Genomic DNA, 144,179 nt, shown 5'->3' on the forward strand with positions numbered 1-144,179 from the left:
GGGGACAATGCCACCCCTGGGCTAGTGACCCTGAGTTATATTGGAAAGCAGGTTGAGCAAGGCATGGTAATAAGCTAGTAAGCCACAGCATCTCCACGGCCTCTGCTCCAGTTCCTGTCCTGCCTTGACTTCCATGCAGGAAGGACTGTAAGATGAAAGAAACCCTCTGCCCCCCAGAAGGCTTTGGGACATTTGTGTTGATCACAGCAACAGAAACCTAAGACAATCTTCAAACAGCAGCCCTGCCTTCGGAGAAATCAATGCGTTATTGTTCTCAGTTGAAACAGGACCTCCTGTTACCCCTATTTGAAGGCTCTTTGGTTCAGCCTGACACTTAATTTACTATTCAAAAAATTTTTTTTCTTCACGGTTTAATATGTTTGATTACAGAAGATCGTTATATACGTCTGCTCCTTGCAAGTTTGCTATCAACAACAGTGATAGCACTGTGATGCCCAAGCTGGCATATGCTTTTAATCCCAGCATTTAGGAGGTAGAGGCAGGCGGATCTCTATGAGTTCAAGGCCAGCCTGGTCTACAAATCGAGTTCCAGGATAGTCAGAGCTACACAGACAAACTGTGTCTTGAAAAACCAAACAAAAATTCTCTTGTTTTGACTGACCAGTAAACATGCAAGGTTACAGACTTCAATAGTTACAAATGAAACGCTATAAAATCAAAATAAAATATCCCTCTACCCACTTGAAAGTCCCTCTGGCTGTGTCCACTACACTGGTATCTTACATGTTCCTCTATAAAAGTAAAGTTAGTTTACAGAAAGAAGCACCCATGTTTGAATGTGATGTCTAATTGAGTGGCAGACAAAGCGATGAATCAGAGAGAGATTTGACAGAATAGAATATGCTCAACTTTCATGAGAAGAGAGAGGAAATGGAAGCTAATTAAAAAGATGGCTAGAGTTAGTTTGAGGCCACACAGAGCCATTCAGAGGCCTAGAGAAAAGCCATATTGAATATGTCAACTGGGAAAGGAGTTTGAGCCGGAACAGCTGAGTTGAACTAACCAGAGTTCAGAAAGAACCAGAAAGAGTGAGCTTTTTTTCAGTTGCAAGTTTCAGAGGCTGAAAATATTTCAGGCCTAGGTTAGATTGTGTGAAAGCTAGAAGCTTCCAGGCCTGGGCCTAGGTTAGCAGATGGAGGCAGTAAGCCTTCCAGACAACAATTACAACCGGGGAATGAAAGTTACTTTTACAGCCTACTACCTAGCAGATATCCTGTCAACTGTGTTTAGCATCTCTCCCTACCGCCTGCTGCATTGCAAAGCCTAAAAATATAAATCCAAGACAAGGTTAGAATCCAGTCTCCTGGGGAGGCAGGCAGACTTCTTAATTTGAGGCCTGCCTGATGCACAGAGCAAGAGAGATTCAGGACAAGCACAGCCACACAGAGATGTTCCCTATGTTGCTCGGGTTGGTCTCCAACTCACCATCCTCCTGCCTCAGCCTTCTGCCTACCAAGACTGTACAACCTCTTCCCAGACAGAGCATTTTGATAGTAGAGGAGGTGACATGGCTGCCTCACCTAGATGCTTGCCTCACAAGCTCAAAATTCCAGAGATTAGAGTGCAAGAGTCACCTCTGGTCACCTAGTTCTGCACTGCATTCCTTGGGAGTGACTGTGGGGAACTTAGGTAACTTTAATGAGTCAGCCAACAGTTCCAAGGCCACTGAAACAAATTCTCTGCTCAACCCAGAGTAGATTATGTTCTTTACAACTGAATCTTAATAACCTTAGTCTACAAAATTCGTAAATATATGTAGCATGGTAGGCAGAATAATGCCTCCTGGTGTCTGTCTGGAAGTTTAGACTATGACACATTACATGGCCAATGGGGATTAAGGTGGAGTTAATGATGCTAATTTGAAGACCCTAAATTATTCTGATGTGCCTAAAGTAATCAGTTGCAAGCGTCTTTCAAAGCAGCAGGAAGAGGCAGCCACTATGATGATAGGTGCCTGTAATGCCACTCAGGAAGCTAAGGTAAGTAAATAGTAACTTAAGGCTATCCAAGGGCTGGGGAGCTAGATTAGTCAGTCCAGAGCTTGCTACACAGGCATGAGGGCCTAAACTGGCTCCCTGTCTCCAACATGAAGAGCTAGTGTAGTGGTCCAACTTGTCATTTCAACAGAGGAAAGTCAGACACAGGAGGGTCACACCAAGGGGTCCTACCTCAAAAACCAAGGTGAAGGTGACATCTAACGCTGACCTCTGCCTTCCAAGTGCATGCACAGGAGCCATCTGCTCCATCCTCATCCACAGAAGTGGGGGAAGGAGGTCAGAGTCTTTGTTAGTCAGAGTAGTCTGATGCTTGGCAAGAAAGGCAAAGCTGATGGCTCTAAGGATACGAAAAGGAGACAGAAGCCATGGAATGTGGGCAAGCTCCCCAGGACAAAAAGCCTTCCCAAGTCAATCAAGGTTTTACTTTTCATTTATTCATATATGAAAATTTAAAAATTTGTATGAATTACATTTAAGCATATTAATAAATTAATACAATTTTATTTATAGTATGTATAGCATTTACATATATTTGGTTTTTTAAAAAAGATTTATTTATTTATTTTATGTATATGTATACACTGTAGCTGTCTTCAGACACACCAGAAGAGGGCATCAGATCCCATTACAGACGGTTATGAGCCACCATGTGGTTGTTGGGAATTGAACTCAGGACCTCTGGAAGAGCAGTCAGTGCTCTTAACCTCTGAGCCATCTCTCCAGCCCTACATATTATTTGTAAATTATGTATATATTATTTATAATTATAATTTTATAAATGATAAAAAACCAATAAGTTTACATTTATTAATTTAATTAATAGTTCTAGGAATAATGACATGGCTTAGAAAATTAAGTGGGCATGGTGGCATAGACATGTCACATCCACATTCTGGAGGCAGAGACAGGAAGACATAAAATTCTGAAATATAAAATCATGAGAGTTTAGTCTCACAAAGGGGGAAAAGGGTGTTCTGATGAGTCAACGCTACATACTTTGCTCTACAAGACAGGTTCTCGTCAGCTTTTCCTGGGCAAGCAAGGAGGCCCATAACATTGGTAGTAACTATTATAGGAGCATCCTAATCAGGCAAGGGCATTCAAACACTGGATCCTGATCATTATGGACCACCATTAAAATAAACACATATGCAATGCTGTAGAAGACACATTACAGTGGTTAGAGGAGAGCTGGGGCAGGCTAGAGTAGTGAGAAACTGTGTGTCTTACTCAATAATGTCAGACTAGAACTTTTGACCTCTAAAATTGATTTATCATTTTTAATTTTGTCTTATTTGTTATGACTGTGTGTTTGATTGCCGGATGGGGGACAAGGGACTGAGATGCATATTTTACATATCAAAGCAGACCTGGTCTCCAGGTTCTCCCAGCATCCCTCAGTAGTCCCTACCTGGCATACCCTACCCCTACCCCTGAATTTTCCAGCCCAGGAGCAGGGCTGCCCTTCCCCAAGAGCTTCCTCCCTAATGCGTAAGTACACTGTAGCTGTCTTCAGACACACCAGAAGAGGGCATCAGATCTCTTTAGGGATGGTTGTAAGCCACCATGTGGGTGCTAGGATTTGAACTCAGGACCTTTGGAAGAGCAGTCAGTGCTCTTACCCACTGAGCCATCTCTCCAGCCCCAGTTCCTCCCTATATAATGCAGATATTTTCCTCTTTCTCTATCCTCTCTCCCCTCCCCTCCTCTCCCCTCCCCTCCCCCTCCTTCCTCCCTCTCTACTCCTCCTTCGCTTTTCTGCTTGCAGACCTTTTCTCTTTCTGCCCAACCCCCATGGTGACTCCCGTGGCCTCATCTTCAGGTCCAGTGAACTCACCGGACGGCAGCTTCCCAATAAAGTTGCCTTTACTATAATCTAATGTGGCTTGAATTGGCTCATTTCACCGGCAGATAAGTAATCTATCACCTCGCACATTGTGTATGTGCATAAGGATGTGTGTGTGTGAATGTGGGTGCCTGCCTGCCACAGTGTATATGTGGGGCCTTAGAGGACAACCTGTGGAGTCAGTCCTCTCCTTTCACCCTGTAGGGTTTAAAATTCAAACTCAGATTGTCAGCCTGGGAAAGAGCTGCATCACCACCTCCTACATGTTTGCTTTGTGTATGTATGTATGTATGTGTGTATGTATATGTTGTATGTATGGATGTGTTCATGTTCGTGTATGTGTACGGTGCAAGTGTTCATATGCACATGAGTAGGCACAGACACGTATGGAAGCCAGAGGTGTCTTCCTTCATCACTTCCCTACGTTGTTTTCCGAGAAGGGTGTCTGTAGCTCACTGATTCAGGGATACAGCCTAGCCACAAAGCCCATGGGATCCTCCTATCTTTCCCTCCTCAGATGCATGGCAAGCATTTATGAACCAAGCCATTTCCTAAAACCTAAATAATAAAATTGGAATGTTAAGTTTTTTTTTTAAGATTTATTTATTTGTGTAAGTACACTGTAGCTGTCTTCAGACACTCCAGAAGAGGGCGTCAGATCTCGTTACAGATGGTTGTGAGCCACCATGTGGTTGCTGGGATTTGAACTCAGGACCTCCAGAAGAACAGCCAATGCTCTTAACCACTGAGCCATCTCTCCAGCCCTGGAATGATCATTTTATAACAAATTTGCCTTTCTTGTAATGCCGCAGGATTTTAATCTCTGACGCTGACATCCAGCACTGACCACTTCCTGCTTGGTCCTAGCACACCATCTGGAGTTTAGCCAAGTGTGCATTTAGCACACTTACATCACTCAGCCAACCTATTTCTTTTTTCTTTTTTTCTTTTTGTTTTTTGAGACAGGGCTTCTCTGTATAGCCCTGGCTGTCCTGGAACTCACTCTGTAGACCGGGCTGGCCTCGAACTCAGAGATCTGCCTGCCTCTGCCTCCCGTGCTGGGATTAAAGGTGTGCACCACCACTGCCCCGCCAGGCTGTTTCTATACTGAATATTTACATATGAGAGGACCTGGCTCAGCTGGCAATAGGAGAATAATCTTCAGCTCTGCAGTATAGGAGCGGTTCACTACCTGGCCTAGAGCTTTTTGGTTTTGACTCATTGTTTCTTGAGAAGGGCCAGTCCCTTTTGCTATTCTAAACACTCAGAACAATTTACATTCTGAAGCCAGCAATCAGCTAGAGAAGAAGTGCAACGCAATTGGGCATTACACCTTAAGGAACCGTGAGGCTGGGCGTGGTGCTTCCCACTTGCAATCCTAGCACTCTAGGGGCTGAAGGCAGGAGTCCAAGGCGAGATGTGTTGGTTCCAGCAGATTGTGCCAGAAATGCAGTTTTTAAAATATTAACTTGCTGACCCCTCTGGAAATCCCCCAAGCTTGATATAACTACAATAAAGCTGCGCCTGTAGGCTTGGGGCCCTCACTTCTGACCCACTTTGATGGTGTCAGTGGGTGAGCTTCCTTGCTCTCGAGCTCCTCCGAATAAAAACCCTTATGTGTTCGCATTGGAATAGGCTCCTCAATAGTCTTTGGGGTCCCTGTGACTTAGGCATAACAATAGTAAAGTCTAGAATAAACTGATTAGTCAATGTGTAGAATTAGGTATATGATATGGTGATAATTTAATTTATTATTCGCTTTCTTTTCATGTGTGTGAGTATGAGCACTGTGTGTGTGTGTGTGTGTGTGTGTTGGAGCCCTCAGAGTATCAACCTTTGGATCTAGAGTTGTAGATGCCTGTGAGTGTCATGTGATTGCTGAGAACTGAAACCAGGTCCTCTGTAGGAGCAACAAGTGCTCTGAAACCACTGAGCCATCTCTCCAGCCCCATAACGTGATATATATATATATATCACACACATACTATACATACACATATATGTATATATGGATTAGTCTTCTCAGACATTATGAATCACTAGACACTGAAAAGAGAATAAAACAACCTAAATCTGTGTACTCTCAAATCCAATCTAAATATATCACAAAATGAGCTGTTCTGGGCAGTGGTAGTGTACAACTTTAATCCCAGCACTCAGGAAGCAGAGGCAGGCAAATCTCTGAGTTTGAGGGAGGTCTGCTTGGTCTACAGAGTATGTTCAGGAAAGCCAGGGCTACACAGAGGGGGGAAAAAAGTAAAAACAACAAGAACAACAAAACTGTCACAAACAAACAAACAAACAAACAGAAGTATATTGTTATGCCCAAGTCGCAGGGACAGAGGTGAGACCCTCCAGTCTAAGGGTGCTGGAATTTTTATTGTAGTTACAGCAAATTTGGGGAATTTCCATAGAGGTCACCAAGTTAATTTTTTTAAGGATGTATGTATGTATATATGTATGTATGTATTTAAATGAGTACACTGTAGCTTTCCTCAGACACACCAGAAGAGGGCATCGGATCCCATTACAGATGGAGCCACCGTGTGGTTGCTGGGAATTGAACTCAGAACCTCTGGAAGAGCAGTCAGTGCTCTTAACTGCCGAGACATCTCTCCAGCCCTACAAGTTAATATATGTGTGTGTGTGTGTGTGTGTGTGTATGTATTGGTTTTTTGGATTTGGGCTTTTTGAGACAGAGTTTTTCTGTATAGCCCTGGCTGTCCTGGAACTCACTCTGTAGACCAGGCTGGCCTCGATCTTAGAAATCCACCTGCCTCGGCCTCCCAGAGTGCTGGGATTACAGGCGTGGGCCACCACTGTCTGGCTACAAGTTAATATTTTTAAAACTACATTTCTGTCTGACATAATCTGAGAAATCAAACATTTCGGGGGAGGGGGGATCAAAACCACCTAACAGACGGAGGGTGAGGTTTGCTATTCTCTGATGGATGCCTGAAGTTATTTATGTGTGCCTTGACCTTGCTGTTGTAGCTTGACTGGCTGTTGCTAGGGTGATGGAGTTTGCCATAGAATGTTTCCTCAAGTGATCTTTGTGATTTTCCTCCTGGAATTGGAGTTTAGTCCCAGGTGAATGTGAGTTGGTTGGGCTTTACAATATGTCTATTTCCAGGGGATCTGACACCCTCTTTTGGCCTCAGAGGCACCTGCACTCATATGCAGGTACCCACACATAGACAAACACATGTAAGCAAAATTTTCAAATGGAGGGGGGACTAAAGAATTAGCTAAATGGCTAAGAGTGTTTACTGCTCTTTCAAAGTGTTTAAGTTAGATTCCCATCATTCCAGTTGTGCAACTTATAACACACACACACACACACACACAGAGCAGAAAGAGAGAGAGAGAGAGAGAGAGAGAGAGAGATGTCAAAAAAAGAAAGAGAGAAACACCTTTAAAAAGAAAAATAATTTTTTGCTGGGTGTGTAGTGGCATACACCTTTGATCCTAAGGCTCAGGATGTAGAGGCAGGTGGATCTCTGTGAGTTTGAGGCCAACCTGGTATACAGAGTAAGTTCCAGGGCAGCCAGAGCTGTTTGTTACACAAAGAAACCTTGTCTCAAAACACAAAACAAAACAAAAAATTTTAAATAAAATATTTTTTAAAATCTTTTGTTGTTTGTTTGAGACAGGGTTTCTTTATGTAACCCTGGCTGAACTAGAACCTATTCTGTAGACCAGGCTGGTCCTGAACACAGAGGTTTACCTGCTTCTGGCTCCTGAGTGCTTGGCTTAAAGGCATGCACCACTACTGCACAGCAAAAAATCTTTAAAAAAAAATAATAAAGCAAGCTATATACGTATGATACGTGTACTCCTGAGATTATATTTTATATTATATAAGGCATATCTTAAAAATCAAACATTTGAGGAGATAAAAATCACCTAAGGATGTAGCTCATCTCTAAGTGCATGCTTAGACTATACAAAGCTATGGGTTCTTTTTGTTTGTTTGTTTTTGTTTTTGTTTTTGTTTTTGTTTTTTTCAGGACAGGGCTTCTCTGTGTAGCCCTGGCTGTCCTGGAACTCACTCTGTAGACCAGGCTGGCCTCGAACTCAGAAATCTGCCTGCCTCTGCCTCCCAAGTGCTGGGATTACAGGCGTGCGCCACCACCGCCTGGCTACGCTCTGGGTTCTTTATCCAGCGTGGCAAGAAAAACCTAAATGGTATAATTTTTATCTCAAAGTGTTGGGAACTGGGGCGATTAGTCAGCAGTTAAAAAGCTTGCTGTGTAAGTCTGAGTTCAGATCTACAAAACCCTGCTAGGTCTGGAATGGCCTTGGTGGGGACAAAATGACATGGTTCCTGCCCCTGAGACAGGGCCAGCAGGCATGGCCTCCACAGTGTCAATGGCTGCTGTAGGTATAAGGCTTGCTTGTATAATAATGTACGTATTTTATGAACCTCCTTTGAGAACGTCCTCTCAGTTAGTGTTAATGACTCCATGATGATCAGAGACAGCAGGAGTCTGGGAGGTGAAGGCGTGGCTAACATCTCAGGAAAATGGTAAATGCTGGGACCTTCAGGACAATCCTTATGGCTGTGGAAAAGAACTCCAACAACATGAGTTTGAAAATATATAATTTCTCTTTAATCTCAGCACTCAGGAGGCAGAGGCAGGCAGATTTCTGAGTTTGAGGCCAACCTGGTCTACAGAGTGAGTTCCAGGACAGCCAGGGCTACACAGAGAAACTCTGTCTCGAAAAAACAAAACAAAACAAAAACAAAAATAAAAAAGGGGGGGCTTCACAGATCTAAAGGAACAGAGGCAGCAATGCTACAAGCCAACTTGTCAGAAAGATACTAAGGAAGGAGATAAAGAATTTAGGGAGTGGTGATTGCGGGAGATCTCACAGAGCTAAGATTTTTGTTGTTGTTGTTTTTATATATGCTTATGAAGGCAGACAGATTCCTGAGTTCTGGGTCTTGCTTGGGATTGAGCAAATTTAGGCCCAGGTGTGGTAGAAATGGTAATTTCAGGACAGGGTCCCACCAGCTAGCTTATTGTCTGTGCTTACAGAGGCAGGCAGATCTCTGAATTCTTTTGCAATGTTAAAAGAAAATATGTATATCCTCTCTTAAGAATTAAGGGTCTGGAGTCACAGGATGCTGATTCATGGGACAATCAAAAGGAAACCTGGAATAAATGACTAAATTGATAGGTAAGCTGGGCAGTGGTGGTGCACGCCAAGTGGTCCCAGCACTTGGGGAGGCAGAGGCTGGCAGATTTCTGAGTTCAAAGCCAGCCTGGTCTATAGAGTGAGTTCCAGGACAGCCAGGGCTATATAGAGAAACCCTGTCTCGAAAAAAACAAAACAAAGCAAAAAAATATTGATATGGAAAATAAAAGACTGGGCTTATGATATGCAGGAGATGAACTATCCAGAGACTCGTTTAGAGAGAACTGCTTGGAGACTGTCTAGAAGAAAGAAGAGCAAGAGAGAACTGCGTACAGAGAGAGATGTCCGGAGATCTCCAGAGAAAGCATATCCAGGTGAAAGACAGCAGAACAGAGAGAAAGCTGTCTGGAGCAGAACATAGGCCACCCGCTCGGACCCGCGATTTAACTTTGAGTCATTTGTTTTCACCACTTCTAGACACCCTTCTCTCAGAGCTGCTTAAGTGCTGTCTGACCGTGACAGCTTACTGAAAATTCCAGTGATCAGAGGGCAGAGATAGGATCTCCGGAACAAGCTGAATAGCTATGTTGCAGTAATTTCCTGCCCCAATAAACCCATATAAAAACACCCACAATCCAGTTATTATATTTATAAGCTACCTGCCTAGATCGGGCAGATCTAGTATTATACTAACTGAGTCCCAGCTACGAGACCCTTTGCTACTTGGCAGTTGCTCCATCTTCCCTTCTTCCTCCTCCATCCTCTCTCCTCCCTTCTCCTCTTCCTCCTCTTGACTGCCCCCACTCTCCAACACCTCCCACCCCACCTTTTCTTTCCACTGCTCAATCACCTCAAAACTCTCTATAAAGCAAGGGTGGCTTTGTTCTCCGGATCCTCCTGCCTCTCTATCACCTACTGCTTGGGATTAGAGCTATGTGCTACCATGCCAGGCTAAATTTTCTACATGGCATAAACCCATCATGGACTATCAGAAACCAACCAACCAAACCCCAAACGTTAAGTATCAACCAAGCCATACTTGACTGAATAATCAGGTGGGGTCCAACCAGGAAAAGAAAGACTACTCAGAAGAGTTGGAAAGCCAGCAAGGTCTAGTGAGTACAACAATGTATAGCTTCGTCACACCTAAACTGGAAGGACAAAGGAAGATGTGCTATCTCAGCAGTCAATGAACAGATTAGTCAGCTGAGCCCAAATGCCACAGGCCTCTTCCATGGGAGTATAAGTCAGAAGGAATGCAGCCTGGTTGTCCTGAGCAGCAGCCCTGGGATCATGAGTGCTTTGAATCAGTTTAAGCTCTGGGACACACATGGTGGGCAGAGAACTTGACACCCCAGAATTGTCCTCTGACTTCTTCCACGTGAGTGCTCTGGCACACACACACACACACACACACACACACACACACACGAATATACATGAACACATACACACATACATGTATAAGTGTAAGAAAAGAAAAAAAGAAATGAGTTCTTTGGAACTTTGATATATTTGGAATATTGTCCTTTTACCTCTTTCTGGAGTGTGTGTAAGTTTTGTTCAACAAGCAAATTATTTTTAAGATTAATTTTTTCTTATGAATATATATTTCTATGTCTGTTTGAAGGTGTGTGTGTGTGTGTGTGTGTGTGTGTGTGTGTGTGCCTGGGGAGGTCAGAAGAGGATGTTGGATCTCTAGGAGCTAGTGTTATAATCCACTTCGAGCCTCTGATGTGGGCAATTAGACTCTGGTGATTAGACTCTGGTCCTCTGGAAGAGTAGGAAGAGCTTCATACTGCTGGGGTAACTCTCTAGACCCTCAAGAAGCAATTTTTGCACTATGAGAAAAGTATGAACATAGCACTATGGGTTCATAGCTGAGTGGTACAGGGTGCATGCAGCATACATGAGATTCTAGTCTTGATCCAAAGCTTAGCAAGACAATAAAAAACCCTCTCTGAATGAATGAATGAATAAAAGTGATTTCCTCACAGGACCTGTATTTGACTGACATTTGCCCCTCTCACACTAAATTTGCTTAAACTCAAATTCCTCTTTCTCAAGGTTCTTCCCCTCAAAATATAGCTGTCCTCTTGCACTTTCAATTCCTGTCTCTTCAAAGAGAGTCAGCATGGAAATTCCTTTCCCTTTCATTTTGATTTCAGATCTTGCTAGAGGACACTTTCATTTGGGGACGAGACAGTGGTGTGGAGCTTCAGCTAGACATTGTCCTTGCTGGCAATTTCTTATGCATCACACCATTTCCTGGACCCTTGGGAAAGTGCAGACACACCATTTCCTGGACCCTTGGGAAAGTGCAGACATGTGGTGACAAGAAGACCTTTTCATTCTGTACATCTGCCATTTCCTTCCCCCACATGGGTTCCGAAACATTCAGTATGTCTCTGAACACTGACTTACTGTTTTATATCTCGCTTTAGATCTAACCACACAAGCAGTGACTTTTTCCTTCTCTAACCACTACCTCATGATTCTTTGCTTCTATTTCACATCTATCTATCTATCTATCTATCTATCTATCTATCTTGGTCTTTCTTTCTTTCTTTCTTTTTTGGTTTTTTTTTTTGTTGTTGTTGTTGTTGTTTTTGTTTGTTTTTTTTTTTTTTTGCTTTTTTTTTTTTTCCGAGACAGGGTTTCTCTGTATAGCCCTGGCTGTCCTGGAACTCACTCTGTAGACCAGGCTGGCCTCGAACTCAGAAATCCGCCTGCCTCTGCCTCCCAGAGTGCTGGGGTTACAGGCATGTGCCACCACCACCCACCTAATTACTGGATTTCTTCACTCCTGTTTTTTTATTTTATTTTATTCTATTTATTTATTTATTTATTTATTTATTTATTTATTTATTTTAAACAGGTGAGAAGTAAGGCTTGATTGAACAGGGTGGTTGTTCTATGGTGGATATATACACACAAGTATAAACATAAATATGTGTTAGTATGTATACTCGATAGTTGGCTGTCAACTTGACACAAGCTAGAGTCATCAAAAAAGAAGGAACCTCAGTTGAGAAGATGCCTCCATGAGATTCAGCTGTAAGGCATTCTCATCCAGTGATTAATGGGAGAGGGCTCAACCAATTGTGGGTGGTGCCATACCTGGGTTGGTGGTCCCCCTCTGGCCACTGCATCAGCTCCTGCCTCCAGGTTCTAGCCCTGCTTGAGTTCCTGTCCTGAGTTCCTCCCAATGATGGACTACAATCTGGAAGAGTAAATCTGGAAGAGCTGAATAAACAAACTCATTCATCCTCAACTTCCTTCTTGGTCATGGTGTTTCACTGCAGCAATAGAAACTAACAATGACCAGCTGGTACCAGGAGTGGGGTATTGCTGTGACAGACCTGACTATGTTTATGGGAAGATTGCAGAGGGCTTTGGAACTTTGGGCTTGAAAAGACACTGAATGTTGAGACCTCAGTGAGATGCTCTGTGGGTGCTTGGAAGATAAGAATGTTGAGAACAATATGGAAGCTGAAGTGGTGTGTGACGATTCAGATGGAAGTTTAAAGACTCTTACCAGGACCCTTTGCTATTTTGATTTAATATTCTGTGGTTTTAGTTACCTGGGGTTGGATAATCAGCTGTGTTTTTTTTTAATTTATTGATATATTTATTTACATTTCAAATGATTTCCCCTTTTCTGGACCCCCACTCCCCGAAAGTCCCATCAGTCCCCTTCCCTCCCCCTGTTTTCCCACCCAACCCTTCCCACTTCCCTGTTCTGATTTTGTTCTATACTGCTTCACTGAGTCTTTCCAGAACAAGGGGCCACTCCTCCGTTCTTCTTGTACCTCATTTAATGTGTGGATTATGTTTTGGGTATTCCAGTTTTCTAGGTTAATATCCAATTATTAGTGAGGGCATACCATGATTCATCTTTTGAGTCTGGGTTACCTCGCTTAGTATGATGTTCTCCAGCTCCATCCATTTGCCTAAGAATTTCATGAATTCATTGTTTCTAATGGCTGAATAGTACTCCATTGTGTAGATATACCACATTTTTTGCATCCACTCTTCTATTGAGGGATACCTGGGTTCTTTCCAACTTCTGGCAATTATAAATAGGGCTGCTATGAACATAGTAGAACATGTATCCTTATTACATGCTGGGGAATCTTTTGGGTATATGCCCAGGAGTGGTATAGCAGGATCTTGTGGAAGTGAGGTGCCCAGTTTTCGGAGGAACCGCCAGACTGATTTCCAGAGTGGTTGTACCAATTTGCAACCCCACCAGCAGTGGAGGAGTGTTCCTCTTTCTCCACATCCTCGCGAACACCTGCTGTCTCCTGAATTTTTAATTTTAGCCATTCTGACTGGTGTAAGGTGAAATCTCAGGGTTGTTTTGATTTGCATTTCCCTAATGACTAATGAAGTTCAGCATTTTTTAAGATGCTTCTCTGCCATCCGAAATTCTTCAGGTGAGAATTCTTTGTTTAACTCTGTACCCCATTTTTAATAGGGTTGTTTGGTTTTCTGGAGTCTAACTTCTTGAGTTCTTTATATATATTGAATATTAGTCCTCTATCTGATGTAGGATTGGTGAAGATCTTTTCCCAATTTGTTGGTTGCCGATCTGTCCTTTTGATGGTGTCCTTTGCCTTACAGAAACTTTGTAATTTTATGAGGTCCCATTTGTCAATTCTTGATCTTAGAGCATATGCTATTGGTGTTCTGTTCAGAAACTTTCTCCCTGTACCGATGTCCTCAAGGGTCTTCCCCAGTTTCTTTTCTATTAGCTTCAGAGTATCTGGCTTTATGTGGAGGTCCTTGATCCATTTGGATTTGAGCTTAGTACAAGGAGACAAGGATGGATCAATTCGAATTCTTCTGCATGCTGACCTCCAGTTGAACCAGCACCATTTGTTGAAAAGGCTATCTTTTTTCCATTGGATGTTTTCAGCCTCTTTGTCGAGGATCAAGTGGCCATAGGTGTGTGGGTTCATTTCTGGATCTTCAATCCTGTTCCATTGATCCTTCTGCCTGTCACTGTACCAATACCATGCAATTTTTAACACTATTGCTCTGTAGTATTGCTTGAGGTCAGGGATACTGATTCCCCCAGAATTTCTTTTGTTGCTGAGAATAGTTTTAGCTATCCTGGGTTTTTTGTTATTCCAGATGATTTTGATAATTGCTCTTTCTAACTCTGACTCCACTAGAGAACTCCTACAGCTGATAAACAACTTCAGCAAAGTGGCAGGTTATAAAATCAACTCAAGCAAATCAGTGGCCTTCCTATACTCAAAGGATAAGCAGGCTGAGAAAGAAATTAGGGAAATGACCCCCTTCACAATAGCCACAAACAGTATAAAGTATCTTGGGGTGACTCTTACCAAACATGTGAAAGATCTGTATGACAAGAACTTCAAGACTCTGAAGAAGGAAATGGAAGAAGACCTCAAAAAATGGGAAAACCTCCCATGCTCATGGATCGGCAGGATCAATATAGTTAAAATGGCCATTTTGCCAAAAGCAATATACAGATTCAATGCAATACCCATCAAAATCAGCTGTGTTTAACAAGATAACAGAAGTATTAAAGTGAAATCTTTGTGTTATTGGGACAATTGATGTTGGTTAGCTGGAGATAAGAAATTAGAGGTGATAAAGAAAAGACCAGCATCACTGAACTGAAATCTGGGAAGTGCTTCCTGAGAGCACAGAGAACCTGTGTTATAGAGGTGGCCAAGGTTATACAGTCATACTGACAGCCAGAATTGGTAATGTATAAGAGTCACTCAGGTGGTTGTGATTTTTTAAAACGATTTATTTATTATATGTAAGTACACTGTAGTTGTCTTCAGATACACCAGAAGAGGTTGTCAGATCTCATTATGGATGGTTGTGAGCTACCATGTGGTTGCCGGGATTTGAACTCAGGACCTTCAGAGGAGCAGTCAGTGCTCTTAACCGCTGAGTCATGTCTCCAGCCCCAGGGTGGAAACTCATGCCTCTTTGATACATTTTGGGTATAAGGTTATAATGCTATAATTACTGGATTTCTTCACTCTCACTTTTTGAGTGGTTTTAAAGCAGGAAGGGGTGGGCAACATCTCCACCAAGAATTTGCTATAAAGTCTCAGTCACTCATTACAAGTGGTTCCAGTTAAGCTCAGGGTGTGTGGCTGTATTCTCAGCACTTGGGAGAAGGCTGAGGCAAGAGGGTTGAGAATTTAAAGCCAGCCTCAGTTACATAGTGAGAGTGTCTCACAAAAACAAAGTTGACTGTACTCATGGAAGTAATTACCTTGATCTCAAATCCTGAAGCTGTAAAGAAGTAATTTCTCATTTGTTCAAACACTGTTAAATTTAGTTTAGTTGTTTCCTGGTTATGCTAGACACCCAGAACCTTGAGCATGTGAGGGAGGGAAGCGCTGACCACTGAACACTCCTGTCAGCCTCTTAGTCTGTCACTACCAAGAGCCTTCCATGTGCCCTTAGCTGAAGAGAACACAGAGATGCACAGGACAGTGCCAGACTTGAAGGACTTCACCTATATGACAGGAAATGAAAGTTGTATGAAAACAGCTATTTTACAAGAAAAATGCACCAAATATCCCAGGAGAGGTTTAAGCACAGGTTTTATGAGGTAAGAGAAACACATTCAAGATGGTTAAAGAGGGCAAGAGACAACAGCAAGGGGTGTGGCGTCATAATGAAGTTGGACTTCATCTTTTCTTTTTTAATTTACACTGGTGTTTTGCCTGCATATCTACCTGTCTGTGTGAGGGTGTCTGACCCCCTGGAAGTAGAGGTACTAACTGTTGTGAGCCATCATGTAGGTGCTGGGAATTGAACCCAGCTCCTCTGGAAGAGCAAGCAGTGCTCTTATACTCTGAGCCATCTCTCCAGTACCTGGATTCTCTCCTTCCTTCCTTCCTTCCTTCCTTCCTTCCTTCCTTCCTTCCTTCCTTCCTTCCTTTCCTTCTTTCTTTCTTCCCTCCCCCCCCCCCTCTTTCTTTTGAGTCAGTGTCTCAGTCTTTAGTCCAGGATGGCCTAGAACTCACTATGTAGCTCAGGTTGGACTTGAATTTGTGATGGTTTGCCACCCTAAGCCTTCCAAATGCAGGGATTACAGATATAAGCCTCCATGCCTACCTTTTACGGTATCCAGTTCTCTCTATAAGGCTATCTGACCCCCTTTTTAAAAACAGATTTATTTTAATTTTAATTATACGTATGTAGGTATGCATGTGTGTGTGTGGGGGGGGGGGGGGGTTGCAGTTAATGCCCGTAAGTGCAGGTTCTCAGAGCTGAAGTTATAGATGGTTAAGTGTGCTGGCATGGGTCTTCTGCAAGAGCAGCATGTATTCTTAACTGCTGAGTGATCTCCACAGTCCTAGTTTTGTTTTGTGAGGCAAGGTATCACTCAGTAGCCCAGGCTGGCCTAGAACTTACTATGTAGACCTGGTTGTCCTTCCTCGGGTTTAGGATTGTGCTGTGAATCACCATTTCTTGCTACCCTTTATTTTACTGCACATGCTTAGAATTTTGTATGTACTAGGCAAGTGCTCTCCCATAGAACTACTCTTTTAGTTATATATTTTATTTTTTTGAGATAGGGTCTTACCTCATAGGTGCTGGGATTAAAGGTGTACTCCACCATATCTTGCCTGATTTAGTTTAAACCTCAAAATTCATGGCAGTGGGAAATGTCTCCTTCAGAATTAATTGGCTTCACAGATTGTTTGTAATCTGTGCCAGGCCACTTCCTGGTTGGCTCTCACTACAAGATGGAGGATTCCTTCAGTTCTTTCACACACACACACACACACACACACACACACACACACCCGTGCACCCTGTTCCTCTGCGACCCCCCGCCAGCCCTCCCCCCCAAATGCCTTGCTCTTTTTTCAACAAAGGAAGATACCACAGTTCAGGAAGCAAGTCGACTTAGGACAGGCTGGAGTATCAATTAGCTTTAGAACTAGTCCTGTATTCTTCGCAGTGGCCCCAGCAGCTCAAGGTCACGTGATCTTAGGCAACTTAAAGACCCTTTGAGTTCCCCTCAGTCCTAGGGCTAGCACTCAAGAGAGCTGCGAGGAGAGGCGTGTCTGAGGACGTTTATAAGGCACTGTTGTCAGAGACATCCCATGGCCAGACAGCCGCTCTTATCAAAGTCATTGTTGCTCCTGTGGTCAAAGTGGAAATGGCCTTTCCTCCTTCAATGGTTGACGTTAAGGCACGCCCTGGGATTCTAAGATGTAATCTTGTAAAAGGTTGGTGATTTACAGTACTTTCAGTTGAGTCCATGATTATTCTGGGAAAAACGGCAGCACCTTGGCTAACTAAGATCAAGGGTATTACGGGGCTGGAGACATGGCTCAGTGGGTAAGAGCTCTCCCAGAGGCCCCGAGTTCAATTCCCATGCCTCCTTCTGGTGTGTCTGAAGACAGGGACGTTTTTACTCATATAAATAAATAAACCTTAAAGAAAAGGGTATTCTGTAAAAAGGTATTTGCTACTGAGGGTACCTTAGGAGATCAAATAAGGCCACCTAGCTAGGGTTTACTAAACTCGAAAAACTGGATTGGCAGGACTAAGGAGTCAAGGGTGGGGCTGGGAGAAAGGGAAAGGGTTGAAGATAAGGCCTAGGTAGTACAGTAGGTGGGGGAATCACAGCTCAAGTAAACGATAAGCTCAAGGCGGAGACACACTTTTGATGGGGGAAGAAAGTGTGTTGTGCTGGTTAGTGTTGTCAACTGGGGGGACCGGAGTCACGTGGGAAACCTCTATTGTGCAACTGCTCCATCAGATTGGCCTGCGGGCATTTCTGCGGAGCCATTTCCCCTTCCTCCTACTTTTTCCTTCTTTCCTTCCTTCCTTTCTTCCTTCCTTTCCTTCCTTCCTTCCTTCCTTTCTCCCTCCCTCCCTTCTTTCCTTCCTACCTTCCTATTTATCCTATATATCTATCCTCCTCCCTCTGCTTTTTGAAACGGTTTCATGCCGGGCGGTGGTGGTGCACGCCTGTAATCCCAGCACTCTGGGAGGCAGAGGCAGGCGGATTTCTGAATTCGAGGCCAGCCTGGTCTACAGAGTGAGTTCCAGGACAGCCAGGGCTAAACAGAGAAACCCGGTCTCGAAAAAACCAAATCCAAAAAACCAAAAAACCAACAACAAAAAAGAAACATAGTTTCACCTACGAAGCCCTGGCAGGCCTGTGAGGACTAGGCGGGCCTCAAACTCATGGAGAGCTGCCTGCTTCTGCAATCAAGTGCTGGAATCAAAGGTGTGCGCCACCTTGCCCACAGACTTTCTGGATTAACAATTGATAAAAGAGGGCCCAGCCCACTGGGAGTGGTGCCGCCCCTGGCTCACCCACAATCCGGCTGAGTGAGCCAGTGACCCTTCTGCTTCAGCTCCTGCCTCCAAGTTCTAATTTGAGCTCCTACCTAGGCTCTCTCGATGATGGACTGGAACCTGTGAGCTGAATAAGGCCCCTTTCTCCCCAAATTGTTTTTGGTCAGTGTTTTGCCCCAACAACAGATAGCTAAGTAGAACGGAAGGCAGAGTCCAAGTCCAAGGGAAGCAAGTCCGTAAGAAAGCAGATAGAGGTGTAAGGGGTGTGTCATTTATGACTCAGTTTCCATGGTTACAAGGTGAAAGATTAGATATAAGCCAAAAGTGTTAGAAAGTGGAAGGGTCCTTGAAGGTCAAAGTGTCTCAGGTAAGGCACTCAGTTCTGCTTTGCATAGATGCGTAGATCTGAGAGGAGGCGGAGCCGACTGAGGGGGCGTGGCTGACCGGAGGCTGGAGAGCCTTGCTTCAGAGCCACTTATAGAATGCGGTGCAGCTGTGGGAGTGGGCGAGCTGTGGTCGGAAACCAGCGGAGTGGCATGTGAGCTCTCAGGAATGCGCAGAGAGGAACGGCTTGCTTATGAGCTTGTTTCTGCTTTGGCAGGCATTTAATTCTTGGCATCAAAATAATGCCATTCAGTGCCCAGCAACACACACACACACACACACACACACACACACACACACACGAGAGAGAGAGAGAGAGGAGAGAGAGAGAGAGAGAGAGAGAGAGAGAGAGAGAGAGAGAGAGAGAGAGAGAGATTCAAAAAGCCCCAGTGTCAGATGACAAAAAAAAAAAACCCAAAAACCTCCAAACCAAAAATCTCTGTTCTGCACAGTTGGGGAAGTTAAGTGGGAATCTAAAATAAAGTTTTCACTTCTTGTTTTAGAAACAGATGATAGCTATCTGGGCAGTCACATCCATATAATAATTTAATGAGTGCCTTTCAGTACCATATTAGGCCAGATGGTGGCTAGGACGTAATGAGTATGTAAGGGATCTTGTGCTTAGAGTCCCTTCGGTTACTATTTTAAGGAGAAGTCCTATAGTGTATTTGTTATTTTTTTGAGACAGCGCCTCATGAGTTCGGGGCGTTATGGATGCTTGGCCAGCATACTGCCCACTGAGATTCATCCCCAGTCTTTCTTTTCTGTTTTTTTTTTAGATGTGGGTTTGTGTAGCTTAGGATGGTCTCGAACTCACCGTGTAGCTGAAGATGAATAATCTCCTCCTTCAATCATGTCCCAAGTGCTGGGATTGAGGCGTGGCTCTCTGTGTAATTTATAAAAGTTCCCAAGTAATAGAATCACAAACTAGTAATATTATTGTCTTTTTAAAAAGCTTCCCTCTTGTAGACTGATTTTTGATTACCTGACTTTTGGATGATACAACACAATAATATTTATTGCAAATAACTCAAACCAATTCCTGGGCTGATGAAATGGAAGGACCATTCTCAACAGATTAGAGTGGCTAATAAATGTATGAAAAAAAGTTTAATCTCACCAGTCATCAGAGACCGCAAATGAAAATTCCCTTGAGATTCCACCTAGTCCCAGGCAGAATGGCAGTCATTAAAAAAGCAAACAAGGAGACAGGTGGGAGGGTCAGAAGTCCAATGTTATCTTTAGCTACAGAGAGAGAAGGAAATCAGCCTGGGATGGACGAGAACCTGTCTCAGAAACAAAACAACTGGCAAGAGAAAAGGGAATGCTCTCTCAGCCTGGTGGTGCACGGTTTACTCTTAGCACTCAGGGGGGAGGCAGAAGCAGGTGGATCCCTGAATTTCAGGTATGCCTGGTGTGTATAGTGTGTTCCAGTATAGCTAGGGCAATGCAGCGAGACCCTGTCACAGGAGAAAGAACAAACAAACAAACACCCCCAAAGATAAAACAAGTAAAAAAGCAAATGGGGCAAACCCACACAATGTTGGTGGGGATGGAGCAGTGTGGCTACTATGGAAATCAGCACGGAGGGCCCTCTAAGACTTAAAAACAGCCGTGCACCACTGGACCAAGCTGTACCACTCAGGGCATTTACCCACAAGACTCCAAGCCAACATGTCCCAAAGACACTTGTCTGTCAGTGCTTATCGTAGTTGCTAGCTAAGTGATAGTGAGAGATCAAACTTAGGAGTCCAACAACAGAGAATGGATAAGAAAATGTGATATATGTAAACATATGTGCATGTATATGTAAATATATATATATATAAGCCATATATAAAAGTATTATACATATATAGAATAGCTATGTGATGGAACAAACCTAGAAGTCCAACAACAGGGAAAGGGATACAAAGTGTGATATATATATATATGTGTGTGTTTGTGTGTTTATATATATACATACATATATACATATATACATATGGAATAAAGTTTTTAGTCATAACTAAAAAATGAATTAATGTTGTTTACAGGAAAATAGATTCAACTACATACAATATTAGGCAAAATAAGTCAGTCTCAGAAAAACAGATATTGTTTGTTTTCTCTCATTTGTTTTTATATAGATATATGGAATTATGTAGGTAAAAGTGCAACTGTGGAGAGGAACAAAGAAATTAGGAGAAGGACTAGGAGGAAGGGGAGAGGGAGGGTATTAAAAAAATAAAGATCAGGGGCTGGAGAGATGGCTTAGTGGGTAAGAGCACCGACTGTTCTTCCAAAGGTCATGAGTTCAAATCCCAGCACCCACATGGTGGCTCACAACCATCTGTAAAGAGATCTGATGCCCTCTTCTGGTGTGTCTGAAGACAGACAGCTACAGTGTACTTACATATAATAAATAAATCTTTAAAAAAAAAAATAAAGATCAAAGACTATTCTATACTAGTATGAAAACACCCAAGGTAAGGTAGTACATTACCATACAGAATAAACATACATACATGAAAATACAAAACAAAGCAACCAGTTTTCAGGAGACAGAAGCAGGCGGACTTCTGTAAATTTAAGGCCAGCCATGGCTACACAGTGAGACCCTGTCTCAACCAACCAAACCAAATCAAATCAAAACAACCAAACAAGCAAAAAAACAAAAATCAAAACAACAAACCAAACAAGGATGGAGGACGAGAGAGTTCACCTTTTATTGGTCTGTCCTATGCTGGTTCTAAATACAGCCTTTTTCTTCTTGACATAGGGAATTCCATGTAAACAACAACAGTGCCATAGTTATATATGCCAGCAAAATACTCATACACTCAAACACAAGTAAACTTAAAGTAGTTTACAAGCAATAGGGGGCCGGATTTAAGCATGCCATGGAAAGCTAGGCATGGGAGCTACAACTTTAGTCTCAGCACTGGAAAAGCCAAGACGGAAGGATGGCTGAACTCCAGGTGGGACCCGTCTCAAGAACAGCAATCAAAATAACCGGAAAAAGTATAGAATGGTAGGACAAAACTGAAGTCCCAGGGTTTGGGAGGAGAGGCAGGAGGATTACAAGTTGGATACCAACCTGAGCTACAAAGTGAGAACCTGTCACCAAGAGACAGCTTTAAAATTTTAGGGGACTGATCCTTGTCCAAAGAGACTCCTGTAGAGAGCCTTCGAGGGGCCTGTGACTTGCCTATGACACTGGCATTCAGTACTAATAGCATCATTAAAAAGATCCCCCTCATTAGGCAAACTGGTGATTCGTTTGAATGGGGCCATCATATTTTTGTTTTCATCTTTCTTTTCTTTTGTTATTATTACCAATGAATTAAGAACAAGTTTTCAGAACTGGGAATGAACCCAGAGCTTGTAAACACCAGGTAAACATTCTACCACTGAGCCTCCCCGACCCAGGCCTAGATTTAAAAATTTTCAAAGACAATAATAGTGGCGATGTTTAGGGTGGTCACATGTCTGAACATATTCCCCAAATTGCTAGTGGCATAACAGGATCCTGTCATAGGCTGATGGATGGGACACCAGTTCCAGCAGAGGGTGGGGGAGGGGAATGTAGGGGGGAGGCTGGATGCTCAGGTTTTTTTTTTTTTCATGAACTCACTCACAGTATACACTTTGTGATTAAGATTATAATTTCCTACCATTGTTTTCTAAAGAGCAGTTTAAAAAAAATATCGAGGTGGTAGAAACTTAACTGCAGCTGAAATTAGCCAAGCCAAACAAGATAACAACTAAAACACTGTTCAGGAAACTTAGTATTCTGAAACTAAGAACAAAGAAACAAAGAAGAATTAGTTGCTGGCAACTTTTGTGCTAAACAAGTACCTTAAAAACAACCCCATTTAGTGAACACTGAGTTTTCCTTCTGTTGTGTTTTGTAAAACCGTGGCATAAAGAGGCAGGAGGGAGCACCTCAGCTGGCAGGCCACGGTGTTCCCCTGAGGAGTCACCACCCAGAGACAGACCTAGTATAAAAGGAAGTTTGTTTGGGGGAAGGGAGGGGGACCTGGAAAAGGGTTAGAAGCAGAAAGAAGCAGAAAAAGGAAGGGGGGGGGGCAGAGAAAGACAGTGAGGAGAGAGGGGAAGAGAGACGGAGGGAGGCTGCGCTGGGAACACAGAGGGGGGAGAGAGAGCTAGAGACAGAGACAGAGAGACAGAGACAGACCGAAGAGAGACACACACACACACCAAGAGAGACAGAGAGCTGGGATAGCTGAACACTTCTTATATGCCAGCAAAGTCATTGCTAGTTGCTAGGCAGCTGTCAGGCAGAGCCTGGAGAAATTGCCAACACTTCTGTACTATATTGGTCCTTGTAACATAGTTTTTGCCAACAGGAAAATATTTCACTACAGTTATTTATTTTTTGATTAAGTCCTAATAAAACTTCAGGAAAACATGATGGTAGACAGGCATTATTTGAATTGGTTGGAAATCCTGTCAGTCACAGAGTGAGTACATGAATCCTAAGGCTGCCTCTACCCAAAGAACCATCTTGCTGGTTATTTATTTTTTGATTAAGTCCTAATAAAACTTCAGGAAAACATGATGGTAGACAGGCATTATTTGAATTGGTTGGAAATCCTGTCAGTCACAGAGTGAGTACATGAATCCTAAGGCTGCCTCTACCCAAAGAACCATCTTGCTGGCTCTAGGAAGTACTGTTTATATGCAGTTTCTAAAGATTAAAACCCGATTTCTGGGGGCTGAAGAGCTGGTTCAGCTGTTGAAGGCACTTGCTGCTCTCTCAGAGGACCTGGGTTTGGTACCTGGCACTCACATCTGGTGGAATTCATAAACTTGCCTGGAATTCCATCTCTAGGGGATTTATTGACCTTTTCTGGTCTCCACAGCAACATGCAAGCACGTGGTGCATTGACATGTAGGAATTGACACATACATTTCTGAATTTCATGGTTTTATCTTTGGGAGACACTACTAGCTTTAGAACTGTGATAGTTTTGGGTTTTACCTCTCCTCTGTCCATCCCTTGTCCGTGAGTCTTGCCTTTGTGGTCATAATTTAATTTCCTTTAAGTTCTTACAACCCAACTTGTTCTACTTTAGGCTGTTTATTAAGTTTATGTGTTTATGTCTTGCTTTGGGCTAGAATGCAAAGTCACTGAAGATAAAGGCTATGAATTTTTTATTTGTGTTCTTTGCTTGGTAGGAGACACATTGCTCAATAAATATTCCTTGACTAATACAAGGAGGTGTTCTGAGCTTTCAGTGAAACCCAGCTGACATCTTGTTTACTCGTGCAAATTAAATGTTTTTCTTGTTTTTTCTTGCATAGAACTAGTTGCAACTGTTTTGTTCACTATGAATCTTACAAGTTCTGCTTCAAAATCACCATGGCAACCTTTTAGAAGTAGTGGAATGAGAGATGCCCAAAGCAGGCCTATAGGAGGAAGTGGGAACAATATTTACAAAGTTACTACTCTTGAGGCATAGTATGTTCTACACTGTAAATAAAATTTCTTTTAACACATTTAACTGCTAAAGTTCCAGTCAGGTTCATTCACCCAGGGACCTACAAACAAAATAAATGGCAGAGCTGAATTTCAGAGACTCAATGGGCAAGGCAGTTTAAGTGTCGGGTAGTTGTGAGAATTCAAGGACATAATTTCTTAAAAAAGCACTAGGCACAATAAGTTGGTTGTCAACACATGTTGTGTTCCCATATTTGCTCAGGCCTCGAAGTTGACTTTTTCAAATGGGAGGGGAGGAAAATTTAAGATCGAATTAATTAAAGTTGTCAATAACTCGAAGAAAGCTCCTGCTTGATTACAATAATTCTAAGCCGGCCTTCATAGTGACTCTAGAGGAGAAAAAAAAAATGTCTGGCAATGTTACAAACCACAATGCCTAATTTAAGAACGATTTCTATTTCAAAAGAGGGTGTAGAAGTCATCTTTGGCCAACAAGAGACTCAAGGGATACAGTAATGTAGGCCTATGAGACAATCCACTTCGCGCCTCTCCCGCCCAGAAGAAGAGCACTGCTTTGGGCTGGCGGGGAACTCTGTAGGTGAAGCGTGGGGTCCCCACATTTGCAGGGAGAGGAGCCGCCTCGAACTTCAAAGCTAGAGCGCTCGCTCCCCTAATTGTCCTCTGTTAGATCTCTCACAAGCGACATCTTTGCAGACAAGGAATCGGGGCAGCCAGGGCTCATTTTGCAGAACCCCTCTGGTATTTGCGCGGGACCGGCGGCCAGCTGTCACGCAAGTGCCCGCAGCCCTATCGCACCTGGAGGAAGGTGGCGCGCGCCCCCGCTGTGACGTCACCGCACCTGGCACCAGCTGCGGGAGTCTGGGTGGCGCGCGGGGGCCGCAGGGGGCGTGGCCGGGAAGCGCAGACCGTTCTCGCGAGACTTCGCCCCAGCCGGCTCCCGATTCTCTTCTCCCCGGCCCGTGGGTTCCACCTCGTTCTCGAGCGTGGCGCGCTCCGCCTCAGAGGGAGTGCGTGCGGGCTGTACCGTGCGGGACCCCGCCGGAGCCTCTGCCAGCGGCGAGCGGAAGCGGCAGCGGCTCGGGAGCGTGGCTGAGCGCGCACTGTGCGCAGGCGCGGACCCCGCTCGCCCCCGCCTGCTGGCGCCGCGGCCGAGGCCGGGCGTGAGGAGCGGCTGAGTGCGCCGCGGGCGGATGGAGGCGCCTCCCCGCCGCGCCTGAGCCGGTGCACCGAAGGGGCCGCGGGGCCGCGCTCTCCCCGCCGGAGCCGCAGCATGGGTAAGCACCGCCGCGCCGGCTCCTGGGCTCCTCGCACGCGGGTCGGCTCCAATCGGGCTCTCCCTTCGTCGGACCTTCGCCGGACAGCGGGGCTCGAACCCGTGATCCGCTGTCCTGCGCCCTCTGGGAACCCCTAACTTCGATGGGGGAGGGCGATCGCTAACTTGACCAAAGTGGAACTTGCAGCTCTGCTACTCGTACAGCTTGGTAAAAAAAAAAAAAATGCACTCACACCCCCACATCTACTATGCACACCCACACACAGACATTTTGCCGTAGATAATTCCAAGCACAGAAAATACTTAATTCTATTTGCGATCGGCTGGGCTTTTTCGGCAGTGATTTGTGACTCCTGTTCCCTTCCTCTTTTCGTGGGTCAGTTTTTGGAATCGTTTTCCTGGTATTGGGTCGTCTGCCTTGTCAGGTGTGTTGGCACCTATTAGCACAGCGAATTTCCTCCCGAGGACTGGGGTTGGGGTTCGGTATTCTAGGATTCCCAGTTGGAACCCTTGGAGGAGCTGTTTCCTGTTTAGAGCGAGACTTCCTTCTAGGAGGGGAGAGAAAGAGCAGGGCCACAGGGATGTTTTTCTGTGCGTTCTTCAAGTTTTCGTTTGGAGTTAGCTTGCAAGCGTCGCAGCGGTTCTTTCGAAAAGGAGTTTTGTTAAGCGGTTTAACAGTTCCTTTGATAACAGAGTTGCATCTGGGCTAGACACGAACTCCCTCGAATGTTTATACATTAAAAGTAAAGTGAAAGAGTATTTTCCCCCCTTAAAAAAAAAAAAAAACAGCTTGGTGTCACTACAAAGCAAAAGCGAATTCAGCAAGTGTGTAAGACCAGTATTTGATTTTGTGGTATAAATCAGAAAGACATTACGTTCTCAGTTGAGAGTCGACGCTGCTTCAACCATTACTGAAATTAATAATTCAGGAAACTAGCGGGTGATTTAGAAGCCCGACAAAAACAGGAGCTCTGCTGATGTGGCACCCCCGTGCCCACACTTTGTTTTCTGGGGGACGAATTTAGCTAGTGTTTACAGACACTGGCTATTCTGTTTTCTTAGAGCTTCTAATTTTAAGCTCCCTCTGCTTCCCTCCTGCTCTGTGTACCTTTTATACACCGAGTGCTTTTCCACTCAGGAGACAAACATTTGCTATTAGGGACTTTCAGGTGAATTCCTTTCCACTTGATTAGTTGAGTTTATGGGGTAATTGTAGGCTTGTTCTAAAGCATCAAAAGCTAGCTTAACTGATTGGGATGAAAAGCAAAAATTAAGTCTACAATTCTTATCTGTCCTAAGTCAGGATGCAGAATGTAATTAAACGTCTTTTGATGGTCCAGAGTCATCATTTTGTGACTTTGAGTTGCTCTGAGCCCTTTTAACCACTTTGGATCTTGCATAGACAGTTGGGCCAGGTTCTTTGTTGTTGCGGAAACAACAGTTCTTTGCAGTTTGCAGTTATTTTAAGTACCTTTCCTTCAGTCCTATAGGATGGGCTTGAAACTCTGATTAGTATTGACTTTCACCTTCCTGTTCTCATTTTTTTTTTTAACTGTGGAGAGCATTTAAATTTGTGATTCTATATAGGGGAAAATCAGTAGATCCACGCGTGAGTATAAGGTCTCTTTCTCTCTGTCTCTGTCTCTTTCTCCCTCTCCTCTCCCGGTCCCTGTCTCTCTCACTGTCACTGTCTCAGTCCCAGTACAACCCTCGCCCCCTCCCAGACAGGTTCTTGCAGTGTAGGTCTGGAGTCCTGGGACACACCCTGTAGATCAGGCTAGCTTTGGACTCACAGAGACCCATCTGCCTCTTCCTCCCAAATACTAAGATTAAAGTCTCTATGCCTAGCTAAGGTCTTAAGAAAAGTGAATGGAAAGTACTTTACATTATAATACCTCTATTTATTGGCCACAGGGCCTTTCTTTGGTTTATTTTAGAGTTGTCAGAGTATCTTGGGAAAATTCATTGTTTAGCATACTGTCAAGATTTGTGCTTTGTAGGTCTCTTATTTTTGGGGCTTGTGAAACATTTGCAGATCCGCATCTATTAAAAATCTATGCCAGGCAGTGGTGGCACACGCCTTTAATTCCAGCACTTGGAGCCGCGCGGCGGCGGCGGCGGCGGCGGCGGCACACGCCTGTAATCCCAGCACTCTGGGAGGCAGAGGCAGGTGGATTTCTGAGTTCGAGGCCAGCCTGGTCTACAGAGTGAGCTCCAGGACAGCCAGGGCTATACAGAGAAACCCTGTCTGGGGGGGGGAGGGGGAAAGGGGGGGAACACACTCACACACACACACACACACACACACACACACAAAACAAAACCAAAAAACAAAACAAACAAAAATTCCAGCACTTGGAAGGCAGAGGCAGGCGTATTTCTGAGTTTGAGGACAGCCTGGTCTACAGAGTGAGTTCCAGGACAGCTAGGGCTACACAGAGAAACCCTGTCTCGAAAAAAAAACCAAATCCAAAAAACAAAACAAAACAAACAAAAATTCCAGCACTTGGAAGGCAGAGGCAGGCGTATTTCTGAGTTCGAGGCCATCCTGGTCTATAGAATGAGTTCCAGGACAGTCAGGACTATACAGAGACACCCTGTCTCCAAAAAATAAAAAATAAAAAAAAATTTTTTTTTATGCCAGGCAGTGGTAGTGCATGCCTTTAATTCCAGCACTTGTGATACTGAGGCAGAGGCAGGTGGATTTCTGAGTTCAAGGCCAGCCTGGTGTACAGAATGAATTTCAGGACATGGCTACACAGAGAAACCCTGTCTCAAACAAACAAACAAAACAACAACAAAAATCTATTGGTTGTGTATTCATTAAAATCATCAAGTTCATGTTAAAAAGTTTCCTCTAATATATAATTTGCTGAGTTTGTTACCACCCTCTTTCTTGCTTTTTAAAGATAAGATCGCCTTATCCCGTGTTTCAGGCTGGCTTTGAACTCAAAGTGATCATCCTGCCTCAGCCTCTTGGCTGCTGGGATTATAGGCCTTACTGTCACTTCCACCCAGTTGTCCTTAGTTCTTACAGTTCAGGACGCAGCTCAAGAAAGCTGAGCTCTTAAGAGCTCTTTCTCAAAGGACCATAATGTGGTTCTCAGCATTCATAGTAGGGGGCTTACCAAGGGATCTGATAATGAGGTTTATGAGGGTACCCCTCAATATACATGGGGGATCTGATACCCTCATCTGGTTTATGAGGGTACCCCTCAACATACATGGTTTACACACACACACACACACACACACACACACACACACACACACACACACGTAATTTTTTTTTTACAAAGATGCAGCCTAAAATACTCATGTTTTATTAATTTGTCACTAAGTAAAAATAAGCCTTTTTATTTTTTTGAGATAATCATGGATTCTTAGGTGATAGTTTCTAAACTTAAGAGACACAGATGGCTAGTTAAGAGTTTCTGAAGTCTAGACTTGTATTACTTTGGGAGGAGAAGCAGGAATTGAAGAATTCAAGGCCAGCTTTGTTCACATAGTACACTCAAGGACTTCCTAGACTACATGAAACTGTCTGAAAAAAGGAAAAGGGCTCTGGACAGGGACTTCCTGAGAGCTCGCCTTCAAGCTTTGCAACTTGGAGAGTTAATTAGCCTCTGTACTTCAGTTTATTGGTCTATAAATTGGTGAGAAGTGCCAATCTCAGGATATTAGGTGAATGAATGACCTAACAATGGTTAGACTATTGCTGATGGAACTTCTACTTTCAAGAAGTTCTATTTGTGCAGTTCTACTGATTTGTGTGTAAATTTTGATCTTTGCTGAAAGCAGACTATTGTCTTCCAGGACCAGTAAGATGATTTTGTGTTAATACGTAAATTGAATTCTGTATGGTATAGCTTGACAAAAATTGTATTTATTATTTTTCAATATTAGATACACTGCGAGAAACTATTATTCATTTGAAATGTTTAAATGCTTTGGGAAAACGTAAGGATTTATATTACTAGATATATTTAAGTTTTATGTTACATTAATGTTTTTAGTCTCTACATTAAATGTAGGGGGAAATGCCACTCAAAATCTTTTGAAGGAATTAGCAAGGATATTTGGGAATGAAGAAAGGCAATGCTTTTTTTTTCCTTTTAAAGATTTATTTATGTATTTGATGCATTTGTGTTTTGTCTGCACGTATGCCTACATAACAGGAGAGGACATCAGATCCCACGTCACTACAGTTATAGGCAACGGTTAGAGCAGCCACTGCTTGGCTCTTAACCACTGCGCCATTTTTCCAGTCTGAATACTTCTATCTCAGAAATACAGATAAACATTTTTGGAGTGAAGTTAAGATAAAATGAATGGCAGAATTTGTATTTTTGAAAAGGTAAACAGATACTTAGAACTAAGTCACTCTTAATTTTATATAAATTTTTTTTATTTGAAAGTTTGTTTTACTATCTTATGTCTGCAACAATCAAATGTATACCCATGAAAATAGTAGAGCCTTTTATTGTACCTCTGTGTACCTGTGGAGGCCAGAAGAGGGTGTTCACTCTTAATTTTACCAATTCCTCTGAGGCAAGGTCTTTCTCTGAACCCTGGGGCTCCTCTTTTCATGGCTAGGATTAAAGACAGTAAGCCTCAGGAATCCTCTTATCTCTGTTTCCTTGGAAGTAATGGGTTTGTGGTGGTTCCAGTTGGATACTTGTGTGCTAGGATTTGAACTTCAGGCCTCGAGATTGAGAAGCTAGGGCTCTTAACTGCTGGGCTCTCTTCCCTCGGGGCCGCAGTGTACCCGACCGACGCTTTATCTTTACACGCTTGTAATTTCAGGGTTAAGGATTCAAAGATTGGTGCTGGCCATGTTTTCTCACCTGCTTGGGAGGGGATGTGGGAGGTGATCATACATTCCAGGGAAGATTGAACTAAATAGCAAGACTGTTTCAGAAAGTCATGACTGGGAGAAGTACAGGAAGATACTTTGATTTTCCAAAAACACTTGAGGGTTTTATGGTAGCAACAAACATGCACTTTACTATGGCTGGGCAGTGGTGGAGCACGCCTGTAATCCCAGCACTCTGGGAGGCAGAGGCAGGCGGATTTCTGAGTTCGAGGCTAGCTTGGTCTACAGAGTGAGTTTCTGGAGAGCCAGGGCTACACAGAGAAACCCTGTCTCAAAAAAACCAAAAAAAAAAAAAAAAAAAGAAAAAGAAAAAGAAACATGCCCTTTACCTTGTTCAGGATAGCTAGATGGATCCTCAGTGGGACAACTGATGTTGTTCCACGGCTTCAAAATTAAATATAAATGTCTGCAAAAGAAGATTTGTTTTGAGAGTGTTTTATTTATGTGTATGTATAAAACACACCATTCTCTGTCTGTCTGTCTGTCTATTTGAGACCAAGTTTCCACTCTGTTGCACTTGGTAGCCTAGAACTCACTGCTTAGACCAGGCTTGCGTGGAAATCCCTGTGATCATCCTGCCTCAGCATCCTGAGTGCTGGGATTACCGGAGGGTGCCACTTTGCTTGTCTGAAGGGATTTTAATAAAAATTTGCTATAGTGAGTGATTTCTTTATTTTACTTTGTAAATAACTCTCATTTGTTCTGATAATTTTTAAGTAGATACCTTGGGTTTTACCAGCAGTTTCAGAGCATGAAAAAGAAGAGTTTTCTTTCAAAGATTTAAACACAAGTCTTATTCTCCTTAATCAGAATATATTGTATTAATGATCAGATTAAAAAAACTTTAAAGTTTGGACACTTAATTCTGTAAAATTGCTATCATATTTGGTATAAAGATTCAACTCAGTTAAATAACAGTCAGGCAGGCAGGAAGTCTTTCTAGGTGAGGTAGGAGGCAGAACATAAATTTGAGAAATCTAGATGGAGGTTCATATATGCTTACCGTCAGCATGTGAGCCATTTATATGTAGTGTGTAGAAAGATAGGTGGAGCAGGTCAGATGGGAGTGCTTGGTGGCTGGGTACTAGGTAGAAGCTGAGATTGGCATTCAGGGGGGAAATGGGAGGAAATGAGGTTTGGCAGGAGGCCTCAAAAACCTAGCCACAGGGAAATGGAGTAAGACAAAGTCAGCATTCTCCTGAGAGAAATGCAGGGTAAGTACTCCCCTCCTCTCCCCTCTCTTGCCCTTCCCTCTCTTTACTTCCCCTCCCCCCCACTCTCCTCCTCCTCTCATCCCCTCCACTCCTCTCTCCCCTCCCCTCCCCTCCTTCCTTTCTAATAGGATCCTGATTATTTACTGCGATTGTTTTTAGATGAGCCCAGAAATATTTCTGACAAGATGCTTTAGTCCCACAGCTATGCATTTTAGACTGCATGTGTCTTGAGATTATCATATTAGTCGTCAACAGTACTTGTTTAATATGTGACTATAGTCGGGTGGTGGTGGCACATGCCTGTAATCCCAGCACTTGGGAGGCAGAGGCAGGTGGACTTCTGAGTTCGAGGCCAGCCTGGTCTACAGAGTGAGTTCCAGGACAGCCAGGGCTATATTTCCCTAAACCATGTCTCCAAAAAAAAAATGTGACTGTGGTGATCATGAGTAGCTTTGGGTTTTAGTGTGATCCTCCGCTTATCAAAATGAGAGTATTCTTGGTCACGGCCTAGCACCCTCTTCCTTGGTCTTAGTGAGCTGATGGACCTGCCTTCCACTCCTGCCCCCTCTGGAGACTGAATCCTATTATGTTCCCTTGGAGACCTCAGACTTCTGGACTCTAGCTGTCTAAATGTGCCAGACACCATATCAGGTGTGTTTTAGGTTATTCAGGATGATTCAGTGTCCAGGTAATTTGTGTTCCAAGGGAGTGACTGGAGTATGTAATCACTAGGCATTTTAAGTAGAAACATATTCTGAAGTTTCATTGAAGTAACACAGTTACCACTAACTTACAGAAAAGGTGTGGGGATGGGAATGGGCATAGTGTGGACCTGCTTTTGAGTTTGTTACATCCACCCCGGAGGAAAGGTGTCAATACACGATCACAGCAAGTAAGGGAGCTGCTGTCGAGAGCTTAGGAGGTAGTGTTTTCTTTTTTGGAAAAAAAAAAATCTTATAAACCCTGGATTCTGATATGAATGTTCCTTTGTTTTCCTGTTGTTCTGATGTTCTAAACCTGTATGACTTATTAGTGTTGTACTAGAAATAGAAAGTAACAATAGGAATGAAACAACAAGGGACTTTATTTGAAACCCAAACCATTTAAGGGAATAGGAATTCATTCTAGTGTCAGAAATGTTAAAATGTAACGAGAAAGAGAAAGACTGTAATAACTTCTGTTTTAGAAGGAAGTAGAATTTATTCATCTCACTAGTTTGATCTGTGATTAAGTACTTGGCAGATGTGATTGGTTTCTTTTGTTGTGCAAAAATACCTGAGATAATCAAAAGGAGGAAAAGTTTATTTTAGTTTACAGTACAAAATTTCAGTTTATAGTTTATAGTCTTGATTTTTGTTTTTGGACTGGTAGCGTCATTGTGAGAGCATGTAGTTCAGGAAGTGTGTTGTCTTAATGACTGCTGCTGCTGATTATTATTATTATTATCATTATTATTATCATTTATTGTCAAGTTGACACAATCGAGAAAATTCCTTCATCATATTGCCTACAGGCAAGCCGGTGGTGCATTTTCTTGATTAATGATTAATATGAGAGGGCTTAGCCCACTGAGGGCAGTGCCACCCCTTGCAGGTGGTTCTCTGTTGTATAGAAAAATAAGGCAAGCAAGACTGTATAAGTGGGCTGGAGAGACGGCTCAGTGATTAAGAGCACTGGCTGCTCTTCCAGAGGTCCTGAGTTCAATTTCCAGCACCCATGGGGTGGCTCACACCCATCCGTAATGGGATTTGATACCCTCTTCGGGTGTGTCTGAAAATAGCTGCAATGCACACATATACATAAAATAAATAAATAATTCTTAAAACAAAACAAAACAAAACCTGTACAAGTAGTGCCCTTCCATGGCCTCTGCTTCAATTTCTGTCTCCAGGTTTCTGCCTTGAATTCCTGCCCGGACTTTCGTTCATGGTGGACTATGATCAGTTAGTGTGAGCCAGACCCATTTTGGTCATGATTTTCATCACCACAATAGAAACTTAAGACCGTATTAGTTGGAAAGCATAAAAGACACACAGAAGTTTTGATCCTAAAGGACATTTATTTAACAACTTAATTTCCAGTTTGTTCTACCTCCTGAAGTTTTCATCACCTAATAGGGTCGTGTGGTCAACTAGGCCTTCAAAACACGAGTCTTTGGGACATCCATGATTGTTACAGACCTATCTCTGCTGCAGGATAACCAGGATTCTTTGGTCCAGGAAGGCAGGGGTAGGCAGAGATGACAAATAGACACAACCACAGGGGCGGTTTGAATCTGAATGTATTTTGGAGCTCTAAAGCAAGGATTTTTATACGTGGAGAGTTGGTATTACCATTTCAAAAGATGTAGCCTGTGAGGCAGGCACAATTATAACCATTTGGTACAAGGAAATGCAAAATCAATCAGGTACAATGTTTCTCATGTAACAGATACAGAGGATCAATTTACAGATGCCATCAAACTTCCTAATTAGAATACAGAGTCACTATTAGTTTACAGTAAACCTTCAAAGAGTTTAAGTTTCTTATACCACCTGGGTCTTAACAAGTTCTTGTAAGAAATCCTTATCTAACATTTAGCCTTCTACTGTGTAAAGAAAAACTTCCTGACTTAATCAATGCTTTCAGTACCAGAGTGCCAGAGCCACCCTCTTTCTCTTATGCCCAGCCTTATAAACCTGCGTGTGGTTGGAAGGCTGTAATTATGTAAATGACTATGAGGCAAAGCATTGCAATTCTTAAAAGGGAGTTTGGTGATTAGTGAGTCACCTTCAAAGGCCAGGCTGTAGGAATCCCCATGAAGAGAGAAAAGGAGGTAGTCCAGGGCAAACTGCTACCTGAGAACTACAGGCCCATCTTAAATAGCTTGGTTTATCTTGGTCCCGCTACTAAGGAGGAGAGTTTCAGAAGTATAGTAAATTGCCAAGTGAGATTGCTACTGTACAGGGTGTTCCTCGAATTTCCAGGAGACATTTCTCGCCTCAGTCTGTAAAATTTTGTTTCATAGACTTCACTGGGACCACCGGGGCACATGATCCAGAGCATATCAGCAGTAACCATGATACTTGTTTATCTTCTCTGGCATCAAGTCACAACAATTCTTTGGGCCAGATATGGTGGCATATGTTTGCAATTCTAGCTTTTGGTATGCAGAAGCAGGTGAAGCTCTGAGCTGTGTTGGGGTTCTGTCTAAGCTCCACCCCACATCTACCTGGCAATGGTCAGGTATGCCCCGCCCCAGAGATCTGGCCCACTATAAGAGGGGCTACTTGCCCCTCCTCTCTCTCTTTGCTCTCCGCTCTCCCACATATTCTCACCTCTCTGCCCCTGGGGCTCTTCCCCCCCCCTCCACATGGTCATGGCCGGCCTCCGCTCACTCTCTCTCTCTCTCTCTCTCTCTCTCTCTCTCTCTCTCTCTCTCCCTCTCTCTCCTCTCTCTCTCCCCCACTAACTCCCATCCCCTATTCTGAATAAACTCTATTCTATACCATGGCTCTTGTGTGTGTGGTCCCTCAGGGGCAGAGGTGCCCAGGCAAGGGCCCGCCTGGACACCTTCCCCCACGCCGCCTAGCCACACTCACTTAACTCCCTATATTACCCCTATTAAGCCCCTTCATCATCCTGCTGAATCCTTCATTGAATCCTTCAAGCTGGAAGCCAGCCTTGTCTATGAGAGATTTTTTTTGGGGGGGGGAACTGTGTGAGACCTGTCTCAGAACAAATAGCCACACAACAAACAGGTTTTTTTGTTTTGTTTTGTTTTGTTTTTTTAGCGATTTTATCTTTTATTTTTATTTTTTTCCAAGACAGGGTTTTTCTGTGTAACAGCCCTGGCTGTCTTAGACTTCCTTTGTAGATCAGGCTGGCTTCAAACTCATAGAGATCCGCCTACCTCTGCCTCCTGAGGTGTGGAACTAAAGGCATGTGCTGTCACAACTGGCTGCAGTCTTAAATCTTTTTTTCCCAGCCCCGCTTGCTCTGGCCCCACTAGCTCCAGCCATATTTATTTCATATATGTGGGTACACAGTTACTGTCTTCAGACACAGCAGAAGATGGTATCAGATGCCCATTGTGGATGGTTGTGAGTCACCATGTGGTTGCTGGGAATTGAACTCAGGACGTCTGGAAGAGCAGTCAGGTAGGTGCTCTTAACCACTGAGCCATCACACCAGCTTGACAAACAGTTCTTTGGTATACATACATCTTTATCCCTTTACTAAAGGGAAAAGCAAATTTACCTGTTAATGAGATAAAAAAAGATTAAATTTTATTTATGTGTTTACCTACATGCCTTTGTACCTGTGTCTGCTTAGTGCCTAAGGAGGCCACAAAAGGATGTCAGATCCCTTAGAACTATAGTTGAAAACAGTTAAGCCACCATGTAGATGCTGAGAGTTGAACCTAGGCCTTCTGAAGTGCTGCTAATTGCTGAACCGTTTCTGTGGCTCCTATGTACTTTAAGTCTTGCAGAAATACTACAAGATGTACAATGTTGGGTTTCTGACCTTGGACCAGCTGCTAGGGTGTCTATTTAACATTTCAATGAAGACTTAGCCTCCAGGTTCTCCCAGCATCCCTTAGTCCCTGTCCACAAGGTGTGGCTGGCAAACCCTGCCCTCTACCCTGAACTTTCCAGCCCTGGGATTGGGCTTCTCTCCCAGAGGCTCTTCTCTGTAGAATCTAGACATTTGGTCTAGGTCTTCTGCAACCCCCTTTCCTTGGGACCAGAGAACACCACCCCACCCCACCCCTCAGAGCTGCCCCCAATAAACCTATCTGTTTTTACTTTTAATTTGACTCGCATTAGCTTATTTCATTAGAGGAGAAAACCTGTTTACAATATCATCAGATTTTTATAGTTGATTGAAAGGCTTTTTGATTTAAACATAAATCAGTTCTTTCCATATTGCTCTAACTCTGGTTTGCCTGGAACTTGTAGATTGGGTGGACTTTGAATTTTTAACAGACACCTGGCCCCTGCCTCTTGAGTGTTGAACTACTGGTGTGCACCACTATGCCTGGCTGATACTTGATCAGTATCAGTTGTCAATGCTGAGATCACTTCATGTAAACATGTAGTATAAAATGGCAGCAATGAGAGCCATCCCAGAAATTGTAGGACATTCTATCCTAATCCAAAGCCAAAATGCATTTTTTTTTTGAAAGACAGGCTTTCCCTGTGTAACAGTCCTGGCTGTCCTGGAACTCACTCACTCTGTAGACCAGGCTGGCCTGGAACTCATAGACCTGCCTGCTTCTGACTCCAGCACACTGGGGCTAAAGGTATGTGTCACCATGCCTAGCTTTTTTTTTTTTTTTTTTTTTTTTTTTTTAATGAGCTGTAAGCTGACAGTTTAAAGAGTACTTTTTCAATTCAAACCTTTCAGTACAATTCAATCCGTGGTACACTGATTTGATACTTAAGCACTAAGTGATATTAGGAAAATAGTCATTTGTTTTCTGTAACTAAACTGTCATGTTTCTATAAGAGACAAAAAACAAACTGCGGTGTTTCTTGTACATGTGATCATTGAAGATGAGCCTTTATAGCAGGGGTGAGTGCTGCTAGAACTCATCCTCTTTCATCTATATTCATTTTGTGGTTGATATTGAATTAATCTTTGGTCATTCATTATATGTTCAGAGACCTCTTTCTATTGCCAGATGTTTTTTGGTGTGCACATTCAATTATAAGAGTCTGTGAGGTTGTGATTCACAGTTTAAGAAGCTTGACATTATAATATTTAAAGCTTTTAAAACAACATTTAGATTGCTATTGTATTAGGGTTCTCTAGAGTCACAGACTTACGGATAGTCTCTATATAGTAAGGGAATTTGTTATGATTTACAGTCTGTAGTCCAACTTCCCAACAATGGTTAGCTGTGAATGGGAAGGATTTAGTAGTTGCTCAGTCCCACAAGGCTAGTAGATTCTGACAGATGTGCTGGCAAGTAAATGCAAACAGGCAAAGAAGAGTGAATCTTCCTTCTTCCAAAGACCTTATATAGGTCTCCAGCAGAAGGTGTGAACCAGATTAAAGGTGTGTGCCAATGATCTAGGACTGGGGTATTATTATTATTATTATTGTCACAGGCTGACCTTGAACTCAGAGATTTCCTTGCCTTAGTCTACTGGGATTCATAGCCACTATACCTCAAGCTCTCCATGCCAAGATCCAGGTTAGAAACTTGTATCTCCTAGCCTCAAGATCTGGGTCACAGGTGAGCCTTCCAATTCTGGATTGCAGTTCATTCCAGATAGGGTCAAGTTGACAACTGAGAATAGCCATTACAATTCACTCCACTTCTGGTACCAATTTATTTATTTATTTTTTTGGTTTTTCAAGACTGGTACCAACTTCTGTTTTAGGGTTTTACTGCTGTGAACTGACACCATAACCAAGGCAAGTCTTATAAATGATAACATTTAGTTGGGGCTGGCTTACAGGTTCAGAGGTCTATTATATTCAAGGCTGGAACATGGCAGCATCCAGGCAGGGGTGGTGCAGGAGGAGCTGAGTTCTACATCTTCATCTGAAAGTTGCTAGCAGAATGCTGGCTTCCTGGCAGCTGGGATGAGGGTATTAAAGCCCACACCCACAGTGACACACCTACTCCAACAAGGCCACATCTCCTAATAGTGCCACTCCCTAAGCCAAGCATATTCAAACCTAGGTAGCTATTTGTAATTGTGGTTTGACTTAAATAATACAGTAATACTGCGTTTAGTAATACTTAGAGTATATATTTTTTTCTTCTACCCTCCCCAGGCTTGTTCCAGAACTGTCTGTGTAGCCCAGGCTTGCTTTAACACACAATACTCCTGCCTCTGCCTCTCAAATGCTGGGATTATCATGTGTACCACCACCACCTGGGCAGGAAACCGTATCTATCTCTCCGTCCGTCCATCCATCCAATCAGTCAATCATCTAGTCATCCAGTCATCCAATCTATTATATATCTATATTGTAAATCATCTATCTATCATCTGTTTTTGAGAAAGGGTCTCACTAAGTAGCCTTGGCTGGCCAGGAACTTACTATGTAGATCAGGCTTGTTTCAAAGACACAGAGATCACCCCTGTGGAGATCAGCTCCTAGTGCTGAGATTTCAAGCTGTGTGCTACAAAGCCTGGTAAGAAGCTACATTTAAAAGGCACCAGAGAGTAGACATGATAGTTCACTCTTACAACCCCAGCATTCAGGACCTCAAGGCATGAAGATTGTGAGCTTTAGTTTAGCTCAGTCATACCCCGAATTCCAGGCTCTCAAAAGTAATAAAAAAAAGACCTAAGAGTAATAGTTCAGTAACGACTGAATGATGCTGATTCCTTCTTTATGTTCCTCATAAGGAAGTAATTTAGTTATAGGAGCATTAAGAACATTTTAAAAATGTTTTTTGTTTGCTTATTCTGTGTGTGAGCATCAGTACATATGTGTCATGGTACATATGCCATTAGTTCACAAGGTAGATGAGAACTATGGTTACCAGGTTTTTCAGGCAAGTACTTTTTTTTTTTTTTTTTAAAGTCCAGTGAGCCATTTGGCTGGCCAAGTTCCATCAGCTTTAAGTATGCAAAATATTTTGTGGACCTTTGTGATGGAATTGTTTTGAGAAAAGGACCTGTGTCTTTATGGTTTATATGTGGCTTTTACATGTTTGCTTAGGCTGGCCTAGAACTAACTAACTAGTTCAGACTGGCCTCCATCCAGCCTTTGTAATTCTGCCTCAGCCTTCCCAGTGCTGAGATTACAGGTGTGACCCACCCTGTACTACTTTGTCTTGGAAGTTTTTAGTGCGGCTCTATAATCTGATAAGAATTCATTTGGTTTTTTTTTTTTTTTTTTTACTGTGTGCTAGTTCTTTTTAGCCAGCCATATTATACTATTTTTTTTTCTCAGGGTAATAATAACTAATTCTATCAGCAAATGCTTTGGTTAAATTCATCAGATGTGATTTGAAAATTTTATATACATCATTGCAAACAGAAGTGGTCGATAATAGTGAATTAAAGGGCTGAGGGATGTAGCTCAATAGCTAGATGCTTCCAGCCTTCTCACTGCCTAAGCAAGACTGGTGTTGAGGGCCTGTCCAATCCCAGTCCTCAGGAGAGGAAGGCAGGAAGATCAGGAATTCAGGGTCATTCTGGCCTGTTTAGAGTCTTGGGACAATGGGGCTTCATGAGACTGGAAAAAAAGTGGACAGAATGCTTCTATTCTAGACACTCAGTGGGAAGAATGTGGTGTGTTGTGATTGGTGTTAACATTTAGTGATTGAATTCAGGTCATCAGACTTTGTGACAGGCACTGGTACCCATTGAACTGTTCTGTTGGCCTCTGTTGTCACTCTTATAGTTAGGGAAACAACACTGGCAACTAATTCAAGACCAGGGCTTGGATCTAGGCTGGCTGGTTCACTGCTTGAATTCTCTGTTCTATAGAGTAGAACTGCTCATTCTTTCATTGAGAGCTATTTGGGTTACGGCTTATAGACATTCTTGATCTTGTCCTGCCCTGGCTTTTCTTACATCTATTGTGTCATTCTGATTGTTTTGGAATCTCTTTTATTATCTCCTTCCCATCTTTCTTGGTGCTGGAGATTAAACCCCAGGTCCTTAGCCATTGAATTATATTCCCATTGAACTTAATCTTTGTTTATTTTTTTGGTTTTTTTTCAAGACAGGGTTTCTCTGTGTAGTCCTGGCTGTCCTGGAACTCACTCTGTAGACCAGGTTTAATCTTTATTTTTAATCTTTATTTTTGACTCATCTAATCAGTATTATAAAGTATAAACTCAAGGAGTACAGAGAGCTTCGTTTTTTCTTAGATGTATCCCAAACACTTAGACCAAGTATTTTACAAGGATAACTAGGTAAATATTTACTGAATGAAGATTGAACATGAGTATACCTGTTTTATTATATATAAAAATGAAATTGGAAATCACAGTTAGCACATTTGAAATACGACTTTAAAATTCTGTGCAGTACATTTTAGTTCCCCCATATAGTGGGCTCCGTGAAGTGTGCTCTGTGTGGTGTGCTCTGTGTAGCTATTGCTTATGTATTAGATGTCAGGCATTATAAAGCACACTTCCTTGCTATCTGATGCTAAGAATTTATTTTTTTTTAAATAAGCATATTTGGGGGATGCCTAGAAATATGATGAGATTCAAATGATTGTTTCAGAAATTTTCATGATCCATACATCTGCTGTTAAATTTGAATTTTTATAGCAAGGTTCCATGTTTTGCTAGGTTTAAATTTTTCTTTTTTAGGTGATATTTTTCCAGTTAGTCACATTTAGTTTATACCTACCTACCATATTAGGTATTACATTGTGCTTTTAATTTCCACAGGAGTAGCATTAATGATTCTTAATCTTTAGAGGTAGACTAAAGACTGTTGCTTATCCCAGGATTGGAGGAGTCAGGCTCAGACTCCACTGGCCTGATTTTAGAGTATGTCTTCTTAAAATTTTCTTAGAACATTTTAGGAAAGGAAGAAAATGTTGAGTTAAGCAAACAAAATAATAAGATTAAAACTACTATCTTATATGAAAATAGAGAAACTTAGCTAGGTATAGTGGTATTCTGAAAACTGAATCCCAGCTACTCTGAAAGTCTGGGAGACCAGCTTGGGCAACTGAATGAGTCCCATTCTCGAAACAGAAATAATCCAAGGAAACTTAATTCTCCTACAACTTTTGAATAGATGTCATAATCCATTGTTTAAGTATTTGAGAAACTCCTTTCTTTTATGAAACTTTAAATAAATATACTGTATTCCACATCGCTTCTGTCCTAATTGGTGTTCTGTTGCTGTGAAGAGATGCCATGACAAGTCTTATAAAAGAAAGCATTTAACTGGGGCTCACTTAAGAGGTTCAGAGATCACAGTGGTGCATACGACAGCTCGAAGGCTCACATGGTGCTGGAAAAGTTGACACTTTTACATCTGGATCCACAAGCAGCAAGAAGAGAGAGACTCTCTGGACCTGGATTGGGCTATGGAATTTTTAGCTTGATGTTAGTGACACTCCCTCCAACCAGGCCACACCTACAGCCAACAAGGCAACACTTCCTAACCCTTCTAAGTAGTGGCACTTTCTGAAGATTTAACCTTTATAATCTATAAGCCTGTGGGCATTATTTTTTGTTTTTTTGGTTTTTGTTTGTTTGTTTGTTTGGGTTTTTTTTTTTTCTCTCGAGACAGGGTTTCTCTGTGTAGCCCTGGCTGTCCTGGAACTCACTCTGTAGACCAGGCTGGCCTCGAACTCAGAAATCCTCCTGCCTCTGCCTCCCAAGTGCTGGAATTAAAGCTGTGCCCAGCTCTGTGGGCACTATTTTATTCAAACCAATATAGGTTCTTTATTCATTAGGTTTTCATTTTTATTCTCAGTTCTGTACAACTTTGATGAACATTTAAATGGTATGTTTTGGTCTGATTTGGAAGAAGACTTAACACTCTCATTCTTAGTATTTTCTTGAAGTTAAAACTAGAATTTAAATTGAGGAATTAAAAGCTAGATATGGTGTCCATATCCTAAATCCCTGTACTGGAGAGTTTGAGGCAAGATTTCTGTGAATTTGAGGCCCAGCATAGGTTACAAAGCAAGACCCTGTGTGTGTGGGGATTTGGTGGGGGTAGAGGTGGGACAGTGATAGTTGGGGGAGTGAGCAAAAGAAGACAAACAAGGAATGCAGGAAATAACTGAATATTCCAGGTTACATCTCCTAGTATAGGTTTTGTGTGTTATTTTGGGAGAAGGAATTGATTATATAACTATGACAATTTTTTTGCTTAGAGTCTTAACAAGAAATATTAAGTTTTTGGGTTCTTTTGTGAGTTTATCATCAATTGATCTGCAACATTAGAAAGAATAGAATACTATGAAAAAATTACTGGTGGATTTTCCTTCTGAGAAATGTGATCTGAGTATATGTACTATACACATCTTTGCATAGTACATGAAACAGAAAGAGGAAGGTTTGTCCCCATAGCTTACCTTTTGTTTGCATGATCTGAGCTGGTGGAACTTGTTGAAACTCTAGGAGGCCTGGTTGGAAAAAGGTCACTGGGGTAGAGTCTTGAGCACGTTGTTCTGGTGTTCCTGGTGTGTTTCTGTGTCTCATGTCCCACGTGATCTGATCTGCCTTGCCCTGTCTTCTCTACCGCTGCTAACTGGATCTTCTGAAAGGTGTTAAGTAGTAAAAGTAGCTAGTACACCAGGAGTAGGTGTCCCCTCTTCTCCACCCCCAAGGGTTTATCTGTGTAATAGTCCTGACTGTCCTGGAACACTCTTTGTAGACCAGGCTGGCCTTGAACTCTGAGAGATTCACCTGTCTTTGTGCCTGCCACCATGCCCTGCCCCAGGGATAGGTTTTTCTATGCAGTTGTTTCACTCTCTTAGGAATGATTAGAGCTGGGGGTGCAGCGTAATTGATAGAGTGCTTGCCTGTTAGCAAACCCTGGGTTCCATCCCTAGTGCTAGATAAGCCTTTCGGATATGGGAGTTCACACCTACAATCTCAACACTTGTCTCCTGCTTGGAACACCAATATTTGGGGTGTAGAGGTTCACCTGGAGTTAGGGGGATCCTGCCTCTAAATAAAGAAATAAATTCATAACTAGAAGGTAGGCATAATGGATCATGGTTTTAATCCCAGCACTCAGGGTGGCTGGAAGTTTGAGGACAGCCGGGGTTACATAGTTTCAGGACAGTCTGAGCTGCAGTGTATGATCCTGTTTCAAATCTACACACACACACAGAGGGGAGGAGAGAAATCTTTACTAATCTACATTGAGAACATGTACTAAATGCTGCTCTCATTACCTGTATTTAGCAATTGATAACTTAGAAAGGGCCTCTAGGGATGATACCATGACTTAATACTTTCACATGGATCTATTATCTAACTTTATAGAATTTAATAAAATACAGTAACATTAAGTCATAGCAATCATTTTTGTGTTTTATCATGTTGTTAAAGGAGAAATATTTAGGACTAGAAATAGCAGTCTTCAGTTTGAGCTTGTGCTTTTTACCTGTTTGGACTTGTAAACTGTTTAATGATTGCTCAAAGCTGTAGTTCCAAAGGGTTCCAATTCCTCTAGTGGTTTATCTCCCTGCTTGTCTTTGCGTCCTCTAAGTACTCATATAGAATATGCATCTTTTGATTTTTTTTTTTTTTTTTTTTTTTTAGGTTACAGCCCACTGTTACTGGAATCTTAAAATAATGGAGGATAGTATTCTATGACCTTAACATTAAATTTCAGTCCTTCAGTGGAGCCGTGCCTTAAAATGGAATCTACATTTGCTGCTCTTTCAGCTGCAGCTCATTATATTTGTGTCTTTTGTGGGGAGTGATGAGACATGAGGTGGGCTAGCCTATAATCTCTCTTTATTACATTCATTTAGAGCGAGAGATGCGGAGAGACAGTGAGAGGGAGCGGGTGTGTAAATTTGTGGACTATGGTCCTAGGGATTGAACTCAGGACATCAGAGTTGGTGGCAAGGCAGCTTTCTGAGTACTCTCTCAACAGTGGCAGTATGTGCTCTTTGTTCATTCATTCATCGCCCGGCTTGTTCATTCTTTCTTCCTGCAATGTTGGCATTATTTTCTTAGATATTTCTGTCAGTACTATGTTTTTTCTTTGTTGTTTCTTCTCCTCCTCCTCTTCCCTTTTTTCTCACTCCTCCTCCCTGTCCTTCTTTCTTCTGTTTTTTTTTTTCTTTTATTTGTTTGTGTTTTGAGACAGGGTTTTTTTTCTGTGTAGCCTCAGCTGTCCTGGAACTCACTTTGTAGACCTGGCTGGTCTCAAAATCATAGATCTGTCTGTCTCTACCTGCCGAGTGTGTGCCACCACCAACTGACTACTGCATCCACGGTCATAAAAGCCTGTTGTTAGTTGGTAATTTCTTTAGCCCCTTGTTTTTGTTACTGGTGTTGTTACTTTAATCTCAGTCTCTGCCTCCCTCTCTTCCTTCTTTCTATAGACACACTTTTTTTCCAACTTCCCCCATAATCCTTGTTTAGTATAGTATTTTTATTCTTAGGAGAATTTGTTACAATGCGCTTTGATCCTTTTGTCCTACTTTGAAAATTCTTCCTAGATCCCCTCCCTGTAGTGTGGCTTTAAAAACCCAAGGACTTCAAGTTGTACTGCTTCTTTATTTGTGGGTGTGGTACCACCCACAAGCCACACCTTCAAAACCTGACCCACCCTCCTCCAGAAGTCTTCTACTGTCAGTAGCACCTCATTAAGGGTGGGGGCTCTTTCTGTATTCTCAATTCTTCTTTACTATGTTTTACTTATTTGATGTGTGTTTGAGTGTGTGTGTGTGTGTGTGTATGTGTGTAAAATCACTTTCTTTTCACATCCCTGACACTTTCCATAATTAGCTTTTTTCTTCTGCTCTTACAGAAAATCAAATTTTGTTAGGATATCAAACTTTCGTGTTGTGTTCTATGCCTGCAAGAGCTCCACCCAGCTCCTGCCACATGGCCTGAGTGCCCAGCTGTGAAGTAGCAATAAAAATACTGTTAGGGTTGGGGGATCACTACAACATGAGGAACTGTATTAAAGGGTGGAGGATAAGAGGGCTGAGAACAGCTGCTCCGAGCAGCATTAACTAGGCTACAGGATGGGCTAGAGTTGTTTCCAGCCCTTCCCAAACTGAGTGTAGGGCCTCAGAGACACAACTCTTCACTGTGATACCCTAGGGCTGTAAATGCTTCAGTGTGATATTCTTTTGAGTTCCAGTCTTTATTTGATGTCAAGTGGCAATGTTACTATATTTTCAGTTAGTTGATTTTGTTTAGTTGGTTTTTGGTTTTTTAAAGACACATACTGTGTGTGTAATTTCTGGAAGTTACACTGTTGCTTCTGTGCTGTTTTTTGTTTCTTGTTTTTTTTTTTTCCCCCTGGGTGGGAGGTGGGGCAGAAGTTTTCTTTCTCTGTGTAGCTGGGTGGCCTAGAACTTACTATGTAGATCAGGCTGGCTTGAAACTTCTCAGATCCCCTGCGTCTGGGTCCAGAATGCTGGAATTATAGGCTATTTTTGTAAGTGATTTTTTTTTTTTTTTTTTTTTTTTTTTTTGGTTTTTTGGATTTGGTTTTTTCGAGACAGGGTTTCTCTGTGTAGCCCTGGCTGTCCTGGAACTCACCACTGGCTTTGTAAGTGATTTTTATAACTACAAAGTTGCCTTTCAAGGAAAATTGTTCCAAATTAATGTTAATTCTACTTTGGTCCAGGTCTTTGATACTTTGTTTTTTATTTTTTTTATTTTTTTATTTTTTATTTTTTTGGTTTTTTGAGACAGGGTTTCTCTGTATAGCCCTGACTGCCCTGGAGCTCACTCTGTAGACTAGGCTGGTCTTGAACTCAGAAATCCTCCTGCCTCTGTCTCCAAGTACTGGGATTACAGGCATGTGCCACTACTGTTCAGCAATACTTTGTTTTTAAATGTTGCTATCTATATAGATTGCACAAATGCTAAAATCTAATATAGGTTGACTGTTTCTTATCTACAATGCTAGGGACCAGAAGTGGTTTCAGATTTTGGAGGTTTTCATAGCTTGCAATTTGCACAGGCTTTACTGAAAAACTTTTTGCCAATTTTCAAAATGTTAGTTTTGGAGAACATTTTGTACATTTTGTGTGTGTGTGTGTATGTGTGTGTATGTGTGTGTTGGTTACCTTACAAAGAGGGACTTGCTTTGTGACCTTTTCTTTGTGTGTATGATGATTGTCTTCATTTACTTGTCTCCTTCTAGGACTCTAGTCAATTGGATTCACTATTACCTGTATCTGTGCTATCAGAGCTTGCTGGCTTTTTTTCTTTGTTTGTTTGTTTATTTTGGGACAGGGTTTTTCTGTGTAGCCCTAGCTGTCCTGGAACGCTCTGTAGATCAGACTTGGAACTCAGAGAGATCCACCTGGCTCAGAGCTCCAGGTTCTGGGATTAGCCATGTGCACCACCACACCTGGCCATATTCCTGTTTTCTTATTTTGAATGTGTTCTTGGATTTATTAAATATTTGACAAATATTCAAGTATTTTTAAAACTTTTAGTTCAATGCATTGTCACTTTTATGAACCTGTATATTACTTGAAGACAAAACTTCATTGCATATATTTTTTATTTAGTTTATTTCTGATTTTTTCAACGTGTATATGGTGTATATGGCATGCCTCTGTGTGTGTGTGGGGGGGGAAGGGCAGAGGAGGATGTTAGGTGTCCTGTCGTTCTCTATTTTTTTTTTAAGATTTATTTATTTTATGTATATGAGTACACTGTAGCTGTACTGATGGTTGGGAGCCATCATGTGGTTGCTGGAAATGAAGGTTGTTCGCTTCGGTCAGCCCCGCTTGCTCCGACATAAAGATTCATTTATTATATGTAAGTACACTGTAGCTGTCTTCAGACACCCCAGAAGAGGGTGTCAGAGCTCATTAGGGATGATTGCTAATGTGGTTGCTGGGAATTGAACTCAGGACCTTTGGAAGAGCAGATCAGTCCCCTTAACCGCTGAGCCATCTCTCCAGCCCTCATTCTCTATACTTGAGGCAAGAGTTTTCACTGAACCTTGTTTCAATGCTTTCTCTCTCTCTCTCTCTCTCTCTCTCTCTCTCTCTCTCTCTCTCTCTCTCACTCTCTTTCTCCCTCCCTCCCTCCCTTCTCTCTCCTTCCTTCCTTTTTTTAAATCTTTTTTTTGAAGATTTTTTTTTTATTTTATGTATATGAGTACACATCTTCAGACACACCAGAAGAGGGCATCAGATCCCATTAGAGATGGTTGTGAGCCACCATGTAGTTGCTGGGAATTGAACTCAGTACCACTGTAGGAGCAGCCAGTGCTCTTAACTGCTGAGCCCTCTCTCCAGCGCCTTTCCTTTTCCTTTTTCTTTTCCTTTTTCCTTTTTCCTTTTTCCTTCCCTTCCCCTTCCCCTTCCCCTTCCCCTTCTCCTTTCCCTTTCCCTTCCCTCTTTCCCTCTCTTCCTCCCTCTTTTCTTGCTTGCTTGATAAATCTGTCCAGATTCTTGTCTTGCTTTTATGACTCAGTCATATGTATTTTTCTCTATGTCAGACTGGAGCAGTTTTAGGGATCACTTCCTTTTTTTTTTTTAAAAAAATTATTTATTATTTTATGTAAGTATACTGTTGCTGTCTTCAGACAGACCAGAAGAGGGTATCAGATCTCATTATGACTGTAAGCCACCATGTGGTTGCTGGGATTTGGACTCAGGACCTTTGGAAGAGCAGTCAGTGCTCTTAACCACTGAGCCGTCTCTCCAGTCCTGGGTGTCACTTCTTGTATTTATTTTAGATAAGATTTCAATGAGTGGTTCTAGTTGGCCTCATGTTCCTTTTACCCCAGTGCCTTGAGAGGTAGATTTATAGGCGTGTATCACTGTGTCTGGCCCTTGTATTTTGAGTACATGTGTGTTTGGGATTGAACTAGAACCTCCTGCATAATAACCAACCACTACAGCGGAGCTATATTCCTAGCCCTGTGTTTTTGCTTTTGAACTTTTTTTTGTTTGTTTTTGTTTTTTGGATTTGGTTTTTTTGAGACAGGGTTTCTCTGTATAGCCCTTGCTGTCCTGGAACTCACTCTGTAGACCAGGCTGGCCTTGAACTCGGAAATCCGCCTGCCTCTGCCTCCCAGAGTGCTGGGATCACAGGCGTGCACCATTACCACCCAGCTTGTGTGTTTTTGCTTTTAAGGTCAAATGAGAACGAAAATCAGAATCCTGAGTGTGATGGAGTTAGAATGATTCTAAATGAATGATCTCTACACTTTTGCCTCTTTCTATGAGCTTTAGGTATCTCAGCTTTAATTACTCCGCCTTTAAATAAGATTTTACAGATGACTTGGAAGTATTGATCTAGACTAGTCAAGGTCTAACATGGACAGAAAGAAGCTTTATAAAAGTACATGGTTTCAGACTATCTGAACAAAATCTGTGAGAAATGGAAATGGCGTGGTGGCAGTTGATTTGAAGTGCACTTCTTTACTTTTTTTTTTTTTATCGAAATGTATTTGTTTTCTTTTCCCTTGCCATTGTAGATAGACGAAAAGATAATGGGGATAGCTAGCGAGACTGCCATCTAGTATAGGAGATCTGCTCTGTTTTTTTAAAGTTGAATTTATAAAATGTACCTGTACACTGTCTGTGATCAGAGATTCTGAAGAGAATGCAGTCTTCATTTGAGTGTGCTTTTGTTTGCCATTTGTTCTCTAATATTACTGACACAGCTTAGTAGCTTTAAAACATTCTATCGGGAGGGGCTAGAGAGACAGCTCAGTGGTTAAGAGCATATATTGCTGCTCTTCCAGAGCGATGAGTTTGGTTCTCAGTAGCCACATCCAGTAGCTCACGATCACGTATCCCTCCTGGGGATATCCACAGAGGATCTGCTAACCTCTTTTAGATTGCACTGGCATCTGCACTTACATGTGTATTTTCTTCCTACAATATAGTTAAAAAAGAACATTTTAAGGCATTATATAGTTATGTTTCTGTGGTTTTAGAGTCTGGGGACTGTGTTGGCTGGGTCCTCCGAAAGGCTGCCTTGGAGATGTTCACCAGGGTTGACCTCTCACCAGGGGTCCCTCCGTGGATGGATCATTTCTAAACTCGTGTGGTGGTTCCTTTGCTTTATTATGGAGAGGGTGCTAGTCCAGGTTTTGCCTTATTTCTTGTGACCCTCCCCAAGCCAGCATATTAACATGGTGGTTTGTGTCTTCAAAGCCAGTAAGTAAGAAGCAACATGGCCGTTAAAATATTCTTTCATTCCACATAGTCCACCATCTTTGTCATATTCTTTTGGTTACAAGTCTGTCATAGGTCACATTCAAGAAAGAATCTTATAAAGGTGGGTATACTTTATGTGGGAAATCTTACACCACAAAGCTGAAGTAAAGAATGCAGTATGTAATGAATATACTTTATATTTCCTATGCACTATGGTCCATACTTAGATGATCAAGGGCTTTGCTGATGTGGTTAGGTATTTAAAACCAGAAGGAGAAGCCTGACATCTTTGCAGTATTAGTTGCTGCTACACAGCTTCTGTAGGTCAAAGCTTGTTAATATGGCTTATAGTAATTTTGTGAATTAGATTTTAGACATTTATTTTCTCCTTTTTTTAGTTGACTATATTGTGGAATATGACTATGAAGCTGTACATGATGATGAGTTAACTATCCGAGTCGGGGAAATCATCAGAAATGTGAAAAAACTACAGGAAGAAGGATGGCTAGAAGGAGAACTAAATGGGAGACGGGGGATGTTCCCTGACAATTTTGTTAAGGTAAGTATTGTCAGTTAATTAAGTATATATGTCAAGAACTAAATGCATATATGTTTAAAATGAAAATACTTTAAAACTTTTATTTTAGAAAAATACAGGTACAATTACATTTGCGATTGGTAACCTGCTGTACAGTAATGCTGTGTGATGTATGTGTATCTCTATGCCTGTTTGTGCATAGATCTATCTACCTGTCTGTCTTTTCCTTCTAAACCATAGATAACAGTTTTCAGTTGGATCACACTTGAGTCGCCCTCTCAGAATTGCCTCCCCAATCTTGCATTGTATTTTACTGCTTTTCTCTCATCCCTCCCTCGCCCTCCCTGCTCCCTGCTCCCTGCTCCCTGCTCCCTGCTCTCTGCTCGGCTTCCTTCCCTGCCTACCTTCCTTCTTTTCTTTTGTTAAAGACAATCTCTCTATGTTGATCTGGCTGTCCTGAAGCTTGGTGTGTAAATGAGGCTGGCCTTGTACTCACTGCCACCCTCCTGCCTGTGCCTCTGTAGTGTTGGGATTGAAGGGTAACACCTCCATGCCCAGCTTTGCTGCTTTCCTAACCTTGCTGAGAATACATTAGACCATACTTAAAGAGATTAGCCTGCTAAACATTCTTTTAGTTTAGGAAACAGGCTTTAAGAGACTTTTTTTTAAAAGAATTTTTGAGTGTGTGTGGACACTACAGATGTATTTTTTTTTTTAAAGATTTATGTATTATATGTAATTACACTGTAGCTGTCTCCAGACATTCCAGAAGAGGGCTTCAGATCTCATTACGGATGGTTGTGAGCCGTCATGTGGTTGCTGAACTCAGGACCTTCGGAAGAGCAGTCAGTGCTCCCAACTGCTCAGCCATCGCTCCAGCCTGACTTTAAGATACTTAAGCTTATTACAAACTTAAAAAAAAAAAAAGTCACTGTTAGAGAAGAAAAGAGAATACAATGAATTTAAGTATAATTGATGTTAGCTTTGTTTTCTATATATGTTAATGATTATGACTTGAGAAGGCTAGAGAGTGTCTCATTTGTTTATTCCAACTTGCACAGTAGTATTTTGTAGAATGCATGCTTATTTAGTATTTGTTTTCTGAATAATTCAGATTTATTTTAGTTGTAGTTTCATCTCCAAATATGAACAAAGTTCTGTTAATTGATTTCAGAGAAGGTGAAGTAACTGTACTTAATTTAACAGCATTTTATTTCTTGTCTCTTATTTGAGAAAAGTTGTAGATGAATTGTTGAGAAAAGGTCAGCTTTAAAAAATTATTATTTTTAAAAATAAAATTATCTCCAAGAACAAAAAATAAATCTGCCAGGCCTGGTGGTGTACACCTTTAATCCTAGTATTCAGGTAGAAGACAGAGGGGTGGGGATCCCCTGAAACTGTGGATGCTGGAAATAGAACCCAGTTTTCTGAAAGTATAGCCAGTGCTCTTAACCAATGAGTCATCTCTTTAGCCCACGCCACTTTTTGCTTTCCTTTGACTTTTTTTTTTTTTAACCATAGGGCTCCACTAGCAACCTGAGCATTTCATTCTGTAAAGTCCGGGGCTTGCACATGAGCCAGTATTTTCCCCCGATGGATAGCTTAGTTGCTTTCATACTTTGGCAATTATGAACAAAACTGTTATAAACATCTCTGTAGTGTGCTTTTTGGGTAAAGACAAAATAGTGCAGTTTTTGAGTTGCATAGTAACAAATGTTGGTTTAATATGACACTGTTAATTTTTTTTGGAAAGTAGTGGTACTGTTTCAGTTTCTGCTAGGAATGCATGGAATTTCCTGTTCCTTTACCCATATTTGGTGCTATCCGTGTTTTGAATTTTGGCCATTCTAATAGTGTGTGGCATCTCAGTGTACAATTTACAGTTCCTTAAAGATATGCATTGAACATCTTTTCACATGTATATTACCATTTATCTCTCCTTTAGTGAGCTGTTGGTTTATGGTTTTTTTTTTGTTTGTTTGTTTGTTTGGTTTTTTTTTTTTTTTTTGGTTTTTCGAGACAGGGTTTCTCTGTGTAGCCCTGGCTGTCCTGGAACTCACTCTGTAGATCAGACTGGACTTGAACTCAGAAATCTGCTTGCCTCTGCCTCTCAAGTGCTGGGATTATGTGTATCACCACGCCTGGCTCTGGTTTATGTTTTTTATACATTTTAAATTTTAAGCCTTTTGTTGTTGACTAGCTAAATATGCCTTTATTTGAATACATCTTATTCAAAGATGTTCATTAGGTATATCTTTGTATATTCTCTGTAGCATGTTTTTTCTCTTTGGTTTATTCTCTCTCTCTCTCTCTCTCACTCTTTCTCTCTCTCTCTCTCTCTCTGTGTGTGTGTGTGTGTGTATGTGTATGTAAAAGATACACAGAATTTATTAGAAGGTATAGCACATATAGAAGGGGTGATCTTGGACAAGGATCTAAGAGATCATGTAATAGTGTATAATTTCAAGGGGTAAGAATGGACAGTGGCCAGAGAGACCATACTTCCCTCTATATTTTAGACAGGCTTTATGGCTTTATATCCTTCCTAAAGTTTCTGTAGCAGACAGCTTTCCTGAGGAGTATTTTCCTGTTCAAGTGATTGAGAGGCTCCATTTGGATTGAATTTTTTTTTTTTCTTTTTCCCCCCAGATGGGTTTTACTATGTAGTCCTGGCTGATCTCCTTGCCTCTACTTCCTTTGTTGTTTCTAGGATTTAAAGGTATGCCACTATGCCTGGCTGGATTGGCTCTTTTTGTATTTGAGACAAGGTCTATAGCTCTGGCTAACCTAGAATTTACTGTGTAGATCAGGCTGGCTTTGAACTCAGAGATCTACCTGCCCCTGTCGCCTACTGTGTTGTGATGGATTGACATAGGAATTATGTCTTTATTCGTTACTAAAAAGCTTTCACTGAGATAGTAATGTCAGTACTTAGTTTTTAGTTATTATACATTAATGATCTCTGCAATTCAGAATATTCTATATTCACCAAGGGCCACTGCTGTTTCAGATCCCATTCATTTGACTGGTAATTATAGTGCTGGAGTCTGAGTTCTTGGTTTACAGGCTGCTGATTAGCAGGGAGTGGTCCATGCCCAGAGAAATCGAAATCTGCTAATATCTAATTAGCTACATTGTTTCCTCAAGGGGTCAGGCCCAGGCTAGTGTGAAGGCTCAGGGATTAAATGTGCTTCTTGAAGAAGCCCAACAACTTGAGTTTAATCCTTGTGAATCAGTGTTAAAAAGATGGATTAGGTGGCTTGTATCTGTAATCCCAGCATGCCAGTAGGGAAATGGGAGGTGGCGATAAAAGTGAATTGCCTGGAAGCTTGTGAGCAGGCCAGCTAGCCTGTCACTAACAAGAGAGACACTGACTCATCACCGTTGTCTCTGACTTCCACTCATGTAGCATGATATACATGTGTATACACTCTGTAATAGTAGTAGCTTGATATGCATGTTGTACACACACTCTGTAATAGTAGTAGCAGGAATAAGAAATGGAGACGTCACAACAACTGGAGATGTCTATCATCTTGATCTGGCTGCTTCTGGATGAAGAAGGCATAGACGAGTTTAGAGATTTCAGTCTTGTTAACCTAGACCTTGAACACAATCAAGGTGATGCCTAGATACATGGTGTTAGACCACTGCGGGACTCTGTGAGGTTAGAGGAACTGAGACTTGACGGTTTACCTGAAGCTTCTTCCCCTGGGAATTGTTGAGTTGGAAGTCACCTAATTCAGGGACAGAATCAAGGGCTCTGGTCTGATTTGCCTTTAGTATCCTGTCACATTGAAGGCAAGGACTCTTAGGAGTATGCCCAATATTTGGTCATTTTCTCTTCCAGTGATCTGTTTGCTTACAGATTTAACATTAATTTTCCTCTGTGTATCCTCTTGGAGAGGAGTCAGTGAGAGTGGTACCACTTTACCACTGTTAGTGGTAAAAGCAGTATGGAGTATACTTCTGAAGGCTTTCTAAAATAGCAGTGGGATTTCATTAGGTCCCTTATCAGTAGTTTTCAGTTATTGGTTGTAATTCTCTTAATATCTAACTTAAATTGTCTAGTTATATTGTATAAATCTGGGTGATTTTTTTAAAATTTGAATTTTATTTTTCTTTATATGTTTATATATATGTATACAGTGCTCATAGAGGCCAAGAGAGAGAGTCAGGTCCTTCAGGAGCAGGCAGTTGAGAGCCACCTGACTTGGGTGCTAGGAATTACATTACACTGAGATAGCTCTCTAGTCCTAAATCACAAGAGATGTATAAAAAGGCAGTTTCTCAGGTCAAAGTTAACTTCAGTCAAGATTTGGGGTTCAAATTTAACTAAATTATGAAGGATACATCTGAGAGTAATCAATAGAAACTGAAGGGGAATTAATCCACTCAAATACAGGAGGCCATCAAAAAGGCATCCTTGTGTTTGAGCCTTACAAAAATACAATGAACAATTGGGGCATTGCCTGTTTGCTTCTCAGTATGGGAATCAGATATAGCATGTATTACTGAATTCTGGAGTTGCCCTTAGCTGGTGGGAATAGTTTTATCTTTATTATCTTTGTGCATAGTAAGATATGATTGCTCCTCTCCTATAAGTTCTGGAGAGATGGAGGAAACTCTAAAAGTTTTAAATAGTTGTTTATTCTAGCTACAGTATATTGAAAGCTAATGCCCACAGGGGGACCTTTAAGCTAGTATATTTTGAAAAATATATGATTAAAATCAGAAAAACCTATTGATGATATTTGGTATTAGCACTTTAATCTGATATGGGAAACTCACAGCAGTAGGGACACCCAAAGTACATTCATGAGTGTAGTCACTCCATATTGAACGAGACATCTGGGTTTGCTTATATGTATATATCAGGAAACAGAAGTACATGTGGACAAAGATTGCGTCACCTCAGGCAGATAGTTCTGAAAATAAAATCCAGTAGCTAAGAGAAGTGTGTACATGGAAGAAATATAAATATAACAGAGTAGGGAATCCCCTGACTTAACCCTAGCAGCAAAGTCTATGACTTAACTTTGGTGAAGATGAAGAAATTCTGTTACAATTTGATGGGAACACTAAAATATGTAGCAGGATCTTGCCCTGGACTTCCCTTAGCTTCCCAGTCCCTGTGTTCTCTGTTGGGAGAATTCAGACAAGACTCACACAATGCAGACAATAGCTAGAGTTGATTGAAGCTTGAAGAAGAGCTCTGTCAAGGGGTGAGACTAAGCAGCGGCCAGAGATCATTGCTAAGTGAATGGCATTAACATCTGAGCAAGTTGCCCGAGCCAGGTCTTGGGTGTCATTTAAACTCTTTCTTATCTGAGTTGGAACTGATGAATTTTTAAGAATCTCAATATTTTGAATAGTTCTGAGTCTTTGAAACACCTGCTCTGTCATTGACTCGGAGCACATTCAGCTGTCAGTCATACCTACTTGCTGTAAGCTTGTCTTTGTACTGTATGTACTGATCTTTGTATTGTGGAAATGTCTCAGCACTGCTCCACCATCTTTGTGCAGTAGATTTCAGAGCCTTTCATCATCAGCCTTCTCCTGGCCCTACTGTTCTTAGTCTCTGCGACTCTTAAGACCTTTCCACATTCTTGCTTCTGCTATGTGCTTATTTCTCAGAATCTTTCTTTGTTCTGTGTTGTCTTCCAGTCGGGTTCTGGAAGATTCTGCCTTTTGTATTCCTTCACTGTGCCTTGCTGCCTCTTACCCACTCACTTGTCTCAGTAGAAGATGTCAGCACTATCCTCCTTCCTTGTGGATACTGAGCATTGAACTCAGGTTGTCTGACTTGGCAGCTGATGCCTTTACCCACTGAGCCATCTTACCAGTCCCGAGGTTGCTTTGTAAAGTTACCCTGAATTGCTTTCCACTGCTGAATTTATGTTAGGTGAACTAAAGCTTTGGGTAGTGGGTCGGAGGCTGAAGCCTGGACATGGACTGAGGCCCCCTCCAGGGCCTCTCCTACTGAGCTTTTAACATGGTATATGGCATGACTTCATGTTTATGTGGTCTTTTGTTTCTTCTAGTAATATTCTATACACTTTCCCACAGTTTTTCTGTTGTTTGTTTTTTGGTTTTGTGGTTTCTCTGTGTAGTCCTGGCCATCCAGGAACTGCCTGCCTCTGCCTCTTGAGTGCTGGGGTTAAAGGATGTGCCACTACCACCTGGCATGATGATTCACTTTAGATCTATGAATTAGAGAGGGAGCCATTATGTTAAAACCTACAGGATAGAACTTACATGCAACTGGTTTGTACAAGACTATGCTGTAAGGTTGCTAACTAAGAACTGTGGAATTGGATGGGGAAAAATTAAGAGAATATTAAATGACATGTAAATTTTGTGAACATTTTAAAAGCACCCCCCCACCCCTCTTTGGAAAAGGGTCTCATGTTGTTAGGATGGCTTTGATCCCACTGTATTCTTGTGCAGTGGAAGAGGACCTTCAACTCCTGGTTTCTCTGCCTTTAACTCCGAAGGGCTGGGGGATTGCAGATGGGGACTACCATGCCCAACTTCTTTCATGAATTTTCTTTTTAAAGAATATATGTGGGTTTAGTTGTTTAAAGATAAACACTGGATTGAATTGCATACAATGGAATTGATATTGGAAAGAGACTGTATGGTCTGGTATCCATAAAGATTTAGTATATAGTTCTTTGTAGGAAAAAAGTTTATGTACCCCTGATTTAAAACTATTGTGTTAATTAATTTATGTATTTCAGGATTTTCTGGTGTGTGCTAGAGTGAAGGTGAGCTGCACCTCTACCTTTTTTCTAGTTTCAATAAGGTGTAAACTTATACTTTGTCATGGTCAGCAAAATGATCTGCATTCTTCAGACTTACTTGAACACGACAAAAGCTTAGAAATGAGTTATGTCGTAGTTTATTTCACTGTGGCTGTATCTTGACATCTTACATTTGAGAAGCTTAAGAGCAGGGATGCTCAGGAAAGAGGAATGCTCCATGGTCTAGGCTAGCGTGGCTGCAGAGGACGTTCCAGACCAGGCTAAACTAAACTACCTTCAAAATGTACAGAAATACATTTAAAAATGTAACTTGAGTAACTTAACTTTTCTTTTTTACCAATTTCTCTCTTTCCCTCTTTTTAGGAAATTAAGCGAGAGACAGAACCCAAGGATGACAATTTGCCCATCAAACGGGAAAGGCACGGAAATGTAGCAAGTCTTGTACAGCGAATCAGCACGTATGGACTTCCAGCTGGAGGAATTCAGCCACATCCACAAACCAAAGCTATTAAGAAGAGTATGTAAACAATTTCTTACATGGTTATATCAAAATAGGATATTTATGATTGTTCATAAATTCAGAAAGATGAGTTCAGTTTTCTGCAACCAACTGCAAAATCTCTAAGTTTCTCTAATGTACTGATGATTGGCACATTAGTTTTTTTTTTTTTTTCTTTCTATGTCTTTGTTGTTCTTTGTTTCTTGTTAAGGCTGGTTGTGAGCCACCATGTGGTTGCTGAGATTTGAACTTAACGACCTAGAGCAGTTGGTGCTCTTAACTGCTGAGCCATCTCACCAGCCCTGGCACATTAGTTTTTATGCTTGTCATGTCAAGTCAGTAACATTGATGATCCAGCAGAGTAGCTGGTATACAGGAGCTATAAATGAAGATCTCATGTTTATCTCTTATTGTCTCGGAATGATTAATGTATTGATTGTGTTTAATAGTTCTTATTTAGAAGTTGAGGTATCTGCTAGTTTTTCTTCTTTTTTTCCTTTTCTTTTGAAATAGAGTCTTGCTATGTTTATGCTGGCCCCAGATGTGATTCTCCTGCTCTGGCAAGTTCTTTATTTTATTTTTTAAATATTTGTTTATTTATTATTTATACATGTATTTTAGAAGTACATGTATGCCTGCAGGCTAGAGGAGGGCACCGTATCTCAGTATAGATGATTGTGAGCCATCATATGGTTGGTGGAAATTAAACTCAGGACCTCTGGAAGGGCAGGCAGTGCTCTTAACCTCTGAGCCATCTTTCTCCAGTCCTGACGAGTTCTTTATCTGTAAATAAATTAGGAAAAAATTGACACAGGAGTACCATATCTTATATTTAAAAAAATATTATGTGTGCGGTGTGGGGTGCAGAGGTCAGAAGACAACACTGTGGAATAGGTTCTTCCCCCGCTTTCTGTGGGACATAGGGATTAAGGCCAGGGTCTGTGGGCAACAAGCACTTTACTCTCTGATATCGTTCCCCCACATCTTTTCTGTTTTGTTTATATTTGAGATTGTAATTTAATTACAAATTTCTCCCTTTGCTCTCCTCCCTCCAAACTTTCCTATATGGGATTGTTTCAGATTCATGGCCTCACTTTTCATTGTTTTTGCATGTATGTATGTTTTTGTTCATATATATTTTTAAATATCATCTGTTGAGTTCACATCATGCTACACTTGTATGTATGTTTTCATTGTTTGGTGACAACTAATTGATGTACTTGTCCCTGGGAAGGACCACTTTTCCTTCCCCAGTATTACTCAGTTGCCTGAAGTTACCTGTGCAGGTGTGAGGCCTCGTGGGCTTTTCACCATTCAGTATGGCATGCTTACTGGTGTCATCCTCGTGTACCTCATGTTCAGGTGGTCGAATTGGTAAGACTTCATGGGTATAGGCTCAGATATGACCAAGAGATACACTCTCACAGCAAGCTCCCTGATCCTTTAGCTCTTAAAATCTTTTTGCCTTCTATTCTGCAATGTCTCCTGAGCCTTAGGTTTTGGATTCTATATATGAATCCATTGGGACTGGGCTCCACAACTCTGCATTTTGATTGGTTGTGGTTTTCTCTAGCAAAGAGGTTTCCTTGGTGAGGGATGGAGACTACACTTATCTGTGGTATAAGGACAGATTTTTTTTTTTTAGTTTTTCGAGACAGGGTTTCTCTGTATAGCCCTGGCTGTCCTGGGACTCAGAAATCCGCCTGCCTCTGCCTCCCAAGTGCTGGGATTAAAGGCATGTGCCACCACTGCCTGGCAGGACAGATGTTTATGGATTGTTTTCAGTGATGATGTTGGTTTAGTAAATTCGTGGTTATAGATTCTCTTTCAGTAACCATGATTTCAAAAGCAGTGAGTACTAGATTTACCAGTACCAGGCATATGGTATTCCTCTTGCTAAATGGGTCCTAAATTCAATTAGAGAGCTGTTGGTTACCACCAAGGTATGGGTGCCACTATCACACCTATAGGGTTATTGTGCCAAAATATTTTAGATTACAGAAATTTAATCACTTTTATGGCCTGACTTAAATTTACTTGAGTTTTTTTTTTCTTATCTTCATTTAAGAAAAGAGGTAACAATACCATTCTCAAAGACTGCCATTTAAAAATATAAAGCATTAAACATGTGTGAATGATTACAGTGTTTATGACAATGGATAGTAAATGTTTTAACATCTAAAAAAACCTGTTAAACTCCATGTTCAGTCTGATTTATTGAGAAATAGTGGATATTTTTAGAAATCCATGTTCTTGCATCCATCCTCCTGCCTACCCTTCCACCTACTCACCCACCTACCTTCCTATTCACCCACCTACCTACCTACCTACCCACCCACCCACCCCACCCACCTACTCACCCCACCCACTTACCTACCTACTTACTTATCTAGTGTGTGTGCATGTGCAAACTTGTGGAAGGTGCTGTGTTTTTCTACTTGATGGGTTGTGAGAATCAAACTCAGGCTGTAAAGCTCAGAGGAATAAGTGCCTTTACTTGCTTAGTCATTTTGCCAGCCTACAAATTGTTTAACCATACTCTCTGAGTGTTGAGATTATAGTGTCTTTGACATTGTTGTCTATAACTCTCTTGTGAGATGAAGTGATTGGCCAATAGGAAGACTTCCACTCCCAATTGTAAATATGAGTGTTAATGTTATTTGTACAGCCCCCTTATTGTCACAGTGCTATTTGCCACATCATTGCCCATTAAGAAAACTGCTGCTTCCTGGGTTATAGCACTGGGTTACACCACAAAAGATTTTTTTGTGAAAAAACGAAGATTTCTTAATCAGATAAATTGAAAGTTTATTTTTAATCCTTTGTGTCCTCAGAAAATTGTGATATTCCAGTAATGTTTGTGCATCACCTATCCTGCTTTCAGTCGGACAGTTTTAGCTACTTTTGTGAGTGGTGACAAATAGTGGAGTGGAATAGCATAGAGCTGTATCTTTGTGTGCAGTTTTTCTGCCCTGGGAATTTTCAAACTAATGGAAGAGTAATTTATGATCTCTTGCTCATTATAAACTCCCTAACTCTTGGTTTTTTCAAGACAGGGTTTCTCAGTGTAGCCCTGGCTGTCCTGGAACTCACTCTGTAGACCAGACTGGCCTTGAACTCAGAAATGCACCTGCCTCTGCCTCCCTAAACTCCCTAACTCTTAATTCTGGGTGTAAAAGACAATGTTTCTTCTTTAGCACAGGCTAGACAGATTTAAAGGCTATGAATACAAAACAGAACAACCCTTTCTTTGGGTATATGTATCCGAGCAGGAGATGGGGCGATAGCTGGGTCTTGTCTTTTCCTTTTTTTTTTTTTCCCCCTCCTTCTTCAGCTGACTAAGGATATTATAGGAATGGATCCCAGCTGGAGCTAGGCAAAGTTATTACTTTTCTGTTGATGTAATAAAATTGCACAATCAAAGGCAATTTTCAGAATGAGTTTATTTTGGCCTGGAGCTCTAGAGGGGTAAGACTTCATAGCGGGGAGTCAAGGCAGCTGGGAGAGGAGGCTGAGGAGTCTCATAGTCAACTGCAAGCATGAAGTACAGACAGAACTGGACTTAGAGTGAAGCCATGTATTTCCTGCAGCCACATCTCCCAAACCTACTCAAACGGCACCGACTACTGGACACCACTTCTTCAATTACGCAAGCCTGTGGGGAACAATTCTCATCCACACTATCACAGTTCCTCTCAGTTTAGGTATGAACGTTAGCAAGAGAAAGACACCATTTTATCCTATTTATAACAGTTATGTAAAATATGAAAATGTGGAAGAAAGGAAGTGTACACTGTTGATGTTATGTAAATGAATCCAGCCAGTTTGAGAAACAGTGGCAGTTGGTCCTAAGTTAAATGGAAGTCTAGATTTCAACCAGGGCCCTTTCACAAACAAATCAAAGTACCGTAAATCCAGCTGTATTCTTGGATTATGTATTAGAAAGAAAGGAAACAGTGTACAAAATAGATACATGTATACCTGTGTTTAAGCAGCCCCATTTCCAGTAGTGAAATTACAGTATCAGTTAAGTGCCCATCAGCTGATAATGGGGTAAAGACAATAACACATTAAGTATATAATGGTATATTATTTGGTTCAAAATAAGAATGAAATTCTGCCATATGTAGCAAAACAGACTTCCAAGTAGAATAGAAAAGGATTACTGGGGCCTGTGGTGAGTGCTGGGTAGCTAGATGTAATCAGTGCACATCTGTGAACACCACTGAATCCTGTCAGTGTGTGCAGTTATGAGTAAGCTGAATAAAACATTTAAAAGAATACAATGTAGAAATGGTGAGAAGCAAATGTCTAACTATAAATTTCAGCTTCTTTACAAACTCATTCTCTGACAAATGGAAACACATAGGTGAAAATAAAATTTTACTTTAGGTTTTTAAGTAAGTTATTCAGAGATGATCGAGGGGAAGGGGGAAAGGCTGAGGCAGGAGGATGACAGGTTCAGGGGTAGTCAGATGGGATTTGGGAGCATAAAATCAAATCACCAGTATATATTTGAAAATTGTGGTTGGCAACATGGCTCAGTGGGCAAAGGTGGTTGGCATCAGGCTTGAATTGAGAACTCAGATGCTTGTAGTTAGTAAAATACTATTTTTTATTTTCAAAGTGTGTTTTCTTAGCTTAGCAGAAAAATGCTTCGGGGAAACTTGTTAGAAATGCAGTATTATTGTACCATGGGCTCTAAAATATTAATATCCATTCCCACAGGAAATATATCTAAGTAGTAAAAAATAGCTATTTATGATATTTATTTTGCCTAATATTTAAAGATCATAGGACCACTAAGAAAGATATTTAAATAGTGCTTCGCCAGCAAAGTAAAAATAGCATAGCTACTCTTTGGTCTGCTCTGATATTCAGTGGTGAGTGGGAGAAAAACAGCTCTGCCTTTCTCTTCCAGTCCTATTTCCTTCCATTTTCCAGGGATTGAACTCTGGTTATCAGGCTTGGTGGTGAGGCAAGTATGTTTACCTGCCGAACCATCTTGCTGGCCTTCATCAAAAGGAAAGAGATTAAACCCTAAGGTTGAATCCACCTGCCTAGTACAGGAAAAAGCAGGGAATTAATGGCTAACCTCCACTGAAGATGGAGATATTGAGACAGAGTCGACTCCATTTATCTCTAGTCCTCTCTGGAATAAATCTTATGTTTCCACTCCTCTCTTCTGGCTTGTGACCAGTTGATCTATGCATTAATTATGCATTAATGATAGTGTGGTGTTGAGATTGTCCCCGCTGTAATTGCATTGATGCTGTCTTCATTTGATGCCTTTCTGGTATTTATTGTTTATTTAATCTGAGATAGGCTCTTAAATACTGTAAACTTTGAACTCTTGATTCACCACTCACCTGCCATTCCTGCCTTACCTGCCTGACTTTCAGGGTTGATAACTCTCCATTAGTCCAGTAAGATTAGCCTTAAATGTGATCTGCCATTTTTCTCTTGAGAGTTTCAAGTCTTTCTTGTGGTGTCCCTTTGACAGGTTGCATATGTGATGTGTTGTAGAGAGGATCTTTTCTTGCTGTTGGGGGTTAAAAAGCAATCCTTACCCTGATTGTATATGCCTCTCCCCAAATTAGGGAAATTTTCTTCTATTTCATTTGGTTTGCTTTGACCTTACTCTTTTAAAATGTTTGTTTGAATCTGTTGATGACATGCATGTTTGAATCTGTTGATGACATGCATGTTTGAATCTGTTGATGACATGCATGTTTGTTCTTTAATAATACCCTCCAAATCTTTCATGTTGTTTTTTTTTTTTTCACTTAGTTTTTATATTTTTATTCAAATGTGTTGCTTCAAAAATCAGATCTTCAAGTTTGGACATTTTACTCTTCCTTAATTAAGTCTGCTGTTGAGGTTTTCAGATAAATTGTGTTGATTTCCTAAACTCATCATTTCCTGAATTTCCTGTTAGTTCTTTAAAAAACAATCTGTCTCTTTGAAATGTCTCATTCATTTGTTGCCTTGTTTTTCTAAAGTTTGCTTACCTTTCCATCTGTATTTCTTTGGATTCCATTAAGCTTAAACAACAACAAAACATTATCTTAAGTTCCTTGACATTAATTTTTTTGTTTTTGTTTTTTTGTTTTTGTTTTTGTTTTCTTTTCAAGACAGGGTTTCTCTGACATTAATTTTTTTATCTGGACTTTCATCTTCAGTATATTTTGAGTCTGTTGCAGAGCTTTGTTCTTTTTTTTAGATTGCTAAGTTACTTTGTCTTTCATATATTTTGTTTTTACCTGAGATTTGCGTGTCTGGTGAAATGAGTAACTCCTACTTCACTGGAGATAAATCTTGGGGTAATAGTTTGTTATTCCCAATTGAGTTTATTTCTAGCTGGTACTATAATGTGTCACTCTCTACTCCTTAAGGTTTTCTTTTGGTGTGATTATGGAGGCTGAACATAGCCTATGCTTAGTATTGGAATTGGAGAGAGCTGCTTCTGTTGGTGACACAGATAGAGATACTGAGGAGTCCAGGCTTTGTGTGATGGAATTCTTTCTGTGTGGTGTAACTCCTTCCTACACTGGGAGAGGTAGTCCTTTTGGTAATGGTGGTTTTTCTTTTTCTTTTCTTTTTTCTGTTTTTTGGTTTTTCAAGACAGGGTTTCTCTGATTAGCCCTGGCTGTCCTGGAACTCATTCTGTAGACCAGGCTGGCATCAAACTCAGAAATCTGCCTGCCTCTGCCTCTGCTGGGATTACAGGCGTGTGCCGCCATGCCCAGTTTACAGTATGCCTTCCTTTTGATGGATTTGTATCAGTGTCTTTTCACTAAGTCAAGTCTGACCCCCTGAAACATGGCTGTCTACATTCAGAAAATCATGTTTTTAAGAAGCCTCCTGGTTACAGCATCCTAGGGAGCTAGTGGATATATTTCAGATTCTCTCTAGAATGTAAGCTTCCAGGGTTGTGAGGATCCTAGAAGGTAGGTAGGAGTGCTAGTGTCTGTGCGGATAGTTTTCTGATTCTTTTTCACCTTTATCCCAGCAGAGGGGCAAGTGTTCCAAGCTGCAGAGCTAGGGACATGGAAGTTGGGATGTTTTTCTCTCTTACTCTGCTGCTGTAGACTTTATAAGGCTTTTGTTTTCTGTGTTAGAATGCTGTCATCTCAACACACAACAGAACATCTGTTACCTGTTGCCAGCCTGCTTCCTTCCTTCCTTCTCTCCTGTTCTGTTCCCCTTCCCCCTTTGTCTTTTGTGCATGGAGTTCTGGGTGCTTCTCTTCAGCCATCTTGCCTTCCTTTTAACAATCGCTTAAGAGTAGTGTATCTTAAACATTCCTAGGCTTTGATCAATAAGTAATCTGAAAATCACCATGGGAGGAGCTTGCCTACTATAATTTTATTGTTAAAATGTCTCTGTAGTCTTAAAAGTTGGTTTTGGATATTTTGTTTTTGTGTAATTGGAGGGAACAGGTGTATCCATGTTTTCTATTACGAAAAGCATTATGCTTAATCTGGTGATGAACATGTGTCATGGGAGAAGTGTTTAAAAACCAGCCAGTGTTGCTTATGATTAGCTGTTTAAATCATTGCCTTTTTTCCTTCTTACACATCATATAATTGTAGTATGTGACTAAAGGTACTAATGTTTATTAGAGATATTTCTTAACCTATTTTTAAAATAATTTCTTGTAGAGACAAAAAAGCGTCAGTGTAAAGTTCTTTTTGACTACTCTCCACAAAATGAGGACGAGCTGGAACTGGCCGTGGGGGATGTCATTGATGTCATTGAAGAGGTAAGGACTGTACCTGGGCAGTAGCTAGCAGCTCGGGGGTGGCTTCTAGAGGAGGGCTTTGTCAGAATATGCAAATTAGTGAAAATTTATGCCAGAAAAGCAAATTTAAAGATAGTTTTATACCTGTCTTTGCTACGTAATATTTGTGTTTGTCTTAAGGAATGAAAATAAACAAATTTTTAAGATTAAAATGAATACAATCTGTTGGCAAGATAGCTCACCCAAGCTTGTTTACCTAAGGTCCATCCTTTGAACCCACATAAAGGCAGAGAGAGGAGTTACTCTACCATGATCCTCTCTGACCTCTGCCACACACTGCATGCTCACAGCTATACCACACTGTGTACACACACCACTGTAATAGTGCTAAAAAGTAAAATTCATGTTGTCTAAAATTCATGTTATACAAAATCATGTTATCTAAATATCCAAACATCGAGGAGCCTTATCTTTGATTCGCAGTTTGCTATTGGCACAAAGTAGTAACAGGGAAATTCCCTTTTGATCGGTGTAGGAGTGCAGTGCTGACATTGCCTTAAAGTCTGTCTTGTTTGAATTGTTGCATTTAAATTTCTATGTCTGCTTTTCTCATTGAAGGAGTGTTAGAAGTTTTGTTGGACACTTGTGGATGCTGTTTTCAAAAGTGTGTTTTGATAAAATATATTGTAGCAGAAATTGGTTTTGTATTATAATTTCTCATTTATCATTAATAACTTCTAGGATACCTATACAGAAGGCAGTTCTGATCTGTTATTTGATGGTGACCCCAGTTAGGGTTTATTGAGCCTGTGTTATGTCAGAAGTACTGTGCTGTATACTAGTGTATCACATTTATTTCCTTTCAACTTACGTCTAACAGAAGGGAATATTTATCTTCATTTCTCAGAGGTAGAGATTGAATCACATTGCTTATTGCTGTTATTCATGATACATAAGAAGCTACCCTAAAATTAGTGGCAAAAACAACTGTTAATTTGCTTCTGGGTTGGGTGGCTCAAGTATGCAGATAGGAGGGTGGCTTGTCTGGCTGTGATGGCTGGGGCCTCAGCTGGTGAGCTTTCTTAAGAAAGCTCCTTCATTCACTCCTAATGTCTGACAGCCTTAAAGACTAGAACTGCCGCTTGAACAGTTACAGAGTCCTTCCCATTTGGCTTAGATTTCTTCAAGTATTGGCAGCATATCAGATCTCAAATCTGAAATTGGCCAGATTCTGAAGCCTGCTGATGTACTAATCGAAAAGCTTCCGGTCTCCAGTAGAGTTAAGTAAATGTTCTCCAGCCTGGGGTCTGGACGACATTTTGAATAGAGGGTGCTTTGATTGCATGGCAGTTTCACAGCTCAGCAAACACGGGAAGTGCTTTAACAGTCTCCGGAGATGATACAACACTTAGAAAGCATGAAATCAGGACTGAAAGGTAGAGCACAGAAGCGGTCAGTTCTTGGTGGGAATCGTGCCAAGACCACGTTTGAGGTGTGAGATACCTTATTGAAGCCATCTTCATACATGCCTGATGTGCAGTGGCCTGAGTTTGAATATGTGAAGCTTATTGACTTGTGTGTCTCGAAAGCCCCTCTCCTCCCTTGACGAGGAGTTGAACTCAGGGTTCTGCGTATAGTGCACCCTTGGTGTTTTTGCACCAAGGTCTGATTATAGCTCAGGCTGGCCTCAAATTCACCTTTCTTTTCACCTCCCGAGCACCGGTGTAGCAGGCATGTGCCAACAGGCTAGACTGTGCATTCTGTTTTCAAATGACTTTGTATTTTCATCTCTTAGAGATAGGATCTCATAGTTCAGACTGGCCTTAAACAGCTAGTCCTCCTGCCTCAGCCTCCCTTCTGGGATTACAGGCATGGACACCATACCCAGTTCATTACTGCTATGCGGGAATGAGTGTTCTTTACCACCCTTCTTCCCAAGAGCTCCTTAACTAAATAACTCTTAACTAATTGCTGATATTTGGAGTTTAAATAATGCGTTGATGTTCTTTCTTTGTGTCTCTGGCATTTTGTCATATTTACTCGCACAGCACACTTTGTTTTTCTGTAACTTTCAATCCTTTATCTTAGTTTTTCTTCCTTTGAGTCAGGGTCTCGCTCTGTTAGCTCACTTCCTAGAACTCACAATTTAGCTTGGTCTGGCTTCATACTCAAAGCAGCTCCCCCACCCTAGGACTGTGAGTGCCATGGCCACACAATCATCATTCCCACTTTCTTTTTTTCTTTTTCTTTTTTTGGGGGGGGGGTGGATTTGTTTTTTTCAAGACAGGGTTTCTCTGTATAGCCCTGCCTGTCCTGGAACTCACTCTGTAGACCAGGCTGGCCTGGAACTCAGAAATCTGCCTGCCTCTGCCTCCCAAGTGCTGGGATTACAGGCGTGTGCCCCCACCGCCCGGCTCATGCCCAGTTTCTTATTGCCTGAAGTCTCCTAAAACCTCTGAGCTCTTGCTGCCTGCTGCTTTACTTCACCATCCCAAATATACTGTATTCTAGCTACTTGTATTTCAGTTATATTGTCTGTAGCTATTGTTTATTTTGATGTGACTTTTTTCCCTATATGCTCTTGTTTTGTTTTGTTTTATTTTGTTTGGATTTGGTTTTTTTCGAGACAGAGTTTCTCTGTATAGCCCTGGCTGTCCTGGAACTCACTCTGTAGACCAGGCTGGCCTCGAACTCAGAAATCCACCTGCCTCTGCCTCCCAAGTGCTGGGATTACAGGCGTGTGCCCCTACCGCCCGGCCTCCCATATGCTTTTTATCTAGAAGATTTTACTTAGCTCACTATTGAACTTTTGGTCATTTGCTTTTAGGGGAGAATGTTCTGATACTTTCAAGCTTCTGCCTATTGCACTTCTTCTCTACTTTGACTATAGCGCTTATTTTTGCATTGCATTTTTATTAGTGTACTTTTGTTTTTTTGAGACACATACTATGTAGTTTTGGCTGGCTTGGAACATAGAAAGACTGGCCTGCCTCTTTCTCTTGAGTGCTGGGATTTAAGACAAGTGTTGCCAAACCTAACAGTTACATTGCATTGTAGCTGTGTGCTTATTAGATTCCTTTATTAAAGAGTTGCTATTGCTGTAATCTAATAGTCTCACAACTTAGTTGTTTCAGCAAAGGCAAGGAAGTGATTTCTCATAGGGAAGACTTGAATCTTTACTAGCAGTAACATCGAGACTTGTACATAGTGAGTGACTGTTACATGAATTACTTACCAAAAGTTGGTTTTCAGGCTAGGCATGATGGTACATACCTTTACTCTGGGGCTGAGACACATGTCTCTGTGAGTTTGAGACCAGCACATACTACTTATTAAGTTCCAGGACAGCCAGAAAAGTTTATGTAGCAAAAAATTTATTTTCAGTTATAAGGTTAATAACATTGAAAATGATTTATTTAAATGAGGTATTTCTAGCTGTGATGTCACATGTAATGCTGATAGTAAATGGTGACAGTGAGCAGTGTACGCGACACAATTTGCTGTTACTGAAACCCCTTAACATCCAGAGTAGAAACTATATATTTGAAAGCAATTTACTGAATGTTTTTTAACTTACAGAAATTGAACAATCTTGTTATTAGTTGAGTATAAATGAAGAATTTATTTCATGAGACTATCTTTGTTTAGAAGGAGGTGCTTGCTAGATGAACTCTTGAGCTGGGCGGTGGTAGTGCTCGCCTTTAATCCCAGCACTTGGGAGGCAGAGGCAGGTGGATTTCTGAATTTGAGGCCAGCCTGGTCTACAGAGTGAGTTCCAGGACAGCCAGGGCTACACAGAGAAACCCTGTCTCAAAAAAAAAAAAAGAAAAAAAAAAAAAAGAACTCTTGAAAGTAAAGTTTTTCAGGGTTGTAGGGGTGACTTGCTATTGGCTGCTTTTCTGGAAGACCCTCAGTTCAGTTTATAGCATTCCCAATGCAGCTCATACAATAATTCCAGTCTGTGGGCATCTGACACCATCTTATGGTCGGTGTTGGGTGGGGAGGGGATTACGTACGCTTGGCACTTAGACAAACATTCAGGCATATGAAATGAATACAATAATGAAATAAACACAGACAAAGTAATTTTATCATTATTTAACTGAAAGGGGAAAATAAAATTTTATACCTTTTAGGAAATTATATCTTTATAAATACTTTCACATTTTTCCTTTTTAATTTAATTTTAATTATGCAATGTGTGTGAGTCTATGTGCAGGTATGTGTATGTGTGTGCTGGCACTTGAGGCGGTTGGAGGTATCTGGTTTCCAAGTGGGGTGATTGTGAGCTGTCTGATATGGGTGGTGGGAATTGAACTCTGATTTTCTATATTCTTAATTTCTGAGTGCGTGTGCGCGCGCGTGTGTGTGTGTGTGTGTGTGTGTGTGTGTGTGTTTTATGCTTATGGCACTTGTATAGAGGTCAGAGAACAACTTTTGGGAGTCAGTTTTTTTCTTCTGTGTGGCTTTCAGGGATCAAACTCAGGTAGTTAAGGTGGGCAAGCACTCTTGCCTGATGAACCATTTCACTGCTCAGGAATTCATATTCTTAAGAGTTATTCAACTTTGTTCAAACACAATTTTTAAACTAAAACATATGTTATATTTATAAAGCAAGGCCCAGTAATGTGTGAGTCTTAGTCCAGTCTCATTTAACTGTATTATCTGTCAGTTTAATAGAAAGTAGTTGGTTGCTTCATAGGATGAAATTGGTTGTAAGTTCTCATTGTAAACATTGCAAAATGCAAATATGATTATTTTCATGTATGACCTATCTAATACTATTTTAGAAATAGATTTTATCCACTTATATCATATTCCCTTGTTTTCTTTTTTTAAGTGCTTCTTTTACATCATACCTGCCATTTATTTTTATAGCTCCATTTTTTCCATAGAATAAAGGTTTTCACTTAAAAGAATTTTATTACTTTTAGCTGTGAACTTTTTCAGGTAGAAGAAGGCTGGTGGAATGGAACCTTGAACAATAAGACGGGACTGTTTCCCTCAAACTTTGTGAAAGAATTAGAGTTCACAGATGATGGCGAAACTCATGATGCTCAGGAGGAATCAGGTTGGTGGAGACACTGAAGTCATTTCACTCTTGACTTTATCTTTTAGATTGTTCCTGTGCGGGTTCAATCAGTTTCAGCTAATGTAGTTTTAAAAAACCAAGTATAATGGGAATAAAAGGGGAAAAATACCTGGTCAAATAGTTTCTTCTTTTTATTTTCCTGATTCTATTTTACCCTATTGCTTATCTGTACTACTCTTTGAACTGTTGAGTTTGTAAATGGCCTAGTTTAATAATCAAGAAAATTTACAGTAGCATCTTACTTTTCTTTTCTGCATTCTTATGCCAGATTCTGTTTTCTCTGTAGCCAAATCATCTTCTGGAGAATTTTGCTCGTTTGCTTGTTTTTTCTGAACCAGGGTCTTACTATATCCAGGTTGGCCTCAAATTCATGGTAATTCTCCTGCCTCATCCTTCCAGGCATATACTAGAAATGTTTCTTTTTAACTTGGCTAAACATAAAAATGAAAGAGTTCTCCTGTATTCTTTATACAGATGTATGCACTGTGAACAACCCATGTTGTGTTAACTATTGCTCGTGTTCTCTCTATATCTGTTTTTAAGATCTTATTAATTTTTGAGAGCATGATAGTCTCATAGTCACATTACTATCACCATCAAATCAGGACACTATATATTGATGTTGTTTTACAAATAGTTTATTTCTATACTTAAACTTTAATTGTTCTATTGGGCTTTTGTAATGACTTTTTTCCTTCTGGTCTCAGGACCACACTCATTATTTCGTGTCTTTAGACTTGTTCCTTTATTTTCTATCTTCTTGTCTGGGCATTGAGACTTTTGGAGATTGTAGACCAGTTGCTTTGATCTTTCTTGAGCAGATTGAGTGCATTGTTTGTTTAGTATTTGGGGGACTAGCTTCTTGGTTCAACACAGACATGAATATTAGAGGACTGCAGTTTCTTTATAAAATGGCATAGAATTTGCATATAATTTAGGCACATCTGATTGTGTACATTAAGTAATTTCCAGTTTTATTTATAATACTTGTCTTAAGGTTTCTATCACCAAGAACATGGCAGCTCTTATAAAGGAAACCTTTTAACTGGGGCTGGCTTATGGTTTTAGAGGTTTCATCCATTGTTGTCATGGCAGGAAGCATGGCAGTGTTCAGGCAGACATGGTGCTGGAGGGAGCTGAGAGGTCTCCATCGGGATCCACAGGCAGCCGGAAGACAGTGACACATTGGGTGTGGCTTAGGCTTCTCAGACTTTAAAGGCTATACCCGAGTATCACACCTCCCCCACCAAAGCCACACCCACTCTAAGAAGGCCACCTCTCCTAATAGTGCCACTCTCTATGGCCAAGTATTCAAACTGTAGTCTGTGGGTGCCATTCCTATTCAAACCACCATAGTACCTAAAACAATGTAGATAGTTGTCTGTCCATCATATACCTAGTCACATTTCTACTTGGTTCAATCTGGATGTAGGATACTTGGTTAGTGACCAAGCTGGCCCTTTGCTTGGAAGGCTCCTTGAAATATTCTGATGGATTCTTGTCTTACTGATTCTTTTATTAATTACTTCAGTATTGATGCCTTTCCTGACTGCTCTGTATAAAAAACCAGAAGTTTCCCACCCTTTAACTTCAGTTGTCTATTTGATTTCTTGAAGTAGACGTTACCCTTCCTTATTAGTGTGTGTGTGTGTGTGTGTGTGTGTGTGTGTGTGTGTGTAGGCAAACAACTTATTAGAATTTATAAATTTTTGTTAATTGCTAAATACCTATTTTGTGGAATAGTGTGACATGTTGATGGCCCAATGCGTGAAAGAATGTATATAATCTTTTGGTATATGGAGAACTTTTCAAGCAGTTTAGAAAGTGAACCTTAACTTTTGAGGGTATTGATATCACTCTTCAAGGGTGATGAAATTGGAACTCCTGATTATCCACTTTATAATAAAATTATAGTTGGGCTTCTGCCCCTTTCTTTTTCGCTACTTAATGTATGTGGAACTCAGAAGTCCGCCTGCCTCTTGCCTCCCAAGTTCTGGGATTAAAGGCATACGCCACCACCGCCCGGCTTCCCTGTTAGATTCTAATTTTCCTCACCCATGATTGAGATGTCTGAGAGTCCATTTACATGCCAGTAGAGGCACATTACATATGAGGTCTAATAGTCAACGATGAAAAGGAAATCCCGCATATTAATACTGTAGTTCACTTAACTTACCACCCATAGCTTGTTTTCTTTTAGCATATTGAGTGCTTGTTGTATACTGTGCTAGACTCTGGGGATTCAGTGATTAATAAGAAAGCAACTTTCCCTCCAACTCTGAAGCTTTTGTTGCATTCAGAATAAAAGGCTATTTATTAAATAGGTCAAAGGTAATGTAGCTTGATATGAAAAATATTTGTGATAAGAAACAACAGAATACTATAGATCTGTGTAAGTAGGGGAAGCTTTTTGAAGAAGTCGGTCATATGATTGAGACCTCAATAAATAGGCGGTGCCTCAACATACTTGAAGGTGAGTGAAGGAACAAAACATAGGCTTTTCAAGATCCCAAAAGACATTCAGATTAGAGTGACTGTGCATTAAATAGTTGAGTGTGGTAAATGTTTAGGGTAAAGAATCTTGGGCTAGGGCACTAAATCACAGAGAAGGCTTGGAGGGGGGTATAAAATGACCAACTTTTTTTTTTAACAGCTGCATTGTTTTGGTTATAGGGTAGAGAGAGTACAACTGAAGAAGAGTTGGGTGGCAGGACTAGTTGAGAGAATTTTAGGTAGAAAGGTTATTTGTCTAAACTAGAAGACTGCTGTGGTGATGGAGAGGCATGGGTAGGATGGGAGAGCTACACAGTAGATGCTATATTACATAGGGCCTAGTGATGGTGGGCTGTGCAGAGAGACTGAAGAAGAGGGCTCAGAGATTACCAGGCAATCAGTCTTTGGGTTGATGCAGATGCTGTTAATGGAGATAGGTTTAAGTTGGAGAGATGGTTAATTGACTTTGGAGATCTTGAGCTAGAAACCTGCTTGGGAATATGGAAATATACAAATTAAGATAATCAAGATTAACTCCCTTCCTCTCCTTCTTCCTCTCTTCCCTCCCTGCCTCCCTTCTTCCCCTCCTCCTTCTCTCCTGTTCCTCTCCTTCCCTCCCCCCCTCCCTTTCCATGCATATACACAAACACAAGAAAATGTGGGCCATCTTTAAAAGCTTCTAGACTGTTGTAAGATTAATGGTAAACTGGATTGTTTCTAATTGTTATGTTTTCATCAGGTGTCTGTGTTGTATTATTTTTTCTTAACACCCAGTATAATTCATGATATCCTTGTTAATTTTTCAACAAAGGATCATATTTGGGATTTAAACAAAAGTATTTTATGTCACCACATGAGGGTACAAAATGTGAAGTAGGGTTTTCTGTACAAATTTAATGAAAGAACTAAAGGGATAGATTTTAGGCCGGGCAGTAGTGGTGCACACCTTTAATCCTAGCACTTGGGAGGCAGAGGCGGGCAGATTTCTGAGTTTGAGGCCAGCCTGGTCTACAGAGTGAGTTTCAGGGCAGCCTGGGCTATGCAGAGAAACCCTGTCTCGAAAAAGCAAAAAAAAAAAAAAAAAAAAAAAAGGACAGATTTTAGGGTAAACAGTAATATATATGTTCAATGACTGTCAGAGTACATTTGAGCTATTGTAGAGGTGTATTTAATAACCTGTTAAAACAGAATGTTAATAAATACTGGGATAAACCAAGGTAAGAAAAAGAGAGAAAAGGAATAAAAAAATAAGTAAATATTACAAGTAGAAAGTTAATTTAAATATCAGTAATTATTAAATATAAATGGTTTGAAAATTGACGGGCCAGGATTGCCAAACTGGTAAGTATACTGTCAAAGCCTCAAAACAGGTTACAAGAGAGATAGAACCTGATATTCTGTGTAAGACATACTAAATCTAGGATGGTTTTGTTAATATCAGGGTCATTTAGGAAAAGAACTACGACTGTGAAGCTTCCTTTATAGTCCAGTGCTCTTTGACGAACTAATCTATTCCTGCAAATCCTAACAACATCGTTAATCCTTCTCCATGAATCCGTTATCTCCTAGGGGGTGCCACCTCTTAAATGTTCCAGCACCCTTCTGTACCATTTGTATTGGGGACCAGACTTAACCACATGACCTTTATCTAAGCTGTAGCGTCTTGCTAAGAATCTTTAGTGTTAATTTCCTGAATTTCTTAGTCATACAAATACATATACTTAGAATAGTTACTGTTTTATTCAACTTATCAACAAAAATGAATGTAATATACATCCTCTCAGATATTTGAGTACCATGTTTTTTATCTTATTGACATCATTCATTTATCTTAACATCATTCCTTTTTTATTTAATTACAAAGTATAACGTATAGATACTGTAGAGAGTAATGTGAAGATTTTTATTATTCTGGGTGTCATTCTTAAAAAAGAAATTCTTGTAGAAGTTCCTTTGACTGGCCCTACCTCACCGTTGCCGTCTCCGGGGAATGGGACTGAACCTGCTCCCGGATCAGTTGCACAGCCAAAGAAAATACGAGGAATTGGATTTGGAGACATCTTTAAAGAAGGTTCTGTGAAACTTAGGACAAGAACTTCCAGTAGTGAAACAGAGGAGAAAAAAACAGAAAAGGTAGCGTACTGGCTTGCTTCTTTCTTACTATGATATATACAGACCAAAAGTAACTTAGGGGAGGAAAGAGCAGGACTCCAACTGGATGGAGACAGGAACCACATAGTAAAGCAGTTTCCGAGCTTGCGTAGCTAGGCAGATCTTCCCACATCAGCCAGCAAGCAGTCAGAAACTGCTTTAGAGACATGATCCACAGGCCAGTCTGATGCAGGCAGATGCTTACGCTGAGCTTCCTTCTTAGTGACTCTAGGTCTCCCCTCACCACTAAGCATTTTCTAAGATTCAAAAGTTTGAAAGCCTGTTAAATTTCCTTTTAGGGGTCATGGGGCTTATGAAAGAGAAGCTTATGGGGAAACTTGGAATTTGTAATGGTTAATAATTGTGTTTCAGTGTAATAAAATTAGGGTGCTTATTAATTGGTAAATCTTAGATAGGCTTTTCTTCGTGGCAGCCATAAGGTTTTTATTTATCTCAGTATAAATATAAAAGGGAAATATTTTCTCTTTGTCTTTTAAAACTAAAATTTGTTATATTTTTTTAAAATTTCATAGATACCTAAAATTGTGCTGTTTTAGAGTAAATATAAAAAGAAATATATTAAATTACCTAAGCGCTACTCAACTTTTCTGTGGATTATGTTTGTTTATTTGTTTGTTTGTTTATCGTGGAATTCCTTCTGTAGACCAGGGTAGTCTCAGACTCACAGAGAAGCGCCTGCCCTGCCTCCGAAGAACTGGAATTTAAGGCATAAGCCACCGCCACCTGGCATTCTGGATTCTCAAGAGTAGCTAAGTTTACAAACATCACTTTTGAGTGTTTGGATAATTTATTAGCATTTTATCAGCATTTTAAAAATGGAGTGAATTTGTAAGATTTTGTTTCAGGGAGCAATGATTGCAGGCTTGAACAATTCTTTGGAAGTTTATGTTCCCAGTGTCTGGATTTTGGAGTTATAAACTAAGCAATTACTTCAGAGGAAATTAATGTTATCCTTCTAAGTCTCATTTTAAAAATAGTGTCCTGTGTGTGTGTGTGTGCATGACATGTGCATACATGAGCAGGGGGATATCAGAAGAGGGAGCTGGATCCTCTGAAACTGGAGTTATATGTACGTGAGCTGCTGTTAGGGTGTTGGGAACCAAACCTGAGTTTTTAACGGCAGTACGTGCACTTACCTGCTGTGCTATCTCTGCCATCCTCATCTGTACATCCCTAGCTCTTACAAGTTTAAAACCTTTCGTTATTTACTGAATTCAGCTGCATTTCATTTGGTTGGTGAAATATTAGTTTTTCTCTCAAGATACTGGTTTTCAAAAGGCTTCTCTTCTCTACTAGCTTGCTACATAGTTTTCTGTTTGTGAGAGTTGGATTCAGAAAGAGCACTTCTGCTTTCTGCCCTACCCTTTTCGATCTTTGAGACTAAGTGTCATTAAGATTTTAGGGCCTAGTCCAGTATGATGACATACATGTTTAAATCCCAGTGTTCAGGAGGAGAGTCAGGCAAATCTCTGTGAGTTTGAGGCTTGTCTGGTCTACATCACATTCCAGGCCACTTAGGGCTGCATAGTGAAGTGCTGTCTTTAAAAAAAGGGGGGATAGGGAAGGAAAGACAGAAAATAAATCTTGGGCTATAATGAGCTGAACTCTCAGTTTTGTGACATTGTGTCCTATAGCTTTTTGCTCTGTGAGGGACAATGGGTCCCTTTGAGCTCTAAAAGTGTATATAATTGTATTAAATAACTATATTAATATCCTGCCAGTCATAATTAATGATGTCCCCTACTCAGTTATTAGTGAGAGTAGTCTCAGAGTTACATTATTTAATAAATTAGAATGATACCATATTAAAAGATCTGGTTAGACCTGGGAAAAATTAAAGTGAGTAGTTTGGAAGACATAAAATGTAATGATAAATAAGTTATCAGTATATTAATATTTTTAACCATTGAAGACTATTGTCATATATAATACTGTCTATTGGAGTAGAATACTCAAGAAAGCTCTTGTTGAAGGTAGTGCGGGACCTTCCATACTGTGTTCTAATTGTTATGAGAAATGTCTAAGTAGACTACATAAGCGTACTTTGTCAGAGAACCTAGATATTTTGATTCAGAGAGTGCTAAATATTCCCTTTATTTCAGGGATGGGCTTCAGGGCTATAATTACTGCTTTGATGGGTTAGCTGCTTCCTAATGTAAAAAGGAAGATTGATAATCCCTACTTGATGCAGAAAATTGCAAGGATTAAGTATCAATGTACATTTGTTTTAGAAATTTTATTATTAAATCATAATGTAAATACTAGAGTAGAGTTATTACTTTTAGATTGTTTTAAAACTTAGTGGCTCTTGGGACTGGAGAGATGGCTGGGTGGTCATGAGCACTGGCTGCTTTTCCAGAGGACCTGGGTTAGAGTCTCAGCATCGACATGGTTACGCCCAACTGTCTATAACTCCAGTCCTAGGGCCTCCATGGGCACTGCATACACTTGGTGCACATGTAAACATACATGCAGGCAAAACAACTATCAGGTAATAAAAGCATTAGCTATTATTTGAGGAATTTTTTAGATTATTAATTTTTTATTTTTTTAATATAGCATAGAGTTTATTCAGGGCATAGGATGGGAGTTAATGGGGTAGTGGAGGCAGAGAAAAGGAGAGGGTAGAGAAGTAGAGGCCGGCCATGACCTCGTGGAGGGGGGGAAGGGAGGAGAGCCCAAGAGGGCAAGAGAGAGGCTGAGAGGAGGTGAGAGTAAGAGGCGAGAGCAGATTATTAATTTTTTATTGTTGGGTTTAGCTATATTACCTATGTGAATATAAGGACTATAAGGACGGAATGGACATGCATAAAAGAAAGCTGTTGACCAGTCTTACTCCTGGGCTGGACACACAGAGGTTACGAATTTGTACTGTGCTATGGAGGGCCAGCTTGCAGTTCCCAGTGTCCATGTCGGGTGACTCCCTCCTACCTGGCCTTGGAGCTCCAGGCGCCAGCGCTGTCTTTTGGCCTTTATGGCTGCTGGACTCATGTGCATGCTTCTGCAGGCAGGCACATACACATACATTTAAAGTTAAAGGAAAATCTTAAAAAATATTTTTTAGAATTATTTATTTTTGTTTTCTGTGTGTGGGTGTTTGACCTACATGCATATCTGTGTACTACATGTGTGCCTAGTGCAGTTAAGAGACCAGAAAGCGGGTTGGATCCCTGAAATTATAGTTACAGGTGGTTGTGAGCCACCATGTGGCTGGGAATTGAAACCGGGTCCTCTGGAAGAGCAACAGGTAGTCTTAACCACTGAGCCATCTCCATCACATTATTTTTATTTTAACTTAAGCTAGTTAATAGTGCCTTTTTCTCTTCTAGCCTTTAATCCTACAGTCACTGGGCTCTAGAACCCAGAATGTGGAAGTAACAAAACCAGACATTGATGGCAAGATTAAAGGTAAGTTGTAAAATAAACCACTATAGTATAAATATGCTTATATATTACTAACTCACCAGATGGTCGTGTTAAACTGTACTAATTCCCAGAATAATGCATGAGGTTGAGAATTCTGTTGTACTGTGTTCATTTTAGAATCTCTCTGAAGTTTAAACTATTCATGATACATATCAGACACTGAGTAATATTTGAGTGATAGTGAAATTTTTTTCTTAATGTTGAATATACAGTTTAAAATTATTTAACCTTTAATTGCTTATTGAATATATTACTTTGCACAGATGCTTAATAAGTATCTGCTGCATCAATCAACTTTTGAGTCACAGTATTTATATTCTTTGTTTCAGCTAAGGAATATTGTAGAACATTATTTCCCTACTCAGGAAACAATGAAGATGAACTTACGTTTAGAGAAGGGGAGATAATCCATTTGATAAGTAAGGTAAGATATTTTTAGTGAGCCATTATTCACAGAAGTACCTTCTTGCATTGTGGTTGCTTAGATCCATTGTAACTCTAGTTCCAGGGGATCACACACCCTCTTTCGATTTTGCAGGCATCAGTCATGTGCATGGTGCACACATCCACACATGTAGACAAAATAACCAAATGTTTAAAAAAAGAGATCTGAAAAAGAAAAAGAAATGAGCAGTGATCACATCACATATTCCTTTTTTACACATATTTTATACACATAAATATGCCTATTATATTTATACACATTTTTTTTTTGGATTTGGCCTTTTCTAGACAGGGTTTCTCTGTATAGCCCTGACTGTCCTGGAACTCACTCTGTAGACCAGACTGACCTCGAACTTGGAAATCCGCCTGCCTCTGCCTCCCAAATTCTGGGATTACAGGTGTGTGCCACCACTGCCAGGCACATATTCCTTTAATAAATCCAAGATTTGTACAATCTAAATGTTTATTAGTAACAGGTGTGTAACTTATCTTCCCGTGTGAAATGGAGAATCTGTGTGGGAGGGGTACACATACCATGCATGTGAAAGTCCAAGGACAACTTGGAGGGATTGGTTCTCTCCAGGTTCTACACTCTGCGTCACCGGGTTTGAGCTCAGGTTATCAGGCTTGATGGCAAGCCTCTGTGTCTGCTGAACCGTCTCCCTAGTCTTGCTACATCTATTTTAAAGAAATCAATGATTGTTTAAATTAGGATAAATTCTAAGGCCATGTAATGGAAAAAAATGCTCTTGTATTTAGGTCTGGGCAGAATGTTATAATAATAATTATTTACAAGAGAATAAATATTTACTTCTATAATTCTGTAATGTGTTTTGTTTTGAAGTTCATCTTACTGTTTAAACTGTTAACATTTGGCTTAGTGTATGTGATGTTTTGGAGATATATTTTGTTATGTACCTTTAAAATATACACATTATGGATTCAAAAAGGATAGCAAAAAGATTACTTTAATGAAACTAATATATCCATGTTTCACATAAGCTTCCCACATGGTAGATAAAGCAGTCCACTCATTTAATGTCACTCCTTATAATTTTTAATATTCATATCTTAGACGGATAAAACTTAATATTTTATGCAGAGTGCTATTTTCTGAAGCTGCTAGATAAGTAATTTTCAGTATATACATATAAAATGTTAGGATAGCTTAAAAAATTTAATTTAGGAATTCCTTATTTTTTTCTGATTCTCCTTACCTATTATATTTCTTCCTACCTCTCTTATCCCAATGAGAACATTATAAATTAACGAATTGATTTATTTTAAAACCTTACATCCAGATGTTTGTTTTTTGTGGTTACTGAAGGGGGCCTTGCTCTGGCTAGCATGACCTCTCTCAGCTGGCCTCGAACTCAGTTATCTGTGAGTGTCAGCCTCCTGCCCCTCCACACCTACATAGTAAACCCAGTTTTGTAACTTCTGCTGAAAGTAATGTGCAGAGAATATCTTTTTTGATTTTTCGAGACAGGGTTTCTCTGTGTAGCCCTGGCTGTCCAGGAACTCACTCTGTAGACCAGGCTGGCCTCGAACTCAGAAATCCACCTGTCTCTGCCTCCCAAGTGCTGGGATTAAAGGCGTGCACCACCGTCGCCCAGCCGAGAATATTTTTTTTAAGGAAAACTTTATACTAGTGTTTAGGTTGCCCACCCCAGCCAGCCCTTGCCCTCTAAAGCAAATGGAATTCTTCACTCTCCTAGCTCACTGTGAACTTTCCTCTCATTTAATGATGACTACTAGCTCATGCCTGCAGAGGTAGGAACGTGAGGCAGCCTGGGCTACCTGGTAAGGACCTTTTTGCACTCTGGGACACACACACACACACACACACACACACACACACACCCTCTCTCTCTCTCTCTCTCTCTCTCTCTCTCTCTCTCTCTCTCACTCCCCCTCCCTCTTTCTCTCTTTCTCTTCCTCCCTCCCTCCCTCCCTCCCCTCTCCCTCCATGTAGCTTCCATTAGTGTAACTGTTTGGTTTGCATTTTAGGAAACTGGAGAAGCAGGCTGGTGGAAGGGTGAACTGAATGGTAAAGAAGGAGTGTTTCCAGATAACTTTGCTGTTCAGATAAGTGAACTAGATAAAGACTTTCCAGTAAGATTCTGTTTGTATTTTAATGATGATAATATGTTGTATACCAACATTTTTTCAAAAAGAAATGGTTTTACTTTGCTACTAATTTTTATAGTTTCCTAAGATTATACATTTAAGTAAAAATTGATTTGCCATGAAACAGTATTATATTTTAGTCCTGTATCTTATTCTTGACATTGACTGTATGTACTGAAAACTAGCTTTGCCTTGTTTAGCTTTTCTGACTCACCAAAAAGCTGGCTTTGTATAAATTGAATATATCCTTAATTTTCTGAATGAAATTATTTAATGTTAATGAACAGTGTCGATTCACTTTAAGGTATTTTAAAGCTGAGCATTAGCCTCCGTATATATGTATTATTTCTGTATTAACAAAACACTGAATCATTCATTTGTACTAGATCGTCTGCCTTTTGATGTCTTGACACTTTTCCACATGCCTGAGCGTACAGATCAGAAGGCAGAGCAGTTAGATGTACACAGCACTGTCATCTTCAGTTCCAGCCTGTGCAGGGCACGCTCATCCTTGGAGTCTTTAATTAAGTACATCGTTGGCAATTATGTTCTAGAAGCTTAGGCTGTCTGAGGTCTTTCCTTTGCTACATTGCATTCAATCTCCTTTTAGTCCTTCTGCAAGGAATGCTGTTTGTTTCTGCTTTTATTCTGTTACTTTTTACTTATTCTTAACTTGGAGCAACATAATTAAAAGTGTTAGAAACTTTTAATGACTTTAAATGAAGTCTTAAAAGTGAATTAGTGGGGGGCTGAGAGATGGCTCAGCGGTTAAGAGCACTGACTGCTCCTCCGAAGGTCCTGAGTTCAAATCCCAGCAACCACATGATGGCTTACAACCATCTGTAATGAGATCTGACGCCCTCTTCTGGGGTGTCTGAAGGCAGCTACAGTGTACTTATATAATAAATAAATCTTTTAAAAAAAAAGTGAATTAGTACTTAGAAATTGAAGGGAAAGGAGACTTTTACTGCCTTTAACTGTGACAATGAGAATTCTTCAGACTTAAGTTTTGTTTTTTTAAACTTCCCTTTCACAGTTTTGGACGTGTAGGGATCCCATTCCCTCGCTTCATTATCCCTTTAATCACACCCCCTTCTTACTAGACCCTTCCTTTCCAATAGACCCTTTGAGCTTCATGTTCTCAGTAGTTTGTAATCATCTGTGTTTATTACCATTGACTGGGGCTGGGGTTTATTTACTTGAGCCTTGAGGAAAGGCAAATTACCAGTGGCTCCAGCAGAGAAAATGACAGCTCATCCCCAGGATCCATCCACTGCCTCTACCTTCCTGGGGGGGTGATGGGGTGGGGATTGGGGGCCTTCTGACTCCTCCTCAATGCATGATTCCGTGCTGATGGGCTCATTCTTATGCAAATAGCCACTGCTGCTTTGAGTTCTTGGATTCACATCATATCCAGAAACAGCCCTCCACAGCACTTCTTCCTACCTCCTGTCTCTCAAATTCTTTCTGCACCTGCTTCTACAGTGTTCCCAAGCCTTGGTAGGGCTGAGACACATAGACAACTGAGTGCTGAGAGGTAGTTTATTCTCGGCCTATGTTGTTTATATCTGAACTAACCTATATCTGTAGGTTGCTGAAAACAGAAACTGCTTTGATTAAGCCAGAGAGCAACACTATGAGTATAAATGCTATATTGTGGCTATACAGAAGACATCAGTAGTAGTTTCTCCACTGGAGCCTATCCCCCTCTCTGTGTTTTTGACCAGGTTTGTATTCCTTAGCTATGAAGAAAGGCAAAATGATGTTTAGAAGTCTAAAACTAATTAAATTAGGATGAAAACATTTTTCTCATCAAGACTTTTTGCTCTTACGTAATTAATTTTTCAAAAGTATTTGAGTAACTTTTGATCAAGGAATCTGTTTGGATGTAATAATATTTTTCTCAGTGACCCTTTCTAGAGTTATGTTTTTAATATTTTATTATTTTTGGCAAGAATAAGATGAGAAACAATATAATTCAGATTAATTTATCTTAACTTTAAATAATTAATTTTAATCTTTTTTTCCTCTCCTCAGAAACCAAAGAAACCACCTCCTCCTGCAAAAGGTCCAGGTTTGTAAAAATGCATTCTTTAGTTTATTATTTTTCATATTTCTAATTTAAAAAACCAATAAGGTAGACTTGAATTTTTTTGAGCAAATTCAGTTAAAATGAATATTAAGGTATTTTAAATCTATACAAAATTAAATGTTCACTTGCATCAAATGCTCATCATTTTTAGAAGTGCAAATGATATAATAAAATAAGGATCTTAGATGGGGATGGTGTTGCATATCTGTAATTCCAGCACTTCTAGGATTCAAGTAGCCTAAACTATATAGTTAGACCCTCTCTCCAAAAATAAAATTAAAATGGGGATCTTAGAAGTAACTTGGGTATTTTAGTAATAGAAATACTGAGTTAATAAAGCTAATCACGTTTAAACCTGTTTTAGAATGACTTGGCTGAAATACTTAATTTTAAAAATTCTTTTATGTGTATTGTTGTTTTGTCTGTCGGTCCGTCCATCTGCCTGTGTACCATGCGTATGCACTGCCCATGGAGGCTAGAAGAAGACAGGCACCAGGTCTTCCTTGGGACTAGAGTTATAGTTGGTTGTAAGAGCTGCCACATTGGTGTGAGAATTTAACCCTGGATCTCCTAGAGGAGCAAAACTCTTTGCTTATTTATTTATTTGTTCTGTTTCTTTGAGACAGGTCTCACTTTGTAGATCTGGTTAGTCTTGAACTTATTATATAGACCAGGCTGACCTATGTTAGATTTATCTGCTTCTGTCTCTCTAGTGCTGGGTTTAAAGGTGTGTGCTACACAGTATCTGGCCCCATACTCTACTTTTTTATTCCTGTATTTATTTTGAACAAATGCTTCGTTATGCAAGTATACTAGATACCTAAATACAGTTTGGAGGTTTTATGTGTTTTTTTCTTTTTGTTTTGGGTTTTTGTTTTCTTTTGGTTTTTCAAGACAGGGTTTTTACTATGCAGTGGAAGGTGAACCTTGAGCTAACTAGATAGTTCATATTAGCCTCAAACTTAGGATCTTCTGCCTCTGCCTCCTGAGTGCCAGAATCTCAGGTGTGTTACAATTATGCCATCCCTGTTATATGGCTTTGCAACTGAAATAACACAAAGTCTTTTATGTATAGATGCTTTCATAAGATAAATGTGCCAAATGAAGGGAACGTTAGTGGTATTAATCCAAATATACATGAATAAATTATTTTGAATTCTAGTGTTTCATTGAGTGCCAGAAATTACCATTTTTTTGTTCTTTCTGTGTATATTATTTTTAAAAGTTAGTATTCACTTTCTTCCCTACCTCCTAGCTCCAAAGCCTGACCTGTTAGCTGCAGAAAAGAAAGCTTTTCCTCTAAAGGCTGAAGAAAAAGGTAAGGCTGACTCCCCCCTTACCTTTTGGTCATCTTTTAAAGAAACATGACCACCTCAGTAGATCACTTACACTTTCTTCATGTACTTGTTGATTTTTACTTTGCACCATTAAGAGTTTTCCAATAATGAGTATTGTGTCAAATGGATATGCAGTTAAACCTTTGATCTTACTGAATAGGGTTAGGATTAGGGTTACGGTTAAATGAATCCTTCAGTAAGATGGAACATTTATTGTTTCATATTATATATAGAAAACTAGGTACTAGTTAATTGATCTGTTATTTTTATAGTGATTTGAAGAAAATAAAATTTAAAAATCCTTTAGAATTTAACTATGGTGCTTACTAGGTATTTTTTAATCCCATTATGTATGAACTTGGAAAGCTTTCTAAGACACCACACATTTTGTCAACATTTTATTGATTGATTGGTTTTTTGGATTTGGTTTTTTCGAGACAGGGTTTCTCTGCATAGCCCTGGCTGTCCTGGAACTCACTCTGTAGACCAGGCTGGCCTCGAACTCAGAAATCCGCCTGCCTCTGCCTCCCAAGTGCTGCGTTTAAAGGCCTGCGCCACCACCGTCTGCCCTTAATTTCTAAGTAATAGAAAGTTGAACCAAGGGCTAGCAAGATTGATGCAGCAGGTAAAAGTTCATGGCTGCATAAGCCTGATGATCTGAGTTTGGTTCCTGGAGCCTACATCAGGGTATGATCTCCATACATGTACTGAGGCATGTGTAACCTCCTGTCATATACACATGGACTCAGAGATAATGAGAAGAAAGGACAATAAACCAAAATATAAGTTCTCATATATGCCTTCTTCCCCCTGTAGGCAAGGCAGTCTCCTTTACTATAAACATTCTTCATCTGAGTAGTGTATTCATTATGACTGGTGTTGTATTTATAACTGACATGCTGTTATCTTCAAGAGTTCACACTGTTGTGTTTTGCTATATGCTGTACACTCTGCTGAGTGGACAAATATGTAGTGCCTTGTATCCACCATTGTGCCATCAGAGCAGTTTGACTGTCCTGGATGTCCTCTGCTCTCTCTGGTTTCCCTCTTCCTAACCTTTGGCAGTCACTTTTTCTCACCCGTTTCTATACTTTTACATTTCCAGTTATTCAGAGTATGTAGCCATTTTTATCACCTTCTTTCATTTACTAACTATTTAAAAATATACCTGTATTCTTTTGACCTGGCACCTTACTAATGCTTTTCTACTGTTTCATGTCTGTGCGTGCCATGCTCAGTAAGGAATATTTTAGTTGGTTCTAAGTTTTTGCAGTTGTAAGTAAAGTTGCTGTTAAAATGTATGCAGATTTTCGTGGGAATGTACATTTTAGTTCATTTAAATAAATACCAAGGATAAATACTAAGGATGAAATAAATACCAGTGATCACTGGATCATTGGTAAGAGTGTGTTTCCTCTCCTAAGCAACTGCCAAACTATTCCCAAAGTAGCTCTACTATGTTGTATTTCTACTAGTAGTGAAAGATTGTTTTGTATCCTTGGCACATGTAATGTTCTCTTTGCTTTGGATTACTATTCTGGTAGCTGTGTGATGGTATCTCATGATTTTCACTTTCCTAATGACATCTGATATTGAATGTCTTTTCATGTGCTTGTCAACTATATGTTTGGTGAATTGTATGTTAGATCATTGTATTTTGTTTTCTAAATCATTATTTTTAACTGTGTCTAAGAGTTCTTTGTTTATTTTGAATAGCTGCTCTTTATCACATGCACTTTTTACAAACCTTTTTCCATTGTGTGGGTGCTTATTTTTCTTGTAGAACAGAATTTTATTCATTTTATTTTTTCTGAAGTTTTAGAATTTTTTTTTAAGAAGTGGGTTAATATGTGTGTATAAATGATTTGTGTGTCAGTGCTAGGGGTGTGTATGTGATTGGAGGACAACTTGTGGAAGTTGATTCTCTCCTCTCACCATGGGTTCAGGTTATCGTCACACTCAAGGCCTTGTCTGTCTCTGTCTTTCCTCTTTTATATGTAGGGATATTATATTGTAGGATTGTGTGTTTTTGTCTTTATATTTAAAACTATGATTTATTTAGAGTTTTGTTTAGCTTCTTTAGCCTGTTCAAAAGACACTTTACAGGCAGCAGAAGGAAGTCAGATGGCCTTGATACTGTTGCAGAGATGAAGGCAGACAAAGGCGTGTAGGATGCTCAGTTGTACAGAGTACCAGAGTGGGGGGTTCTGCGCAGAAAGATCACTTGGGAACTTGCTTTTGGATTACTGTGAGCCTTTGCTTGAATGCTGTAAATCTTAGCAGCTGCCAGGAATAGAGAGGTAGGGAGTAGGTCCTGCCATTTAAGTTAGATGTGAAGATCAGAGGAACAGTGAGAAAGCCCAGGGAGCAGAATATCAGGGAAGCATGAATTCCAGGCTCCTATGTCCCAGGGCAAAGGATCGCATCAGGAGCACATGATTAGAAATAGAATAGGACAGTTTATTAAGATAGGAGAAAGATCCCAAGAGTGAGGGTGGGCTAGAGGGAGGGTAAGTTGAGCAATGACCCCTTTCTGCTATTTTCTATAAAATATTTTTCAGTCTTCTTGATTATGGCCAGAAATAGGAAGTTTTATATTTTTCTCCTAGTGGAATAGGTATTTGATATATTATTATATTTTTGAGACCATGTAAAAATAGACTTTTAGCCAGGCATGATGGCTCACACCTTCAGTCCCAGCACATGGGAGGCAGGAGGATTTCTATGAGCTCAAGGATTTTAATGAGCCTGGTCTACATTGTAAGTTCCAGGATAGTCAGGACTAGATAGAAAGGCCTTGTCTTTTAAACAAACAAACAAACAAACAAACAAACTTTTATCTTAAAAGATGATCAGATTTCTATTTTTTATAAGCTCTAAGGGAGTAATTATATACTCGGTAGAATACTTGCAGTATACTATACTTAACTTGTTTTTATTTTGTGAGTATTTGTGCATGGGCATGTGCACCTAATACCAAGGATGCCCGAAGAGTGCACTAGATCCATCCCTGGACCTGGGGCATCAGACAATTTTATCATGTAGGTTCTGGGAACTGAACCTCGGCCCTCTGCGAGAGCAACCAGTGCTCATAACTGCTGAGCCAGTTCTCCAGAACCTCTGTTGTATATTTTTGTGAAATTTTTAATTTTAAAAGAGTTGTGCTGTTGGTTGAAGTTTAATATTCACTAGTTTCTGATTAAGAGGAAATTTCATAAAATTATTTTCAGACTTTCGTACACATTGTTTTCTCAAAGACATATATTCATTCATTGTTGGGCCTGAGTTTATTATGTTTTTAATTGTGACTGTTACACTCACTACTAGGCTGGGGATCAGAACTGTATGTGTACAGATGTTCTGTTAATATTTGTGCCTGAAAAATAAGGGAGTGAGTATGTTATATGTAGTGTGATGTGTGTAAGTATTTGGTGCCTTTTTGTTGGTGAAGTTGTTTTTAATGAATGTGGCATACAGTTATTCATAATATAGTTCTTTAAGTATTTTTGCACTATTCAGGAATACTCTTCATTAGATTACTTCACAAAATAGTGTTAGCACCCCTAATAGCGAGTGAAGCCTATTGGAAGCAGAGCTAAAAGCATGTGTTGTTTCTAATCAGGTTTTTAGTGAGTTCTGGCTCCCCTGGGTCATTTTTTTAAAGGTTCTTAGACACATTAAAATGCAACCTTCAAACAGTGTGTACTTATGCACATATAGAATATGAAGGTTAATATTGGTCTCAGCCTCTCATTTTCCTAGTCTGGCAGTAGTGTATAAGAAAAACAAACCTAAAGAGTTTTGATTATTAATAAGTACTTTTTAATCACCAGATGAAAAATCACTGCTAGAACAGAAACCTTCAAAACCAGCTGCTCCTCAAGTCCCACCCAAAAAGCCCACTCCACCTACCAAAGCCAATAATTTACTGAGGTCTCCTGCAACAGTGTACCCAAAGCGGCCAGAAAAGCCAGTTCCTCCTCCACCTCCAACAGCCAAGTAAGCCTCAACCTTGTTTAAAATTAGATATTGATTACCTACCTTTGACCTAAAGGGCTCTGTTACCTTTCAAAGTTTAAATATCTGTTTCCCATACATTTATTTCTTTGTAGCCTGTTAATTTTGTTAAAAGTTAATTATGTATTCAGAATAAATGAATGAAACTTTCTACATTTCTTATTTTACTGCGATCAGTGTTAGAGTTAGCAGCTTATGTTTATGCACAGTTTTACAGAACAGATGGAAATTAGTATTCTGTTACATAAAATCTTTAATGCCATTAAATCATTATTTAAAAGTTCTATTTAACCTCCAAGTGATTTTTGCATGTTTGTTTTCTCATTTCAGAATTAATGGAGAAGTTTCTACAATTTCTTCAAAGACTGATACTGAGCCAGTATCAAAACCAAAGCTAGATCCTGAACAATTGCCAGTTAGACCAAAATCAGTAGACCTTGATGCCTTTGTAGCCAGGAACCCAAAAGAAACAGGTAAGCCAGAATGGGCAAGATTAAAAACGCCTCAGATGGCTTTAAAATGACTCTTAGATTTGTGTATGCAACTTGCAGAAGTCAGTAATGGCAGCTAGCTGAAATGGGTTAAAACTGAGTAGCCAGAGTGGGAACCTGAGGGTGGTAGGTGAGCAGGACACAGCCTGTCTGAGCAGAGACTTCTTACTGTTCTTACTGAGGAACAGAATATGAGCAAGACCAACAGACTTGCTTAGTACTTCATTATATCTTGACTGTTAGGTAATGACCATATCTTTTACATTTGGTGGAGTTGAGTACATTGTGGTTTTTAAAATTTGAAAACGAGGAGCTAGAGAGATGGATCAGTGCTGGCTGCCCCTCCTTAAACCCACATGAGCCCATTGCTGATTGTGACTTCAGTTCCCGGGGATTGGAAGCCCTCTTCTGGCTGCAGCTTGTACCTGCATACGTGCTTTTTAAAAGAAAATACTAGGGTGACATAGATTTTTAGTGTCAGCAGTAACTGCAGTTTGTAAAATTTAAAAATCTTTATCTGGAGAAAGCTGTTATCTCTAAGAAAATATTTTTATTATCAATAGGCTTCACTTTTACCAAATAGGGTTTCTTTAGATTTAGTTAGTTAGTTTGTTTGTTTCTTGTTTGTTTTGTTTTTGGTTATCTTATGTTTGTCCAGTCTTCTGGTTCCTTTTTTTTTTTTTTTTAAGATTTATTTATTTATTATGTATACAGTGTTCTGCCTCCATTTATTCCTGCAGGCCAGAAGAGGGCCCCAGACTGCATTTCAGATGGTTGTGAGCCACAACCATTCTCAGTGGTTGCTGAGAATTACATTCAGGACCTCTGGAAGAGCAGTCAGTGCTCTTAACCTCTGAGCCATCTCTCCAGCTCCTTCTGGTTCTTTATATAATAGGAGGGTGGAGAGCTGGAAGCACAAACATCTTGGCTGAGTTCTACTTTTTAAGAGCATTAGAGAGTCATTGCTTTATGGAAATAGATTTTATTTTATATAAAATTTTACATTTCTTTTTAGTTTCTTACATTTCTTAAAGGACTTTTTCACATACGATTTTATTTTATTTTTATCATAGCCCTAGGAAACAGATGCTGTTTCCTCCATTTTATATGATAACAGAGTTAACTACAGGCACACCAGCACACTCAGTCCCCAGTAAAGAGAACGCTGCAGGCCTAGCATAGATAAGTCCTCTGATGTGCTTGAAGAAAGGCTTAGTATCCTAGAGGTCTTTTTGGCTTCAGGTTAACATTTGAAACTTCAACAGTAACTACACTTTATAATCCCGTTTTTCATGTTTCATTTCTGGTTATCAAAGACTTCATCTTTAGTTCTCTAAATCAGTTGATTTTAATGTTTTATAAATCCCTTTGTCATATTTGAATCCTTTCTTCACTAGATGGTGCTACATTCAGTACCGATATATGACAATTGTAATCTAACTATAGTTTAGAAAGGTTCACTAAAGTATACTTTGTATCTCATTTGTTAAAATTGATCTTATTTACTATAAAATAAGAAATGAAAAATGATCTAAAGTACCCATTATTTTTATAGACATTAGTAGTAAAGTGATAGACTTCTCATGGCTTATGTTTTTATATGTACTCAAAATGTAACCAGCAGTGTGTTTTCAAAAGTAATAATTGATGAAAACTTGGTTATTTATGTAAATTTAATGCTTTAAATAAACATCTGTTGGTATTATCTTTCAAATTTTCCCAAATTTTATGATCTTTAGCACAAAAGTCTTAAATTCAGCTATGTTCCTTTGGGAATTGAAGTTTGTTTTTATATTACTTTGTATCACTCTCTATTTGGTTTTAAAGTAGTAGACGTCTTAAAACACTTTAGATGAAATAAGCTCTTGTCTTTTAAAAGAACGTTTACTTTTATTATTTTTAATTATATATATGTGTATGTGTCTCTGTCTGGGTATGTATGTGAATTCAAGTTCCTTTGGAGACCAGAGATACAGGATTCCCATGGAACTGAAGTTACAGGTAGTTTGTGAGCCATCTCATGTGGTTACTGGAGACTAATCCTGGATCCACTCCAAGAGAAGTGCACACTCTATTTTGTTGATTAAGATAAGGTCTCTCTCTATGTAGCCCTGGCTATCTTATAACTTGCTACATAGACTAGGCTGGCCTCGACTTTACAGAGGTCCACCTTCCTTTGCCTCCAGAGTGCTGTTCAAGCTCTTAACTGTAGAGCTGTCTTTCCAAGCCCTCACGTTTTCTATACATCCATGAACAGTCATTTAAGATTTGTAGTAGAAACATTTTAACAATTTTAAACTCATGGTTGGAAAGTTAAAAACCATGTTTATTTATATCCATAGTGGTTGTTTACTCTTCATATAATAGACAGGCCTTGTAGAACAGAGTTTGAAAACTTAGTTTTTTTTGGCTTAAGGTTGTTTTCTTTAATAAGGAAATAGTGGTTTAGAGATACTGAAACTGTCACAAGGCGGGAAATCAGCAGTAAACCTGTAAGCAACTGTCTTGGTTCTTTTCACTTAACTTGGCTAACTTTGGTGTGCCACACTTCTCTTGTCTTCAGTAATTACCAAGTTTGGGAATTAAGTAAAAATACTATACTGAACAACTGAACAGCTGTTCCATCCTTAGCAGTATTCTAGACATAGGTTCTTTGCTAGGATAAAAGGTCTCACTGATGGAAGCAAATACCTTCTCTTATAAACATCATTTCAAACTAAATTAGTCTGTATGTGTAACTTTGATATGTATTTGCTTAGGGTAAGTTGGTCATGTTTTTGTGCACCTTTGTTTTCACCGTGCCTGCTTCTTGTGTACCTCGAGGCCAGCTGTGCAATTACCAACTAGTAGTCTTGTCACTCAAATACTTGACTTTTGAAACATTTTCAATTTTGGACTTTTCAACCTGTCTGTATAGAGGTTTTCTACCTCTTCTGTGAGTTTTGGGTTGAGTACAACCTCAGATCTAGCATTAGGGTGGAGCATAGTTTGTAAGTCTCAGACAATGTAAACTAGGACTGGAGAGATAGCTCAGTAACAAAGAGAGAGCATTGCTCTTTCAGAACTACGCTGTGCGTTTAGCTCATAGCACTCACATGGGACAGCTCACCACTGCTGCTAACCCCAGGTCCGGGGATTAGCAAACTCTGTTCTGGGTGCTTCTGTTCACGTGGGCATAACTACACATAGACACATTCATGGAATTAAAAGTAAAACATGTACAATTTAAAAGAAGAAATTGTAAAACAGACAAAAACCTCGTATTGATAGTTGTATTATCTTTTAAATAATGTAACCTGAAGTAGTATGGTAGAAACCACACTGACTTCACGGTTACTGAGTTTTGTTTAGTAGCTGATAGGTCGTAAGCAGGTTTATCCCTCAGATCATTTTTCTTGCTTAACTTGTGACCAGATGACCAGGTTTATCTCTGTCCTCCTGGAGCAGGGGATGGGGAAGTTGCTGTGAATGTTTTGTTCCTTCAGCCCCTCTGCATTTTCTAATCAATCTCATTCTGTTTCTGCTTTGACCTATGAAAGACTTGATTTCCTTACCTTATTCTCACAAACAATTTCCTATTTATAGAGCTACAAATAAACAGTGGTGTAAAAAATATGGATTTTTTTTTTTAAACAAAACAAAACAAAACAGGTCCTTCCTAGAATATTCTTTTTTTTTTTGGATTTGGTTTTTTCGAGACAGGGTTTCTCTGTATAGCCCTGGCTGTCCTGGAACTCTGTAGACCAGGCTGGCCACGAACTCAGAAATCCGCCTGCCTCTGCCTCCCAGAGTGCTGGGATTACAGGCGTGCGCCACCACCGCCTGGCTTGAGGTTCTTTTTTTTTAATGACATAAAGTAACTTTAGTCCCCTGAGCAGTGTGTTCGTATGGAGCAGTGCTGTGATTGCAGAGCTGTTGGGCTTCGGTTTCTTTCCCTTTTTCAAATGCTTCATCAAAACTTAATGAAATACAATGAAATGAAAATTAATTTTAATGAAAATCTCATTGTTATTACCAATTAATTACAAGTTAACATGATTCAGATACTTCTAAAATAATTCTTCCACCAGCAAAATTATTTTTTAAATTAGTTTTAGAACAGTAGGTAGAAAATTTACTAGTAACATTATAGTTACATCGAGAAGTTCAGATGAAGTGTGCTTTGATAATAAGCATATTATCTCTTTTGTTTTTTTTCTCTCTGATAAATTCTTTTAAGATTAAAGTAAATCTTTGTTATATATATGAGATTCCGAGGCATCTGTGATATTGTTGAATTATACTTTCTCTTACCATCATAGTTTATTTACTTTTCTTTGAATTTTTTTTAATACTCATGTTTTGTTTTGTTTTCCAGGAAGAATTTATGATGGAAGTTTTCAAATAAGGCTATTATTAAATAGTAAACACATACAGTGAGATTTGTATCCAAACCAAAAGCAGAATTGTGTTCTTATTCCTAATAATGGCTCTTTTGCCTAGTTCATGGAGTTAACATTAGGTATTAGTGTCTCTCATATACATATATACATACATACATACATACATACATACATACATACATACATACATAATACAATGAGAGATATCAGAGATTGCATTGAATCAAATTTATAGTGAATTATTTAAATATACTATTTGCTTTTTGACATATTTTTATTTTACAGTGTCATAAAATTAAAATCACATCTATCACTATAATTCACCAAACACTAGAACCTCACTAAACGATGGTGTAATCTTAGTTACAACTACCTTATGAAATGTTAGAAATTGTACCCATGGCCTCTTAAAATAATAAGCTGTCCTTTTAGAAACTGTCTTTGTGTTCAGTGAATAACATAATATGGCTTAAAAATCTTAATGTGTATTGAAATTGATAATAGTTTAAAATTTTTCTTTTGAAAGGCAAAGTAGTAAATCAGATCTATATAATAGTACAGGTTTTGTGTAAGTTCAGATGGCCTGTGGTTACTAGACATTGAAATGCTTCTATTCATTCTACAACTGTTCTTTTTTTCCTGCTTTGTAAAATAATTTTTTTGATTTAGTCTTTTCTCTAGACATTCCTGTCCTTGACTTTTCCTTCCAGATTTTGTTTCCTAGCCTGTTTGCCATGTTTCCTCCCTTCTTACGTGGCAGGAAATTATCCTACCCTTCTCCATTTTGGTAAGATAACAATTTATAAAAGAAATCAAAGTAGTATATTCAGTATAAGTAGGTGGTACACATCAATCTTTGTAATTCTGCTGAAAGTGTACGTGTGTGTTTGTCTATTCTAACCCTTTTGGTTTTCCATTTTAAAATACAATCAAGTTCCATTTTCAAAAGCCTTTCTTGGTTATAATTTAAAATTGGCAACCATACAAATCTGATTTTCCCCCCTATAATTGGTTACTTTGCTTGGCTTTTTAAAAAAGCATCTTCAGAACACACAGAAGTGTAAGTGGCTGTCAGAGTGATGGATATGACTGTAGAGTTGGCGCCTTTTATGCCATTGTCATAGTGTGACTCTGTTGTTAAGTAATGGTAGATCACATATCAAGGCTTTAGGTGTGTTTCATAAATCCAAATGTAAACAATTCTGTTTTATCTGATGCCTTAAATGGAGAACCTGAGAGAGTTTTAGAATGTAAAATTGTCTTGGTGTTGTAACTCTAAATTGGATGTATAAAGGCATTTTACATGAGTATGCTGTATTTTGTAAATCAATATTTAAAAAAATTTACCCTTTCTGTTTCATTTTTCTTTAATTTCTTCCATATTTTTCTGTTTTTTTTTTCTCTACAAGTTGCTTACATATGCATTTGAAAATTATTTCCTTGGTCAAATGATAGGGTTTTACTCTTCAGAGTCTTTTTATAGGTAACTAATGCACATTTATCATTTAATATATTTTATACCAATTATTTTCTTTAACATTTATAAACAGAATGACATATTCTTACATTTAAATCTTTTAGATTATATAATTCATTTTCCATTGATGTTACTTATTTCATTCTATGATTTGCTATATTCTATAATTATAATTAAGATCAGAAAATTGAGGTTTTTTTTCTAATTATAGCTTCTGTTTTGATGTGTTTGTCCAGGGTAGAACTCACAAACATTAGTATCAGCCAGTCCTTTCAGTTATACAGTGCACATTTCCAAGTGATGACTCTTTCCCATGTATTCATCATCTCTTCAGTGGAGATTCTGTAGATCTGAGGTTCATAAAGAATGTTTAGGTCTAAAGGAACAACAGCTCACTGAATTTAGACATGTAAGTGTCTGATAAGTCTTGACAACTGTCAGACAAATGCTAATGAGAAAGATGAGTCTCTTAGAAGATTGGAATACTTTAACTCTGGTTAATATTCCTAGTTTTTTATCTGAGCTACAGGAAGTTACAGTGATCATGGTAGTATCTGGAATTTACAAAAGAGTTTTGTGCCATGAGTAGACATCTGAGCTTTGGAGTAATAACAGCTTGTTTAAGATTTTCTGGCTACCCTTGAAAACACCCTGCAGTATATACCATTGTTTAAGAGATAGGAATTGCCATGCGTTGTCTTATATGCCCTTAAACACAAACTATTTGGTCCAGGGTCAACTAGCCTTTGATTGATGGCTGAAAAATAAATTAGTGGTCTATGTAGCATTTACACTTGGTATCTGATTTACCTTAGATACATAATTAGCTATGATTTTCATATAATATCTTCAGTTCTGTTTGAGTCCTGATTATAACATCTTAATATGTTCATGTAACTAAATCATAACTTCACTTTATATTTAGAATACATGGAAAACAACAGGGTATCAGATTCAGTTCAGGTCTTCAAATGTGATATTAGTCCATAGTGTGAAGTGTAGAATGTTATACCTGTAAAAATAAGTTGTAATCAAGGGTTTAAATAGATTTTTTAAAAATGTGAGAACTTTCAAATGATAGCTTTTTATTCTGCCTGCAGTTCATGGTACAGAATTCTTCCTATAATAACTTCTTGTTGAGCCTGACTGTATTGAAAACAGGTCTTACATGGTTAAAAGGTCTTTATCTGGTAGAAAGATTGAAATTTTTTTGTTTTTGTTTTTAATAAGAGCATGGGCATGGTTTTCCAAATGCATATATAAAGCACTAGTCAATTTGTGAGCTCTTCAACTTAGTGGTGGCTTGTAATTAGTTCATGGTGTAAGCAAGAAAGCAGAAATACAGTTTTCTTGCCTTCAGAAGGAACAACTCTTAATTGGTAATACTTATTTTTATTCTCTAGATAATGTAAATTTTGATGACATAGCTTCCTCAGAGAACTTGTTACATCTCACTGCAAATAGACCCAAGATGCCTGGAAGAAGATTGCCTGGCCGCTTCAATGGTGGACATTCTGTGAGTTTCCCTTACTTTAGAAAAATGTAGAAGATAAAGTGCTGAGATGAGAGTGAACAGATTAGAGCCACGCCTAGTTTTAAAGCTCTGGGAGACAGCTTTATGATTTTTTTATTTAAGAAAAGAGGTATGCTCATTTCAATAGGATATTGCCTGAAAGTTTCTAGAATTAGAAAATAGTGTTGCCTTGAGACCACAGTCACAGAACACAAGGTCAGTGAGCAGGAAAGGATAGCCTTTCCCCACTTCTTGATAATTCCCTCTTTTGTAGTATTTGTTCTCATAGTTTAATAGCTTCTTTCCATGCTTTCTATTTGTTGTTTGGAATGGAAATCTATTTCACTGTTTATATGTGTGTGTGTGCGCGCGTACGTGTACACAGTTAATATGAACACAGTTTATGACCACTGTGCTGCTTTAAAATTACCTCACTGAAGAGACTTTTTACTTTGATGGAAAGCTAGTTTTGCCTTTCAGATTTGCAAAAGTGCTGTTTAACCTGACACTGTGTGACAGTTGTCCATAAACAGCAGCACTAAGTAGTGGGAATGTAGGCTGTGTTGTGTGAATGCTTATTAAAGTTTTCTTTTTAATAAAATTTGTCTCTTAATTTTTCTCTTCTCTTCTCTTCTCTTCTCTTCTCTTCTCTTCTCTTCTCTTCTCTCTTTTCTTTTCTTTTCTTTTTTTTTTTTTAATGCTTTGGGTTAGCCAACCCAAAGTCCAGAAAAATCCTTGAAGCTATCAAAAGAAGATGATAGTGGTAGTAACCTAAAGCCTGTGGAGTATAAAAAGGATGCAAGCTACTCTTCAAAGGTAGATCTATTGTGGCCTAAGATTTGTTTAGTTTTTAAGATGTGTTGTAGCTATCATAATTATGAAATGTAAGATGCCCTTTTAGAATTTTTTTCTCTTCCACCAAGAAATAAAGTAATTCTTGCAGAAAATTGCATTGTTAAACTTAAGATACACTGTCCTCTCTAGTTCTTTTAAGAATAGAAGTACAACCTTATTCTGAAAAGTGTGATATGTTTCATATTTCCAAGGCATAGGAAATTGACTTTTGCACCATTTAATTTTCTTATTAAACATATTCCCAGGAATTAGTTTACATGAAATAATTTGGGGATGGGGCCTGTTTTGTTTTGAGATTGAGTCTCTGTGTAGCCTTGACTGTACTGTCGTTTTAGGTTGACCAGGCTCCCTCAGGAAACTTGCATTGATCCTCCTGCCTCCATCTCCATAGGCATGCTCAGCTGCTCTCCTAAAGTAGCTTCAGCCTATTCCCCGTGGAGTTAGCAGATTGCAGTTGTGCTTTGTCCACTCAGTCCTAACCTGGTTCTTGCTGCTCTCTGAAGCATCAGCGTGCACCGGACTTAGTGGTAGAATAGGTGGACCCATCTATTATGGTGGAGATTCTTTTCTAAAGTTATGATTTTTATTGAAGACATTTTTGTTATAAATTATACATATTTGAGGTTTGTTTTATTCGTCATTTTCATTCTAGAGTATTTGGCCTCTTCTTGAATAAATATAATCTGATTCTCTATATTGTCAGCAATCTCTTGAAACTTTTCTAAAATGACAGATTTTAGTGAAATCATCAGGTAGTCTATGGACTTAATTAAATTCTTCATAATTCCTTTTAATTGGAAGGAAAAGTTAGACTTTGGATATTTGTATTAATAAAGAATAAAATAATACTTTAATGTCTATACAGTTTTACTTGTAGATGCCTCACTAGACAACTATCCATTAGATAAGCCATTGGGTAGTTTCCTTCCTTTATTAAAAAAAATAAAAAAATAAAGCCACTAGAGATCACAGAATGCTTTTTTTTTTAATTGATCCCCCCCCCCCCCAGCAGTGAACAACAAACTGCTTTTGGGATTTCTGTTTTATCATTTATCTTTTTTTGTAAATGTTTTTATTCTTTGAGAATTTCATATAATATATTTTGATCATATTCTTCCCCTCTCCCAACTCTACACACACACACACACACACACACACACACACACACACACACCCTCTCCCTTCCCACTCAACTTTACATTTTTTTCTGTCTTAACAAAAGAAACTCAAAATAAAACAAGGAGTCAAATGTCTGTTGGCCAACTACATCTGAGTATGGGACCTGCCCTGGAGTGTGGCTGATATACACTTGGCTTCACTCCATTGTTGAAAGCTGATTTTCACTTCTCCCAGCTGCTGGTTTTTACATTGCTTCTTTGCCAGTGATGGGACCGTGTGTCTGCTTTCCCTTCTCTGAGCTGGGATTTTGCATGGCTTGAGCTTGTGCAGGTCCTGAGTACATGCTTTGAAGACATCTATCACCCATGGCTCCTATTATCTTTCTGCCTCCTTTTTTTGCTTAGATCCCTCAATTGTGAGGGAAGGGGTTTGACATAGACATCCTATTTAGGACTGAGTATTCCAAGGTCTTTTATTCTCTGCACATTGTCAGTTATGGGTCAGTGTCTTATTACAATTCAGGACAATAAGCTTCTCTAATGAGAGTTGAGTGATGTACTGATCTGAAGTTCTGATTGGAACTCACAGTTGAGTCTATAAGTGATCCTGCACCCACTGTAGTGGGTTCCACTTATCTTGAAGCAGGAATTAAAGAGCCCTTTTCTAAAATTCTTGAGGTCAGAATTTTGGAAAATTTGTAGATAAGTAATTATATATATTTTAGAACTATGACTCAAGACTTAAACATAAAATTTACTTCTTTCATGTAATTCTTTACCCACATTTAAGCATGCCTGCAGTTTGAAACCCATTACAAGTCTGGAGCAGAATTTTTAAGGTTGGGGCTTTTCAGATTAGGAATGGTTAGTATATACTGCATTAATTGCGTGTATTCCCAGGGCAAAAATATTATGTCCTGGGAATGTAGCTCAGTGAGTAGAGTGAATCTCTGTTCTACAAAGCCCTGGGTTTAATCCTTAGTATTGTATGATCTGTAATATCAATACTTGGGTAGAGGATGGTATAGAAGTTTAATATATGAGGATCTGGAATTAAAACCATCCTGGAGTACGTGTGATCCTATGTTAAACATAAAGACCAGACCAAAACAGTCTTCTGATTGAAATATAATATTAAATGTAAACACAAACATAATGAGAATTTTTGAAAATATTTTTCAGCCATCTCTTTCAACACCTTCAAGTGCTTCTAAAGTAAATACAGCTGCTTTCCTAACTCCATTAGAACTCAAGGCTAAAGCAGAAGCAGATGATGGGAAAAGAAATTCCGTGGATGAACTTAGAGCCCAAATTATTGAATTATTGTGTATTGTAGATGCACTGAAAAAGGATCATGGGTGAGTAACTCCCTTAAAGCATCCCCTAAGATGTACTTTTAGGTTTTGTGAACTGAAGCCCTAATCTCCTAAGTATGCAAATGCATATGTTTCAAGGCAGCAAAAACCTTGTTGGGAAAACTTGTTCCAGTAACTCAGTTCTAGAAGGTCTGTGTGTACCTATGTGCTAAGGTAGGAGCTGGCCAGGCATAGGTGCTAATTAGTCTTGAAAATACTGAGAAAATTGCACTGGTGTTTTGGGTATGATCTAGTTTCTCATACTTACTCTTAGAGGGCTTGACCCCTATTTCTGTTAGGCTTACATTAGATGGTTACAAAATGAGTGGGTTCCAACCCACAAGAGATCTCTACCTTCCCCAAGACCTCACCCTTGCACCTCCCACTCCCCATTAACTCTGAAAGTTCTTGTTATTTGTGTAGTGTTATGGATCAAACCCAGAGTGTGGTGTTAATGCACTCTACTACCACTGACCCATGTCCACAGCTCTGAAGTTATAAAGTAGGATATACACCCCCCCCCCCCAATACACACAAAGTTTTAATTCTAAAAGAAGTTTAGACTCCCTTCCCCTTGATGAATAAGTTAGGAAATAAATAAATATGTATGTATATGTTTGTGTGTGTAAAGCTGTTTACCTCATGATTGTAGTTTTTCAGTGTCAGGGTCTGCACTCAGCTTCATATCTTTGATTGGTTTACAGATCTGTTAATACTTTAACCGTAATCTTCAATGGATAAATAAAGATGAACGATAATCTAGTTTAACTAAACTGAGGATGAGCATCCCATCCCATAAGTATACGTCCCCTCTCCCAAAAGATTTCTTAGACATATATAAGATATAAAATTCATGCCTAGACCGTGAGTCTAATTTTAACTATTTCTTAATTTCCATCAGGCCTAAAATTCTGTAAAAAATAAGTTGGTATTAAAAAATATAAAATAGGGCCTGGTATGGCGAATGCCTTTAATCTCAACACTCTGGAGGCATATTTAAGGAAAATTTCTGAGTTCAAGGCCAGCCTGAATGATAGAATGACTTCCAGGCTCACCCAGAGCTATGTATTAAGACTCTGCTTCAAATAACATTAAAGTAAATTAAAAATAAAAAATAACAGATGGCAACAAAGTTTTTATTTAGAATAACTAGTAAAAATGCATTCATTTTCAGCATATATGTTTCAGTTTATGTATATATATATATATATATATATATATATATATATACACACACACACACATATACACATTATATACATATATAATCTGTTTTTTGTTTGTTTGTTTGTTTTGTTTTTTCAAGACAGGGTTTCTTTGTATAGCCCTGGCTGTCCTGGAACTCACTCTGTAGACCAGACTGACCTTGAACTCAGAAATCCACCTGCCTCTGCCTCTATCTACCAAGTGCTGGGATTAAAGGTGTGCGCCACCACCGCCTGGCCTATAATCTGTTTTAATATGTGTATATATATTTATTTACCTATATGTTTGTATGCGTATATATATGTCCTGTATGTATCATAGATTATCTAATGAATACATTATGATTATAGAATTTGCCATTTGATATGCTAGATCTTTCTTAGGTACTTTGATTTATTTTGAAAATTTTTCATAGACTCTGAACTACATATAGTAGAAGCTGTATTCCTCTTCATATGTTGAATACCACTCACCAATTGGAAAACTCTCCTGACATATACATTTTGTTGTTTTACACCTTTGATACCAAGTGTACTCCTTTGAGACAGCGCATCATGCAGCATAGTCTGGCCCTGTACTCTTAGATTAGTTATGACCTTGAACCTGATCCTCCTGTCTCAATTTCCCAAGTGCTGGAATTGCATACATGAATTGCCTGTAGGAAAAATGAGTAAGGTATTTGTGTATATTTCATAGTTTAGAAATTTTTCCAACATTTCAATGTCTCAAGCCGATTTGGAAAAATGAAGCTAGATGGTGGGGTTTATTTGAAAATCTAAAATCAGAGAGCAACATCAAGGGAATAAGTAGATGGTACAGTTGGTACACTGAGAAATTTACAGTGTGCACAGTACTGAGGAATGATTGTGCATGAGTCAACAGTAGTCAGTTTATGAAATGGGAGGTTGGAGAAACAAGTCAGAAATGTAAATGTCACTCCATTCATGTAAAGTTAAAAGAATATGAAACCAGAGGCAGTTTTTCGATATATTTGGGGCAGGTGATATGGTTCTTAATGTCCTAAGTTTGGTGCACAAGGAGAGAACCAACTCCATAAAGTTATCCTCCACCTTCTGTGAGGGAGAGGTGGAAAAGTAGGGGTAGAGGCAAGGCGGTAGGAGGGAGCAACATCTGTGTAGTGGTTTGAGTTTGGTCCCCATTGACTCCTGTGTTTGAATGCTTGGCTCATAGGGAGTGGCACTATTAGGAGGTATGGCCCTGTTGAAGGAAGTATGTCACTGTAGGGATGGGCTTTGAGGTCTCCTATGCTCAAACTATACCCATGTGCACACAGTCTCCTTCTGCTGCCTGTGCATCAAGAAGTAGAACTCTTGGGTCCTCCAGTACCCTGTCTGCCTTCATGCCCCCATGTGTCCTGTCATGCTGATAATGGACTAAACCTCTGGACTGTAAACCAGTTCCAACTAAATATTTCCTTTTATAAGAGTTGCCATGATTGGGCATAGGGGAAAACTTCCTGAACGGAACACCAATAGTTTATGTTCTGAGATCAAGAATTGACAAATAGGACCTAATAAAACTGCAGAACTTCTGTAAGACAAAGAACATTGTCAATAGTACAAAATAGCAACCAACAGGGTGGGAAAAGATCTTTACTAATCCTACACCTGATAAGATTTAATATATAAAAAGAAGTTAGACTCCAGAAAACCAAATAACCCTATTAAAAAATGGGGTACAGAGCTAAACAAAGAATTCTCAACTGAGGAATACCGGATGGCTGAGAAATACTTATAGAAATGTTCAACATCCTTAGTTATCAGGGGAATGCAAATCAAAGCAACCCTGAGATTCCTCCTCACACAGTCCGAATGACTAAGATCAAAAACTTAGGTGACAGCAGATGCTGGCAAGGATGTGGAGAAAGAGAAACACTCCTCCATTGCTGGTGGGATTGCAAGCTGGTAAAACTACTCTGGAAATCAGTTTGGCAGTTCTTTAGTAAATTGGACACAGTACTACCGGAGGACTATACCACTCCTGGATATATACCCAGAAGATGCTCTAACATATAATAAGGACACATGCTCCAGTATGTTCATAGCAGCCTTATTTATAATAACCAGAAGCTGGAAAGAACCCAGATGTCCCTCAGCATTGGAATGGATACAGAAAATGTGGTACATTTACACAATGGAATACTACTCAGCTATTAAAAACAATGACTTCATGAAATTCTTAGGCAAATGGAAGGATCTAGAAAATATCCTGAGTGAGGTAACTCAATCATAAAAGAACACACATGGTATGCATTCACTGATAAATGGATATTAGCCCAGAAGCTCAGACTACCCAAGATGCAATTAACAGACTACATGAAGCTCAAGAGGAAGGAAGACCTAAGTGTGCATACTTTGGTATTTCATAGAAGGGGGAACAAAATACCCATGGGAGGACATACAGAGAAAAAGTGGAGCAGAGACTGAAGGAAAGGCTATACAGAGGCTGACCCACCTGGAGATCCATTCCATATGCCAACAAGTGCTTGCTCTCAGGATCCTGATATAGCTGTCTCCTGAGAGGCTTTGCCAGTACTTGACAAATACAGAGGTAGATGCTCTCAGCCAGCCATTGGACTGAGCACAGGGTCCCCAATGGAGGAGCTAGAGAGCTAGAGAAGGAACCCAAGGAGCTGAAGCGGTATGCAGCCCCATAGGAGGAACAACACTACGAACCAACTAGTACACCTAGAGGTCTCAGGGATTAATGCACCAACCAAAGTGTACATGGCTCCAGCCTCATGGATAGCAGAGGATGGCCTGGTTGGACATCAATGGGGCGAGATGGCCTTGGTCCTGTGAAGGCTTGATGTCCCAGTGTAGGGGAATGCCAGGTCAGGGAAGCACCAGTAGGTGGGTTGGTGAGCAGGAGGAGGGGGGATGGGATAGGGAGTTTTCAGAGGGTAAATGGGAAAAGCCCACTTTGTAAGAATTTGAAATGTAAATAAAGAAAATATCTAATTTAAAAAAGAGATACTAGACTAAATCTCTGACACTTAAAAAAATAGAATTGCCACCGTGGTCATGCTGTCACTTCACAACAGTTAAAGCCTAACTGAGACAATCTGGAATTACAGATAGCTGTGAACAACCATATAGGTTCTGGGAATTGAATACCAGTTCCTTCATCATATGTGTTTTTCGTGTGTGTGTGTGTGTGTGTGTGTGTGTGTGTGCATGATACCCGTGGAGGCTAGAAGTGGGTATTGGAATCTCTGGGACAGGAGATGCAAATAGTTGTGAGCTACCATGTGCATGCTGAGAACAGAACTGTCATCTGGAAGAGCAGCTAGTGCTTTTAACCTCTGAGCCACCTTTCTAGCCCCCTTTGTAAGAATTTTTAAACCTATATATGTATATTGTTCTTTAGGAAACTTTATCTAGGAAACAGTAGAAGGCAAAACACTATACATGTTAATTTAACACCTAGTTATGGTATTAGTATGTGAATCTCCCTCTTTTGTTTCTTTGATTACAGAACAGCCACCCAATAAAATACATATGTGAATATCAAGTAGCAGTTATAAAGTGAAAAAATTCAAGTATTACCCTTTGTCTAATTTGCCTCAGCTTACTCCATGACCTCGGGTGTACTTCTTATTTGCTAAGTAAACTAACTGCTTATACTTTGTAGAAAAATAAAGGAAATAAAATCTAACAGTGGATATTAAAAAAAAAATTTCTGAAACCTACTAAATACATATTTATAGAATGATTATGTAGAAATGATATGGAATATATTTACAGAATGACTAAAAAATGTAGTTTAGGAGGAAATTAAAAATTATAGCATAAGGTAAAGAATATAGATTATTGACTGGGGATATTTTGATTTGGGAAATTTAATGTTATATTTAATTGAAAACAATAAGACAAAGTTGAAGTCCAATTATTTTATGAAATAATTTCTAATTTGACTTGTAATTAACTGGCTTTTGTTTGAGTTCTAGAGTGTCTAATCTACAAAATGTGTGATAGGTGAATACGGAGAACTGCTTTAAAAGCCATATATTATGTCTTTATTTGTCCTTAGCTGTTTGAATTTATTTAAGTTTTGTATCATACATTTGTCACTCTTGGTGTTTTTTTTTTTAAAAATACTTTAATTGGATCTTTGAGATTTTTATACAATGTGATTTGATCATATTTGCCCTTCTCCAACTCATCCCAGATCACACCTGCCCCACTTTATGTCTTCTTTTTTATTTATTTATTGTTTAGAAATTCATCAGTCTTTACTGCCCATATTTCCTGGGCTGTGTGACCTTTGATTTTCTTTAAACTGCTTAAAGAAAGGACTCTCTTCTAGTAGCTGGCACTTGCCAGTGAATGCTTATCTAGGTGTGGGACTTAGCCTGCTTCCTCTTTTCATAATGGGATTTAGTCGGATTAAGCATGCACAGATTTTGTGTATATTGTCAGAACTGCTGTGAATTTAATGTATATGAAACTTTCCTGCTTTGTTCAAAAGACTCTTCGGGCTGTGAAGACATAGCATGACCACTGCAACTCTTATAAAAGAAAACATTTAATTGGGGCTGGCTTACAATTTCAGAAGTTTGATTCATTATCATCATGGCAGGAAGCGTGGCAGCATGCAGGCAGACATGGTGCTGGGGAAGGATCTAAGAGTTCTACATCTTGATCTGTTGGCAACAGAAGACTGTGACCCATTGGCTAGATTTCATTTTAAGACCTCAAAAGCCATCCTCAAAAGCCTCAAAGTGGACACACTTTGTCCAACAATGCTACACCTCTTAATAGTGCTACTCCTTATGGACATAAGTCTATGGGTGCAATTCCTGTTCAAACCACTCAGTTTTCCTTTTTGTTTTTGTTCTTTTGGGGGACTGGGTTTGTTTTTTGTTGTTGCTGTTGTTGTTGGGGCTTTTTGTTTTGTTTTTTGCTTGTTTTTGCTTGTTTGCCTTTGTAGTTATTCACCACCTCTGGTTCCTATTCTCTTTTTGTCTGCTCTTCTACAATGACACCTGGGATTTGGGAGGAAAGAGTGTGATACCGATTTTCCATTTAGGCTTGAGCGTTCTAGAGTCTTCTTATTCTCTCGATACCATGGCTAGTTGTGAAGCTCTCTGACAGTCACTGTCGACTATAAGTAGCAGCTACTCTAATGAGGGTAAGAGATACATTAATTTATGGTTATAATAATAAGTCATTAGGAGTTAGGTTAGCACTGTGCCCATTTAGTAGAATATCAGTAGTAGGTTCAGTGACCTGCCTAGTTATAGGTTCTTGGCTTAATAAAGGTACTAGGTATGGATTTCTTCTTGGAGGGTAGAACTTAAATATAATCAGAAAGTAGTTGGTTATTCATTGTACCATTGCACCAGTTGGTTATTCATGCTACCTGCACTCCAGGAGATAACCAGTTTCTAGTACTGAGCTTTGTTTGTTAGCCTATGGTGTTGAGTAGAGTCATTGTCCTATTATAGGGTAAATCTATTTTAGCTCTTACTTAATTTTTATTTTATGTGTGTAAGTATTTTGCCTGTATGTATGTATGTATGTATGTATGTATGTAGCCTATTTGCATGCCTATACTCTGAGAGGCCAGAAGAGGGCATTAGGTCTCCTAGAACTAGAATTACAGGCATGTGGGTGCTGGAAGTGCACATCTGGGTGTGTCTTGCCAGGTCATAATTATTGTAGGTTGCAAGGTTCATACTTGGTTTCTTTTCTACTTTGGTAGAGTGTATAGCACCTCTTGGTACTATGAAAGCTAGCAAGTAGACACGAAGCTTCTAGGTTAGTGATAGCTTTATTTCTCCATGTTCTAGGAATTCAGGTATGTGGTAGCTTCAGCAGTAGGGTCTTACTGTCAAGTTCTGAAGGGTGATGAATAGCATTAGCACTGGCTTGTAAGGTTGGGCTAGGGGAGGTCTGTGAGATCTCACTGGCCAACAACTCCAGGAGATAACCAATTTCTAGTACTGAGCTTTGTTTGTTAGCCTATGGTGTTGAGTAGAGTCATTGTCCTATTATAGGGTAAATCTATTTTAGCTCTTAATTTTTATTTTATGTGTGTAAGTATTTTGCCTGTATGTATGTATGTATGTAGCCTATTTGCATGCCTATACTCTGAGAGGCCAGCAGAGGGCATTAGGTCTCCTAGAACTAGAATTACAGGCATGTGGGTGCTGGAAGTGCACATCTTTAAATGCAGCAAGTATTCTTAATCACTAGGCATTTCTCTATTTCCCCTCCACATCATAGTGCTTTTTAACACACACACACACACACACACACACACACACACACACACACACACACACACACACACACACACACACACCTATGATTTTAAGTTTCTGTATGACTTTTTTGAGTGGTCTTTAGTGTTATTTATATAACACTTTATTTTTATTACTATGTATATTTTGGTGTGTGTTTATGTAATGCCTACAAAGTCTAGAGGAGGATGTCTGATTTTGCTGGAACTGAGGTTATAAGTGATTGTAAGCCACCTTTTGCCAGTGCTACAGACCAAACTCAGGTCCTCTGGAAGAACAGGAAGTGCTGTTTTTTGTTTCTTCAATTTTTTTTTTTTCTTTCAAGACAGGGTTCCTCTGTATAGCCCTGGCTGTCCTCTGGAACTCACTCTGTAGACCAGGCTGGCCTCAAACTCAGAGATCCGCCTGCCTCTGCCTCCCAAGTGCTGGGATTAAAGGCGTGTGCCACCACCACCCGGCTTGTTTCTTCAAATCTTATACTGAAGTACTCAAAGTAAAAAATTATAAACTTTTCTAAATTAACATGGTTATTGTTCCTAGGAAGTTTCTCTTTGTGTGCTATGTGTGTGTGTGTAAGTTAAAGCTGCAGTTAATATCAGTGAAATAGGCTGTTTAATGTTAAAATTGAACAATAATACTTTTCCTTTAGGAAAGAACTGGAAAAGCTACGCAAAGAATTAGAAGAAGAGAAGGCCATGCGAAATAATCTAGAGGTAATGCATTTTAGTTTTATAAAATGTGAGGTTTTGTTTTTTTTCCCTTTCAACTCTGTGGTTGACTCTGCTATAAATAATGCTCTCCTACCTCAGATGAACACTGCGCCATTTACAGTAGCAATTGCCTAAGTTATTTCCAATGCTTCTGTTACTTAGCTTTATTCTAGCTAAAATAAATACATTTTTTTCTTACTCCTTTCCATTTAGGAACTTGATATATTCTCTACTGACATTCTTATTCAACAATATGAGTTTTGCACTCTAAGGAATTAAGAGTTTGAAATTGAAATCCGAATTCCAAGGCTGGAAAGTGTGCTCATGTAGTACAGCTAGGCTAACGAAAACTTTACTAAAGCTGTTTTATGTTGTTCAATTTATGTTTTCAGGTGGAAATAGCAAAGCTGAAGAAAGCTGTTCTGCTGTCTTGAGGTGGTGTGGACCCAGTGTCCCAATGCTTCATGAAACTAACTGACTTGTTAAAAACAACAGACGCGGTATTATGATGAAGAAATAGAGGACATGAACTGTGATATCTACCAAAAAGTTGGGGGTGACAGTTTTTTTTAATATATATATATATATATTTTTTGTTTTGCCAATTTAAAAAAAAAAAAAGAAGAGGCCTTATTTCTTACTGTGCTGGGATTGCAAACATTTCTATTGTTTGCTTGAAAATACTACTGAATCTGTATAAAAAGGAAAGAAAGTTCATAATAGTTTTTTTATTGAAACTTGTATTATTTTTAAAGAGTTCTATACTATAAATATCGTAATGTCTTTACAAATAAGCTGTAAGATAAACTATTTGAAAAGGACGGGTTAGCTTTATAGTATAGTCACCGCTTTCCTGTAATGGATAGGGCATGAACTTATATACATACACTACACCACACACACACCTATACACACACACACACACACACACACACTCACACTCACACACACACTCACTCCTTTTAGCTTCTTAGCCAGGATTACACTGTTGTGCCTGTTTGTCTGCAGTGCTGCTTGTACATTGGGTGATAAAATAGGAGTTCCTAATTACCAGGTTCCTCACCCATGCATATTTACTCATTAATGAAATAATAACAATAAATCCAAGTTCTAGAGTGTTCTGTAATGCTCACTATAGGATTCATTAAAGAAAGTTAGTTAAACTGTATTAGATTAAGCTTGAGAAAATAGGAGCATTGTTGTAAGTTCATGTGGCCCGAGAAATCTAAAAATGTCATGCTAATTCTTATTTGTGCCTAGACAGTGCAGCACATGTGGAATATGTAAACACCAGCCATATTGTTGTGTTCTTATGCTCTTTCTACAGTCTTAAATATTACTCAGTTCATTATCTCTATTTAATTCATTTTACCCTTCCTTTAATTTTCACTAATGATAATCTTAGGAAACAAAGCCTCTAAACCCAGATATTTTCAAAATTCCAGAATGAGTTCTATATTTGGAAAGCTATTGGGTAAACACTCAGGTTTTACAGACGTAATTTATTTAATAGAACATACTAATTTCTAGAGATATTTTGGACTATTACTTAGGTAAAGTGAAAAAGAGTATTAGTATTTCACAAGTAGTAATAGACGTTATGTAAACCAAATGTAATTGACCACATTGAAGATCATTCCATAATGGATGCTGAGCTATTTCCTTAGCATCACAATCAACAGCTGAACGTCTTAGGCTGGCTCAACCACTTGCAGGGTGGAATGGCTACAGACCAGGTGAACATAAAAATGGTATCTGTAAGGCAACATGTCTGAAAACACAAAGGTTAATTTTAAAAAGTGAAATGTTTTTATTTGTTAAAAAGTTAGGCTTTAAGCTTTACTTTAGAAAATGAATGTCAGATCGTAAGTTATGTTCTTAATACCTTTTCTTTACACTTTAATCTTAAAGTAGAAAAATGTCAGATTTCTTTTGTTGCTTCAACTAAAATAGAACTGAAGTAGAAAATAATAGAATTGCAAACACAAAATCACACTTGATTAGATTCTGGGGAAAGAAAATTGTACATAGAGTGTACATTTTAGGTTTTTTGATATAGGGACTTATATATCCCAGGCTGGACCTAACCTTGTGATATAGCAAAATGGTCTTAAATTTCTGGTTTCCCTGCCTCTGCCTCCCAAGTGCTAGGATCAGTGTGCCTAGCCTTTTTAACCATTTCAAGTCTGAGCTCATCTAATGAGAGGTTATTGATGAACAAAATTGCTCCATTTTAAGTGATAAGTCAATGAAGTATTTGCTTCTTATTAATGTAATGACAGTCCTCAGATGACAGTGGCCTCACCCTAAAAATCATTATCTACTTTCCCCACATTCTAGAAATTATCTCCTACATTCCCATTGGAAGGTTTGACTCCAGCCACACTGCTGGGAGGGAAAGCTCTAACAGTTGAAACTGTGTTCTTTTTCCAATGAAGGTTATTTTAATAAAAAAGTAACATACACATTCAACAGTAGGCGAGTGACTATACTTTCTGGACAAATATGTAGTCATAGAAACTAGTTAAAATGTAAGAAATTAGAAAAGCATATAACAGAAAAATGAATTTATGTTTTATAAACTCAAAGAAATTATAGACACTACTCCTTATTGCATACTAAATTTTCATTTGCAGTTTGGTTTCTTTCTGACCTATTATGTGTCACTGACCTGATTGGTGACTTGTAAGCTACTAAAAGATTTATTTGAGCCATGTGTAGTGATGGCATGCCTGTAACTTGGAGATTGAGGGAGGGAAATGAGTTTGAGGCCAGCCTGTGCTGCATAGAGAGGGGTCCTATATCCACAAGAAAGGAAGCAATGTTCCTTTGGTGGTGGTAGGTATGTTTTACTAGTCCACACAATCAGAATAGCAGTGAGTCATCTCTACATGCTTTTATCTTCTCAGTCAGAACAGAGAAGTCATACTGTCTGTGTTCTATGTGTCTACTTTCTGCCTTTTAAGAAATAGTTGAGAAAAACAAACAAGCTTGAACGTCTTTAAAGGGAAAAACAATTCCTTTCAAATAGTAATTTGCCAGTATTTGCCCTTAGTATGGGAACTTTTACTATTTCTAAAGTTAAAGTCAGAAAATGATTAATAGCAACAACAACAACAACAACAGCTTTACTTAGAGGTAAATCCCCTTTTCCCCAATTTTAATATAAAAGACAGCATTGAATCTGTCATTGCCAAATTATTAGTGAATGTATAGTTCAGATTTGCTGGTCTTTGAAACACAGTACTACTGAGTTTCTAATGGGAAATCAATGCTATTTGGTGTGCTTGCGACCACTAAGCTTGCTCCTTACTATAAAGGTATCCTCTGTACAACTGTGCAGGACTTCACAGGAAATCAGAAGATGCACAGAGAGAACGCTGGTCTGCACAGAGGACTCCTCACACTCCTCACTGGGATCACAGACAAGAAAGACGCTCGAAGTGCTCTGTTGATTTTTTGATGAATGTTTTATGCTTGCATTTAAACTTGAAATGTATGAGCAGAATGAGACAATCTTTACAATCAGAACTGAGAAGTGTTACAATTGAATAGCCTTGTGCTGTAGCAATAAAATGACCAAGTGCAATGACTTTAATAAAATCATCTTTCAAACGTTGCTGCTATTAATATTTTTATAACAAAATTCTGACCTTGTTTAGGCTACCTTGCCTTCTGTTTGTTAACTGTTATGTGATACAGTTGTTGTTTTGACAATCTAACATTCCAAAGTCCACATATATACCTAAGAATCTTAGAATAGTATATTCGTTTTTTACAGGTGCTGTTAAAAAAGGAAATGAAAGAAAGTAAGCTTTTCCCTTAAAAAGCAAAATTAATAATAAAAAAGAACCGTGCTGCTGCCTGTGTCGATTTTTCCTGGTTACTGCTTATCTTAGTTAATCAACTCTTCGACTGAACACCATGACCAACACACTCATAGATGAAAGCCTCTGGCTCATATGTGTTCAGAGAGCAGAGCCCAGGGCAGCAAGGCAAAAAGGGGCAACACAGGAAGATCTGAGCTCACATCCTGATACACAGCAGGAGGCTGAGAGAGGCAGAGCCACAGCCACAGCCACAGACCTCTTGTAACAAAGCCACCCCTCAGTTTCAACAGCTGGGTGTCAGACACTGGAATAGGTGCCTATGGGGCTAGTCTTATTCAAACCCCTATATCTTTGATCACACGTATTTTTTTAAGGAAGATGAAAATTACTTGTATTAATTTAAGTTTTAAGAAAAAGAAATGCCAAAAGCATTGGAAGTTCTGATTGGGTGGATTTTACCATTTTGAGTAGCTGTTTCTTTTGAAACTACTTTGATAGTTCCTGCCTCACAGGAGGGGGAAGAGCTTGAGGTTCCGTGAAGTGCCTTGTAGATTGCTTGGCATATAGTTGGACTGGAAGAAATGGAGGTTACCATTGTACTGTTTTCAAAAACATTTTTTAAAGTGTTGGTATGATGCACACAAGGTGAAATTGAGAGACTTCTTCCTCTGGTTTTGAATACAGCATTTCTTTCTTTGGGGGAGCATCTCCATTTGTGGGATTTGGTTGAAGACAAGTGCCCTTTCAGAGAATACTTAGATCAACTTCAGCTGGGCAAAAACTGGGATTTCAGAGAGTGGAAGTAGGAAGAGCTGTCCGCAGGAGAGCTTTGCACACATTTCTGTCTTCTGAAAGAAGCTGGTTTGAAAGAACAAAGTGTAATGAGAGCTGTAATGGAGTTGTGAGGAGGAGCCAAGCATTTACACAGCCTTGGGTTTGCTCTCCAGCAGAGATTTGGGGTACGGGCAAAGTCCATATAACCCTGGTTGAAGATGGACCATGAACATTATCTGAAATGTTGGCTGGAAGACAACGTACAGAGTATAGGAAATAAGTGTGCCACATCTTTTAAGTTAGAAATCAGCAGTGGTAGTTTAAGATTTTCAAGTTTTTGTTGTTTTGCTTTTGGACTGAGGATTGAAACTAAAGGCCTTATACACACACACACACACACACACAAAGTGATGACTTCACGTACATGTGTGTGTGTGTGTGTATGTATGTATGTATCAATGGTACAGTCTCTGGTACATATGAATATACATATCCTCAAAGTTTTTTTAAGGAAAAAAAAGCTTTATTATGCAAATGCCTGTGTTGATATGCACTGTGTAGCTTTCCAAAGAAACCAGAAGAGGGCATTGGATCCCACTAAAGTAACCTTATTGGCAATTGTGATTTGGCTCCTGAACCCAAAGGAACTTGTGTCCATTCTAAGAGCTGTAAAAACTCCACTGCTGAGCTGTCTCTCTGGCTTCGATCCCAGCCCTTTGAGTTAATCTCAGGCAGGCTTTGAGTTTGAAGCCTTCCTGATTCTCCAAGCAAAGTGATAACAGTTGTCTGCCAGCAAGCTTGGCATCTGATTGCTTTCTTTGGTCTGCATAAATGCTGGACAAAATTTAGCTTGATAGGTAAATGCTGAAGAAGTTTTGAGCCATGTAGCCTATTCTCTAACTCAATTTTGTACATGGCAAAAGACATGTCTGAAGACAAACACTAGATTCCATTCTAGGAACAAAGATAACTGTTAAGTGAATCTTTAGGTTCTGTGACTTTCTGTTCCAGAGTCAAGAGATACTGGCTACTCCCTCCTCAAATCTTTACTTTTATCATTAGTATATTGTTTTTATCTTACCACTGGCATATGAATCTATTTGGTTCATATATAGAAAATAAGGTTACAAGTAGTTAACAGCATTTTCTTTAATATAACTAGTAATTTTAATTTGGGGAGTATACAAAGTACTGGTTTCATTGTGGCAGTGTGACTTTTGTGTGAGTGCACGCATGCATATGTGTGTGTCCATGTATGTAGGAGCAGGTGCATCTGTGTCAAGCCCCTCGAACCATTCATCTTGTTTTTAAGATAGTGTCTTCCTGAGCCTAGAGCTCAAAGATTGCTGGTCAGGAAGCCCTGCTGATCCTGTACCCCACTCCACTCTTTACATGGGTGCTGGGGATCCAGGCTCCAATCCACATGTTTGCATGACAAGCACTAAGCCTGCCATGGCCGTTGCCTCAGCCTTTGTCCCCCAGTTTTGAAAACTTATCATTATTATATTTTATTTGCCCTCGTTCATTCCCTTTGCTCTCCAGAACCAGTCCCCTCAGGCTGGTTCTCTGCTTTTGAATAGTTCCTTTTGTGTTTATCACACTTCCTCCATTACACTACTTCCAATATTCCTTCCCTCTCAGCACCATTCTAGTTCCATAGTCTATGAACACATGCAAGACACATATCGATGCACACAACTTTAAAATCTAAACTATATGTGAGATGATAGAAGGTCTTTCTAGGTCAGACTGCTTTTGCTTAGCTTTCCAGTTACTCTTTCCAGCAGCTGTCGCCATCTCCTTGTAGTAGTGTAATTTCTGTTGTGTATATGACTGTTAGTATTTATGAAGTTAGGAGCGCCAACATGTGCACATTATCTCCACTTGTAACTTCTTGATGAGTTAGTTGTTCATTGTATTGGTAAGTATCTTCTCTGATTGTGTTTTGAAGTCTACACAACCATCCATTAGAACGGCTGCCCTAGCTTATATCAGGCTTCCGTTGTTCACTTGATAGATGGCCCAGCAGCCTGTTGGGATCTTTACCAGTCAGGTGTGTTTTTGGGAGACAACTGGTATTAATTAGGCTTAGTTTTTTGCCCAGGCAGCCAGTCCCTCATTGGTGACTCTGAGCATCAGATTCTTCTGCTGGTAAGAACCTCCATAATTTAATCAGGTTATCAGAATAGACCTCATAGTCTGTTCTGATAACTGCATGGCTTGGGCATAGGCAATTGGGGGACTTCCTTTCTTTCTTCCTTTACTTCCTTTCTTTTTTTCTTTCCTTATTTCATTTTATTTATTTTACATCCTGACTGAAGTTTCCCCTCAATCCTTCCCTCCTACCTACTTCTCCATTTCTCTTCAGAAAAGGGCTGGCTTCGATGGATATCAACCAACCACGCCATGGCATAGCAAGTTGCAGTAAGACTAGGCACCTCTACTCGTGTTAAGACTGAACCAGGTAGCCCAGTAGGAGGAAAGGGTTCCCAAAAGCAGCAAGAAGGACAGACTCCCACTGTTAGGAATTCCATAAGACCAACTACACAACTGTAGCGTGTGGAGGCCCTGGTCAGGCCCCTGGTTGGCAGTTCTGTCTTTGTGAGTCCTTGTGAATCCAGGTTTGTTGATTCTGTGGGTCCTCTTGTGTCTTTGATCCTTCTGGCTCCTACAATTCTTCCTTATCTTGAAATGCACATCTTTCTAATTAAAAATGGCTGTCATGGCTTCTCAGCAAAGATACAACCCCCCCCTCCCGCAGGTCCTGTTTAGTGTCTGAAAGGAAATGTAATGAACGCTAGATGGCGGTCAAGGCTCAAGGATTTTGGTGTGGCCTGTAGAAACTGGTTCTTGTGCATAAAGTCACGAAGGGCTCCGTCTGTGGAGGTTACCCAGAAGCTGGACACTGCCTTTTTATTCCCACAGATTATCACCTCCCCAAGCAAAACTGCCACTGCCAGAGGAATTGGGTTGGGGGATTTTGAATCACCAATTTGGCTTTAAGAACTGGCTCTCAAAATTAGTTAAGTGTCCGTAAGTCACTTAAATTGGGTGGTTTTCTCTTACCATTGAGATATACAAAGAAAAAATCCTGCTACCATTTACAGCTATTTCTTCTTGTACTGCACTGGAGTGAAATGTGGAAGGCACACAAAGGTTTGGGGAAACATTTGAACCCCACGGCAGCCACAAAGCTGTATGTCTGTCTGTCAATCCAGTTCACGTAGGTGGTGTCGAGGGTGCCTTCAGCCCCAGGCTTCTGCACAGAGACTCAGTCCACTCTTACCCTTCCCTCTGCCATGCTGAGTTCTGCCTCTCCATTTTGTCCTGTAATGCACGTCTACAATAACCAAGAGATACTGCATCTCTTCTATGGTTCCTTATGTACCAACCTCACAATGTAGCATGCTGTATCTTCTTGATGAGTTTCTGGACAGGGTGTCTTCTGTTTTTCTGCTCCTTCCTTCTCCTGGGAGCCTACAGTGATCTACAGAATGTACTACAGTCCCTGGGAGTGCTGCCCTAGGGCACTCTGATACCAGGACAGTGCAAGAAGAAGCACATTTATTTGCTGATTTACTTCCAAGTAGGAAATAACTTTTCTTTCCAAGAAGATTTAATACTTGGGAGGATCCTTTTTCAGTGCATCTACAATACACAATAATTCAATAATTTGGGCTCTAAGTTCATCCACGGAATTTCTTTTCCCATCATCTGCTTCTGCTTTAGCCTTGAGTTCTAATGGAGTTAGGAAAGCAGCTGTATTTACTTTAGAAGCACTTGAAGGTGTTGAAAGAGATGGCTGAAAAGTAGCAAAGATGCCTGTCTGCCAAGGATGCTTATTCTTAGTTTGTAGGATCAAGGCCTGGGTCCTGGCAGCCCTAAGCTAGGCTCAGCCATCCACCGTCAACATGCTGATTAAAAAGATGAGTTATAATGAAAAGCAGAGGATTTATTCAATGTGACCATGTTGGGAAGATAAATGAAATGTGTCAATGATCCCAAGTCTGTATTTAGGGTCCTGGCATGAGGTTTGGATTCAAATAGAGGCTTAATAGAAGGAGTCTTGATTAAGGTCCCACCCATCACTATTGTCTGGGTTCCAGCCTCTCCAGCAGGGTGTCCCATCACATTATCAAAACTGTGTGGAATCTTCTTTAGAGATGAACCCCCCACCCCCCCAACCTTGTGATGAACATAGGACTCCAGCCTCTCCCAAATCCCAGCATGAGACACCTTCGGAAATTCTGGTTATTTGGGTTTAACTGTTTGATTAGTCTGGCAGAACGAGGAACATGTACCTATATTTAAAATATTTACCCCTGCCAGGAGAGCCTAGTTAGGGAGAAAATACTGATTTCCTCCTAAAGTCCTTTCAACCTACATTTCATTGGTCACAACTTGGTTATAATCCCAGCCTTATTGTACAGGTTTGTAGGCAGTTCCACATTTTCATGGAGAACTGTAAGGCAAATGGGCCAGGCCACCAGACAGAAGAACTGGCAAGGTTGAGTGAGCTCAGACACCAGAAACCTCAGAGACTTCAGATCAGCAGAAATCAAGCCCCTCCCTACCCATTTCTGTACCTGCTCTGGGACACAAAATCATGACACCCCACTGAGAGGACCCTAGGCAGTCAGTCACAAACTGCAACACCTGGAGTCCTTCCCCATGCAAACAGAGCATCATTAACATCTCAAACTGAGCCAATAGGAAGCACCGACCCCTAAACCCCACCCTACTCCTCAACGTTTATATAGTCCTTGCCCATATAGACTAAAGCACACAAGTTATTTCATCGAGGATCATCTGAGAGTGGCTGTCATTTTTGAGCTGTAACATTTGGGGCAGAGTTTTCTCTCCCAAAGTAGCATTTATCACTGGACTTTGGATCCAACTGGCCTAACTACTGCTGTCACCTCTGCTGGTTCTGGTGCTGTTGCCGTAGTTGAGGAGAGACCTGGGGCCCTGGTTGCCTGTCCTGTGTAGGCTGCCCAAACCCCCTTGATTCTCTTCTAAGAGCTGTAACACTCCTGGCAGTCCTGGCCAGACTGGAGACCCATGGAACTTCCTCACACCTGTCTATGCTTTGCCCTCAGTCTGGTTTGCCTCAGTGAGTTCTGAGGTCCCAGAGGGAAGCAAGCAGACAGCAGAAGAGAATGTTCCTGTCCTGTCATCACTCTCAAGTTTCAAGCCGTTATAGATGAACATTTCATGGAAGTCACATCATCCCTGCATAACTTACAGATGGATGGGCTCTGATGGATGATCTGAGATTCTTTTTCTCTCCAGCAGTGTTGACTACTAGTACACCTGAGGATGAGCCCTTCAAATCCTGTAAGTTTCAGGAACTTCCTGGGTTTTGTTTACTTTCCAAGTTTTACAAGTGGCTCTCCTCCCCTCAGGAGGGAGTGCTTCAGTTTGAAGAAAACCTACACTACAGGAATGGACAGGAATAAGTTTGTCTCTTAGAAAATCAAGTTCTAGTGCAGTGGGTCTTCAGGGTTTGTGAATATCCCAACAACTTCAGAAAAATGAGCCCAAGAATATATAGAACAGTTCTATATTCAGTGTTCCAGTTTCACAGATCTCTAGACTATATTAATTGACATCTTTTATATGAGAAACCAATAATAACCAAGACATCACTTATTATTATTATTGAGTTGTGTAAGAGAAAACCAAACCCTGTCTCAAAAAAACCAAATCCCAACAAAACAAAACAAAACAAAACAAACAAACAATCAAAAGGGTCCCTAAACAATGCAAAGATTTCCTTACAGTGAGTTTATTTACCACTGGATAGAGAAATAGAATTTGAGACTTGATGCAGTTTATTCAATGTATATGAGTACCCTGTTGCTCTCTTCAGACACACCCATCAGATCCCATTACAGATAATTGTGTGCCAGCAATGATTGCTGGGAATTGAACTCAGGACCTCTGGAAGAGCAGTCAGTACTCTTAACCTCTGAACCATCTCTTCAGCTCAGACTTGATGGCTTTTAACCTAGCCTTGTGTCCACCCTCTCAATTGATTTCATCTTATCTTTGGGTAGACATTTATTCAGATAGAAAATAAGAAAACTGAATTTTAAGAGCTGGTATAACTCCAATATTACTATATATGTGTGTTTATGTATACAGTGTACATGTATGTGTGCATGTATGTGTGCGTGCAACTCCAATATTACTATATATGTGTGTTTATGTATACAGTGTACATGTATGTGTGCATGTATGTGTGCGTGCGTGCGTGTGTGTGTGTGTGTGTGTGTGTGTGTGTGTGTGTTTTCTGAGACTGGATTTCTCTGTGTAGCTCTGGCTATCGAGGAACTCACTTTGTAGACCAGGCTGGCCTCGAACTCAGAAATCCACCTGCCTCTGCCTAACAAATGCTGGAATTAAAGATGTGCACCACCACTACCCGGCATAAATAATCTTATAGTCGCATCTTTTGGCCCTTGATTGCTAGGGTAATAAAAAAAATATTGGTTGTAACTCCCCTTTAGACTAAAGCAGCTTATTGTTTAGTCTTACAGAGAGATGACCGTAATCAACAAATGTGATTCATTTCTGAAAGCTTTGTCTCAGCTAAAACACAAAGCATCCCTGCATCACAAATAGAATAAAGATACTGGGAGGTATCCCTGGAAGTGAATGGCTTGGGAGTCGCAGGTAAATGTTGAAAAGCACAAGAAATGATCTGGAAGAACCAGTCCTTTGATAAGAAGAGGAGGTGGCCTGCAGGAGGACTGATGACACATTAAATAGACAACACTCTGCTAAGACAATAAGTTATCACACCACACCCTAACTACTAGAGTCTCAAAGTAAGCCTGATGATCATATGTAAACCTAAAATGCTATTTAGTGACTCAGCTGGGAAAAAAGTTAATGACTTCTTAAGTGATGGGAGCCAGGAGCAGGCAAAGCAAACTGAAACTGAGGATGAGCTTTAGAGTGTCAGAAAGTTCTCATTCTGACACCCGTGGGTACTAAACCAGGTGTCTTTCCCTGTTGCAATGGGAAATAAGAGATAAAGCTAGGAACAGAGCCAAGCCGTTTGCTTTCCAGAAAGTATTTGCTCCTGGAAAAATCAAAACAGAGTTTTATCAAGAGATATAGCTTGTTCATTGGGATTCAACCAAGACCTTCACCAAAATGTGTGCCTCTATGCAAATATAAACTCTGCTCAGCACCAGCCAGTTACCCAGTTTTTAAGGCCTACAATGCCATGCTATGATTGTTTCCTTCTGACTTCTGTCTTCTAGAACCTTCTGTTTGTGAAGGTGGAGTTTGCTCCTACTATTTATAGTAGGTTTGGTGGACCAAGCTTTGCATATCAATGAGTTTTTCTTTAAAAAAAAATTGTGTGCGTGTGTGTGTGTGTGTGTGTGTGGTTGGAAGCTTTCTAAATTACTTTTCACATTATTATTATTATTATTATTATTGATGTAGAGTCTTTCCCTGAACTGGGAGCTTGCTGATTGTGTTAGGATGATATAATTCTAACCTGACTGGCAGGTTCCTGGCATCCTTCTGTCTCTATGTGTTCAGTGCTGTGCATGGCTTAGCACTGAGTCACGGTGCTCAGGTGCATGGCACCATGCTGGCATGGATCCTGACAGGTGCGAGAATCCCTTTACAGGGATTCTGGGGAGTAACTCTGGGTCTTTAGGTTTTGACTGAAAAATCTCCCTCACCACTGAAGGATGGATTTTTTGTTTGTTTGTTTGGTAGTGCATATGTCAAGAATGCTGATCTTATATGTAAAGCAAAGTATATCTCATCTTGTTAGAAATAAGTCCCTTGTATTTTATCAAATAACTTAAACGTTTTTGTAGACTGGATTGACAGTTAAATGAAGAGTAACGGAGGAGCAATGGATCTAGAAGAGAAGGGACGTGGGGCTGTGGAACTCATAGGAGTGGAGGAAGAGGAGGCTATGGTTGGGATGTATTGTAAGAGGGAAGAATAAAAAGGAGATTATCTTGTTAAGTCAAGCCCCAAGGACCCCAAAGACCACTGAGGAGCCACTTCCAATGTAAACACACAGGGTCTTTATTATGAGCTCTTGAGCAAGGACTCTCACCATCACTGTGGAAGCAGGTCAGAATGAGAGCCCCGAGTCTATGGGTGAGGAGTATTTATTGTAGTTACAGTGAACTTGGGGAATTTCCATAGGGGTCAACAAGTTAATATTTTAAAAACTGCATTTCTGGCGTAATCTTCAGGAACTGAACATGGGGTGGGGTGTGGAGGTGGGCAGCATAACCATCTGACAAACAGGAAGGATAAGTTATCTAATTCTCTGCAGGAGAATTATCTGTACATTATCTGTATGTGCTTTGACCCTGCTATTGGGATGTTTGTTCAAGTGAACTTTGTGGTTATTTATCTTCCTGGAATTGGCGTTTAGGCCCTGGTCTTACACAAAATGGAGGTTTTACAATCTTTCAATTTTTAATTATTTTTAATTTTAATTATGTGTGTGCATGGGCGTCTATGTGGGGTATGTATGCAGGATTGCAGTTATTTGTGGAGCCAAGAGAGGGTATCAGACACGGTCAAGCTGGAGTTTCAGGTCCATGTGAACAACTTGCCTTCGGTGTCAGGAAGTGAACTCTGATCCTCTGCAAAAGCTTGTGTGCAGTGGGCTCTCTAGGCCCTCGAGATCTTTCTTCAAGAATTCCTTAATTCCTTTTACCTTTGAAAATTCAAAACATTGACAGAAACCATCTTGCTCATATCTAATTTTAGTTAACTCTTGCCCACCTGCATATTACCCTCACTTAGGAAGCAGAAGGGAGTGAGTGGAGATCAATACACTATGAAACTATGCCGGTCACAGGAAGGGGAAGAAACTGTGGTCTTAGACTCATCCCACATGCTTTTTGTGGGGATGGCTCCTATGTTCTTTAGGGAAAGGGCAGGTGTAAGGGATAAACCAGCAACCCTCCACTTAGTAAACCGGTGGCTGGTTATAAATTTGGATAAAGGAGTTGAAAGAAGCAAGCAAGCAGGGTGCACCAGTTCTGGTTAATGAGCCTCCCAGAAGCTGGGTCTGGTGCTGAGGCTGCTGTTTTCTAGGTAGAGAAACTGTTGGTGGTTGTAGCCTTGGGAAGATTTCCAGAAGTTTCTAGATCCATCTATAAGGCACTTGTCAAGGTCAGCTGCTCAAAGGGTGGGAAGTCACTGGCAGGGCAGGTGTGAGCCTCACAAACTGTAAGCAGAAAGGCTCGTCAGTCCAGGTTCCTCATGATGAAGCTGGATACTGAGCTGGTTGAAAAAACTCATACATTCCTTTGAATTGATGCATTTCATCTTGGAGGGAGACTCTTGAAAGACTCAAGATGTCTTGAAAAGATGAAACTTTCCACCCTGCAGAGAAGCTGCTTAAGATTCATAAAATCATAAAGGGAAGCTCATTAAAACTCACGAAATAAACTACTCAGAAGCCTCAGGAAGTCCCTGAAACTGACCAAGATTTACTAGACTCCTTCCCAGTCAAAGTTTATATAAGCATTAAGGACATTTGAGAGACAATCTCAGACCAGGTGAGCTGCCTGGAAAAAGCACAGACCAATCAGTCTCTCTAGAAGAGATAGTTTCCTATTTGTTGAGCTGCCTACAAGTTATATATAAGCTTCAGGTTTCCAGTGTTCATATGTCATCACCCATGCTAGAGTGGCTGTTCAGCCATACAGATGTCTTTGAGGTTTTTCTGCTTCTGTAAACCCCCCTGGTAATGTTTTGTAATGTGGTGGCATGGTGTGACAGGAGGGTTTGTCTTAGTGGGCCCATGCTGAGGCATCCCCTCTGAGGTACCAACCTTACAACGAGTCTAGTATGAAATTAAGTTCATTTGGGGTGTGAGAAGGGAGTGTGGGCAGAGAAAGAAAGGGGACAGAGAAGGACAGAGAGAGAGGAGAAAGAAGAGAAGAGGCTGGCCAGGAACACGTGGAGAGACAGAGAAGGGGAAAGAGGAGAGAACAGAGAGGCAGGGAGGAAGGGGGTAGAGGGAGAGAGAGATGGAGACGTCATTTTACAGCAAGCCAGGCTCATACCTGGTTGTTGCTAGGTAACTGTTGGGCAGAGCCTAGAAGAAATGCTAACAAACCTGTTCCCCATCCTCCTCTCTGTTCTTTGTTCTGCCATTGGTCTCCTATCTGAAGTGAGTAGATGTTTCTCTACGCTTCCCCAGGAATAGTATCACACAATAGCATGGCAAAGCTTTCAACCAATGGAGGACCAGGGTGTGAACCTTCCTTCAATAAAAAGAAAGAATCCAAGGCCTGTGATACTGAGTCCTGCCCCAGCCATAGGAGTGTATGAAGGAAAGCCAGCAACACTTCAGGTTACCAAGGACACGGACCTCTGGAAGGAAGCCTGCACGTGGCTTCCTTATCAGTGCTGTGTCACAGACTAAAGACCTCATATCCCTCCATTTGGGCATGAAGTTCCTCAGTGCTTCACTAGAAGTATTGTTATTCCCAAGTCTCAGGGGGCTCCAAAGACCATCAAGGAGCCAATTCCCATGCAAACATATACTGGTCTTTATTACGAGCTCTCAGAACAAGGACTTCATGTTGCAGCTGGTCAGAAGAAAGAGCCCAGAGTCTAGGGGAGGAGTGTTTTTATTTTAAAAACTGCATTTCTGGTGTAATGTATGAGAACCAAAATTACCTGACAAACAGGGTGGTTAGGTTATCTATTCTTTGCATGATATTGAAAGGATAGAAAATAATATAGCCTATCTCTAATGATCCCAAGAAGTCAGAAGTTTAAAATGCTATCTCGCTTTGTTAGAAACTAGGTAAAAGGTCACATTCCAGAGCCTGCCCTTTGTTTAGAGCTAGCAGAAAGGCCTTGAATAGGTGATCCTGGCCCCACAAAGTAACTGGAAATGGGCTAAGCTTATCTTGCTTCTGTAAACTGCTTACACCATTACCCCTATACAGGAGTTCATGAAGCTATAGACATTCAAGAAAATAGTAAACTAATTGGTCCACTGAGCGTGGGCTCTGATAATTTAAACTGATTGGCCTAAAAACTATGGAGTGTTACAAATCAATTGGCTCGCATTTCGAGGGCTCTCCATGCTAAGAAATGATTGGTTTGTGATTTGAGGGCTTTGTCGTAAACTTATAAAAGCTGTTTCAATTCGGCACTCGTGGTCCACAGTCCTCTAACCCTGCGCGGTAGACAGCTGTGGAGCCCAGAATTCTGGAATAAAGAAATCCTCATGTTATTGCATCGAGACCGTTTCTCGAGAGTGATTTGGGTGTCGCCTTCTGGGGCGTGGGTGCTGGGGCACCCTCAGTTTTTGAGGGTCTTACAATATCTTTGGTTACTATATGTTCCTTGACCCTGCTATTGTAGCTTGACTGGCTGTTGCTAGGGGTCAGGGGTCATCCCATTGCTGCCATCCAGAGCAAAGACTTGGCACGCAAGCAAGGCTAAGGAGTAGATGCTTAGGCTCTATTGCACAGATGCTCTGATGCTGTGTCATTGGCCCCGCTTCCAAGACTATGGAGATGACCCACAAATACTGTACTTACCAGCTATGAAAAAGCGTGTCCCTGTGTTCTTAACTGTCAATTGCTGGGCTGGCAGAGCCAGGCTAGCAGGATATGTAAATGTTTGTCATTTCCTCACTCAGCTCTAATAAAGAAAGGCAAGCTGCTCTGGGGAAGGGCAACTGGTTGGGTAAGGAGTATGGCCTTTGCATAACAAAGAGCTGGCAGCAGGAGCTGGGTAAGACCGGACAAGGGACATGGCTGGGGTATAGAACCACAGTTAGGGACCAAATGGAAAAGTTGGGTTAAATCACAAATTGCCCAGCAAACAGGCCAATAGGTTTAAACTATATAGATATCTCTTTGTCTTGATTATTCAGTCTCCATTGGGTTTCTTGAAAGCCCCCCTGCAATACAAGATGATCCAGAGTCCTTGACAACCAGAGAAGCAGCATTACCTATTGAAGAACAGTATAGTCACTGGTCAAAGAAAACCAACGGCCAAACTTCTCCTATGCAGGGAACCTGGTGATTAATGACAGTAAGCGCAGTAACATGAGAGGCGAAGTCTTGGGATACAAGTGACAGTGGCTTCTGAAAGGTGCCAGAGGTAAGAGATGCGACAGCTGGGTCAGCAGCTGCTTTAGTGGCAGGTTCTGGTAGAGGACGTTATAACATGACTTTCACTGACACGCCAGCTATATAAATAATAACATAGAGACTCATTTTAAAACCTTAGGCCTTTATTTTGGGCTATTTCCCAGCTAGCTCATCTTCTTAACACAACCAGTTCTGGCCTGAGTCCTGCCACATGGCCGTGTCTACCTCTCTCCTTGCTCTGAATTAGCTGCTCATCTCCCTGACTTGAATCTCCTGTTTCTGTTTCTTCTCCCGGAGACCCTTTCTCAGCCCGGAAGTTCTGCCCTCCACTTTCTGCCTAGCCGTTGGCAGTTAGATCTTTATTAAAGCCAATCAGCAAGTAAGGAAGGATGATTGTTTAGTCAACAGCCCTCGGAGTCGGGTCACCACGCAGACAGGTCCATCCTGTCATTTCATCTCTGAGGTGTTCAGTGCCTCATGTAGACATGGAAAAGGCATTTATTCTAGGTTTGGATTTAAAAGGTGAGATTGAAGGGTTTGAAAGCAATGTTAAGATCATCAAAGCTTTCGGTAATTAAGCGAGGTATTTTCATGCTCCTGGGGGCTATATAATTAGTACCTGATTCTCAAGGACTGCCTCCTAGGAAGTAAGGAGCTTATTGCTCTTGAAAAGTTCCATACACATTCAGTTAGCACCATCAGACTTGCTCTTGTATGTTGAGTTCTCAGGAAACAACAAATGACTCAATTTCTTGGCCAATCACTGTTGCTGAATGGTGTCTAGTACTGAGCTCACAGGATGTGTCTTAGATGATGGGACGTTATTATTTGCATAATTGTCTACTTAGGACCCATGTGATACAGGCTTTTTTTTTTTTGACCTGTGTAGTGGGTTGGCCTGATGCTACTTTCATTCTAATGCTAATATTGAGCACCCAAGACCTGGCTGTCCCAGAGAATCTGAATGTAGACCCAAGTGACACTGTGACCTTGCCCTCAAGTTATTTTATGAGTTATTTTAAGTTATCTTATGATTGGTCAATAAAGAAGTTGACAGCTAATAGTTAGGCAAAAGAGACATAGGTGGAGTTTAGGATTCCTGGGCTTGGGGTTGGAGGAGAACCACGAGGGGTGGGGCAGGACAGAAGAAGGTGACTGGAATTGTTGATAGGAAAGTAGATTCTAATAGCACAGAGCCTAGATATCTGCTCAGCTCTTGTGTTGTTTAAGGCTTACTTTAACTAGAAAGGTTGGGTGTGTCTTTTATCTGGAAAGTGAATGATCAAGGCCAGGTAGAAACTCTGAATTGGGACTAAAAATTTCTATAACAGACCTGTGGCACCATGGGCTGGTAGTGGAACTTAAGGCTTGGGACCTAGTGAGAGGATGGTAGGCTTCTGGGGAGATTGACTTGAAAGGGGTTGTGTGGGGTACTTGTATGTCAGCTTGACATAGATTAAGTCGTCTGAGAAGAGGAAACTTCAATTAAGAAAATACTTCCATAAGATCCAGCCGTAGGCAAGCATATAGTGTTTTTCTTAACTAATGATTGATGGGGAAAGTCCAGCCCATTAGGTGGATCCATCCCTGAGCTGAGCTGGGGTTCTGGATTTTATAGAGATGACCTCCATGGTCCTTGTAGGTACCTAAGGCCTAAGACACCACGCAAAGCAATGTATAGGTCCGTTGCCCAGGCAACGGCTGCCATCTACCCAGAATTCCATAGCCCACCTTTACCTGTAATTACGTCACCACCCCTATATAACCTAGCAGCGCCCCTTTCCGCTCTCTCTTTTCCTTCCCTTCTCACTCCCGTTCCCGCCGGCTACCCCTCCCTTCTTAAATAAACTCCACGTGGAACCATTTGGTCTAGCGTGCCTCATTGCGGTTCCCGGCTCCACCGCGGTCCGCGGCCCGGTGTCCGGGGTGCGCGCGTGTGTGCCGGCTAGCGGCGGCGGCTACAGAAGTCGACGCAGAAGCCAACAGACGCAGAAACCAACAGTCCTCACCCCTCCCCACTTGCAGTGGTTGGGAATGCCTGGCCCCAGGGTCATGAGAAGAGGAGATCTGGACTTTCCTTCCATGGGAAAGCTTATCCTGCACCACACCTTGGCAGCACAGTAGAACTACCTGGCCCTGGTAGAGTGGACATGTGTGCACCAGCCTGAGGCCATTGAGAGTGGGGGATTTGGCACCATCTGTTGCCTACTATGGCTTTGGTTGAGCGAGCTGAGGAAGTGCTAGAGAGCTTTTGCCTTGGTAGTAAGAGTGCTGGTGAGGGTCCAGGTTAGCCAGCTGGTTGACCAACCCAGCTACCATACAGGTCCAGATTCAGAGATGGCCCATTCCAACATCTACCCCATCTATGAACTTCTTGAGTGCGTGAAGGGGCTGGTCCCGTAGATCCAAAGCTACAAGATCTCCATGACACAGAGCAAATAACAGGGTATCTGAGAGGAGTCCAGGAGAGGATGATGTAGCAGAAGCAGGAGGCCTTCAACCAGACAGTTGACTCATGGCAGTGAGCATTTGCAAGTAAAAATGTGTCGACGCAAGGATCTACTGTGGGACACTACAGCTTTTTGTGTGTTTGTTTTCTTTTGGGGGGGTAGGTCACAAGGGTGGAAGGCAGAAATGAAGGGATTAGGAGATGAGTGGAATTGGGGTACATGATGTGAAATTTACAAGTTGTCAATTAAAAAGTTAAAAAGGAGAAGAAAGTAGCTATGAGGAGCAAGCCAGCAAGCAGCACCCCTCCATGGCCTCTGCCGCAGCTCCTCCCTCCAGGTTCCTGCCCTGTTTGTTTGAGTTCCTGCCCTCACTGCCTTTGACGATGAACTGTTTTACAGAATTGTGAGTGAAATAAAGTCTTCTTCCTCAAGTTGCTTTGGTCATGGTCTCCCATCACAGCAACAGAAAGCCTAACTAAGATGGAGTGTTGCGAGTCTGTTCCTTGCTCTTTCTCTGCCTTCTTTCTGGCTAAGGTCAAGAGCAGCTTCCTCCATGCGCTCTCATTACGATATGCTTTTCCTTTTCTTTGCCACAGGCCCCAAAATTAATGGGCTAACTGATTCTGGATGGAAACCAGTAAAGCTAGGAGCTGAAGTCAACTTCTCCTCCAATTGCACTAATGGAGCCTGGTCCTTTGTCACAGTGATATAAAGATAACCAACACAAGTGGCTGTTGCAAAAAAGGCTAGACAGCATGGGTTCTCACCCTTCAAATCATTGAGAATGATTTGACTGCGAATTACAATTTGCTCAGTAACGGACAGCATCAGGTCATGGACCTATATGGTTATAATGGGGATAAAAGTGCTACATGATTTAGTGATGTTGCTTTTGTAATGTAGTCCAGCACATTGCTCATGTGTTTATAGTGACAAGGCTGTAAAAATATCACTGCAGTCTGGTTCTATGAAAGGCTCGCACTCGCAGCTGTGAACTGCAGACACCTTTCTTTTTTCTTTCTGAGACATATGTTGCCCAGGCTGGCTTGAAACTTACTGGCTGGCTGACATTTGGTCTTGTGTTTCCACTTCTCTCCCAAGTGCTGGAAATGGCAAATATAAGAAATACGTGTGTGTGTGTGTGTGTGTGTGTGTGTGTGTGTGTGTGTGAAGACCCAAAAATTAACCTGTAAGCTCCACCTGCCCAAGGACCATGTAACTTTCTGGCATGTTGGAAGTTGCAGGCCTTGGGAAATAACAAAGTCACATGGAAAAATACAGTGGCCGCGTGGTTTGGAACTTAAATAGCCCGTACAACACGTGTCTCCTCACCACTTAGCTGGGAATTCCAGGGAGTGGTCCTGACCAAAGCAGTTAAAGCTTGCTTCACATTTGGCTCAAAACTGTGGAGCTGTTTGCTCTCTGCTGAACTGCAGACAACGGTACACATGCGTTTGGAAGTCAATGTCAGCTTTGTTCTTCAATCATTTCTCCATCGCGTTTTGAGACAGGGTCTCTGTTGGTGGCATTTCGTCTGGGCTCCGCCCCACAGTTACCTGGCAACAGCCAAGTGTGCCTGACTCCCTATAAAAGGGGTTGCTTGCCCCCTCCTCTCTCTCTTGCTCTCTTTTCTTCTCCCCATTCCCTTCCCCCATCTCCATGTGTTCATGGCTCACCTCTACTTCTCTCTCTCTCTCTCTCTTTCTCTCTCTCTCTCTCTCTCTCTCTCTCTCTCTGTCTCCCTTTCTCTCAACTCTCCTCCCCATGCCCTGTATAAACTCTATTCTATACTAAACCATCATCATGTGGCTAGTACCTCAGGGGAAGGGATGCTTCAGTGTGGGCTGGCAGAGGCACCCCCTTCCCTCGCACCATACCGGGCCTCCACCAAACATATCCCTGGCTTCTCTCTTCTCTCTTTTTATCAAACGCCACAGTCTCTAGACTTGCTGAACAATAAGCCCAGAGAGCCTCCCATCTCTGCCTCCTCAGAACCTGGATTTGGGTGTGTCTCATCACACCTCGGCTCAGGCTTGGGCATCATTTGCCCACTGAGCCGTCTCCTTAGTCCAGGAAGCATCTATCTTTTTCTCATGTTTATGATACTATTTTTAAAATTTTTAATATATAATGTTAAATATTATATATTAAATATTTTAATAATAATAATATAATAATAAGTAGAATATATTTTATTCTACTTTTTAAACAATTACTATATAGGATGGCATGGACTGTAGGCTGTCGGTAGCCACATACACCTTGCATCATCACATCTCCTGGCTGCATTAAGAGTCCATGTGGAGGGACTGGCCTGCATCAATCTAGGCTTATGTGAGTACACACTGTGGTATTAACATAATCACGAAGTTACAGTGTTTTTCTCAGGACACATCACTGTCATGTGAGGCCTGATAGGTGTGAGGAAGAGAAATGAAAAGTCACAGTGAAAGACTTGGGTGTTACTTTAGGTGGGACCAATTCCACCATTCCAGCCACAACTAACACAAAATACCTGATGATGGCTTAAGCCCATGATGCATCATTTTTTTTTTCACCCGTTGGCTGATGACCCCAGGGAAGTTTCTGGAAATTAGTGGTGCTCCCGAGGACCAAGGGGTTTTGTAACTTCCTACACGCCTCCCGCTGTCAGGCGCTGGCTCTGAGTTTTGATGTTCCCAGCCTTGTCTCTTCATGGTTCCAAAATGGCTGCCCTAGCTGCAGACATTACATCACCTTCCCATCTTTTCCAAAGCCAGGAGAAGGGAAGGTTGGGAGATGGAGGCAAAGTGGTTATTTTTCTAGTGTACCTAGAAAAATAGTTCAATTTTTCAGGCAAATAGACTTCCTAGAATATTCCTTATTCCTCAGAAAAGCCTCTAAAACTTGGCTTAAAAATGGTTGTCAGCGCTTTTCTGGCCTAGCTGGTAGAAGCAAGATGACAAAAGGAACGTTGTCCTCTGGCAAGCATCGCAGTAAGACGCACATACTGCACCGCCGCGGTGGCTCCAAGGCCTGCCACCTTCAGAAGGTGACCTGTGGCAAACGTGGCTCCCCTGCCAAGTGCAAGAGAAAGTATAGCTGGAGTGCCAAGGCCAAGAGACGAAAGAGACGCTACCGGGACTGGTCAGATGAGGTACCTAAAGATCGCCTGTCAAAGATTCAGACATGGATTCCGCGAAGGAACAATGCCTAAACCCAAGAGGGCCGCTGTGGCAGCATCCAGTTCATCTTGAGGATTTCAATCACTCATAAAATAAATGTTCTGCTTTCAAAAACAATATAAATAAAAAAATGGTTGTCAGCCTATGTCTAGTGCAGTGACCAGCAAAGAAGATCTAAGACAGTTGGTTCAAAGTCATCAGGGATGTAAAAGTAAATAAGTAAGTAAATAAATAAATAATTTAAAAAGGTCATTAGGAATAATGAAATCTGGGTTTTGGTTTAAAAAAAAAAAAAGAAAAAGCAGGTAGTATGGTGTGGGGCGTGTCAACAGTGACAGCTCTGTGGTGGAAATGTGTGTCTGGTGAGAAAGCACAAGAGGTGACATCACACCTAAGGTGGAACCAGCCTCCTCTACTCTAGGATGCTAAGGGAGAAGCCAGCCAGGAGGTTGGTCATGGAAAGCCTGACAGGGGGAGACACTCAGGATACAGGTGAGTCAGCCAGGTGTGAGGCTGTGGCCAGGTGTGAGGCTGTGGGTGGGGATGGGTGGAGGCGGCCCAGGCTACGATAAATGCCAACAGAAAGGCAAAGGATGGGAACCAGTTTGCTGTGGCCGGGGCAGGATGAACAGGATGGGGTAGGATGCCAACCCAGTGAAGATGAACTTTGTGTGTCAGGGGTGGGGGTGAGCAGATATCAGATTTCAGCCTTGCGAAGTCAGCAACAAGGCTGACCTTTGCGGGAGGGAGCAGGGTGCTGGGCTTCAGCTGGGCTTTTGATGAAGCTTTCTCCAGAAAGGGTTGGGGTGAGGACCCGAGTAAGCACAGGATGGTGAGGACCGGAGCTGGGAGGGTTAACACCACCAGATAAACACCTCCAGCAGGGCGCCACCAGAGTATCATGTGTGAGTCAGTGTGTCTTCTGCTGAACTGCAGTTCTGCTTTGCCTAGTGAAGGCCAGTTCCCACAGTCACAAAAGTTAGCAGTCCCAGCTCTGCTAATGAGACTAACATTCTCTGCTAATATTCTCATTTGTTTTGGGGTACTCTGCAAGAACGTTCTCATCCTTAACATTCTTTTTTTTTAATTTAAGATTTATTTATTATATGTAAGTACACTGCAGCTGTCTTCAGACACCCCAGAAGATCAGATCTCTTTACAGATGGTTGTGAGCCACCTTGTGGTTGCTGGGATTTGAACTCAGGACCTTCAGAAGATCAGTCAGTGATCTTAACCGCTGAGTCATCTCTTCCGCGCCCATCCTATCGTTCTTGATCTCTGGTAAAGACTAAACAATTTGATGATCAAATGGACTGTGGACTAAAACTATGCTCCTCAGATGAACTGGACATATTCCTCCAGGCCCGAACTGTTCTGGGTGGTCCACGGGGCTGCATTCCGCTAGTCTAACCTCCAGCCACCCCTCCTGGCTGGAGGTTTCTCTTAACCACTGAGCCATCTCTCCCGCCATCTGCTAGGGACTATCGTAGGAAACTACGATAAGGATGTATATGTGCAGTTTCTTTGGTTGTAGTAAGTATGCCATACTAGTAGGAGCTATGTAGGTATGAGATAGAAATAGAGAATCTTGTAATTTTAAGTTAATCTGTTAATTAATCTTTATATTCTCAGGTCAATTTCACTGGGAACCTAACACTCTCAAACTAAAATACACTGGAAGATAGAGTTTTTCCATTTGAGGCACTTGACTGGATTTCCGGACACGAGTGTTCACCCCAAAGAAGATTCTAGAATCCCTTTCTGCTCTGATCACCCCCTAGAATGTTTGGAATAATCCAGACCACAGTGGGAAGATGGGAATACTGTAGCAGGAGGAGTTAGAACTAAAGTGTGCGTGCTGGTCAGTTCTTAGTGTGGCACAGCCCTGGGTCAGCTAGGAAGACGGGACCTCAATTGGAAAAAAAGTCTCCATCAGATTGGTCCATGGGGGCATTTTCTTAATTATTGATTGCTAGCGAGGGCCCAACATACTGTGGGTGGTACTACCCTGGGCAGGTAGATGGTGCTATCCCTGGGCAGGTACATGGTATTAACCCTGGGCAGGTGCATGGTACTAACCCCTGGGCAGGTGGATGGTACTATTCCTGGGCGGGTGGATGGTACTACTACCCCTGGGCAAATAGATGGTACAACATCTGGGCTGGTGAATAGTACTACCCTTGAGTAGGTGGATGGTACTAGTCCTGGCAGGTTGATGGTACTAGCCCTGGTCTCCAATCCGTGCCCTCAGGTTTCTGCCTCAATGGTGTCTTCCCTTCCTGATGGATAACTATAAGCTACAAGGGGAAACAGTCCCCTTTCTCCCTAAGTTGCCTTTGTTCTCGGTGTTTTTCACATCGATGGAAAGCCAACTAGGACAGGGTACCTCTCACTGGGTTACAAAGTTTTTCTGTGGGTGTTTAAAAAGTAAAAGCCATATACGACATAACCAGGAATGTAGCTTTCCAAACATGAAGAAGAAATGTAACTGCACCTGAATGCTTAAACAAAACCAAACAAAGCACGCCCTCCAAAGAAACCACCCCAAATCCAGCCCCACCAAAAAAACTTGAAAAGGATTTTTCAGTTGCTTTAAGTGTCAAAAGGGTATGATCTTGATATTTCTCAAGAGTCCATGAAGTTGTATCAGTCAGTACAGGCTAGGCTCTGCTGCAGTAAAAACTAACTCCCAGATACCAGTGACTAAGAAAAACAACAACCTTTTCTTATGCCCACTGCTGGTTGGTGATCAGTCACATGCTATCCAGGCTGGTGGAGGAACTGACATTCTGAATTGTTGGCCCTGTGGTAGAACTATCTGTGTCCCTCAAATCATAAAGGGGTGGAAAAATCTCACTACCACTTGTTCCTGGAAGTAAGGACAAGTAGGTCCAGGTGAAAACCTGCTAGAATAACATTAGTGCCTCCAAAGCCAGAGGGTTACAGTTCCTATGTAGACAACTTGCGGTTTTATATCTGACTTGGGTAGACTTGCCAGAATGAGAAGGTATGGTCAAGCACCACAATTCTTGTGCCATTACCACAACCCTTTTGTCTCCTTTATCTTTGGAGAGACACAGGGGAGAGAGACAGAGAGACAGAGAGAGACAGAGAGAGAGAGTCACTTGGCACATGACTCATCTCTCATCTACTCTCCAGCTCTGTGCCTCTCCCAGTACAGATGCTACTCCCAGGCAAGACCTGTCTGTCAGGCTGAGGCACCTCTGCACATGGGGCAGCTGTCTGTGGGAGGCAGCGCCCAGCACAGCTGCCTCAGTTTTTGGAGCTGCCATTCCGAGCTGAAGCGACTGCTCAAGAAGTACAGGAGCCCAGTTGATGTCCCGAAGAGAGACTTGACAAAGGAAATCTACTGATGCCCTTCTCTCCAGCTGCCAGGGGAGAGGACAGGTGTCCCCGACGAGGGTCTGGTTGACCAGCCACAGTGAGTAGTCTCCCATCCCCTTCCGGCCAATGACCTCCAGCGCTGAGGAATTTCAGAAATGAGCAGCTAATTAAGGCAGCATAGCTGGGAGGCTTGGGTCTTTTGGGCCTCAATTAATACCTTGTTCAGGGAGTAAGTACCATGAAAGGATTTGGTGACTTGGATGCTCTATTCAACAAGAGTTCCTATCTGGGGGAAAAATCTCTTTACTTCCAGTTTGGTTCCGTGCTCTCCTGATCCCATCTAGATCTGGAGATATAGGAAATGAAATGTCTGAACAACAGGTCCAATGGAACCTTCCTGGTGATCTCCATGTGGTTAAACACGAATGGTCAAGTGCGCTTGTCATTTTCTCCCATCAGATGCTGTGACAGCTAATACTCAGTGTTATTATTAAAGGTTCATTAGTTTTAAAATTTCCTTGATACCAGAGGGCAAGTTCTATACCTCCTCAAAAAATCCTATAGCTCCCATAGAGACTGAATCATCAGCCAGGGGGCCTGTGTGGGACTAACCTAGGCCCTCCACACGTTACAGTTGGGTAGCTTGATCCTCCTGTGGGGACCTAACAGTGGGAGCAGGGGATGTCTCTTACTCTTTAGGACCCTTTCCCTAAGGCCTTTAGGACCCTTTCCCTCATACATGGTTGCCTCCTCTAGCCTTAATAGGAGAGGATGTACCTAATCTTAATGCATCTTGATGTGCCAGTGCTGGTTGAGATCCAAGGGAGGCCTGCCTTTTCCTGAAGAGAAGGAATGGGGAGAGGGGAGGTATTAGAAGGAGCTGGAAGGAGGGGGGGGACTGTAGTCTAGATATAAAATAGAGAGATAGACAAACAGGTAGATAGAGACAGGTAGATAGATACATAGATATATAGATAGACATAGATAGATGATAGATACATAGATAATAGATACATAGATACATAGATAGACATAGATAGATACATAGATACATAGATAGATGATAGATACATAGATAATAGATACATAGATGATAGATACATAGATAGATATATAGATAGACATAGATACATAGATAGATGATAACTAGATACATAGATACATAGACATAGATGATAGATACATAGATGATAGATACATAGATAGACATAGAAAGATACATAGATACATAATCGATGATAGATACATAGATGATAGATACATAGACATAGATACATAGATATATAGATAGATGATAACTAGATACATAGATACATAGATAGATGATAGATACATAGATACATAGACATAGATAGATACATAGATACATAATCAATCATAGATACATAGATGATAGATACATAGACATAGATAGATACATAGATATATAGATAGATGATAACTAGATACATAGATACATAGATAGATGATAGATACATAGATAAAAATCCTGCAGTTCCATCAACTAATCTGAGGCACAGACATTTCTTAGTCCTAGACTTTCACTGAGCAAATCTGAACCTGAGGGCAGTTTCTCTTGGTGTAGAAGGCTGCCTTTGAAGAATCTCTTCTCTTCTTTCACCACATGGGTCCCAGGAATTGAACTCAGATTCTGAGCAAGCCCCTTTATCCACTGAGCCATCCTGCCAGCCTTCCTTCCTTTCCTACGTTTCCTAGGACTGTATCACGTGTTCCTCTTCCAGGAAGAGTCGTCGTCAGTTGAATGCAGCCTTAAAGCTTAACTTATTCAAAATGTTCACTCCCTGAATTTTGACAAAACGTTTGTTCTGTTCTCCTGGTGGAAAAAGCTTATTGACTGAAGAGGGGAGGCTCATGTTTCTCTCTCATTAGTTTTGGCTTATACCATTTACTCTTTCGGAGTTGATCTGTATTTGTGGATATTTTGTTTGTTTGTCTGTTTGATTCCTTTGACTTCTTAGTAGCTCAGATGAGTGGTCTTTAGTACACTCAGGAAATGCTTAGCCTTACTGCACTGGAAGCCTTGAATTGTGTATGTGTGTGTATGTTGTGTGTGTATGTGTGTGTGTGTATGTGTGTGTGTGTGTGTGTGTGTGTGTGCATGAGAGAGAGAGAGAGAGAGAGAGAGTGAGAGAGAGAGAGAGAGAGTACAAGTGGATGCACATCCGTATGTGGGCTGCACACACATATGCGTAAATTCGCATGGAGGCCAGAGGTTGATATTAGGTGTTTTTTATTATTTTCCATCTTATCTTTTGAGACAGCCTCTCTCAGTACTGGAGTCCCTGTCCCTCAGAGCCAAGGCTACAAGTGCTCACTGCCAGCGTTTTCACACGGACGCTGCAGAGACGACTCGGGTTCATACTCTTGAGAAGCATGTCACTGTACTGACAGAGCCAGTTCCCAGCTCCCAAGGGCTGTGTTCCGAGTCTTTCCAGATTGTATTCCAAGAGCAGATACTTGTATATCCCTTTCCAGCCAGCTACGCAGAATTCAGAGCTCCTGCATCATTCTGTGTTTGCTGGATGAATGAAAGCTTGTAAACAGGAACCAGGATTGGTCCTTCTAAATTTGGATGTGGAGGAGGGCACAGGGAATGAGGTTAGAAGCGGTTTTCCCTAAGTGATAACGGGGGGTACCGAGGCTACGGAGAGCAATGATACAAGTGTGTTTCAAAGGACAGCCTCTCTCTCTCTCTCTCTCTCTCTCTCTCTCTCTCTCTCTCTCTCTCTCTCTCTCTCCCTCCCTCCCTCCCCCCCTCTCTCTCTTTCTTCTTTCTTTCTTTTTCTTTCTTTCTTTCTTTCTTTCTTTCTTTCTTTCTTTCTTTCTTTCTTTCTTTCTTTCTTTCTTTCTTTCTTTCTTTCTTTCTTTCTTTCTTTCTTTCTTTCTTTCTTTCTTTCATCATCAGTAAATTCTAGACCATTAAGTGATAATGTGCTTCTCCCTATGAGGCAGGTGACACCCACTGCTGCCACTGTCTCTGAATGAGATGTGTTGACACTTACTGTCAAGTGAGAACTCAACAGTGGAAAATAGTCTCGCCTCATCTTAGGTACTTCTGAAAACCTACAGTTTAGTGGGTGGGTCTTAGGAATCTATAGAAAATTTTATTTCTAATTGTTTCTCTTAACAAAGCAGCCAGCAAATAGCCACAAATAAACAGGAAAACCCCTGATTTTATTTTATTTTAAAATATTTATTTATTTACTTATCTATGTCTATGGGGGGAGGGTGTTACCTACATACAAGTCTATACACTAACGTGTGCCTGATGCCTGCAGGGGCTAGATGAGAGTGTTAGATGTTTTGGAACTGAAGTTATGGATGCTGTAAAATGCTGCGTGGGTGCAGGGTTTGAACCCAAGTCCACTGGAAAAAGAGCCAGTGTTCTTAACTGCTGAGCCCACTCTCCTGTCCTGATTTTATTTTTACAAGAGTTGTGGACTCTTACTGCCTCTGCATATGATTCCTGCATCTTTTAAATGCAGCAAGCAAACTTAGCCCACCCTAGCTTGAGTCCCCAAGGGACTGTCTCACAATACGGGGATGTCGTAGAGAACCCAGGGTATGATAGATGGTCCAACTCTTAGCTTTTCCTTTTGTTTTTCTTATGACATCTTCTTGGTTTGTTCTTCATTTTCCTTCAGTGGATGGACTGTTTTCAACAAATTATTAATATGACTCCTGTCATTTCCCCTCATTTTCACATGGTTATTATCAGTTGGAAAGTGCTAAAGCTGGGTGGTGGTGGCGCACGCTTGTAATCCCAGCACTCTGGGAAGCAGAGACAGGTGGATTTCTGAGTTCAAGTCCAGTCTGGTCTACAAAGTGAGTTCCAGAACAGCCAAGGATATACAGAGAAACCCTGTCTAAAAAAAAAACAAATCCAAAAAACCAAAAAACCAAAAAAAAAAAAAAGAAAAGAAAAAAAAAAAGAAAAAAAAGAAAAGAAAGAAAGAAAAGAAAAAGAAAAAGAAAAAGAAAGAAAGTGCTAAAAGTTAAGTTGGCTCTTCCCTAAAAAACCGCTAATGAAGAGGAAAGGTAAGGTGCACGTACAGAGATAGCCTGCCTCACCCTTTGGCTCCTGTCTGTCAGTCTGCATTCATGCAGAATGAATATTTCTAGCTTACTTTCTCTTGCTGTGATAAAACAATAACAAAACTACCTTGGGCAAAAGAGGCTTTTTTTTTTTTTTTTTTTTTTTTTTTTTTTTTTTTTGCTTTATAGGTTTTATACTGTCCAGCATCAAAGGATGTCAAGATAAATTTCAAAACAGGAACTAAAGTAGATTAGTGTCAAGAAATGTTGATTATTGGTTTGCTGTTCCTGGCTTATTCAGTTACTTTTCTCATTCAGCCCAGGCCCACTTACCCAGGGATGGATGGCACTGCCCATGGTGGGCTGGGTCTTCTTGTATTAATTATCAATTAAAAAACGCCCCACGGACATGCCGAAGGGCCAATCTGATGGTGAGAAGTCTTTAACAGAGATCTCTTCTTCCCAGATAACCGTTCTTTATGCCAAAATGACACAATAACAAACACAGAAGACTCGTATAGAAAATACTAGTGTCTGAGTTTTACTTCCAGAAATCCTCATTGACATGGGTGTTGTTTTTCCACACATGGGTTTTTTTTCTCTTGGAATCTTATTGTGCCATTAAGTCAGGAATTACTGCTTTTAGCTGCCACCGTTTTCTCCTTTTCTGGATTAAGAGAGGGAGTCCATCTCTAACTTTCTGTTTAGACTTCAGCTTTTTGTGTGCTGAGGGCGTATGGGCCCGGTGAGGTCAGTGGCTATTCTGTAGTTGAAAGAGTTAGGCCAAGCATGTTTTTGTTCACGTGGAGGCACCCATGACCAATGTGGAAAGGGCGTTCCAGACAAGTTTGGTTGAGGTGCAAACATACCTAGCCAAGTAATTAGTAACCATAATGACAATGTAACAATAACAATAACAGAAATAATAATGCTACAGGAATCTAACCTACTCTTCCAGGATAAAGACAAAGCAAGCTCCTAAGCAGCTAGACTTCAGTGCATCCAACTTTGTCCCAGGGTTTAAAATGATCGCTTTTCAGGTTGGTGAGATGGGTAAAGGCCGACACCGCCTAGCCTGATGATCTGAGTTCAATCCCTTTAGCCCACAAGGTAGAAGGAGAGAACTGACTTCTACCTTTTAAATGCAGCAAGCAAACTTAGCCCACCCTAGTTTGAATGTCCCCAAGGGACTGTCTCACAATACGGGGGTGTTGTATTGTGACACACAGACACACAGACAGCGGGTGGGAGAGGGGTTGGGGTTGGGGAACCTAGATATGCAATCCCTCCCATCTCCTCAAAGCAGCAGACAGGAGAGGAAGAACTTGAGGTTCGAGCGTTGTTCTCCCTTACACCGATGAGAAAAGCCAGAGACCAGTCCTGACTGAGACTCTGGCTATTTGGAAGACAGAGCTGCTGTGAGCTGTGTGTACTTCACTGTTAGCCACAAGAGCAGGAGAGATGGTGCTGTGTGGGCTGAGCTGGGCTGGGCACCGATACCCAAAGACCAGCTGTGACCATGCTTCTTGTTGGGAGCTTAAATGGTAGAGCCTCACACCGCTGGCCCAATGCAGGGCATCATGCCAGGAGAGAAGGCAAGCGGGAGCATGGGAAGGAATGATGAACTGGTGAAGATCCAATTCATACTGAGAGTCAACAAACGACCTCCCAGGGGCAAGTTTTCCATACTGGCTCAGGTTCCAGGGCTTCTTGTGAAAGTCTAAAACGCTCACTACATCTGTGGGCATTTTACTTCATGAATACTAGGCACAGTCTTAGTCTGTATGCACCTGTCTGAAGTCTAGACATTAAGTACTTCTTCTTCTTCTTCTTCTTCTTCTTCTTCTTCTTCTTCTTCTTCTTCTTCTTCTTCTTCTTCTTCTTCTTCTTCTTCTTCTTCTTCTTCTTCTTCTTCTTCTTCTTCTTCTTCTTCTTCTTCTCTTTCTCCTCCTCCTCCTCCTCCTCCTCCTCCTCCTCCTCCTCCTCCTCCTCCTCCTCCTCCTCCTTCCTTTTCCTTCTCCTCCTTCTCCTCCTCTTCCTCTTCCTCCCCTCCTCCTCCTTCTTCTTTTTTCTGAGACAGAGTTTCTCTGTGTAGCCCTGGCTGTCCTGGAGCTCACTCTGTAGCCGCCTGTCTTTGTCTCCCAAGTTCTGGGATTAAAAGTGTGCATTTTTAAGTGTAATCATTAAGCCACGGAGTCAAGTGTCTGCCATTCTGTCTTCTGTTTTGTAATTGGAATTGGCTACAACCTAAAAGTTTTTTTCTTCAATAGTCTCATTTTGTAATGTAAGAACTAGTTATTCCTTACTAAGGAGTGCAGATGTGAGGATATATACCATGTAAAGATTTGCATGCAATGCTTTTATTAACATCTGTAAGTAAAAATTAATCATTTGTTTGTGGCTGACAATTACACATTTGTATGTATTTTCATGACCATGATCATTAATTATATTATAATTGTGCATTGAAAAATAAATTCTCTGGACAACTCACCTCCTGCAGAACACAGGTCCAGTCTTTTATTTTACATATCAATCCAGTCATTTACTTTAATTCTTAAGAGACAGCAAGTATATACTTTGTCTTAACACTGCAAAAGAATTCAGAGATCTGTCTGCCTTGGTTAAGCACAACTTGAGCTAGTTCTGTGGAAGCCTGCCCTGAAATTAGCATTTCTACCACACCTGACCTTAACCTTGCTCTATCCTAGGCTGACCTTGAATCTGCCTGCCTTTGTATCTTTCTGACAAGCTGGCTCATAGTGTAGCTGCCTTTGTTCCTTTAGATTCATGAAGCCCCTCATAATTAATATTGCATCCTTGTATTTTGCAAACTTGAGCGATTATATATATTTGAACTCATGTATTTAGAGCTCTTACCTATATATAGCCTTAAGAGCTGTCCTGAAGGTCCCAGTGTTTACTGTTTTGCAGAGACTTTAGCCACACCTTCACCTCCTGGAAGGGTGTCATCAGATTATCACAGGGTCATTAATGTTAACTGAGAAGATGTTCCTCGGAGTAATGTGAAATATGTACAGTATTATACAATCAAGCCTTAAACCAATAACAGCCATCTCCAGTCCTGGAGGCTCACATAGGGGCCCTGTCCTAGGGGCAGGAGCCATGTCCCTCTGTCCCCACCAGCGTCACATTGAGCTTGACAGGATACTGTCTCTGGACTGTAGGGATTGGAGCTATAGCCATTGTGAACTGCATGATGTGGGTGCTGGGAACTGAACTCAGATCCTCTTCAGGTACACGCTCTTGCTTGCTGAGCCATCTATCCAGCCCTTCATCCTATATTTTCATCTTGAGCATTTTCCATTTGTGAGTCTTTGTCTCATGTGTGACCCAGGTCTTGGGACACCTTGGCTGAAGTACAGAACACCCTATGCTTATGACAATGGTGTGGCTGTTGGACTGGAGTAACAGGAGTGCTTCAGGGAGAAAATGTATAATGGAAACATACTAATCAAGCCAAGTGTTACCCAAATATTATCTTAATTTCCCTGTTATCTGTTCGTAGGTTTGTTTCTTCTTTATTTCCTGGTCTTAATGAATGGCATCGAAATTACTGACTGTAAAGTACATAAATACCACCCTGCCTGACTTTCCTTCCCTTAAGTGTAAAACAGAGAAGAACATAGAATTATGTTCATTATATTGTATTTTCTATTAACAAGTACTAAATTTTATCTAAATAGGAAAAAAAGCACTGAAATGAAACAAAGATCTCTGTATTTCATTTTTTTCCTTATAAGAAACACTACTTTCTAATCTTCCTAACATTCACAAGAAGAGTTATAAAACATAAAATATCATAAGGGTGAATGATATTAAAAAATCCACTTTGGTTTTTATTTTGAAACAATATGGCCCTATGTAGTCCTGGCTAGCCTGGAACTTGTCATGTAGAGCAGGCTGCCCTCAAATTCACCTCTGCTTTCTGAGGGTTGGGAATAAAGATGTGCTCCATCAGGGCCACTCGAATCCCCTTTTTTGCACATATGGCTGAAGCAGAATTTTGACAAACAAACTCACAGATTTCTCTGTTCTCCAGAAAAAATATCTGTTGTCAAAGATAGCCTCGATGGAGACTGAGTTTGGGTGTCCAGCACTTGTCCATTCTTGCTATAAGCCATCTTCCCTTTATTCCCTTCCAAGCGACTCTGAATGTGTGTCAGCATGTGTGAGCATGAGTGTGAATGTGTGTGTGTGTGTGTGTGTGTGTGTGTGTGCACTTGCGTTTTAAAATTACATTTTCTGTTTTTCTGGAACTGCAACAACCATTGCTTTTGGTTATTTTAGTGATTTTATACTTCTATGACTGTATTAGTCAGGTTCTCCATAAGAAAAGAAACAATAGCCCCCTCTCTGCATTCATGCACAGAAGAGGAGTTGTAGACAGGCTCACATAATCTACTGACCAAGAGGGACCAGTGATGTAGGCCCCGAGTGAAGCTGAAGGCCAGGAAGCTCCCTGGTGAGGTCTATGTGAGCGCATCTTCTAGGAGCCCACAGACGAGGGCCCCAGCAGACGCTCTGACTCAAGAACCCAGCGGGTCTGCACCGTGTGCTTCCTCCGTCTGCCTCCCTTTACCATGGGAAACTCCCACCTTGTGAGTCTTCCCCACTTGATTTGCTAAACCAAGTGTCAATCATCTCTGTAAAAGTCCTCACAGCAGCTGCCAGATATGTACTTTACTGATTTCCTAGGTATCTTTTCTCTAGCTAATCTAATGGACAGTGAAGATTAACTGTTACAGCTAATGGATTTCTGTTTGTGTTTCTCCTTTATTAGCATGACCTGTTGAGTTGCCCCAAATGTTTCTTAGGTTGATACTTTTTATAGTGTTGCTTGGCTTCAATCTAATTTATCTGTAAAGTTTATGTTATTCTGACTTTGGAAATGTTTTCAACAGAGTCTCAAGTAGCCCAGACTGGAATCTAATGCTATGTAGATGAGGATAACCTTGAATTTCTGATCTTTTTCCTTTCCATGTGATAGGATACAGGCATGTGCTGTGACGGCTGGTTTTATGTGATGCTGGGGTTCAAACCCATGGCAAAGATTCTATCAGCTAAGCCACATCCCCAGTCCAGATTCTCAAGTTTTATCACAACTTGCTATTTTTCTTTGAACTGATTGATATTATAGTTAAACCCATTTTCATATCAGATTCTTCTGTACATTAAACTATGAAGAATTTCTGTGTGTGCATGCATGTGAGTGAATGTGAGTGTATGTGTATGAGTGTATCTGTGTAGCGCATGTCTGTGAGTGTATCACATGTGTGAGTGTGAATGAGTCCATGTGCCTCTGTGTGTATGTGTGTGTGTGTGTGTGTGTGTGTGTGTGCAACCATGCTGGGTATTTACTTGGATGCTGGAGAGCCACACCTTGATCTTGTTTTGTTGTTGTGTTGTCTGCATTCACCCAGTGATCCATCTCTCGTGCCCTGCTCTCATCTCCCATCGATGAATTTGATGGGGCAGGGTTGGCATGGTGAGCGGGGTGGGGCCACTGAAATCAGAGACAAGCCTGTCTGAGGAAGCTCTAGTCTGAGCAGAGCAGGTAGGATTGGTAGGGCCAATGAGAACATCTTTGATGAGCAACGGAGAGCAAGCCTGCTCCTCTGCCCAGCCCCCGACACTGACATTTTGTTAAAAGCAGTGTCAATGTTTCCTTCAGGTCTGTGGGTTGCATGTACAAATATGCATATTAAGGCTCTGATTTTTTTTTTTTAATGCAGGATAGGTCTAGGGTTCTTCTAGCAGATGAGGAGGTCTCTTGATCCTTTCTCCACTTCACGAGGTATCCTGAACATCCATTTCAAATTTTCTTCAGCTGGATGCTCCTGCAGTTTGAATGTCCAGCCCAAATTTGCATTGCAGTAATCTCTGAGGGATACAGCAGAGCCCCAAGACTAGTTAAGACCTTTGTCTCAGACCCATGCTTTCCATCTCTCTTGTGCTTCCCTCTCTGCTAAGCTATGGGGGAGCAGGAAGCTCTTCCCGGAGCCGAGGGCAGGCTTCCGACCGGCACCTTTTAGCCTTTGTGACATTTTGGGAGATTCTGCCTAATCTACAGTTAGTTAAAACTGAGTGAAAAGAAAGTCACATTTAGGAATTGTGCTTTTCTGTGACATTCAATTCCATCTCAGAATTTTTATTAAAAAAAAATCAATTTTGAAATGTATTTCCTTGGTGTGGCAGTCAGAGGATAACTTGAACAAGTTTTTTTTTTTTTGTTGTTGTTGTTTGTTTTTCCCCTTTCCATCACTTGAGTGAGTTCAGGGAAATTATGTCTGAGTGCGAATACTTGCATAGCAAGCATCTGGCTGACTCAGCTCTCATCCCGGCCCTGTGTTTTACATGCATTATTAGTATGTATAATACTAATACTTGCAGTGTCTGGATGGCAGTCACTCACTAGTCTTTGGATTTGTGGTGACTCACGTGAAGGCTGGCTCTCAGGACACACCTTGGTCAGCGCCTGACGTAGATTCCACATACACACATGCCTGAGCTCTGTTCACATCTGAGTGTGCATCTGCTTTCAACACAGCTTGCATGCTCTTCTCCAGGAGCAAATCCTTGTCTGCCATCCCAGGGCCTGGGCTGGGCACCCGGGGCCCTGTTGTGCATTAGCTTCCTTCGGGAGGGGGAGGGAAAAGTCATTGTGAGTTAATTAATGCTTATTATTTGTGTGTGTGTGTCTACCTGCTACACACCCATGGCTTTTGACAAGAATGCAGAGACAGAGGCTCTGGCCATGGGGAAAGCACTGGGCAGTCCAGTCACGCCTCTGTCCTGTAGTTTGGCCTTCTTGCTGCTTCTGAAGTTTCTGCTTTCACAGACTGAGTGCCGCTTAGTAACCATGAGCACACTGGGGAGAAGAGCGCTTTCCTCAGGTCTACACTAAAGCACACTGCTCTGCTAAAGGAGCAGATTTGCTCAGTTCCATAAGCAAAATGCAAGAGAGGATCGACTCGAGGA

General features: G+C 40.6%; 1 protein-coding gene and 1 pseudogene across 2 annotated transcripts; both read left to right on the top strand.

Annotated features, from left to right (window-relative positions):
- The first annotated feature begins 25,104 nt into the window (after positions 1–25,104).
- On the top strand, positions 25,105–111,055 carry Cd2ap (CD2 associated protein). 2 transcript variants are annotated; one of them, XM_052192344.1, is made up of 18 exons: positions 25,105–25,455; positions 49,709–49,869; positions 56,979–57,132; positions 64,779–64,879; positions 69,809–69,929; positions 74,389–74,576; positions 77,945–78,023; positions 78,371–78,465; positions 80,496–80,600; positions 82,653–82,689; positions 83,963–84,025; positions 87,878–88,043; positions 88,392–88,534; positions 95,815–95,927; positions 96,636–96,740; positions 99,080–99,255; positions 107,376–107,439; positions 107,829–111,055. In XM_052192344.1, the coding sequence occupies exons 1-18, from the start codon at positions 25,452–25,454 to the stop codon at positions 107,868–107,870; spliced, it is 1,917 nt and encodes a 638-aa protein (XP_052048304.1). In that variant the 5' UTR covers positions 25,105–25,451; the 3' UTR covers positions 107,871–111,055. The 2 variants fall into 2 exon arrangements, with proteins under 2 accessions (XP_052048304.1, XP_052048305.1); XM_052192345.1 differs by lacking the exon at positions 83,963–84,025.
- An 18,495-nt stretch (positions 111,056–129,550) lies between these two features.
- On the top strand, positions 129,551–129,854 carry LOC127692904 (60S ribosomal protein L37-like; annotated as a pseudogene).
- The last annotated feature ends 14,325 nt before the right edge of the window (positions 129,855–144,179 follow it).

The sequence above is a fragment of the Apodemus sylvaticus genome, chromosome 9 (assembly GCF_947179515.1).
Source record: "Apodemus sylvaticus chromosome 9, mApoSyl1.1, whole genome shotgun sequence".
Classification (NCBI taxonomy): Eukaryota; Metazoa; Chordata; class Mammalia; order Rodentia; family Muridae; genus Apodemus; species Apodemus sylvaticus.

Bases quoted from the DNA above. Each gene is read 5' to 3' on its own strand.
- Cd2ap (XM_052192344.1), top strand. The intron at 80,601-82,652 runs GTAAGATTCTGT...TCCTCTCCTCAG, and splicing joins AACTAGATAAAGACTTTCCA to AAACCAAAGAAACCACCTCC. The intron at 99,256-107,375 runs GTGAGTAACTCC...CTTTTCCTTTAG, and splicing joins GCACTGAAAAAGGATCATGG to GAAAGAACTGGAAAAGCTAC.